Here is a 142,259-nt window from a genome sequence, read left to right on the forward strand (position 1 = left end):
AACAAATCGGTCATAAAAGCAGGTGGATTTTTTAAATGTTCTAGCAGTTGTTTGGTAATTTTGACGGCACCCATTCACTGCAGATGATCCATTGGTGAGCAAGTGATGTTAAACTTCTCCAAATCTGTTCCAATGAAGAAAAAACTCATTCTCATCTTGGATGGTCGAAGCTAAGAACATTTTAATTTTGGGGTGAACCATTTCTTTAACTTTTCACTGCAAAAGCTACATAAACGTGGCTCTACCTCACTGTCCATGTGCCAAGTGCATCTCAGTTAGTACACAATGAGATAATTTTTCTTTTACTTTCACATGAAACCTTATAGTCTTTTGTATTGGAGCAACAAGCATCTTGACTGCTTAAACTCAAAAGCAATGCTAAAATTAGAGCGAAGTATGTTTTTAGAGAAAATGTTCTCTGTTAACAACCAAAAGTATCAAGGCAGAAAGGACACCGCTTTGTAGTCAATCAAGATACTTGTTTATATTAAATGAAACTGATTGTTGAGTTGTTGTACTTATTACAATAAAGATTTACCGGATTTATGACACCAGTAGTTTGTTTATCAATATTATAAAACATTACAAGTAGCACATAAACTATTCATGTGGTTTTAGCTTTTGAATGGCTGATGTGTTACTGACCACTTTTGTTTGCCAACTACTGAATCTGTTATAAAAAAAAGTGAAACCATCCCAACGCTTGAGGAATGACATACAAAAACTGTACTAAACCCCAATTTAATACCCCGTTTAATTCTTCACAAGAAATGTGAATAATAATAATCAAGCTCTAATACATCAGCCAACATGGTGTATGCTTTGAATAAAGAGTCCAAAGTAAATAAATGTAATTTTATTCTTGGTCACAACAGTCACATACAGAGAAAGCTGAGAGGTGTGATGATCACACTGCCAAGGTTTGAGTGGTCCAGTGGCTTTCAGTGGTACTTCCTCCACCTGTCGTGCTCTGGACAAGAAAACACTTCCTCAGTCACACTAACAGTACAACAGTGAAGGACACGCTACAACTGATTCTTTAATACACTGAGTTTGTACTTACTGATGTGATCGTATTCCCAGAGGTAGCTCAGGGCAATGTAACCAGCAAGGAACATGGCAACTCCACCAATGCCACCTTTCCTCACATTGATGTATTTGTTGTAATATCTCTCGTATCCTAAAATAAGTTTTGATTGGGGAAAATATTATGCAACAGCTAATATAAAAACAGAAACCATTACAATATTGATCAGAGATGCTTTTCTAATATTGAATACACTGGTCGCTACCTCCACGAACACTACCGAGAAGTCCATTTGGGGTGAAGTCTCTTGTTCCCAGCCACGATGGCAGCTGTCCGAGCTTGACGTCCATGAGCTTCTTCTGGGCCAGGGCCACTAGGGGAAAAATGCACGAAATAAACACACTTCTAGATAAAGACATTTCACTGGATTTTATTTGATAATCAGTAAGCAAGATCTCCTGTGCATTGTAAAACTGAGAAGTTGTAAAAATGCAAAAATAATAGATGCATGCATTGATTAGAAAAGTAAAGATTTTTCCCAACAGCTGTCTCCTTCCTGAATTCTGCCCTTTGACTATGTTCATAGTTTCTGCTTCTAGTGTACATACACTTTTACATAAACTCTCTGTATAGTATGCTCATAGTACACCTATCTGTACATCATGCAGATAGTATTTAAAAATCTCTAAATTATGTCCCTAGCCTTGTATGTATATTTATTGTACATTTGTAACATTGTAGACACTGTATATCCTGTACCTACTGCTTATTGCACTTCTGGTTAGATGCTAACTAAATTTCCTTGCCTTGTACCTTACATGTGCAGTGACAATAAAATTTAATCTAATCTAATGAATGTCAATCTTATGCAAAATGCACTTGTTTCAAGTCGCTCCAAACAGACAGAAAATGCACCATGGAGTTGTTTGTTTGCTCTTGACACATATTAGAATAATTTTCAGTACTACGTTAGTATTATTTGATAACTATTGAGTACCACGATGTTATACATATAGAAGAAAAATACTTATTGCAAGAACACTTCCACTGCACAATATTAATGGTTACTATTTTTACTATACTAAAATTATTTGGTCACATCCTAGAGACTTACAGCACAATGATAATAACATTGTTAACCTACAAAAACAAACCCTGTCGCTATATTTATATATAAGTCATTAGTCTTGAATGAAAGCCGTCAGGCAGTAGTTCACTTATGTTTTGTGACATTAACTAACAAGCATGCTTCCCTAACGAATACTTCACAGAACACTACAGAGGAACATGCATGTCCTGAACATTATATTCAGTCATGAATGTAATTTGAAAGCCCGTGTGGTCAATGTTACTGAAAGTCCTTGACATGACTCGCGTCTGTCCGCGTCGAGGCCTTGAGCGGCGCACAAATCACACAACAAACATTCACTCCATATACAGGCCTTCAGACACAGACATATATCACAGAGTGCGATTCAGGTACAGCTTTCCTATCCAACAGTCAATTATACTCGACTATACGTGTCCCATTCAACCATACCTGGTTTATCCGCCATCTTGCTCTGAACTTCAAGATGAGGGCTGCAGCGGAGGACGCTGGGAGTGAAATGGAGTGACGTAAACGAGAAACATGTGGGGCGGGGCTTATAAATCACGTGACCGCCAGACGTCGCTCTTTGACTTTGATATTAATGTAAAGAAACAACCTGTTTAATTGGTTTTATCTGTTTTAATCACCTGTTACTTTTAGCAAAGTTACATACAGGGCTACACAAAAGTAAATATACGCTAATAAATACAACTACGTTTTCGTGCAATTGGTAATTAATCTATTTTGTATTTTTTTATGCTCGGATAATTAGGCTCCAGCGACGGACCATCGGTTTGATTCATTTGTTTTCAAAGGAGGCTCATCTCTGGAAATGGCGTCTGAAGAGCTGTGTGTGTGACGGAGATTCACTGCAGTGCAGGAGTGCAGATGCAGAATAATGCAGCAGCAGCAGCAGCAGCAGGTTCAGCTTTATGGAGCATTTACAGCTTTAAGAATTTAATCAATTCACCTGTCAGGTAGTTTTCCTCTCTGACTTTTTTATTATTAAATTAACTTTTTTATTTTTGTTCTAAAAAAGCCTATTTCAAGTGACTTTCATTGCATAAACACAAAAATACTGAGATGTTTTTCGAATCATCTTCTTTTATGTATACTTTATGTTAGGCCGTTGTAGCCTAAACATTGAACACAATGACAGGTTTGAATTACCCTTTGGGGGTATTTTCACTGCCAAATTTAGTTCACGACTGGTTAGATTAATTAATCACAGCACCCTGTAATTAATTCAATTAAAAAAATTAATCGACTGATAACCCTAATTTTTATATATTTTTTATTTCTTAATCTTTGTAATTGTATGCGCAGGTACCACTGGAGGGAGACATTTACTGCATACACGGTAAATGCATCACAACACATTATCTTTCTGGTAAAACTTTTTTCTTTGTGGTAAGTAATCAAAATAAGTACTTTTTATATATGATGTGAACATTTGCATTTGTCTTTACATGATGCAGATCATAATTATGTTGTTGTTGTTGTTGTTTGCTAGAGAGAACTTTAGCTTTTTATGTTGTTTGTGGTAAAACATCACCTTCTCTGAGCAACCGAACAACATCCTTCTTTTAGTCATTGAATTGATTGTTGTAAAATTAGGTAACTGTTTTGGGGATATCTATAGGTCAGTACCTTCAGATAAAATTCATTTCGCAGCATTACAAAGTGTGATGATTCATCTGCTGTCAGTTTTCAAAGTCATACAGTACACATGAAAAAAACAGCATCAGTTTTACAGGCTCTTTACTTCATTGAAGGCCCAGAGTAAACCTTAACACAAGTCTTTTCCACTACCATTTGCATTCAGGTGCACATAGATCTTTACATGTGGCTGAAATCCAAAGCTGTATTGGAATCTGAAAGCCTTTGAGTGGATCGGTAGATCTTAGATAATGTATTTACAGTGTATATACTATACAATATACAATATTCCATACAACATACAGCAGTGGACAAAATTATTAGAAAACTAGTATTTTCATCAGCAAAAAATGGTTTTAAGGCAGTTATTTCTATATTTTACTGTAGTGTGTCAGTAGGAAATATCAGTTTACATTTTCAAACATTCATTTTGCCAGTAATTGTAATAATCCAGTGAAATGTTTGTTTGCACAAGGAGTCTGACAGCAGCCAGTGCTGCACACAGAGATCTGATCTCATCATCATCAGTCTGTCTGGAATAACACGAAGAAACAGAACAAACTGAGACAGACTCAATCCAGAAGAACTGTGACAACGTCTCCAAGAAGTTAACTGATAAAGAATAATCTATCTCTGCCATTATTTTTGACAGCATCCTCATTTTACATAATTTTTACACAAGTGTCTAAAACTTTTAACAATATACTGTAGCTTTGCAGGTAGGTTTCTTAAAGCATCAGCAAAAGATAGAAATAACAGACTTAAAACCATTTTTTAGCTGCAGGTGAAAATACTAGAGGTCTAATAACTAGTGGTCTAGAAATTCTAGTGGTCTAATCATTTTGGCCACCGCTGTAAATGTAAGTGCGGTCTGCGTAAGTGCATTTATTAGCGAGAATCATTATAGGCTACAACAAATAAATGCTAGGTATTTTTTACAATCAAAATGGTGGTGCAAATCAATCTATTCTGTAACATTCAATAAATGAGAAAGAGAAGAGTCTGTCATGGTGAACTCATTAGAATGTATGAGAGACACAGATGTGGTGGATGGACGCATTAGACAGGAGGTCAAAGGCATAAGTGCCATTCATTACTCCGCTCTGCCATAAAAATCCCAGGCAGAATTCTAATGTTGAGATTTTAATTAAGATGGTGCAGCAGGCACATTAAAGGAGACATCAGTTCATAGTCTTTCAGCAGTTACACTGTCCAGCGTGCAGTTACCTTATACTGATTTTCATTATTCACATATCTGCTCTGATTTTCACTGACCATATGTTTACTCGGCAGATTTTATTCTTTCATTGCTGTAGGACATATGATACCCGGGTTATCACATTTTATAATACTATTATTTCTAATCTGGATCTGGTTTTCAGAGAACCAGGTTTATTAGTTCATCCGTAATGTCTGCTGACAGATGGAAGATCAGGCCAATCTCAATTCCACACTCTAATTGAATAAGTTAATAATCCTCATGATTAGGAAAATGATGTAATGGAAAGAATGTTATTGTTCTAGCTCATTTATCTGCCGTGTGAAGGATAGAGAATATTTAAATTCCCCGTGTGCCAGTGGATTCTATCTGTCCTTCCTTGACTTACACATTTTTTGTAATGCAATAAAATGCCTGCTTTTTTTATTGATTTGCCTGGGTTCCATATTGAATACTACCTTACTACCCATTCTGTTTCTGCATCATATAGTATGTATTTTTTTACTTTACAAATAGGATACCCAGATGACCTTCTGTATTTGCCAAAACAAGCAGTGTAATGTTGACCTTACTGTATTAAGTTCTATATCCCACAATGCAATGCACTTAACTTGACCTGCCATTTGATGGTTGAACCACAACTAATATCCAGCATTATTTTAGTATCATAGTTTTATTTTAATTTTTTGAATTAGTTTTTATTTTTAGATATTCCATTTTAATTAAACATTAGTTACAATTGTGCTAATTTTATTGTGTATTTCTGTTCTTTTTATTAGTTTTAGACTTTTTTTTAAAACGTGTCTGAATAGATTTTTATTTTTATTTTAGTACAAAGTAGTTAAAATCTAAATGAGAAATGTATATATTATTTTATTTAAAAAAATTTATTGTTTAAGTTTTAGTTTACCGCAATAAGTATATATATATGTGTGTGTGTGTGTGTGTGTGTGTATATATATATATATATATATATATATATATATATATATATATATATATATATATATATATATATATATATATATTTTTTTTTTTTTTTTTTTTTTTTTTAACAACTCTTTCTTAAGAATTATTTAGACTGCCAAATTTAAATAATAATGTAAAGGTATTTCTATACAATTTGTTTAAAAATGCAGAATAACCCATTTTATTTTTAAGAAATCAACTTGCTTTATTATACATTAAAAATGATTTTTTTTTATAACACTGTTCAATTCACTATTTAAAAAATAAATAAATAAAGGGCATGGAGTGCAGCATTTCGTGTGCTAGTATTGCATTCGGAACACAGCCATTGTTTTAATCTTATAAGAGTAGTCAAGGAAGATTGTATTAATAAAGTTAAGGCCTTGCATTGTGTCCAAGAAATTCTTCCTCATCACATGTCTCACAAGCTAATTAAAAAAATCTGTCTGGCAGAGACGAGAGGCTATTATGTTTTGCATTATACATTCATACCTGCAATAACTGTCATGATGAGAATTAACATGTATAATAATTTTTAATTTACAATGTCCAATCTCATTACATATACAGAAAATAATTGTTATAAAGACCTATACTACAAATATGGCATGCACAAGGCCTATGGTACAATAAACGCCCCCTCGTGTAAACTCTTCACCCTCCCACAAGCTCACAAATGATATTATAGTACACAGACTAACTCTATTAGACTCTCAAACATTTTCCCTGAGACTGTTAGACTCCTTAACACCCTCATACCTAATTCCAATTCTAGGAAAATAATTTCAATTCAACCAATGCTGTAATTCCCTGCAGTGTTTCTGCTGTTCTGTTGAAGTCAACTTGCACGTCACTGTTCACATCCATCCAGGATGGATTATGGTCCTGTGAGGCCCTAGGGTACAAGTCTGTTTGGAGACCACCTCCTGATATCATAATGAGACTTACTGTTTAGAGAATGAGACATAATAAAGCAAATATGAGATACAAAATCACAGTTGCATGACATGTTTCAAAATCATGAAATAAAGTTGCAGTTATAAGCAGTTCAGGATGCTTAAGGATATCCCAGCTGACACAAATATGTAAGAATGTTTTGGTAATGTTCCCATTACATTATGAAAATGTTATTTCTGAATGTTCTCTTAACGTTCAAAATGTCCAGTATGTAAAATGTTTTTGAACAAAATTCCCTTGGTTATGTGAATGTTAACCATTACAACAATTTTACTTTTGAATGTTCTCTAAACATTCTAAAACAATTAGTAACATTTAAAAATGTTAGAAGTCCAACGGCAATGTTTCAGAAAAAAACAAATTGTGCTATCATAATTAAAGATCAGATAACTTTGAGCTAAATTTGAAAGAACTTGGCTGCAATGTTAGCCAAAGTTCTGAGAATGTTCTAGGATACAAATTCTTATTTCTTAATTTATTTCACTTTATGTAAAGAGTTACTCACACACATTTAATCACTGCTTACATATCAGATTTACATCTGCATTTCAGCTTTATAATTCATACATTAAATTTGCACTATATTTGGGGTTTTTGCTTAGTATTCTTACTGAATAATGTTTTGGAATAACAACTTGAATCTTTAAAACTTACATTGATTTATTATAGCAGTTGCTCCAAAGCATGCTATATATGAGAACATTTCCTCCAGTTTGTCAAAGAAGTATGTAGCTGACGATATGCTACAAATCCCAACAGTAGACACGATTAATGATAGGCCAGTGTTTGAGCCATATCTCATTACTCTCCAGCAGGTCTGGAACTTGTTCCTGCATGATCTGGTTCATCACTCGTCTCCCGCAGCAACATATGCTGAAACAGCAGCCCTAATAGTAGCACTTAACTGAATAAAAAGAGATCAACTCAAAACTCAACTGGAAGGATCATAGATAAACTCAGGACCTTGTCCGCTAAAGCTTTTTTGGTAATCCTGTCTTTTGTTGTTATTTCTTTATATTTCTTTAACCTTTTATTGAGGATAAAATACTGAGTGCACTTGTACATGCTTGACATTACAGATAATTATGTCAGGAATTATAAACACGTTATATCAATAATGCACTGGGTGAGTATGAGAATGTGGATTTGACTATGAATGACTTGATTTAAAGCCTTTACAAGATTGTTATGCCAGGGATTTGAAATATAGTATGTCAAATATACACATAACATCCATCCTGTCAAATTACACACAAATATGGTAAAGACTGCTATTACCATTTGGCTTTGGGCAAATGCCTTTGAGCCATTTTGTAACTGCACAGTATAGCAAAACAGATCAGGTGATAGAGGAGGTAATGAAACAGCCCAGTCAGCTTTCTGAATACACACGCACAGAGGCCTTCTGGGGAAATGACTTTGGGAAGGAAATTAAATTTCCACTGGGTAAATAGAACATTCAGACAAGGAACGGACTCAATGTAACTAATGTAAGTAGGTTGATTTTGCCAGTTCCTTGTGTATATACATGTTGCTGATACAAATATATACAAATATATAAACTGATGATTCATCGATTGAATGATACTGAATTGCTTCTTCATCAATATTAATCAGCCAAACAGAACATTTGCCATTTGTTTTATTTATTTATTTTTAGATACAAGATATCCAATATCAATCATTCTGAATGCAAACAAGATAGCAACCTTACATTGTTGAATGGCAGAGCTAGAAAAAAATTGTTGTATAATGACCAATGGTTTCTTATTATACTAACCGGGACAGCAAAATACAAGTGGGAAGTGATCAGTCAAAAACTATGCTAGTTGATGAACAAGTGCAAATAAAAGTGGAACACCATCAAGGGATTTATTACTTACACATAAAAATATGATTTTCTAATTCACTAAATTAGATTGGTATTAAATATTTCCGAGCTCAGCCATGCACAGCATGTATTTTTTTTTTCTTGGTAAATGCTAAATAATAAAGCATCCTGATGTCTATTTTTGGTGACTTTTCTTAATATTGATTGAATAGAAGGCCTCAAAAGAAAAGCATAAAGCTGACATTTTTTTAGATACAGAATAAGGGTGTGATATGCCATTTATCATAGATAGGAAACATAAAGTCCATTTCTTCTTCACACAGAGGACCCTTAATAGGGCATTGTTGCCTTGGCAGGTCATTTGACAGATGAACACTGCATGTTCACCTTGTTTTTGTTGCCTTCTCACTCTGTAAGTGAGGCCAGATATATAACAGCAGCATTGTACCTTCCTGTGTGTAGACCTTCCCACAAGTACATTCAAAATGCAAAGGTGTCTCACTGATTTCTCTGAAATGCAAATAAAGCAATCTATCATATATGCTACTTCCTCATTGAGAGTCGTGATTGAGCATTGATATTTTCCAAAAATGCTGTCTGGACATCCAATGCAAAATCAAGTTCAAGGCTCAGTGCTGCCCAACCATGTATTGACGAGTACAATGCACTGATTATCCAAAAGATATTTAAGAAGTTTTAATAATGACAAAATTAACCTACAATGTTTGCACTGGATTCTACTTGTTTCAATCTGTAGCCAATGTATGTTTTTTTCCAAAAGCTATTGATTAAAACTAATGTAATAGACCAAATAAAATGGTGCATGCAGTGCTTAGAGTTTATTAATCTCTTTAAGGGGCCATTCACACATCACGTCTTTTGTGTAGGTGTGCGGTATGCACGCTCAAAATGGAAGCGACATGGTCGCGTGTGCGTCATGCTCGTTTTTTCCAGGCGCATCCGCACTGCATCGAGTTAAAAACATCTCAATTTTCAGAATGCTGCAAGCACACCGCAGGTGGTGTGACGAGAACCAACCAATCAGCTTCCTCACCTTTTCCGTTACTTTGAAACCTCAGCAGAAAAATGGAGGAGCAGCTAATCATTGCTAATCAAAGCGGCACCTAGCATTTTCCATGTGTTTTTAGGCGTGACGTGAACGGCCCCTAAAAGGGTCATCGGATGCCCATTTTCCACAAGTTGATATGATTCATTAGCGTCTTAATTAAATGTCTGTAACATAGTTTGGTTAAAATTTCGCAATGGTAGTGTAAAACACAAATTTTTTTACCCTGTCAAAAATAGCTCTGTCTACAGCACGCTCTTTTAATGCATTCCCCTTTAAATGTTAATGAGCTCTGCTGACCCTGCCCCTCTCTTCCGAGCCACTCTCTGAAAGATGGTAAACTTTAGCCACATTCATGTGAAACTTGCTAATTAGCATATTATTAGGAAAGGCGATTTGCAAAGATTCATTAATAAACATTTCATTCACTTCTTCTGTTGGTGAAGCTGGATCACGAATGATTCACTCAAAACATAGACACATTTAGGTAGATCGGGGGCGCATTCCCTTCAGAAACAAGTGTAATCCACTGCTTCTTCAGCGGCTCAGATGTCGGCAGTAAATGACGACTGCTATGTTCATTATTAAATCCAACAACAAAACACCTCCATCACTTAGGAAACGATCTTGTCTACATCTACTCCAGCGGTGAAACAATGGTGGACTAATGGCAGTTTACTCAGAGGGGTCTAATGCTGGGTACACACCAAAAGATAATCGGGCTGATTTTGGGCCGATTTCGCCCCTTCCGACAATCCTAGCTATGTCCCGATTATCTTGATGGTTCTACAGATTATCTTATCAGATTGTCCCTTGGTGTGAGGTGAGTGTCCGAACCTGATCGGAAGAACATCGGAGCCGCCTCGATCGCGAATCGTAAATTTTCAACATGTTTAATATTTACGATCAGAAATCCTGATGTGTGGGGGGAACCCCGAGCAAAAACACACACACACTCTGGAGATTATCACGTGAAACGAAACAATATCCATTCAGCAAGCGAGATGATGGAAGACGGAAGAAGTCATGGTGTCTTTCTCACTCTGTAACTTGTACAGACCATGTTCCCGCCATCTCCACGATGTCACCCAAACCCTTTTCTCTTTTTTTCGTGAATTTTCTGTGAAAATCATTCCAAACACTATCATTGCATTTTCTTCCTGTCCGCCATGCTTATTTTGAAGTCTCGCGAGATTTTGTTAGATTTCCTGTGTTCACAGTCGAGACTCTGGTTGAAAATCTGTTTTTGTACTGGAAACCCTTTCTTGCTGTCCGAAATCCTCTATATCTGCCCTCATATACTCCTCTCTTCCAACCAAAATTTCGCTGTATGTTAAAAACCCTGTGGTGCTTAATACTTTAAAAGTTTGGTATCAATTTAGGAAACATTTCAAATTTGTAACATCATCTCCAGTTGGTCCACTGTGTAGGAATCATTTGTTCCCTCCCTCATCTCTTGATTCTACTTTTTTAATATGGCATAGCAAAGGTATACGTTGTTTCGCTGATTTGTATTCCAATGGTATCTTTGGAAGTTTTACCAATGTGTCATCATTGTATGGATTACCTGTGAACCATTTTTTTAGGTACCTTCAAGTTCGGCACTTTGTTTCAAAAAGTTTTTCTAATTTTCCCTTCTTACCTCCTCAACAACCATGGGATAGATTGCTTGACTTTAAGCCACAACAAAGAGGGATTGTCTCAGAAATTTACAATTGTATTCTGGATCTTTGTAACTACTCAAACTCAAAAACAAAGACTGCTTGGGAGGAGGAACTGGGACAACAATTCAGTGAAGAGTGGTGGCAAGAGGTCATTGATAGACTGAGTACTGTATCATCTTGTGCACGTCTTGTACTGATTCATTTCAAGGTTGTACACAGGGTCCATTTCTCCAAAGCAAGATTATCTGCAATTTTCCCTGGAGTAGAAGATAAATGTGAACGATGTCTTAACCCATGTTGTCATTTGAGCCACATGTTTTTTCTTTGTCCACGGTTACACGACTTTTGGTCTGGTTTCTTCAACATCAACCTTGCCCCTTAATTGCTATTTTTGGGACCCCAGACAAATCAGATCGATTTAATTGGGCACAGAAAGAAATTCTCAAATTCACAACTTTATTGGCCAGACGTCGAATTCTCTTACAGTGGAAATCTCCAAATCCTCCATCAGTTTCACAGTGGCTTACTGATGCTATGCATTTCTTAAAACTTGAGAAAATGAAGTACACAATGAAAGGAAACACTGACAAGTTTTTTTTATGTCTGGCAGCCTTTTCTATCATATTTTGCAGACTTGCAAGTCTTACCAGACTAAGTCCTGTTATACTTTATATTTGTATATGATTTTAAGTAAGCCGGGGTGAGGTGAGGTGGGGTGGGGTGGTTTGGTTATGTCTTTTTCTTTTCTTGTTTTCTGTTATTTTGTTTAAAATCTAAATTGTAAAAGTTGTCAATTCTATGTAACTCGATTCAGTTTTCAATAAAAAAATATGTTGCAAAAAAAAAGAAAATCTGTTTTTGTGTGGTGTGCTGTCTTTGTCATGGCACACCAGACACTACAGGAGCAAAACGGTTAAATCTAGGATTTTTTATCCTCCTGTTTGTGGTCTATCACATTTTGAAGATCTTATAAAATGTAAAAAATCTTTTGGTGTGTACCCAGCATAAGGTAAGACTCCGGTCAGGTCTGTGCTGAAACGCTTCTGTCAATCAAACTATCGTGGGAGGGCCTTGTATTTGAAGACTTCACACAGACAGATTGGCTTGATTTGAGAAAGTGGTAAAGATTTTAGTAGATAAAAAATGTATAATAATAAAACAAAACTGGGTGGATTTTGTATCATTGTAGGGTGGTTGTGTACACACACTGCCAACACACAGACCTCAGTGCCAATCACAAATCCCTAGAATGCATATTGGGGCCAGTAAGGTATTTTTATGTTTTTTTGACAGATGCCTCTTATTCTCACAGCAGCTGCATTTATTTGGATCAAAATAAAATCAGTATTATTGTGATATATTATTACACTTTAAAATAACAGTTTTCTATTTGAATATTATAAATGTAATTTATTCCTGTGATCTCAAAGCTGTATTTTCAGCATCATTACCCCAGTCTTCAATGTCACAAGATCCTTCAGAAATCATTCTAATATGCTTATTTGCTGCCCAAGAATAATTTCTGATTATTATCAATGTTGAAAACAGATTTGCTGCTTAATATTGTATAGAAACAGTGTTATTTTCCAGGTTTCTGTGATGAATAAAAGTTCAAAAGAGCAACATGTGAAACAGAGATACTCATAACAAAGTAAAAGAATTTAGGCTTCTTTTGTTAAACTTGATTTTATTTAATATTCAGAAATAATGAAAGCTGAATTTGGCAACTGACCAATCAGAATTGATTTAGAGAGCTCTCTAATTGCCATTTTTGTACTAGGAAGAATTTAATTCTAGAGCTCTCTAATTGAATTGTTGCAATTACACGAGTAAAGCTGGGAATATTTTAAGCTAAAACGGCTTGCCATAATGTATAGGCCTATGTAACGGTTTGTTTTAGTTTCTTTTTAAATATTTAATGTGTGACACTGTAATCATTGATTTGTTTTTCTTTATTATTCATTGCAGTATGGAAATAAGTGCTGTTCATGAAGTGCACTAATGCAGGTTTCCTTTAAAGCGATAATGAAAGCCTGGCAGACAGCTGGAGGATGCTTCAGACCTGTGTGTGTGTGTGTGTGTGTGTGACAGCTGCTCTGTGCCTCTTCACCGTGTGCGGGAGGATATTTACACCGGAAAACCCAAACAACATCGCACCTACGATGAAAATGATTTCTATGTAAAGAAGGTTTGTGGTTACCCGGAGTAACATGCGAATAAGGGAGGAAAGACGCATTTAATTGTTCGGGGGTAAGATTTAACCTGTTGTCTTTCGGATGACTGTGTCGCGTTTGTCTCTTTAAAATGATGCATGAGCGCTGCTAGATGAATAATGGAAATATATGCTGCGATCTGATCGTATGACTAGCTAAAACAAGTCCAGTGAGAGCAACAAAGCAGCCTACAGATATAGCAGATAACATTATGTGACATTTTCTGGCAGGGATGGTGTGTTTTGAAAAGAAGAGAGTGATTAAACGCTCTTAAAAACGTCTTGATATGTACACTGCTGCTTTTTGGATTACCGCTGATTAAACAGTAGTTTAGCGAAAAGCGCATGATTAGTTAGTTTTTTTTCATACGAAAGTTTTCGCAAATCGTTTGGATTTAGACTTAGCCTATTCCGTCTTACAGGGTCTTGTTTTTTCAACCAACATTTTCCACAAATTTATACTCTTAACTTATATTAAACACACAACGGCTCTATATAATCATCATAACCATCGCGAGCATCAGGTCCTCTTATTGTTCATCTGCATTCATCAGCTATTTTCCTGTATCATTGGCTCATTGCATCATTTTTAGAAAGCCTTTATACATGTTATTATATTTTATAATATATCTGAAATATATTGATTTCCTCTCCAGTGCATATTATAATGATAATCTATAGAAAATGACTACATAATCAAGTGACTCATCTTGACAGTTCATGGTTCAGCAGGTGTGCTTTTTTATTTCCATGTCTCAACACTGTTCACTAGCCTATCTTAGGTACACAACATCAGCCCCTATGATAATATGGGCTACATGACAGCTTTGTGAATATGTTTTTGTACAGTATGTATTTGTGTTTGGTTACAAACAAATTAACTATTCCATTTGGTTTTAATCATCACGATGCAACACGGTCGGATAAGTCACAAAATGTGCCCAACTAGTCTCTAGTCAGTGACGTAACACTGATATCAAAGATTGCTTTTCTTTTGAACCACTCGTGCATTCCCAGCCCCAGCCTCGTCAAAGGACACATTGGCAGATTTCCAAGATGAGGAAAATTTCAATAGCATGTCCAACCGTGGCATCTTGGCTAAGGCTTTTCTCGTTAGAAGCGCCTGATTTGCATTGAGAATATAGATTTATTTTAGATTGTCTGATTGCTCTGTGCTAAAATATCACACAGGGATGCAATATATCCATTGGCAATACATTACTAGTGATGCACATGTATACATATGCAAATAAAGCAAAAAAGGACATTACTTGCAGAAAGGCATAGAGCATATATAGCCAAAAGTGAAATGTCACATGGCACGGCTGATTTAACAGAAAGTGGCTTGAGGCTGCTCTTCACATGCTTTTATTACACTTCACTGTTCACATCACAGGCCCCTTTCATCTCAGTGAACTAATATGAAAAATTCAAATTTGCCATAATGCTTATAGTGAGTATATTGAACTTTATGAACATCAGAGATACATGCAGATTAATACATGAAATAGACTTACATGGAAATATCTTTAGATGTCGTTTTAGTTGTTTAAGATTGTTAAGACTGTCATTATATCATGTGATTACGGTAATAATGGTGTTATTGATTTGAAACTATATTAGCAAATGCTCAATTAAAAAAAATGAATATATTTTAATATTATGAAATGTAAATGATATATATTTAAAATACAAATTATTTTGGTAACTCTTTATTTTATACTGTCCATATTTCACGCATTATTTACTATTATAATAACAATAGATAACCATATAGTAAGTACATGCATAATTAATGTTCCTCAGTACTTAAATCTATAATTACACTGTAACAAGGACAACTTAACATATATTATTTAACTAAAATAATTATATATATATATATATATATAAAATAGTTTTCAATTTTAGTGTTAAATATTTTAGTTGTTCCTGTGATTGCAAAGATTCAGTGTCACATGATCCTTCAGAAATCATTCTAATATGCTGATTGGTTGTTCTTACCCAGTGTTGCAACAGTGTTGCTGCTTAATATTTTTGTGGAATATATTTTGACTGGTAGTGTATACTGTATATATATTAACGTTTTTCTTCCGTGATGATGACACTTAAAAAAGAAACATCTTAACTACACTTTAAAGTTTGAGGTTGATTATCAAGATATTTTAAATGTAATGTGTTGCGTCTCTTTTGCAAGTTGCTGACACACACATTCCTCATTTTCATCCTCTTACAGCTCACATTTCCGACACTGCTAAAGAAGGCCTTTTCAGATATTCCAGCCCAAAGGAAGGACCATGGGCTCAAAAGGAGTAGAGAGACGTAAACAGGCCACCCCTGGCCAGACTCCCGAGGGCAATGTGGTGATGAGCTTCAGTTTCGAGAGCTATCAGCTGGAGGAAGAGGACTGTCAGGTGAAAGACATCTCAGATAAAGGAGTGCTGGCCCTTTCAGAACCGGGTGAGTCTCTGCTGCATACGATGAGCCTCAATGCAACTACAAAATGTCATTTGAGTCACTATTACCTATGAGTTGTGCTCATACAATAATACAGATTTTGGTTTGGCAACGACTGGCCTTGGTTTAAAGGGTTGCAATACTTGGCATGTACTAGCTATGTGTAATCATGTAGGCTGGAGAGTCTGTCCCCTCATGTTGCCTGCTTACAAAGGTCATGCTTATTAAATCAGTGGAGTAGGAGAACATACACATTGATCTTTAGAGTTTGCTAGGCTAGCTTATAAGCTTATAGATATATTCTACTTCTGGTCAAATATACGTTTTACATTTTTAGTCATGATTTAGTTTCTTACATCTCTTAAATTAGGCATGCAGTGTTAAAGGACTCCAGCTTTATAACCATTAGGAAGCCAGCAAGAGGCACAGAAGTGCTTCCATCAATCAGTTCCTCATCCAGAAAGAGAGAGAGAGAGCAAAATGTCAAATGTCTCATACATATGCATAAATATAGTTCAAAGAGACAGCACACAGGCTGAGAGACAAATATTTAAAAGGCACATATTTTGAAATGTCATACAAATAAAACACAGACAGGACTTGTGTTTATAACTCTCACTCGTGGTTTGTGAATACAAATGCGTGTGATTTCTTTGCATAGCGTTTGAAGAGCCTGTTCCAGACGACCGTTACCATGGGATCTATTTTGCCATGCTCCTGGCCGGAGTGGGCTTCCTGCTGCCTTACAATAGCTTCATTACAGATGTTGACTACCTGCACCATAAATTTGAAGGTACTCCATTATATTCATGGATCTACATTTTCAGGACCATTTACATGAAACAAAATATGGTTGAAATATGTGTTAAAGATTGAGAGTTTAAAAAATGTTTATACTTGTGTTTTCATGGTGCTTGCCAGAATTGCTCATTATAATGTTGTATTTTGATACGTATGTATAGATAGATAGATAGATAGATAGATAGATAGATAGATAATGTTTTTAAGGCGGCATTTATTTGATGAAGAATTCAGTATAAAGAATAATATTTTGAAATACTTATACGATTTAATAGGAGTTTTGTATTTTAATATATATAAATCATAAAAATTCAGAAATCATTCTAATTGGGTGACTTCGTGCTCAAGAAACTTTTGTGGACCAGTGATCATCATGCACTTTCATTGAATAAAGATAATCAGTTTTGACATTTGTGTTTGTATGAAAAATGTCAAAATCAGTTTGATTGAGCATATGGTCACATTTCCTCGTTGTCTTCTGTGTCTTTCAGGAACATCCATTGTGTTTGACATGGGTTTAACATATATACTTGTGGCCCTAGTGGCTGTGATCCTAAACAATGTCCTGGTGGAGATGCTGAGCCTGCACACCAGGATCACTGTGGGTGAGTGGGTTTATTTAGAGCAGACAGACAGTAAGCACAAAGAGATGGGGGAGGATCCGCTGATTGACCTGAGGGGAGGGAGAGGGAGGAGGGGCCACAGTCCAGTCTGACAGCCTGAGGAATAACACTCACCAAACACTGCGGGGGCGGCATACATACAGGCCTAACCAAAACAGCAGATAAACACAGGAAAATTACACCACGACAATACCGACTGACTGATGACACACAAAAACACACACAGCCCCAAACCCTTCAATGGCAACCATCACACACTGTGATGTGAAAAGCAGCAAACTGATTTTTTTTTTGTCAATTTAACCCTTTTAAAGGGATATTTCAGCCAAAAATATAAATAATTTACTCATCCTCATGCTGACCTGGATGACTTTCTTTTGTCTGTGGAAAAGATAATCATTCCAAATATATTTTCAGTACAGTGGTATTCAGTGGTATATTATAATTATACCTTCCAAAAACAAATCAAATTCTATGATATAATCAAATATGATATTGTTTGCAAGCAAAATCAAAAGAAAATACTATTTCAGTGTTTATACTTAAAAATATATTGTGTTTAATTCAGTGTTGCTTTGCATTGCTTTCTAGTTATTTGTGCAATTTACTAGTAATTTCTGAGTGAAAATTGTTTCAGAGTAAATCCTATACCAGTCCTGCAGACTTTCTTTAGTGCATAGATTATTTATTAAGGCCGGAATACACTACACAATTTTTGCTCCAATTATCCTCTTATTTACTGTTTTGACCAATGCTAGTTGCCAGAAGTCAGAGCCAGTCTGCAGATTTCATATAAAATCACATAGTGTATGATAGTCACAGACTCTGACTTTGATTCCATCCAGTCAGAGGATATCACACGTGTTTTAGAACACTGATTTTAGAACTCACATTGTTTTCATTTGTCATGCGTCTCCTAGCAACAAGGTGCACATATCTGCTCAAGTCTGTTAGTCTGGCAGTCGTTTAGTGTAAGATACCCTGTTTTCCTCTGTCACTATTACAAACTCTGTAAGTGTATGATGCCCAGTGTTTAAAAGTTGTGTAGTATATTTCAGCCTTTAGTTATGATATCTCACATTTGTTGACATCCAAGTTAATCTCTTGTAGGTTACCTCTTTGCACTTGGACCTCTGCTTTTTGTCACCATTTTTGACTTGTGGCTGGAGAGGTTCACCACAAAGCAGTCGTACGTCATCAATCTGATGTCTATGGGTACTGTGGCCTTTGGATGTACAGGTATTTGTTCATACTTTTCTTTCCAAAGCCATCATGACTGCAGAAGCATGTTGGGGAGACTGTCTTCCATTTAGGCTCACATTGTGTTGTCAAACCTTTCCAGCCATAACAGTTTTTCATCCTATTGTGTCTCCAGTGCAGCAGTCCAGTTTCTATGGATACATGGGGATGCTTCCCAAGCACTACACACAGGGCGTGATGACCGGAGAGAGTAAGATGTGGTCATGAAAATCCATGGTGTGTGGGTAAAATGCAAAACCCAAGATTCTCATTCTGTGTTTTTTTTCTGTATAGGCACGGCAGGAGTGATCATTTCACTCAGTCGTATCTTCACCAAAATATTGATCAAAAACGAGAGGAAGAACACCATCATCTTCTTCATCATTTCCATCTGTATGGTGCTACTGTGTTTTGTCCTGCACGTCCTGGTGCGTAGGACACGCTTTGTCCAGTACTACACGAGTCTGGCACGACAGGGCCTGTCCCACGCCAAAGACCACTCACAAAACGGGACCCAGTACCAGGTCCACCATGATGTCGTTACAGAAGAAGTAAGATTTGTAAGTTTTGCATGCCAGATGTGAGAAGGGCATATCATTATGAAACCATTTATGGTCTTTCTCCAATACTGATACCATCATTTTTCTGAAGAAACAAATTTAATTTTCTCATCATTTCAAAATCGTCTAAAATATCTTGGGAAGAAAGTATTTGATGAATTCTGGTGCATACAGTTAAATAACCGTTTCTCTCTTTTTGCATAATTGGACAAAATTACAGCTTGATTTGCAGTGATGCACAAAATAATTAGAATAATACAATTATTATTGTATTTATTAAACATTACTATTATTATTGTTAATTATATAATATACAAATATGAAATATATAATCCATAATAGAGTATAGTTTTAAAAATGATCAAAATGCAATTATACAATATCTAAATATTAAAAATATATATAATACACTAATAATATGTAGATAATTTATATAAATAGTATTACGTTTCTGTGAAATTTTTATTCTAAGCATGCTCCTCCATGCCATTGTCTCCTCGTAATCAAGTACACTAAATATTCTAATATTGAAAATCTTGACCAAGGGTAAAACAATTAAATCTATACCTGAAAAATATCCAAAATAGAAATTCAGCTTCCTAAGTCGAGCAGTACAAGAGTTACAGATAACACTTTATTTTAGGGTCCAATTCTCACTATTAACAAACCATTAACTATGACTTTTACCTCAATAAACTCCTTATTTGCTACTTATTAATAGTTAGTAAGGTAGCTATTAAGTTTACTATTAATTATTAAGTTTAGGCACTGGGTATGATTAGGGATGTAGAATATGGTCATGCAGAATATGTGCTTTATAATTACTAATAAACAGTCAATATGTTAATAATAGGCATGCTAATAAGCAACTAGTTAATAATGAGAATTGTTCCTTATACTAAAGGGTTATTGAGTTACACAGTCATATGTTACTAGGGTGTCTAGAATAGTAAATGTGCTCTAGCTGTCTCATACTTTTGCATTATGTTGCCAAGACCAACATGTGTAGTCAGTTGTTGCAGAAATATGTCCCCATCATTTTTCTCCCTGCTATATGGTTTAGAAATCAATTTGTAATTAAATAAATCAGCAGCATTATCACACTGGAAATGTGTGAGGAAATTCATTGGAAACACAAATTGTAAAGCTCTTTCATTTATCTGGACTGTGAAAAGACTGTTTTAGTTACGCATACTCAGCAGTGTTTTCTCTAAATTCTCCCATAACACCATTTCATTTGTGCCGGTCAGTGCTTTCAGCGTCCCTGAGAAGGACACGGGGAGAGCGTGAGAGAAGTGCTCACTCAGACACACACAGTTTGGGTGGAGTAATATATGAGAGCACTTCAGATAAACCTCATGTTTTTCCTGTGGCTGACAGACTAAGCACTCAGCCGTTCCTCCTCTCAAGATTTCTTCATCTTCTTCCAGAAATTCAAATAGAAATCTGATCATGGGTTATGCTATTGGGAAGAAATTCCCCACTATAAAGTTGACCCAAATTATGAGAACCCTAAAAAAGAGAAGAAGATCAGCAATCCAGTACAATTTTCTTTAAGATTTTTGGACTAAAGACTGCGCTTTATTCTTGCAAAGACGAAATACCTTAGAATGAGATATTTTAGTATTGTAAAGATTCTTACTGTTCATTGTTGTCTGTTAATTTTTTTATTTATTGAATGCTTGTTTATGCTGGAGCTTTACTCTGAGGGTGTATTTCTCCTGAGCAGTTCCTCGTCTGTACTTTCGTGAGACCCGAATGCTCTTGTTTTATTCTCAGCAAATTAAGGAGAGTGGTTTTACTAGCTCAGCCAAACACTTAATCAAGTAATGGCCCTCCTCAAGCAGGCCCTACAGAAATGCTAGTTCATCAAGAAAAGCATTACAATATCTGAATGCACTGCACACTCTTATAAAGTCACAGTGACCTGCTTGATACGGTCACTGCTTCTGATGTTTTTTTTTTTTTGCTACATCAAAAAATGCAAGGTTTTTGCTGTATTGAACTGAAAAATATATACGGATATATAATGTATTCAGTATGAATAGTTCAGATGTCCTGTCTGTTTTCAAGGGTAACGGCGCAGTGGGCTCTTCGCCTGCTGAAGACGGCTGCACAGATTTTGCTGGAGGAAACACTTATGTAAGGTTTGATGTGCCCAAACCAAAGATTAAACAGAGCTGGCCAGGCATCAAAGGTGTGTTCTCATTTATAATACAGTATTTCCTATCTCAATCCTTATTAACAAATTAATTATGATTTAGCAGTGCATCAATATTACAATTCTAGCTGATAACAATAAATCAGTGATCACAAAAACCAATGATATGGTTGATATTTTATTTCGATACAAAATATTTTATACTATTTTTTTCTGAAGATCTGCAAAATTATACATTAATAATGTTATTTGATTTGTGCTTTGTTTATTCTCAGATAATAATCAGTTACCATGCATTCCTAATAATAACATATTTGTATTAAAATGTTTAAGGTTGAAAATTGTATTATTAATAATTATATATTATACTAATATAAAATATAATACATCATGTATATTTAAAAAATAAAAATAAAATAAAAACTATATTATATATATATACACACAAAAAGTATATAATATACAATTGTATTAAAATGAAATCACACAATGACATTTTTATGAATTAATTATACAATTATTGTGCTGTTTATTTGCAGATAATAAGTTACCTCGCATTCCTAATAATCAAGATTTTGTATAAACTTTGCCATTCAAAGGTTTGGGTTTGATAATATTATTATTAATTAATTATATAAAATATACATATTAAATATAACACACAATGCATATTTAAAAATATATACAAAATGCAACTATATAATATGTAAATATGAAAAATATATAATACACAATAATATGAAAATGAAATCACAATGAAATCATTTCTCCAGTCTTCAGTGTCACATGATCCTTCAGAAATCATGCTGATTTGCTGCTCAGGAAACATTTATTATTATTACCAGTGTCAAAAACATTTGTTCTGCTTAATATGTTTGTAGAACCCATGATACATCATTTTCTTTGATTAATAGAAATTTCAAAAGAACACATTCATGTGAAAAATGGACTTTCTGTTACCGTATGAAAGTCTTTAATGTTGTTTTTGGTGCATTCTTCCTGAAGTAGTTTTCATTTCTGTGAAAAAGTCATATCATTGGTTAATCAAGCAGTGACCCCTTCTGTTGCAGACATGATCCTGCATCGATATGTGGTGGCCCGTGTGATTTGGACCTACATGCTGTCTATTGCCGTCACTTACTTCATCACGCTGTGTCTTTTTCCTGGGCTGGAGTCGGAGATCAGGAATGTCACACTGGGGGAATGGCTGCCCATTCTGATCATGGCCATCTTCAACATATCCGACTTTGTGGGCAAAGTATGTTCACTGACATTATGACATTACGGATCATCTTCTACATTCTTTGAAGTACTTTGACAGCTAACTTTGTCTCTCCTTTGTGTCTAGATCGTGGCAGCCGTGCCGTATGAATGGAACGGGACTCGTCTTCTCTTCTGCTCGTGTGTGCGAGTAGTTTTCATCCCTCTGTTCATCATGTGTGTGTATCCGGCTCAGAAGCCCACCTTTAGCCACCCGGCATGGCCTTGCATCTTCTCTCTCCTCATGGGCATCACTAATGGCTATTTTGGCAGTGTTCCCATGATTCATGCCGCAGGCAAGGTGGCACCTGAGCAGAGGGAACTAGCAGGTAAATCTATCACCACATTTAGATTCATAGAGTATGCATGCACAAGTCTATGCAGATGAACAGGTGCTTGTATGTAAGCCTAAACCTTGAGAAGGATGCATTTATAATCTCTTCTCTAGAGATGCAGTCATTAACTTGAGTTTGTGTGATTTTTATTTCACACAGGGAACATAATGACTGTGTCCTACATGTCTGGGCTGATGTTGGGCTCTGTGGTCGCCTATGCTGCCTACAGTTTTACTGCTTCAGGCTCCAGCCTCCACTCAGAGACTGGCTATAACTTTACCCAGGGGTACTAGTACCCTAGTCCAAGCCAAAAAAAACACGTCTGTTCCTGACATCAATCTCATCGGGTGGCGCCTTTGCCACTCTGTGTAGCAATTCTGCAGTTCCCATAAATCAGACCTCTGCTGGAGGCTTCTTTTGGCCCACCTGCACTGCTGTGTGCCTGTGAATGTAGTCAAAAGGATGAAGAAACAAGCTTTGATGCTGTAAAGAGTTATGTGTGTGCTTAGTTGTGTTCTTGTTCTCCGGGAGTGTTTTTTCATGTTGCCAAAAGTTCTGTGGCGCGTTCGTTAAGATGCCAAACGTCAGCTGTGTTGTGATTAAGCTGGAGTGAGTATGTTTAATGTTTCTCCTGGTTTAAAGACTGACTCCCCATTCTGTGATGCTGTATATGGTATGACAGACAAACATGAACGTTTACGAGTCGGCCTACATTCTGAACTGTACTAAATGAGTGTCATTTATGTCTAGATGCATGTAAAAGGGATTTGCCAAAAAGAAAACCTTAATCTTTTGAGTGCAATATGGATTCTGGACCTTTTTGCTAAGGCGACTGAATGTAAACGTCTCTAAATAAAGACTCTTTTGTAAAGGTTCCTGCCTTTTTCCTTTCGCATTTTCAATGAGGTTATCTTTTAGGGTGTATGACAGCTATTAGGTCTGATATAAAACTGCTATACGCCTTCACAGAAACAGAAATCCATTTTCAATTTAGGATCCTTATATGAAAAGATTAGTTGTGATATTTAATTAACCTGATCTTGCAACTGCAGCAACTTAAATTATGAAAATGTTATTAAGAAAGCATATTTCCACACAATGTACATGCTGTAAAATAATAAATCATAATTAAGCTTTGAGTTTAACTTTTTAGTTCACAGATTAGTTTAAAACCAGTCATGCTCATTGTTTTATATCTTAACTATTCCTAGGGCGATTTCTGCCCTATATTCCGCATCAAACGGAAATATACACTCAAAGTACACCCAACATTTATTAATACTCCCAAACATAGATATAGTCTCCCAAATACTGTCAGGATTATACAAAATTGGCTGACAACTACCTTAAAGTTGCAGGCGCAGTTATTCCCACTTATAGAGCCTAGAGTTTTCCAAAAGACATAAGATTTCTCAAGACTTATTTCAGTCATTAGTAATTTAGATGGGGACATTTTGTGCCTTCTATGGTTAGGAAAAAGTAACATTGTCAAGACAGCAGATGGCGCTGCTGCACGGCGTTTTTTTTTAATTTTTTTTTTTATTTTTTTTACTGTGCAATGGTCTTTTCGAATTTATCCTTCGGACCAATGCAGAGAGCAGACGACTGAAGATGTTTAAACGGAAGAAGATTCAGGAGATTCTCTGTACCGCGGTGATATGCTGCTATGAGGAGGAAACACACGAGGACGGTGGGCTAATCAGCAAACACCCAAATCCATTAAGGCACCAGACAATTTACAGCTACTCTGTGAGAATAGCAATGCAATAGGCAATCAAATTCTAGGTAGTCGACAATTTATCTGACCTATTCTTAGTTAATGCATTCATAGAGAAACTGCTGGGTTGGTATTAGCCCTCACCCAATTATTTCTACTGAATATAATGACAGCAGTCACATTATTAGGTTTTAATTGCATGCAGCAGGGAGGGCTTATTTTCATATTTTTAAAATATTTTAGTCACTAGCAGTACAGTCACCCTGGGGCGACCCGAGGCTGCTCAAGGGCATGATGGTGATGGGAGATCACATCCCAGTCCCTCTCCAGTTCATCAATTGACTCTACTGAGGTTTCAAATCAGAGCCTTTAATGTTTTATTGACAGGCATTGTAGAGAAAAGACAATATATAATATGGACCAGACAAAAGTCAAACTTGTGTCACACAAATGACAACAAAGTTCACTGTGTTTAAACATGCATTAATCATTAACCTGTTCATTATATAAAAATGTGCATAGACATATAAAACAATTTCTGTTCATATTATGGAATGCATTTTAATTTATATATACTGTAGTCTATATTATGTATCAACCACTAGTCTATAGATTCCAGTTAAGTACCACAATCTAGACACATGCACACACACACACACACACACACACACAAACATCTTATACAGACACACAATATATTTTTGTAGTATTTTGCACAAAATCTATTTTTTAAATATGGTTACCTCAGTCTATGTGAAATATAAAATGTGTATATGCATAGAAAATTATAACGCCGTGCTATTATGATATTATTACTGTTATTACAATGCTATTACACCACAATCTGACTTTCCCTCAAGTATAAAATAACAAGAATTTGTAGTGTGTGAGGATTTATCTGCTATCGTTTTCCCACACACCCCAGTTTTCACATCCCTACCTGAGTAGAGGACTGTGGAATCATAATGTATAGAAGTGTTGTAAGCACGCTGGCCTAATTAACTCCATCGAGAATTAAAACAGGGTGTAGTCTCGGTCACAGTGAGGCTTCTTATTTTGGTTTAGCCGCTGGAGGGTTTCTGGGGTCTAATACGGTTCCTGAACATTTTTCACTCTGCTCTAGTTCTCTGCCGCTGTATTTTGAGCAGCCACCAAAACTGGAGAGGAGATGGATCAACTCGGTGAAAGTTAAACAGGCCAGGATGTGCCAACTGACATCCAATTTATCACTGGGAATCATCTTCTATCTTTTGTTATAATCCCACTTTGCTCGCTGTCCTCTAAACTGGGTACACCAATAGAACAAAGTCAGACAGGTAACTTTATGTCTCTTTGTACTCACCTTGAGTGGTTATCGGCCTAATTTTACACAACTATTCAAAAGTCTGAGGTCAGTAAGAGTTTTTAAATGTTTTTAAAAGTCTCTAATGCTCACCAAGGCTGCATTTAGTTGATCAAAAATACAATAAAAACTAGTGATAATGTGAAACAAATAAAATGAAATGACGATTTAAACTGTTTTCTACCTTTTATTTTAAATATAATTTATTCCTGTGATGGTAAAGCTAAATTTTCTGCTCAAGAAACATTTCTCATAATCAGTGCTGTGCTGCTTAATATTTTTGTGGAAACCATGACACATTTTATTATTTTCTTTCAATTTAAATTTTGATTTAATGCATCCTTGCTAAATAAAGGTATTAATTTATTTAAAAAAATAACCCATCATATACAGTATATATATAGAGTTCATTTGCAAAAATAGATAACATAACTAAAAATGTTTTTAAAAAATCATGTTTTTTTTTTTTTATCCTGCATTCCAACATTTCAAATAATATCAGTCAAGCTGCGGTTGGGTTGATTAAATAATAATAATTAACAATAACAAAGTATACAGCTAACTAACACAATAAAACATCATAACACAATAAAAAACATGATTTTGTTTTTGCAAATAAACTTCATAAATACAGTATATATATATTTTTTCTTTTTTTACATTATAATTTTTTATATTATTAGTTTTATATTTGCAAAAACAGATATACATATGATACGCTAAGCCTATAGCAACAAGAATACTGCAGAAGTACTACAGTGATGATAATACTGAAGTCCTCTAATGAAGTCCACAACTGACCAATCAGAATCAAGTATTCCACAGCAGTGAAATATCTCTTTTCCACACTGTTACAGTTGAAAAACTGCCGTCTGTCTCCCTGATTTATCAATGTTGTCAAAGTTCTGTTATCACTGTTTTGACTAGCTGTCTAGTTTACTATGTTTCTTAGCTAAAATCACAACATTGTCTCTAAATGTGCTTGTTAAGAGTTCTTCCCTTGGGAAAGTATGGGACTTTCATTTGTGTTCCCATGCCGGCTGTGCTGGAATATTCCTGTTCTTTGTAGCGAGCTTCTCAGCGAGTCAAGGGCATCGGCAAGGTTGCATTCATATAGTTTCTCTGACACACACATACTCGTGGCTGTACATATCTGATAGCGGTTTCATCTAGCACAAGTGTCAGAACACTCAAGCAAATACGAGATGTGTATGTGTTACTTTCCGCCAGGGACGGTCCAATAAAAATGTACACAGACAATAGAGTTATTTTACTCATGAAAAAGACACGTGAATGGTTTAAACTGTGAGTAGGCCTATGTCAGAGCGAGAGTCTCAGCCATGAAAGACATACTCTGATTACAAGGAGGTGCACTATCAAGGAATGGAGCAGATCGTGAACATCATACCATCGTAATATAATGATTTCCTGCTGTGAGACGTCTAATCGAGACAGTGCTGAATGTTTAATGGCATGCCAGACACTGAGGCCCCAGTCTTATGACTTATGACTTCTTTTAGCCAGCATGTGTACTGACAAGTCCCATTTTATATTGATAGATTTCTAATGATCATCATATAAGGGACTAATTCAACAACAAATTACATATTCAAACTATTTATATTCACTAAATTTTAAAAATTACTTGTAAGATCATGTTGTTTTAGACTTTCTTATTTATTATGTATTTACGCTGCATTGCAATCAATTTTTTTACTAGCATGTATATTTCTAAACTATATAACGTTTCATTGCTGGTGAAAAGTCTGTAATACGACAGTACGCCGGGACATACTAAAACATAAAATTGCAAAAATACTGTTTCCATTTAAAGTTCACTCGGATACTACTCAAGAATTCTGTCATCGTTTACTCACCCTCGTATTGTCCCAAGTTCAGTTAAATTAAAAGATCCAGATGCTTTAAAGAAACATGAATGCTTTATATAGTTACTTACCTTTCATAATCATGCAGGCTGCTGCTGATGTCCGCGAGTCGCTGACTGGACCGTTAAAATTTGAACGGACTGAACCGGGAAACATATTTGATCCAACAGTTGAGTTATAACTAAAAAATAACCCAACGATGAAAAAAAATTAACCAACAAATTTTAAGATAACCCAACACAGTGACCCAATATGTGTAACTCAACGGTTGGGTTAAAAAAAAAACCTAAAGTTTGTTTTTACTGTGTATGATTAACTCATTTGATTTAGACTTTTATTTACACCTAAACAATATTCAACATGCATACTTGGATTAAACTTTTTGGATGTTTTGATTACCTGGACTTTCAATGGAGTGACAGAAACCTCTCAGTTTTTAAGAAGGTTAGAGTGGGGGAAACGACCCCCTACTGCCCCCCCCCAAAACCACAAGAAAAATATAAATATTTTTTTATTGTAACTGGACTATGTTGACGAGAGTGGTGTTGAAGTTTTCACCATGAGACTTACACTGGTGTACCGAAGGTGAGAAAATGAATATTTTTTAAATTTATTTATTTTTGTAAACAAGGACTTTATTTTATGTTTCAATAACCCCTGACTAGTTCCAAAATTATGTTTTCAAATTAGTAATGGAGGCTTGGCTCATCTGATAAACTGTCAGTTTAAGATTTGAATCAGTGGCGTAAGGAAGTTGTTCCACACACAAAAGTTTTTTGTTGTTGTTGTTTTTATACACTCCATGGTTGCTTCTTATTTATTTATACAATTGTGCCATCAAACTGTTGTATAAATGCAATATCACACTCATAGCCATGTTATATCGATCTATATCAGCACGACTGTAACACAGCTACACGTGTGATATTGCTCATGTATAGCGGTAAACGTGCATTTGTTGCTGCTGTTAAGCAATCCTCAGTTTTTGCGGAATATTTCTACCTGCTCACCAAATTTACATACTCCCAGAACAGACGACTGGGGAAAGCACAGGAAAGAAACAGAAGCCATTTGCCTTATTAGAAGATAGTCAGAATGATTTTAAAACATTTATATTTATAACTGTTAATAAATGTAAAAAAAACATTGCGTTACTGTGATGTAGGAGGACACACAAATTCTAATCTTTCATGCTGAATAGTATACAGTAACAGGGTCATTTTCGCCTCGAACAGCAGATGGGGTGCTCATGTTGTAGGTTCTGTTCTATAGCAGCACATTCATTCATTTCCAGGTCGGCTGGTTTCAAGTTATCATACAGTCAAGGCTCTTGTAATAGCCACTTGTGGGTGTCTGAATTACCATGACCCAGTTGATGGCAGGGATACAGGGACTGTAATCAGCAGACTGGGAAGGTTACATTTGACACAGCTGCTACAGACAGTGCTTAGAGTCGGATTTGACTGTGAAGGTGCTAATGTGGCTACACTGGATGGCTCGGAGAGCAGGAGAAACACTGGGAAGGACAGATGCGGCTGAAACAAGACAAAAACAGATTGTTTAAGAACTAGAAGTATAACTTAACGTCATCCTGTTTTGCACAAAACTTAGGGTGTCATGTTATCAGACAGGTTTTCCCTGCTGAGCTTAGCATGAATTTCCATGCTGGTCCAAGCTAGTTTATGCTGGTTATTGCTTATTTTGAAACAAACCAGCATCTTATGCAACGAACATCAAAAAGACATGGTGGTTATCAGCAAAGCTTGGCTATTTTTTCATTTCAGGATTTCTTTTAAAATGAAAGGAATACAAAGTCGTCTTGTCTGAATAAGGAAATAATTTTATGTACAGATTAAGAAACAAACTCTACATCTTGGATGACCTGAAAGTGAGTACATTTTAAGCGGATTTTCATTTTGAGGGGAACTGTTCATTTAATATATACAAAAAATACAATTAATAAAACACACTAAATGTATCACCCATGATTAAAACCTAAAATTGTAAATGCAATTTCCAAGACAGTGATAAAAAGTAATTTGTAGCTTTAGAGATATTCCAGAATGTGATTGACATTGCGTTTTTGCTCTTTGATTTCACAGTGACAGAAGTAACAGAGGAATCACTCTAGAGACCACAGACTGGTTCTGTTTTCTTTTCTCTTTTTTGTTCTTTTTTTCTCAGAGCGTCACATCCTGTCTTTTTACTTCTGGATTAGGAGATAAGCGCAGGCAAAAGATCCATTTTGAGCAGCAAATGCAATCAGGATTATGATTGTGTTGTATGGTCCTGAATACAAATTGAGTGTCATGATTAGAATTCAGATCCCATTCATGCATTTGCATGCTAAACCTCTGTTACGGTTAAAAGTGGTACAACCTTGATTTGGGATATCACTTATGAACTCCTTTTTTATAACACACTAAGCATTAGCTGTAGTTTACAGGCTTTTGGTGAAAACCCAGGCTTATATTGGATTATACATTTACTTTTATATGGCTTCAGTGGCAGGTTATGGATTGGATTATGATTTGACAGAAAGAGACAGAGTTACAGATTAGCGTGACCTCAATTTTCACTTACACATGCACTCAATATGGGATTGAATTTCAGATCAGGTGGCTTTTTTAAATCTGAGCCAGGGAGTGTCTAACAGTACTGAATGAAGGCACTGGTGTTCACAGCGTTACTGACCATGCCCACAAAACCTCAGGTTCTCTAGGACAACTTTTTTTATCTGCTTATTATTTTCAAGACAATTTTCAAAGCATTTTGTGGTACCAGAACCACATGAAATATGTTCCCTCGAGGAAAAGAAGATTGGTTTCCCATCAGCTCTCAATATATGGTCGTTCTCCATTTTACAGCTACCCAGCATGAGTCCACTGAAATGGCTGCTGGTAGGATTACTGCATTGTATTGAAAATGAGAGCATATAAACCTTGTGACCATTTTTGGTAAGACAGAATTCAATGAAAGTCATTTTACGAATCGAAGCTGTGCTGTAACTCTTCTCCGGTCAGGCTTCACAGCTGAGTACAAGTGCGTTTTATTGTTCTATAAACCTGGTTTGTCACTGTTCTCCTGTTCCATTAACGTGTCACGGTGTTCATGCTTTGAAATGGACTGCACTATGTATTGTAGGAAAACTCAATGTATTTAATTTCTATTGAATGACTCAGATGCTGAGGTAACAAATGTGCTGTTTTATTATTAGAAACTACTCTGCGGACAAAGGGAAATTGGTCTGGTTACTGAAACATTCTGACACAGCTCTGACATGGAATATTTTACATTAGAATATTTATCAAATGTATATTTAGTTATAGTAAAAAAAAAAACTTTACCTTACTCAGAAAATCCCAAATAAATCAATTCGGAATTTATGTCATAATTTGGAACCAATATAAGGAAATAAATTGGTGTAGAAACAGTTTTTACTTAATTTTACATAAGTTCACAACTGCAAAGTAACACATTGGAGATGAAATTTTGAGGTAGAAAAACTAAAAAAAGTAGAACATACTCCAATACGGATTTATTTACAACTTGAAAAATCATTTTCATATAATCATAGGATTACAGCATAACACAAAATATTTTACAACACATATATAGTGTATCAGGATAAAATGATCTGGATGATCATATATTTCCCATGTAATTTCTTTTAAATATAGCCTATGTAATATGATACTTTAAACGATTACCGTAAAAACAGCTGTGATTTATATCTTGACAAATGCGTTACAAACACCAGTTCAGAAAAAGACAGCCAAGTCATAGGAGTATTTAGATAATGCTGTTTTACTGAATACAGCTATAAGGTGCAGCAATCCAGAGAGCATCGGATCTTGTCATGCGAATTGCAGAGTGCGTTTCAATATCCAAGCCACATTTACTGTCACCATAAAGTACCCCCCAAGGATGTCTGGGATGCCTGTAAAAAAATTACATCTGTCAATGCTCTGCTAAAGCAATCAGGAAAAAAACGGTTTGACAGCAAGGACATGGGCCCTTGTTTTTTTTTAAAATAATAACACACGTTTATTGAATCTGTGCACAATTATAAAAAATAAAAATAAAACATTACATGATGGTTTTTGTGTTTGCTATGCTCCCTGGGTTCTGCTCTTGTAAAGGAAGTGAAGGCTGGGCTGTATGACCCAGATTTGCAGACAGCTGTTTCTATGCATTTGGACACACCCCAGAGAGCACACGAGATGGAGCCATTAGAAATTAAAAGGAAACAAAGTGCAATCAGCTTTGCTGGGCTTGAAATAGCATCATGTCTGTGTTTTACTTTTCCTATCTAGCAATCCTTTTTTCAGCTTTTGTCATTTTACTCTCCCCACACAGCTGGGTATCTCGTTTTGGAGAAGGGTGTTCTGGTAACAGCTTATTTGGTCTGAGCCAGAAAGCTCATAAGGCAAAATGAGTAATGAAGGTTTCCACCCATGCAGTATGACTAACATTTAAGAGACATTACATCCTCGGAGAAATAACATTGCATGCACGTAGCATTCAAAGATGGCACGGGCTGCTTCACGACAGTGTTGTAAATGTGTTTGACAGTCGTTCCCTGCAGACAAGAGTTGCAATTAGAGACTGCGTGGCTCAAGTTTAGAACTACACAATGCTGAAGGTCGTTGAAATTTGTGTTTTGCGTTCACCACACATGCTGTGTTTTAAGTGAGAACATAATTATCCAGCTGACATATTTACTACCGCAGCCCAACAAAACACTTGTGAGTTTGATACTGATTTTGAGTTAATACTGAGTACACTGCTAAAAAAACAAACGTAATTTACAGTAAAAAACAAACAAAAAAAAAAACAGATGTGCTTGTCAGAACTTTACAGAAAAAAATACAGTATACATTCCACGTTTTACAGATTGATCTTAAATTTACAGTAATATTTAACAAAAGTATGATATACAGTCAAAACAAAAATGATCCAGACACCAGATATCCTTTTATATATTTTTTTATGAGTGGTTGTAGGACATTTTAGTTCATAAATGTAAGTGAGGTTAGCAAAATAAAGTGACCTGTGACATACGCAAAAATTCTTCATATAGTGGACTACCAATAAAATTTGGAATCTATAAATATTCAGACATTTTGACCTGACCAAGTTTTGCTGAAGTGTTTTTTCTATCAAAGTTATCTGACATTATCCAGATGAATTTGTTTTGAAACAATTTAACTCTGAGCTCTTGCAATGTTTTATTAACATTTTCTTAACTATAGCGATCAAACTGTGATGTAATGTGAGAAATGTTAAAGGTGTCTGAAAACATTTTGGTTTGACTGTATTTTATTAACTGAATCTAAGAAGAAACATTTTTACAATGAAAGAAAAACACCAAATTTGTCAATTATAATAAAAACGTAAATTATGGTGACTTCTTTTTCTTCTGAAAACTGTACATTTAACTGTGTTTTACTGTAAAGTTACATGAAATGTCCGGTTTTAAGGTCTTGTTAACCACTTAACAGGTTTTTACTGTAGCATTTCTATAGTTTTTACCATTAAAATTAATAATTATTTTTCAATTTAACTTACATATTAGTCACAATATTGAAAGATACTTGCATTTTTGTGCCATTAATGAAAATAGTAATAAACAAAGCTACAACAAGACAACATGAACTGTTGTGTCAGAAATCGTACCTTTTTATTGTGCACCTTTAAAGGCATAGTGGTGTCCAAAACCATAGTGGATATTATTGAGTGCACTCATTCAAATACGCACATAACGCACCTCAATAACAAATTATTTACACTTACCTGCTGTGAGTGACATGCTAAAAGAACCAGAAGATGCTGCAGCACTTCCTGCTTGGTATCCAAATTGGGCCTCTTCTTTTTAGTCATATATTCTGAGTATTAGTATGTATATATAGTAGGCCTTTATTATTAGTAATGTAGGGAATAGGGAATGAGAGTATAAGGGCAATTTCAGATACAACCAGTTTTTGAACGAATAAATTCAATGATTCACATGCACACTGTCTAGACATCTATTGTATGTGTGTGTTTACCATCTGCAATATTTGCTAGGACCTTCCTGTCAGATGTTAAATAGACATTAGACGCTGTTTATGTTTAACTGTATAGGTCACTTATAGTCACTGTTATAGTTTCTTTCCTCAATGAATCTGTGTTTTGAATAAATTGGTTCATAAAGATGGTACTAGTGAAGTAACATGTAACTGAAAGAGTTCCCTGCTTTTCTGGAGCACACTAAAACAAAAACAAAACAAAACAAAAAAATACAGTGTAAAGTCTCTGTGCTTTCTGCCTGTATGTATCAGCACTTTTGAAGGAACAAAATTAACGCTTCTAGGATATAATACGATAAGATATATTATTATACACCTTATTCATATGCAAGAACGACCCAAGAGACTTCATCAAAGCCCGCGTGATTTCGACATACTGCAATGCCATCTCTCAGGAAACCATCTGAAAGTGTTGTTAGCAACATGCACACATTTCCTGAGCATTAGCCCGACACCGTCAGCTGGATATAGATCATAGACAATGACAGTTTCATGAAAGTCTTTCAAACATTTGTCTCTCATTCTTGTAATAAGAAGTAGCTTTTGTGCCAAAGCGGCAAAGCTCCTCTCTCATCTGCGTGCACTTGTCTGCTTTGTGGAGTGACACGAGCAGCTGCATCTGGGCGCCTTTTCAGACGAGGAAGCCGATACTCATGATGTCATGATTAAAAGAACGCTGAAAAGAGCGCGTGTAACTGTAAGGTATTGTTTGGCAAGCTAAGTCGTAGCTCCGGGGGTGAGCTGTGGTTTTCATGCCCAGAAATGGCATGCATGTTGTGGTTGATAGAGGCTGGCACGCCTGCACTCCAGAGGCCTCAGATTCACCGACTACGCAAACCGCACTCGGGTAGATGAAAATGCTGTGTGGGTGCATTCACAATAAGACCGTGCATATTAACGGGAGTTTGTTTTTGTCACGCTACGCTATTTTTGCACAATCGCTAGCGAACTTCAAAGCCACTTCCACGCTGGGTTTTTGCACACAGGTAAAATGCGGGGTGGTGCTTTGTTGACATTCTCAGATCCGCTTTTTTGCATAAAACTAAAAAAAAAAAAGATTACATTATTTTAGTCCAGCAGCTGCTGGAAGATGATGATTACTGTGATCTAGTAGAGACTAAAACATGTAACTTCGGTTGTAGTTGATTTTAAAGGTTTGTAGCTACAGCAATGTTTGCTTTATTGCGCATTTGTATTAAGCCATCATCCTCTTTCTGTCAAGCTTTATGCTTTCATATGCATATAAGTCAATAATTCACGACACATTTACCAACCCAAAAAACAATAACCTTGATCGTGGTCAAAAGCAATTGAACATGTTTCCCTATATATTTTTATCCCTAATGCATGCACTTGATATTTTTCAAATCCATGCAGGTTCACAGAAATGTAGGCATCCATCATCCCGGTCATAGTTTCCAAGAGATCAATAATGCAAAATGACACTTTTTATATGCAGGCTCAAAGCGAAAGCCTTCCATTTTCTGTGTGATTTATTTCTGTGTTAGAAGCTGTCACCTTCCATCACCACAGCTTTTATCACTAAATAAAAAGCTGTGCTATAAATCGCAGGCTTCGTGGGTCATTCTCTCACAATGCAGTGGCGCTCACGCTGTGCCACACACGGCAATCCTGCTCTCCATCTGACCAATTTATTCAAAGCATCAGGCCTTTATTTAACACGGGAGAGGTCAGATGACAAGCACATCACATTGTATTTCCCAGAATTCACAGCCAGCTACACTTACCATCGAGCTCTGAGTCACCTTCATGCACGTAAAGACTCTTTAGACTCCAAGATAAACATCACCGTAGCACAAAATCAATATTGCGTTTTTGTTTCTTAGTGTCCTAAATGATTACATCACTTGAAAACAACATAATGATTGTGCTGATTGTCATGTGTACTTTGTTTATCCTTTTTATCTCTTAGAATGTAACTTAAGGATGAACTGAAATAAAGTTTTTGAACAAAAAAAATGTATGCACTGCTCTTTCATTACTACCGAGCATTTATAACCATTGGCATTTATAATTAGTCATTTGATGTGAATAGGTTTCCATAAACTGTTTATTTACGATACCAGGCTGCCGTTTATTAGATTGTGTATTGACGCAAAAAGCTAATCCATCAAACTAAATGATTTCTATTGTATGTGATTGATGACATGAAGCAAAATTGAGAGCAAATGAGCACAACTGATGGAGTCCAGTAACAAAGCAGAAAATGACTGTCCTTTGTCCCTCTTCTATGGATCAATAGGCATACAATGAGTTTCTGAAAATGTCATATGAGGGTTTTGTTCCACTGCTTGTTTGTCACGACTCGTAAAGCAAATGAAATATTTTTTGGACTTCTGATGACTACTAGCTTATAAACACTTTAATTGCTTTTCATGCTCCTTTTTAGGATCTCTATGCCGTTATTATTACATCCCACTTTTCAACCACAGTCAGTGCTACAGTCAGAAGTCCTTTGCCTGAAATTGCGAGTGTGGGAAAGTATAGCGATGGATGGCATGCGAGATATTTACCCAACAGTTACACAAGTAAGTTATATCAATTTAAAAGCAAAATGCTTTGAATGCTAATGAAATAAGTGGATTTGGGGGAAGTGCTTGATGTGTGTTAGCTCAAAAAAACAACTTTTAATATCTGAATGATAGACTTAAAAAGAGAAATTAAGATAAATAGTGCAATAAAAATAATTATAACTGAATAATATCATAATTTTCCCCCATTTTAAAATTAAAATGCTCTGGGTGGATTTAGAGGAAATGCTTGATGGGGGTTGGTTTGATAACACAACTCGTTATATTTTAATTTCAGATTTAAAACTGTAGATTTCTTAAAAGAAATGAGTAAACAATAGCACCATAAGACAGACAGTGTATATAAAACTCTCCTGCCCCCCCCACCCCCGTGTAATACCTGTAAAGAGATAATTGATGGAAAATATGCAAAATTGCTCATGACATTTAATTACTAAAGCTATTTTTTCTTACCAAATTAATATTTATATATTCCAAAGCCATGTGGACTTAATTGACTGTGGGCGCAGAGCATCCTTAACACCCACAGATGAGAAACTGAGATAAACCATGTTTTACTCTAAAAATCAGCCTCTTTCCTCAGAATCGCATGCAACTATAAACTGTTATGTTTTTCCCATGACTTTTTAATAGCAAGCTTTCAACCATCGCCGTCCTCGAAATACAGTGCCAGCTTTGTGCTATTTAAAGATGGTGGGAGCAACAAAGTGCGTGTACGTTCTGATTTTGTGTACTTTCCATTATATTCTCTTTGTACCCAGCAGCAGTTTTACTAAAAGCAACACGAGCTGCACACTTTTTCCCACCACCGCGGATAAAGCAAATCATTTCCCCATATCATGGAAACATGCAGCCCAGACGTTCAAAGATCCAATAACATAAAAGAGATTGAAATCAGAAGCACTGGGACATTAATATGCACTGATTATATTCTACAGTCTCATCTATAATCCAAACCAGCAAGCGTGTAATCAGCCAGTCTTTCTGTGGAGTTGGTTAAATAAATAAAGAAATGACTTTAAAATGATATTATTCTCAACTCTGAAGCCCTGAAGAACTCTTTTGGTTTTAAGGTTTAATTGCAGCTCTGATGTGCATCAGATCAGAGTGTTATTACCATATAACAAAACACAAATCCACATAAACAACATCATTATGACAACAGTACATTTAATCTCACTATTAAGCATCAGAACCCAAGCACACTTATGAGAGGGGAACAAATGGTTTAAAAAGCTAAGCTATCGTGATATGATTATGATCACAGAGCTATAAACAAGGCACGTCAAAGGGACTCAAAAATGCATAAGACGCAGCCTCTTGAAATGGTGTGGGTTGCAAACATTGTGGTTTCACGAGGGCCTTATTTCCCCATGCTGAGGACAGTGTGTCATATGTGTGCGAACTCAGCCAAAGCTTGAGGGGAGAAGATGGACTTAAATTCTGCTCTGGCAACAGAAATCTATTCAGACTGACACTTGAGGACCAGAAGTCCGGAGAAGCTGGCAGAAAAAGAGAGCGGGAAGGTCAGCGGAGGTCAGACGTTTCAGGGTTATTGGGGAAGAGCTCATGATGTCTCTGTATGTGCGTCGTTGGGCTCTGGCTGAAACGTCTGAAGCTTTGCCCTTTTGAAAGGCTGCATCTCGACTACTGAGGTGCACTGCTGGTTTGTGATGAACCCAGGGTTACTACAAAGCCAGAGTTAATTAAAAATGGCAAACGCTCTCCCACCCGCATTGAATGCCCCTCAATAGGGTCTGATTTGAACTGCGTTTAATTTTTCATTGAAATAAGTTTAATTTCCTGAAAGCTCTCTCTCCCCTCCGAGTCTGATAGACGCTTTGTGTTAAGTCCCTGATTGGATTTCACTGGAAATGTTTAAGCCACAACAACATTCTTATTCACAACGTTTCTTCCAGAGGAAGATTAAGGTTTTACAAATGGATTTGCGGTATAGTCCTTGTATTAAAAATTTGGGAAAATGACTGCAGAGTTGCAGATGAATATCTTTCTTAGGCAGCATGTTAAGCATGTTTTTACAGTTTTGAATGTATTTTTATTTATTTTTCCTATCAAAATGCTGAAAGTGATTGATGACACTTATTTAGCACGTGCCAAGAAATGTTCTTTCTGCGACATGAGAAAGGGAAGTGTGTTTTTCATAACAAATGTTTATGAATGTACAAAAAATGCTGCCTAAAATGTTTGATGACAGCGTGAATGAGAGATATCTAGACTGTCGTTGACAGCTTTTTTTTGCTTGGAATTAAATTTCAAGTATATTTTTAAAAAAGAGAGAAATAAACGAAACGTTAAAATATATATTTAAGCACATTATTAGAGATAAAAGAATGAAACCATAGGGGAAAAAATACTAATATTAAAAAGTATTATAGCAACCTTACAAGCATATACAAAGATATAGTGGAATATTTTCATATTATTTCAGTGATTTTAATTTTTTCTATTGCTACATTTTCCCAAACAACTGTTAAAATATCCCATTATTATTTTTTATTTTAGATTAGATTCAACTTTATTGTCAATATGCAGAGTACAAGAGCTAATGAGATGCAGTTAGCATCTAACCAGAAGTGCAAGAATATAGTGTTTTAAATACATATAAGTGCAGAGTAAGTGAAGCTATGATTTACAGAATGTACAGTGGAGTTCAATATCATCTTCTCATTGTAAGTCTGTTAAAGTTACAGTTACTTTTCACATGTATGACATGTCGCCAGGTAAACATAAGTAGTCTGTGAATTAAAATATTGAAAAAGAAAAATCTTACAATTATCTTGCCTATTAATTTCCTTTTAAACGAAAGATAAGACTGTCATTATATTTAGTGAAACGTGCACCATGAATATCTCATCTCGCTGTGTATTCCTTTTTGTGCATTTTGGGCTACACTGAGCAGTCTGGTCTAGCGGCCGCTCTCTAGTCACTCACAGAAAGACGCTGGCCTAACAAAAGGCAAACAAACTCATGAATAAAAGAGCCATGAATATATGTGATGGTGTAAAGTGGGTTGGGACACGTTGGCTGGAATGTGAATATCCTGGGGTACATTTGATCCAGCGCCCACAGCAGACAGTGCATGATAAATGTTGCCCAGAGAGAATTAAAATCTGTCATAGAAGCGACCCACCATACTGAGATTAATCCCCAGAAGGGCTCGGCATCCTGGGTAGGTCTCTGAGCGCTGTGACAGGTTGTCTCACTCGCCTGTCAAGCGCCGAGTTGTCACTAAGACCGAAGGCACAGGAAGGCAGAAAGCTACATTCCCCGAGGGTTTCAACCAAGGATCCCTCAGAAATGCGAGTCTGTAAGGCGCAATAAGTTCTGTATCTAAACATATTATATTTCAGATAAGTAGCATTCAAAATACAAGAAGATTTCCTCATGTTTTGCGACATAGAAAAGGGTTGTCCTGTTTCAGAAGAGATCTCTAAGCTGGTTATTTACCTTTTGATGCACTGAGCTATTTTTCCAGTGAGCAGTTGTGTCTTCATAAACTGCAGATAAAGCAGTGAAGTAGATTCCATCTGCTCCAGAGGACCAATGTAAAGCATTTGTGTGACTGAAATCACAGATATAGGAAAACTGTTGGAATCAAACAGGCATGACTGAACTTAAGGGCATCATTTTTACTTGTGCATGGCAATTCTTTTATATATATATATATATATATATATATATATATATATATATATATATATATATATATATATATATATATGCGCTGCCGCATTCCAGCTTAGAAATTTGTTGGCTATCAGCAAATATTACTTTTATTACTTTTATTTTTAAGATAGTTTGTCTCTCACACTCACAGAAAAATTGCTGGTGTTATGTATGACGTGATCATAATACATTTTTTCATTTGTTACTGTTTAAATATTTAAAAATGTAAATATCCGTTTCTGATTTCTGAAGATCTGATATTTTGTATTATGATGTGAATGATTTGGGCTAGAATTTCCAACACTTTTATACTGTAGTTATTCACCATATTATTGAAAATGTGGGTTCAAAACAAACAAACAAACACTATTGGTCTAAAGATTTTTCTAACTGTTTTTGAAAGTATACATTTTATGTTTAGCTAGGTAGAATTTATTCACGCACTCACACACACACACGCAATACTGTGAAATATTATTTCAATGTTTTCTATTTTAATACATTTTAAAATGTAATTAATTTCTGTAGTGTCATGGCTGATGGCATGCATATACAGTTAATATCTTAATCTATTTCATATAAATGCTGTTCTTTTGAATTTTCTATTCATCAAAAAATGACTTCCACAAAAATGAAAAGCATTAAACTGGATTTCAAAATTAATAATAAAAAACATAAATAATTTTGTACCATTAATAATCGAGCGGCATATTAGAATGATTTCTGAAGGATCGCATGAAACTGAAAACTAGACTAATGACTGCTGAAGTTTTAGTTTGGCATCACAGAAGTAGGCTAAATTACATCAAAAAAGATGTAATATTCACAATATTCCTATTTTTACTGTATTTTGCACATAAGATACTTTTTTTCAAAACATCTTAATCATTTTAAACTTTTGACCGGTGTAGATGGAGAAGGTTATTACAACACCTCTTCTACTTTTAATCACAGCACATGGCATAACTTTGCCCTTGACTGTAAATTATATCTGTTTATAAATGGTAATCTTTATTGCTGATGGAGTAGAAAAGATTGCACTCTTGGCTAACATCCACAACAACGAGCTTTTCTGTTCATGTACAGAGTTAGTCATGTGAGTTTAGTGCAAATATCGGTGCTTGGGCTTATGTGTATTTTTTGTTTCTAAGTTGAGGTCACGTCTCCTAATATTATATGAAAATTATAGGGTAAAACGTTTTAAAACGAGTTTAGGCAGCTGTTAAAATATCAGGGTTAGATACAATTATGTTGAATTGCGAAGCTTGCTAAGGTCAGGCTTCCCTCTGCCTTTTCAGGACTTTGAGAAATGATGCCACGGACTTACACTAGCTAGACTCTGTATATCTGTTTCTCGTCACACATCTTTAAACGAATCACCATAAAAACAAAAAGTTAGTGACATAATAAAATTAGAACCACAACAATCTGCGTTTTTAACTTTTGTCTGCTTCACACACATACTGGCTGCATGAGTCATCTGCTTCAAAAGCAGCAGAGGCTGTGGAAGGCAGATCATATCTTTATTTTATAGAATTGACCTTTTGCTCAACTGGTAGAGAGGTAACATTATAGAATTATATCTTTGGCTGCAATAAGTTTGGCCTTTTGTTACTTCTGGAACCTGTTTTGGTAAAAATGTGTCGGCCAAGAAGAACATAAATGTGATGTTGAAATTATGCTGTTCAGAAATCTCAGAAGTACATATGCCCTCAAAAGAGTCAAAGTCTATTGTTTCAGGATGATTCAACTGATTCCCTCACGTTTGTAGGATATTTTTACAGCATGTTCAAGCCCCCTGCAAATAAACAAATAATTTAATAAAAATAATAATAATAAAATTTACCCATGCAGGCAAAATTCTAAGAGTTTGTGTTTACCTTACATACAGAATTTTAGAATCTTGAAAATATGCTATATATATATATATATATATATATATATATATATATATATTTATATGTATGTATGTGTGTGTTTGTGTGTGTGTGTGTGTGTATTCCTCATATATTCCTGCCAAATTGACAGACTTACAAACACTTGGACATCAGCCATTTTTCATGATCATCACAAGATATTTATACTTTCTTCTGTACGGTAACAGTTTACATATTTCGTAGACAAGAATACCATTCATTTTTGTAGAATTGTGAACACAGACAATATTTCAAATTAAGTTTAAAAAAACTACAAGATGCTTTAAGTCAGATGTAAATATAGTGTCCAATAATGTTTGCTTTATATACATACACACACACACACACACACACACATATATATATATATATATATATATATATATATATATATATATATATATATAAAAAGAGTATTGTAAAACAGTAAAAAGACACAAGCTAATGAAACAGTGGCTTGGCAATTACTGTCTTCAATGCTTTAAGATTTGCATTATAATTATAAACATCTACCTTCCATTTCACTTGTACAGGGCATGTACAATCTAATGTGACTTGCAAATTCTTGGAGGGCATTAGGTTGCTTTTATTTGCACATTTCAGGAAACTTGCCTGTTACACACACACCATGCAAAATGTGTGTGGGTTTTACTTCTGTACTTTGTTTACTGAATTATTTAGTTCCCTTCTCATCTAAATAAACATGGATTGCCTGGCTCAAAATTCTTTATGTCAAGCCGTACATTACAGTTCACGTTTTACGTGATAATCTTGTTAAACTTTCATTGTTACATTCCTTTACTTATTTTAATACACTGATTCTTGACCCATTAGATTATGGACAATGCAACTGCTACTAATCTCAAAACATATATACTTTATATAAGATGTTGTACATTGTTTGGATCAATGAATGTGCAAGACTCCAAGTTTTAAGCAAGATTTAAAAAAAGAAAAGAAAAGTTTGTTTATGGCACATCCAATAAACCAGACATTTTTATTTTATTTTAATACCTTTATGTTTGTATACATTGCTTACTGCTTTTAGGCAATTAAGGCATTTCATAAGGCATAAAATGTTACAGTCATGTAAGATAATATTTAAATAAATATAAAATATCTATATATCTATATAAATACAGGTAAAATACAATAAAAGACTCAATCAAATCATATTCTCCTTTCAGACATATATTATAGCGTACAATATACTAATAAAAAAATAATATATAAAAAAATCAACGTTTGGGCTTCTCAATATATAACAATTCTATAGTTTACGATTATATTAATTTCCTTAATAAACATATATTCGGTCCAGCTTACTTATGGACTGTGGCGCAGAACATTTAATCAATAATCGCAAAACACAGAACCTTTAAAAGCATATAAAGTTAGGCTTGGCACATGTAAATGTGTATTTTCACGACACGCATGAAAACCCACCTCAACCTTCCAGACGAAGGGTCATCGCGAACAAAGGACGGACACAAGGAACCCAAATCAACAACCCATGCTGGTTTTTCTGATTTGGGTAAGGTGCACGGCTGTATGTTAACCAACATCCGAAGGACTGTCGGTATTTTATCAGAGTACAGTAAATGCTCCGCTGACCATTAATAACACACGCATTCAGAGAGCCATGAAGCTGTAGAGCTGCACTGACACAAGCGCTTTCCGCAGCAAACCTGTGCCCGCGAGTCTTTGGAGAAACCGGCCAGTCCACGAAGCACGGAGTCTTTCCTGCAATTATTGTCATTTCAATAGAAATTGCAGTTGAGGTATGCTCTTTCAAATCTGACAATTCACGTCGGTCTTTTCCTCCTGCGTGACCCGTTTCTACTGCCTTCACGAGGACGCCTTGAAACCGCCTCACTGGAGAGGCGCACGACAGGGGCGGTTAGAAACCGCGCCAGCTTTCTTTTTTTTTTCTAATCATCTTTTTTTCTTTTAGTGTGGAAAGGTCACGTGAACTGATCGATTGATAGCCTAGAGTTTGTAGCTGAAGTTCAGATGACATCGTGATGTCATGCTTCAGTGACGACAATGAAAGTGAAAGGGTGATTCAGAAAACTGGAAAAAATATACTTTTATATTTCTTACTTGAGCTTGTCTCACAGGCTGTGATTTTGTATGTTAAAAAACTCCAGTGGTCAGTTTCACAGCTTTTCTGTATTCCCTTAGGAAACGAATTTCCGTTATTTTATTTTATTTTTTTTTTTACAAATTAACACATCAGCTAACATACTTTACACCTGGTTCATAAAATGATGAAATAGAAAATAACAAGCCTTCATTTCATTCAGTCAAGTGGATTAGAGAATCTCATGTTCAACTTCACAATTAGACAATTTATTATAAGGACTGCCAAATGGGATTATATTTCCATGAAAAAAAAGCATTTTATACTGTGCGTAAAAATAGCCTATAGTAATGCTATTATAAGATACCATTCTGTTTCCTAAATATAATTAATTACTTTAATATTGTAACTGAACAAAAGCCAAAGCAAAGTAATAAAATATTACCTGCAAAATATATAGTTTGAAGACAGCAGTAGCAAGGAGAAACTCTGGAGAGACAGGCCTACGATACATTTACAATCTATTCTTGAATGTCGCTAAAATAGTCTAAATGTAGGCCTACTTTATTCCTTTAAAAGCTATGACTGTAAGTAAAATAAAATACTTTTGCTTATCTCAAAATTTACAAAAACTGAATAAAAGTGTAATTATATTATATAACAAAAGATCAAGCATTAAACATACTGGGGTGGTTTCCTGAACAGGGTTTAAGACTAGTCCTAGATTAAAATAAATGTTATAGCTGTCTAAACTGGAAAAAATAAGCTTGCACTGACATATCTTAAAATACATCAGTGCCATTGTTAGGTCTTAAAATGCACAAATAATGTTTTTTTTTTGTAAAGCATGTTTGTAAAAACTACTTTAATGTCCTAAGTGAACAAAGGCCTAGTCCTGTCTTAATCTAATACCTATCCGTTAATCCGCCCCCCAAAAACGTAACTTTTTGGCCCCCATATACTATTTTGTCCCCTTGCGGTCCCCGGTCTCAGCTTCAAAATCCCTTGGTCTGATCTAGAAAGCAGGCCTACAACTCCTACCTTGAGTGCTTTAGAGAGTGGACTGATGTAGTGTGTGCTCATTGAGTTATAACCAGGTCCGCATCCGTCTTTTTAATGAGTCGAGTTTGAGCGGCCTTGAAACTGCCCTCCAAAAATTCTTCGCTTGTTTTGATCATTCAAGTCTCGAAGGAAAGGGGGGCTTGAAACAGTTCACCCTCCATGTTCCATAATTGCTTCTATAGAGCTGGCGAGGAGCCAAAGCGTTTACATGGAGCTGACGGACACCTCTGTAGACCAATCAGATGCTCCGTTGTGGAACGCGTCGGGTGAGACTCGCGGAGGTGGAGCTTGTTAAACAATGCTTGTTTCATTGCAGAAGAGTTTACGGAGAGATAGGCTAGTGTTTTGCGCACAGGGCCTTCCCCCCTCGTATGTGCTTTCACTCTGCGTAACTACGGATGGATTGTAAATGGAGTCTAAGAAATTTTCCACCACACGTTTCACGGATTTTGCGAAGAAACTGGATTTTATAAACTGAGTCACCATTTCAAGTAAGACGTCGCCAGCTATTATTCCGCGATACACAGTAACATGATGTTTGTGAAGTCACTTAAAAAATGTTCTGTTTACGCGGTGAAAAGGCGGGGGATAGTTTGGCTTGCAAGGTTTAGTAACGCTACTTCTGTATCTGCAACTCCCTGAGCAATGTTTTCGCAGTACATTAACGTTAGGGCGGAAAAGTTTTCTTGCTGGAAATGGAAACGGGAAAGTTTGAAACGTGGCTGTCGATCAGTTTGGTGTTGTTTCCATCATGGAGCATGGCTGTGTAACATGCGCGCGTCTAAACTTTAGATCCGACATTATTTTCAGTCGTGTTTTGATGCCTGTTACTTAATCTCGACATTTGCAGTAACATCCAAAACTACTAAAAGTTGCCATGTGAAAAGCCCAGGCGTTTGGACACGGCATTATGTAAATTTTTTGTTATAAAAATAATAACTAAAGTAATAACATTACATGTAATCATATTTGGAAAGTTAGAAGGGGAACCACCTCATCAAATCGTGGTTTTGTAACATTAACCATTTATTTTAAGCCTAATATAACGATAAGGCTGCAGTGGGAAGCTACTGTTCAGCAAGATATTACATGATTGAAACTGCGTCTGCATGCATGTAACATTAGTTGTTAGTTTAACGGGATGCTACCGCTGTAATGTACTAATCTAGATATTAAAACCGCATTATATGCGTTACGTCGTCGCCCATTTGGTGTAGATGGAGCAAATAAACCTGGTCGGTTGGTTTGCAGAGAAACGTTTCTGCACAGGTCAGTAATACAGTCCGTTAAAAGGTAGCCTACAAGAAGCAAGGAAAATAAAATAAAATTGTTTTACAATCAATACAAGGTTTGAACATTATACGTTCGCCAGTGGTGGTGGTGGTTTCATTCGTCCGTTTTATACCATTATTTTTTTTACTATAGCATGCACGAGCGAACTGCTCTTGACAGTTTACGTATATATATATATATATATACACACGAACAATAATATATTTGAATGAACCTATAGGTCACTTTGCGCGAGTGATCGGTCAAGTCTTCACCAAAAGGCTGGATTTTCGCCCTCAAACTGCAAACAGATTACGAGAGGCATTACGATCTGTTTATCCTAAAACGGACTTTTCGCGACATATATTAAACGTTTTGATGTTTGTTTGCATTCTCACCGCTCGCACTTGAGAAGGTTTCTCTCTTTTTTTCCAGTGATCTAACGTAACTTAGTTGAGATTGAAACTGCGTCATTATGTGACAGCACTGCTCGTGTTCATCTCCGTGTGATTTTGGATTAATTTCAGTAGTGCTCCGCGTCTATCGAGACTATTCTGCTTCTGCTTTGTTTTTGTAGGTCGGCAGAATGCCGGATAAGGACACCAATTTGCCTTGGATTCTAGGGACATTATAGCCATTAAGACTGGCTTATTCGGATTTACCCGATCGGACTGTTTCTTTGATCAAGTTGGGTCATTGTGGATGATGGATGGCCGAGACTTCGGACCCCCCAGATCTGTGCACGTACCGCCGCCCCTTCTCTCGGGGCTGCCCCTGGAGTCACACCGGCTCGGCGCGGCCGCTGCGGCCGGCAGAGTGCCACCGTCTCCCGGTCATCGTGGCGCGGGGCACCCGGCGGCTCTACACACGGGAAAATATCTCTCATCGGCCATGAACCTACATTCTCACCACAGTAAGTGTAGTTTTCTTTATTTTTCCTAATTTCAGCAAAATCATAAAATACAACATGAAAACACAAGTCACTTTTTTTTTTTTTACTTTTTAAGCGTTTTGTAAACGATCTTGCAGTGCTGTTCAGATCTTTACATTTTATGTCGCTTGGTGCGACTTTACGGAAACGTGGGGAGGAATTAATGCTGTTTAATAGTGTTAGTAATGACTTCTGTTTAAATTTATGCGGATGGTTGCTATATGTGCGCGAATACTCCTATAAAATAGCCTAACGTTACATGTAATGATTCGTCTTGTACGATTCACTAAACAGGACTCGCATTACAGATAAACACAAACACGCTGGCGTTCAGAGGTAGGCTACTCGTAAACATTTATGGGAACAGTTGTTTTTAAAAGCAGTGCAGTATCAGCGCTCAAATCACCCGTACATTTCTTCTCTCCTCGCTGGCAAACAACACTAAAAGAAAAATGCTAGAAACGTGGAAAGTAATGCGTGTTGGCGCAAGTTGAATTTTTCAGCTGTTTGAGTAAAACACGAGGTGTATTTTGGGCGAAAGACCTAATGTTTAAACTAGCATCCAATGAAAATCGACAATATAGATTCATGACTGAAATTGCCCCGTTTGTTTTCCATCACTCCCCCTCTCTGGCTGGGGCAAACACTACAATTATTGCTCTTTCCGAGTGAACTATTGCCTTCCCTGTTACTCAGTTAAGTCACAGTGTCTGACCCCTGTGTTTAGAAATGCTTTTTAAAAGTCTACACGGCATATTAAAGGGAAATTATGTTTGCTGAGATACTACAATTCGTTCTGTAAATGTTATGTTGTTATTTAGATGCATATAGCTGGGTTCATTAGTAGCATATGCTGTATGCTCATGCGATTTAGTTATATTTTTTTAGTAGGCCTAGTTGTTGTTTTTATTAAGAAACATAGATCTGTATGTTGTTGTCATTATAAGGTAACTAATGTGTTGCACAAATTATTTTTAAGTTTGAAATATAATGAAAATGTCCTTCTCAGGAAAAATTCACTAATTTGTGTGGCTAATAGGCGTTGGGGCATTTTTTTTTTACTGTGCTTAATTGGATGCTGATAAGAACATTATGTTATGTATAAAAGACTGCAAAAAAGCTTTATTGTGAGGATATTGAGTTTAGAGAAAGAACTGTTGTTGTATTTCGGCTTCTACAACTAGTAGATTTGAGGCTGTATTTACGGTCTCAGTCAATTATTGTGAAATGGTGGGTTCTGTCAGATGCAGTAATTGAAATGAATGTTGCAGCTTGTGTTGCTAAAATAACAAAGTAGTTGTTGTTTATTGTAATAGTTGTTGGAAATTCTAAAACGTAAGTCTTCATTAAACAAATGACTGCCAAACAGCGTTAATGATGCGGTGTAGCATAGCTGTCTTGTGTCCTGGGGCTCGACCCAATGCAAATTATTTGTAACAAATGTAGAACAAACCACCATCTACATCAAAGCTGATCATGACACTAATGACAACAGTGCTTGGTTTGTTTGTGGAATAAAATCAGTGATTTTCCAGTGTTGTAAACTATATTAAAAAGTGATTCTGTGTTATATCACTGGTATATTGTTTTATATATATCTTTTTATATGGTGAATAATGAAGTTCTTGAATTTTCCCTTTTCAGATAGATGTAACATTCTGCAGATGTCAAAGAGAGCCTTTAGATCTCTAAAGAAAGGCGATTTTACTTTGTGTGTAGATCTCAGCAGTTTACTGTGCATATTTTCAATCTAGCTGAGAGAGCTTCCTATTAGTTCTAGTCGCCTCACCCTAACCTTCAACTACCATGACATTTTTACACAGTGTTATTTGATGATTTATACTGATTAGATTTGGGTAGTGTAATAAATTGTCACTGCATTTGATAGCACCATACCCTTATTTGATGATTATCTTTCAAAATGATTGTTTTATTATTATTATTGCCTAGAACTTTGAGTCATCTAGTTCTTTTAAAGAATTAAAAAATGCATTCTGTGGTGTGTGTGCATACACCTCTATCTTTATCTGGCAATTTCTTGTGAACAGAAATCAGTAGAAACAAGACCTTCAAAGGGCATGTGGCGCTATGTCTATCAGTCCAAATATGTGCTTTTATTATTTTGACCTGTCAATGTTTTTTATTTGGCACTAACCTACCATTCAGTGTCCTTGTAATTCTGTGAGAAATGTTATTTTGACAACATTACATAAATGCATTTATTTTAAAATGCACTCATTGCAAGTGGTCCTGACTTCTCATTGAAGTATTTGTTTGTATGTGATTACTTTTTTTCATATATGTTACCCCTGACCACAAAACCAGTTGTAAGGGTTCATTTTAATAAAATGCATATTTATACACCATCTGAAAGCTGAATAAATAAGCTTTCCATTGATGTATGGTTTGTTAGGATAGGACAGTATTTGGTCGAGATGCAATGATTTGAAAATCTGGAATCTGAGGCTGCAAAAAAAATTTAAATACTGAGAAAATTGCCTTTAAAGTTGTTTTAAATGAAAATCTTAGCAATGCATATTAAGTTTTGATATATTTACTGTAGGAAATTTAGAAAATATCTTCATGCAACATGATCTTTACTTAATATCCTAATGATTTTTGGCATAAAAGAAAAATGGATGATTTTGACCATTACAATGTATTTTTGGATATTGCTAAAAATATACCCCAGCGACTTAAGACTGGTTTTGTGCTCCAGGGTCACATATGGTCTTCATGCGTAGTTGTAATGAGTGGCGGATACATCATATGTTTATGGAATGACTCATGAACATTCCATTCTTTCCAATAATAACTGTTCAATAGCCATATTTCCTGTCTTTGAAAGAGAAAACAGATTTCTGTCTGTTGTTTTGCCGGTTCACCAGATTCTGGAATATGTTGTTTTTGTGACTGGATATATTAGTTACTGAACGGTATAGTTGTAGTTTTTGGCAGAGTTAAGAGCAGCATGTAAGTGCACTGTAACTTTTGATCACCGTTCAGCACAGGGCACAATGTTGGGAAGTGAACTTTTTAAATGATATTTTCAAGCACTTTGTACATGGACATGTTGAAGTTGTAAAGGAAGGCTGCTTTTGAACCCCTTTCTCAGCGCCAGATAACAAGGGAGGGTGGCTTCTGGTTTGTTGGAATTAAACCAAGTCACATGGTGAGAGACTTGAGGGGCATGTGAACAACCTCATGCCTGGAAATTCATGTGGAGTATATGAAAATATGTAATTTGGGTCTTGAATGTAGTGTGCTTGGCCTTTTACATGTGAGGTGGAAAGAAAGCAATCTCAGTTCGTGCCATATGTGTGCTTCCCAACAGCTTCAGAAGTGTTCTGGTTTTCACCCAGCTGTTCGTCATACTGCATTACCTGCCGCTGTTTGATACTGTAAGGCTTTGTAGAATTGTCCAGAAAAAAGAATAACATCAGTAGCTTTGGAGAGGATAGAACCGTGAATAAATGAGTGATTTAGTTCGTAATATTGTTTGTCTCTTAAACTGAAGATGTTTGAGTAAGCTAAATGAAGTGTAAGTGTGGCTCTGTTTTTGGAAAGGGGTGGGTGTACCTTTTGGAGTTTTTGCACCAGCTTGTGAAGCAAACATGTACAACATTGAACACTTGTTCCAAAAATTTCACGCATGAATCCAATTCACCAGATGGCTGTTATTCTTGGATTTCAAAGTGACAACATTCTGTCCCTTAACTTTAATGCTTTGCTTTTATGGAAAGCCTTTTACTGAGCAGTGGTTGCAGAGCATTTATATAGGAAGTGGGGTTTTTTATCTGTAATTTGTCTTAATGACAACCATTTTTTCTGCAATCTGACAAGGGCCCTATGCATTGCACACATTGTTTATGAAGTGTAAATCATCAATGTTAATTTAACTACCGGGCGGGGTTTTAATTTCGAATATATGGTTAAGGTTTCTGTCTGCCTTATGTATGTAACTGGTGTAATTTTTTGTCATTTATTTAAATGCTGTATTTAATGTTCATTTTTGTTTTTAATCAGAGGCATGTTTTCCTTTTGAGTATATAATGGCTTTCTCAATTGAACTGTTTAGATCTTTAGAGCTTCTTAAATTTACCTCATTTGATTCACTTCTAAAGATCAGCTGATTCAAATATGTTTGGAACACCTCTTGATATTTACAGCGCAGCACTTTAAAACAGACCTGTAAACATGGCAGAAATGAGATGAATCATCACCCAAAGGGCAGCGGATGCTGAGAGCCTAAAGAGATGGTTTGAGAAACATGAATCCGGGAGTGTTTTATAGGAACATAACCTGCCCATCTGCTGGTCTTCACATTTAACACTGAACATCCCACTGAAAAGGAATATGCTGTTATGCATAGTACTTTGCTGCATCTCGACAACATTATTTTATATAATACAATTTATATATCAGTGTCGTTAAAGCGATGGATCTAGATGGATATACTCACCTTCTGTGATGCTATAGTTTAGGGACAGTAGAATAAACATGGTTTTTTTCTGTTGCTGGGAATAAGGATGAAGGAGAACAAGCTTACATTGTTTGTGTTCTGGCTGACATGTTCGGAGATTTTTAAAGGATATTAATCTGAAGATTATATGGCTTTCTGAACCACAGAGAATGATTCACCAAGTTCATTCTGACCTGCATTTTCTGGTCGATGGTTTTTCCTTTCTCATTGTCCTTGAGTCAGTGATTGTCTATTGTTCAGACCGAACAAGCATCCATTATTTTTTACTTCCTTGTCTTATATTAGTAATGCTCGCCTTAGTAATTGTTATAGCTTTACTAATAGGGGGATGTTAATGTTTGTTGAACATGCTGAAATGTAATGCATGAAACGTGCCTTACTCCTCCTCAGCCCACTCGTTTAACAGGGTTCCCGTGCATCATGGGAAAATGCAAATCTTGGCTTGATACACCTTTGAAGTGCACTGTCTTTTGGAATGTATGATTGATTGATTTTCATATGGTGTATCAGAGGATCATGGGGTTGCAGCCCTGCTGGCGGTTTATGGGCTGTTTTTAATAGAGGACCCTGGTGTTTGGCCTCAAGATAGGAATGACTGCCTCCACGTGGTTCACTCCCCTCTAGATTTTGTGGTTTGTTTTATTGATTCCATTTGAGCACCCTCTTTTTCCTAAAACCCCAAATGGGAGCTTGGTTTTATGTGAATTTTTCTATTTTTAAAGAACTGTCTTTAGCTTGTGTGTAAACAGAGCCGTGTCTGTTGTGTTACATTTGTTATTTTAGTTTTTCCATTTAATAAGCTGTACATTATACCATCGTTGTGATGGCTTTTCCAGAAATGGCTGCGCTGCCTAAATCAGGAAGGGAACAAACCCTCATTTATAACCAGAAGGGTGTTTTAAGGGGGGGAAAACCACTTGTAAAAATGGCCTTTGCCATCCAGGTGTTATCCTTTCCCGCTCTGTACACTGAGGTTTCAAGGTTACAGGAAACTTCCCAAAAATGTAGGAAGGGGGAAAGAGCTAAATCAGTGATTGTTGCTATTTAGGTAGCAACGAGATGCGACGAAAGCCGAATTAATGTGTGATAGTCCTCCTCGGTGCTGTCTGGTTGTATCACAGCAGTGGGACTTACTCTGTGGTCCGCCTGCAGCATGGGCCAGGAGCGGGCCGTAGTAGACAGTATGAGACCTGTCCCTCATTGTGATCTACTGTGACAGGCGAGGAGCTCAGCTGAAATGGTGAATGGTAAAATGCGGGAGTCCAACCCCCTCTCGTCCTGAGTGGTATGGCGGGAGTGCAGGGACTGATGGAAAGAGAGCAGGAGGGGGAGGATGTGTGTAAACGTCCTGCAGCCTTGGCTTTCCTCTGAATTAAACATAAAGTGTTTAGTGTCCTGGCGCGTAGACCCCATTTGCTCAACCTACATGGGTTATGCCCTGCGCACATTTGAAATAATGTCCTTGCTGTTAGACATGCTCGTGTGAATGTGTTTTATGAGGAGTGCTGGGGTCCCGCTGGAGGGTGTTTGCAGCTGTGTTTTTTCCTGTTTTAAGTGTCCGGATGATTTTGAGTTTTTTTTTTTCTTTCTTTCTGAACCTTTGATCCTTAAGTCTTCCTTCATAATGCTGCTCAAAAAAAAACCTGGGAGTGCCAGGAACTAATATGAAATTCCCTTTAGAATGATCCCATTGTACAGCAAGGGTGGGAAATGGAACATCCTCGATTTAACTGCAAGAAGTGATGGCAGTGGGGAAAAATTTTATTAAAATGTAATTTGACTGTAAGTGTTTGGAAGGCTGATAAGATCAAGTTTCTGTGTTGCAGAACCTCATGGCCTAGAAAGCTACAGGATGTCTGTGCTGTATAATATGGCTGTCTTTGCTAAAGGACAAACCCGAAATAGCTAGCCGATTTTTCATCACATTTATTGCTAGCTACTTTTATCACCTCGTTACTGGGATTTTTTTTTTACGTCTATATACTAAGTGTCTATATGTGACCCTGGAGCACATAACCAGTCTTAAGTCGCTGGGGTATATTTGTAGCAATAGCCAAAAAAACATTGTATGAGTCAAAATTATAGATTTTTCTTTTATGTCAAAAATCATTGGGATATTAAGTAAAGATCATGTTCCATGAAGATATTTTGTAAATTTCCTACCTTAAATATATCAAAACTAAATTTTTGATGAGTAATATGTATTGTTAAGAATTCATTTGGACAAATTGACAAAGTGATTTTTCTCTCTTTAGATTCCAGGTTTTCAAATAGTTGTGTCTCTGCCAAATGTGTGTAAATCTCAATTTCTAAAAATTGACACTTAATACTGGTGTTGTGTTGTCAAATGATAGATCGCATACAAAATAAGTTTTTGTTTATATAATGTATATGTGTGTACACACGCACAGTATAAATTTCGAAAATGTGTTATATATATATATATATATATACAGTATATATTTAAAATATAAACAACATTTTTCTTAAATATTTACTTATATGCATGTGTATGTATTTATTTATGTATTTATTTTCTTCTAAAGAATTCTGTATTATATTACTATATTATCATTTTATGGTACAGATATGTTCACTTACATTATGTTGGCTAATTATTTTATTTCAGATTTTCTTCAGGTTTGATTTTTCAAACCTTTGCTCCAGTGATTGCTTTGCTGGAAGTTCTTTTATAATTTGGTATCTAAAAATGATTTTATAGGCTGATAATGGCATTTTACAGTACACTGAGTCACGTGCAGTATTCATTAGTGTTCTGAGCTGAAGCTGCTGAGACTGCATGCATGTGCACACGGGTCTGAAGGATGGGCCAAAGGGCAGTGTCGAGGCCGGCCTGCATGAGGATGGGGTAGTTTATGCCGGGGGAAGGGCCACACAGGATAGCAGTGACCTGACCTGGGATTAGGCCGTGCCTCTGAAAAGCTAACAAAGGATGTGAAATGAAAGCCAGCACTGCAGCCCTGCTCTCATATCACTGACTCCAGTTACAGTGCCTGCCACAAAGTGCTGAAGACACTCGTACTATTTTGGCTTGCCCAGCCGTGGCAAACATTTACCAAATGCACACAGTTGTACTCCTTTAGTTTCCTAAATGAATACATGGATTATTAGAGGTTTTTTTTGTGGTTCTTTAAATGTGCAGTATTAGGTAAAGTAACTACTTTTACATTGAGTAATCTTGTCTTGAATTGGATTTTATTACACTACAATTTATAGTGGAGCTGCAGTTTCCAGTGGTCTACAATGTTTTCCTGTTACTTACGTGGTAAATTCTACTAGTTATATTTTTATTATTTAGATATCTATTATAGAAATTTGATCAGCTAAAATGGAAATGTGCTCTTCGCATTTGTATTCATAATAATAATAAATCAGAGGAATCTCCTGAGGCGTTTGTCATCATGTGATAATTTGTCTGAGGAAAGATGAAAGGGTCAGGTGAAATCACAGCACCCTGTGTAATATCTGGAATGGTGGGATCTGGAATTTGGACACAAAGCCTAATTTTCCATGTCACTGATGTACAGTGTTGTTCTTGTGTAATGAAAAGGTGATGAGCAGCTTTTCTTCAGCGCAGATATTAATGTTAGGGCAGTACGTCACATCGCACAGCTGTTTGAAGTAGATATGGTAACAAAAAAGCTGCTGCTTAATACAGAGCTGCTTCTGTGTTTTTATTCCATGCTGCATTCTATTTTTCTCTACTTTTTTTTGTTTCATTGTGGGCAAGAAATTGCTAAACTTCATCTCACCCTCACGTCATTCCTTGACTGCAAGGTCACAGCTCTGGCTCCTGGCAGCACCTTAAAATGCTACTTTTGTAACTTTAACAGTCTTCTGTCTTGAAAGGAAGGATTGAATGTTGATGGTCACAGATGTGCTTGACCTTTCTATTGCTGGCTCATGTTTCTCCTGGTAACCAATCAGGCGTTGGGTGGAGCTCAAAGGAAAATCCTCTGACAGCAATAGAACACATACTTTATTTAGATTATAGATTCAGTTGAGTCTTTGTATATCAAGTCTGTTTAAATAATAAAGAGAAGTACCTTTTGTCCTGAATCATATTTACTTCCCATGTGCTTTTATGAGTACATATTATTCTGCTCAAACTAAAGGACAAACTCTGCATGCAAAACCAAACATTCACTATTGTATACAACAAAGGGCCATGTATAATCCTTGGTTTTTCCTCGGATAAATTGCTGCCCAGACACATTGTTTAACACAGTTGTAGGCTCGGTAGTTGAATAGGCAGTGACGCCTAAACTTGACGCTTAGAAGCTCATTTATTAGACAAAGATTACCTCAGTACGTTGGATTTACCACTATAGGCAGCAATTATTTTGTCACTCTTTTCCTGTCAAAACATCTGAACAAAAGTTTCAGTTTGAGCCCTGCAGTGCGAGTGAGGTACAGGAATTCAGTGCATTGTATAAGATCCAGGTTGACTTGTTAGAACTGCCACTGGTACGTTTTGACATGTTTTTCTTTCTTTGCAGGTGATGCATTGAGCTGAGATAGAATCCCAAATTACTCGTTTTCCATCGCATCACACCAAAAATGTGCCAAGCTTAATGGATAGGAATGCTTGCAAAAATAACTACAAAAACATTAGAAAGCTATAAAAATAAAAACAACAACTTAAATGTATGCATTCACCAGGTGAGTGTTGCTTTGCTCAACAACGATGGTGTTTAAATCTTATTGGTAGGCTAGTAGTAAAAGTTGAACAGCTGTTTTCCACCATAATCATTAGGCTACCAATAGGGTTAAAAGTTAAAAAGGAACTGGCACTTAAACCTTTCTTTTTCTTTTTAACTGCAGAAACTAGCAAGGACCTTGTTAAATCTCTGTTTTGATTTTGTGCAAAGATTTTCGCCCTTCTGTCATGCATGTGGGTATCCAAACAATAAGATTAAAATGAGTAATTCCCAGTCCAAGCTGTGTCCCTTAAGTTGAAGATAATATTATAAGATCTAGCGTTTAGTGTGGGTATGATTAAAAATATAACTACTTTAGCTATTGGTTGACAAACCGATGTTTCCATTGATTGAAACAATATTGCTATTTTAGACTGATTGTTGCCTGTTGCTCTACTTAGTTTTAGTATTGTTTTTAAATATAGTAATGTCTGCACATTAAAAGTCAGCGTGACATAAATTGCGACCAACTTCCATATTTTAACCCATTTCCAAGTGGAAATGCTTATCATGCTAAGAAAAAAAAAATGATGAGGGGCCCTCACATAATTTTGATTTTAGGAATGAAAGAGACCGTACTTTAACTTTGTGCATTTCACCATTAAACTGTCTTTTTTTGGTTGTGCACCGCAATGCTTTGCATACTTGTGTAATTCTGTCATGGTCTTTGCTTTGTGACATTAAATCCGGTTTCGCCTTGATGTGTGAATTGGTTTGCTGAGCATGCTTTACGTCTACAGCATTGTAATGTCTATCATAATGTGGTCTATTGTCGTGTGGGAGTGCTCTTTATGTTTTTCAGAGCAGGTGGTGGGCTTTGAAAGGAACCGTTAAAGAGTGGCACTGAGTATTTTAATGGTCCCGTTTTCTTTCCTCAATTTAAGATCTTATTCTAATTAGTGTCTCTTTTCTCTAATTTACAACAGTTCTTTCTGAATTGTTTTTAAGGGACTGGCTTAAATTATAAGGGGAGTTGGTAGGGGAATTGCGAGAGCTCACCACAAAGCCTGTTGGGTTGCAGATGAGTTGAGCAACATATGCAATTAGGAAATTCCTGTGTCCTGTTCAGCTGGTCTCTGACAGTGGCCATTGGTGGCCGTTGTTTTGGAGGAGGAAAATAGTGGAATCCTTCTGAAAAACTCTCATGTTAAGGAATCAAACTATATCTGACCTACTGAACTAGTGTTTTTCTTCATGCATCTGAGATTGAAGACTGTGAGCTATGAACTATAAAGCTGAGTGATTGGAAACAATTAACATGCCCTGCAAACCCTGGGTTCAGAGGGATTATATGGCACTGGGAAATGTTTGCAGATGTAATATGAATATTTAAGAGATAATGTGAAACAACTGACTTTGTAAATTCCCACTGAGACCTACTTGGACGTACTTCTAATAAACGATCTTGCAGCACTGACCAGGGCAACAGTTTTTGGTTGCTGTTGTGTTTGTGTTTGTCACACTGCACTCGGAAACTGCACGCAGACATGATGCTGGCTGTGAGGTTTACTTTATTTTTTTGACAGGACCTGCTGCTTATGTTACAGGCCGTGGTGCAGACATCACAGTGATTCCTTTTCGAGTGGAGCATTCACCCTACAGAAACGCCGAAAGAAAACTTGTTCTCAGCCAAAACATTTTGGCATGGCCAAATGTCTGGACAAAGTCATTCCAATCAGTCATTCCAGCTGCACCCAAAAGTGAAGTACACAGCCATAGACAAACACTGAGAGTAGAATGGACCATATTGAGAAGCTTTAGGATATGATATGGAGCCATCACAAGATACCACCTCTTTCAAATAGTCACATTTTAGTTTTGTCCTCAAGCTCTCGAATATGGAAAGGAAACACAAAGATGTTTCTGACTTTTTTAAGAGTTGAAATCAACCTGAATGAACACTGAGATGAAGCTGGAAGAACGCACTTAAGGCATGTTCCTGCAAGATTCCCCTTTGTATCAAACATATTTTACTGGACTGTCCAGCTTTTCATTTGTTAAACTCTTTTATGAAGTGAACTCACTTAAAGAGTTATTTAGTTTAATTTTGGCAGAAATTTTTTTTTTTTTTTTTTTTTTTTTAAAAGAAGTTTTTATCTAAAAAAAATCTTGTGTAACATAACTGTTTGTTTGTTTGCTGCTTTTTATTGTATTTGTTATACTTGTATTTTTTTATTGTTTTTGCCATGAAAATAGCCTAAGATGCTGACATGGCATTAAATAAATATACACTACTACTTGGGATGAAGATGAATGCCAGCTAGTCTGACTGCCTGATATCAGTGCTTGACATTAATGGTCTTGTTCTGAATGGATCCAGATCCCATTGCAACATCAAATAGGGACTAGGCATGAGAAAATTCATTCCTTTGCATCGATCCGATAATTAAGAATTTTTTTTTCAAATGCATTTTGTGGAGAATAAACTTAGTGTTCACTAATGCATGTCTTGTTTATTAGTTCATCATGAGTTCCATTCTATTATTGTGTAGTTGTTATTCTTGAAGTCTCCTTGATTTAAAAGATGGCTGTTTTTGGTTCAATAAACTTCACATGGTATACAAATCTGTTATGCATATTTAATAGACAGTCTACCAAACATCTGTTCATTTCTGTTACTTTGCAGACTTCATATTACCCATTTTCTTTTGGATCAATAATAAATGAAGACTTCAGATGCAAAAACCTCTAAGTACATCTGAGACATCTGAAGTATTTTTATAAGGCTCCTATGAAAATAACATTGGACATTTTTAAAAACAAGGCATTCAATAACTTAATTATAACCCTTTTTTGCTGTTAAAGTAAAATTACTGGACCTAAATATAGGTGCCTGATTTTTTTTTTTTTTTTTTTCAACAATTATAAAAAAAAAAAAAAAAACGGTTCTTGAGACTTCTCAAGAAACTCTCCAGTTGCAGTACTAAGCATATTTCTGGAAATACTTATGAATAATTTCTAAACCATTTCTGGCTGAATTGTGACCCAGTTTCATATTTGCCCAACTCGATATAAACGCTTGTTATTTTAAAATAAGATACTTGATGAACAAGTATCCTTTTCACAAAGTTGTTTTGGCATAATGGTTAAAGAGTAATCCTAAAGGTTCTACATTCAAACCACATAAGGAGTGAACCGTTAACGGGACAGTTAAGGAGTTACCCAATAACCATTGCACTCCTGAGATGAGGATGACCCTGTGGTAAAAATTTACCATTCTTTGCTTTGGATTAGATGTGTCTCCTAAATGTGTCATTCTTTGCGTTATAGAACTGGACCCAATTGTCAAAAAAAAAAAAAAAAAAAAAAAAAACCTTGTCAGGTGACCCCTACAATAGTCCAAATCTTCTGTTCAAATGAATGAGGCAGTGCCCTTGCTGTGTGTTTGAAGAAAAGGCTTATGAGTGTGAAATGCACCCCTGCCCAAGTCAATAGATCTAGAGTTTGGGCTCAGTGGTTTTGCAAGCCTTCATTTAGAAGAACTTTTTGTAATAATTTGTCCATTCTTATCAATAAATGTCTGTTATTGCAAACACTTTAGATTCTGGTGTTCATCTTGCATACTGCAGAATAACCTACCAAGTCTTCCAAGTATGGATCTCCTCATGCTCTGCTATCTGCTCTCCTCCATTTGCACCCCATCCAGAGGTCTAATCTCTCCTGTGGTTAATGTTTAGATGTAGTCCAAAGGGTTCACATCTGCTGTTAGCGATGTGCAATACAATGGCCCAACGGTTCATCAGCAGAGCAAGACTGCTTCCCTCCTAGGTTAATCGCATGCTAACCTCTACTACAAAAGGCCCATGTTGCTGTTGATGCCTTGTTGTTCCTCCTCCTCTTGTCATGTTAATGCACTATTTACACATGCAAAAAATGGACCCATTGTGCCAAGGTGTCTGCAGCACAGGAGGAAGTGCTGTGTGTGTGTGTGTATCCGTGAAAGTGTGTCTGAATCCATCTCTGGTTTGAGTAATAAGTGTGAAGTGCTCCTCCCATGCTGAATTGAGGAAAGGCATGTGGGAACGAAGAGCAGTCGTATCAGAGGAATTGGGGGGAAGGGCTCATTAATTTCCACGCTGTCCCTGTTGTTTAAACGTCATGCTTGAAAAGATAGTGTGGCGTATAGATGGACCTTTGTTGATTTAAGCATGTATCCATTCCCGTGGAATTTCAGTGACCTGTCCAAAGTCGTTACAGTCAACATTTGTAAATGTTTCTGCAGATCGCTGTTGTTTTTATCAGTTTGACTTTGAAAGCTCAAAGGAGGCAGCGGACCGAATACCAATACATCTCTCTGTGTCGTCTCTCGCTCCGATGTCAAAGCTGGCAAAATGAAAACATGCTTTTATTTAGACATTCCCCCCTTTTGAAGCTGCACATCTGGTGGCTATTGTAATGACACTTAACATAACATTTAGGATGAGTAATAATTATTCATGACATTTGTTTACAAGCAAAAGCAATTTGTGTTTGTGGTCTTTCTGTGCCTCTTAGTAAACATTCTTCTTTTGAAGGAAATTAAAAGGCCATCCGGCAATAGAAACAGGTTTGCGGTTCCTGAATTTCAAAAGAAAACCGCAGAGCTTCACAGACTAATCATTCCACTTTTGCCAAGGCTATTCTCCTGAGTGGAAACTCATCATATCAAATGACAGCGCTTATGGACTTTTTGCAGCCTCGTTTTATTCGGTCACTTCATGAGCAAACGTTTGATCTTGTCTTTCGCAGGTGATGCCTTCCCAGGTGCCTCAAGCCCATTCCTCGGCGGGTACGTCAGCGCCTCCAGTGCTCACGGGTCGTCGGATCCGGCCTTCCGAGCCCCAAACCCAGCCAGCCTGCAAATGGCCCAGTTCTGGACCTCTCACCCTCATGAAGGTAAGAATCACAGCCTTTCTATGTGTCCTGCAAGAAATGGGGAGAAACATAGCAGCATGTCAGCCCTTAAAACGAAGCGAGACCTGCATTTGCACGAGGCAGCCTGAACGTATTGGGTTTAACGATTAGGTTTGTTGGCAGATCAGTAAACTCAGACAAAGGCTATAGTCAGAGGTCTGGGTGACAGGCAGGACCGCGTGGATGGGCTAATGGAAAAAAAACACTGTCTACTATATGACCCACAGGGTCTTTTAGGCAGCCTTATATTTGAAGTTAATGGAAATCGACTTGGTATTGGAAGTACGAGCATGTGCTGTGGACTGTGCTTGAGGAGTTAAGGTGCAGTATTGTTTTTGGAAAGGGATGCAGTATTGTTTTTTGTGTGTGTGGCAGGCTAAGGCTGTCGGACAGTGATGTGTAATATGCAGTCATGTCTGATGTCTTCGATGGATTACCCTCTCTCTCTCTTTTGAAGTCAATAAACTAGATTTGTGTGAATGGTGTGCAACGACTGTAGAAAAGACAATAAAAAATCAATTTCGTCCCTGCAATCCTAATGTACATTTGACAGCCGCTCTGCTGCAACGTAATTGTAACCAACTCCTTTCTTGAAATAGCTTGTGTTGGTTAATAGTCAATATCTAATATCTAAGAGATTTGACAGAGCTTAAGATATGTTAGTACTCCAGCTATGGCTCTTTGTATAACAGTGCTGTTTATATTATATTGCAGCGGTTCTCAATTCCAGTCCTTGCGACCCCCTATTCTGCACATTTTTTATGTCTCTCTTATCACTTCAGACATTTGTTCTATTCAAATGTAAGTGTCCTGTGAAGTGGACATCACAGGATGTTCCGCCATGATTCCAGGCGAATGTATATGTTCCATTTAAAGTGCATTGAAGTGTGCCAGACGTGAATTAAAATTGTATTTATTTACAGAGGTATATGAAATCTGCGAATGAATGTTCCGAAGTGAAGTAAACTTCAACAGATATTCCCTGCTCAGGGAGTAGGGAGCAATGAACACTGTAGTGTTAATTTCGTCAGACGAGACGAGACGAAATGTTCGTCAGTGACCTTTTTTTTTCATGACTAAGACGAGACGATGACAAGGCTGCAATACGTTTTCCACGCGTTTTTAGGTGCGACATGTGAACGGCCCCTTACAGGTCTCATACTCCTGTTGCTGCCAGCCTGTGGCTGCAACACGGAACTGCTGAACACACAACACCCAAAGCGAACACAAGTGACAATGACATGCTAAACCAGACACATTTAAAATTTGCATTCAACAAAAATCTTTCAACAAATGTGTTTTGTCTGGTAATTATGACATTTAACCAATGTTTGAGATATGTGAAACACTTTTTTTTTTACTGAAAAGTTTATCAGTAATAATGTGAGACTAGACTAAAATTAAAAGACTTTTAGTCGACTAAAACTTGACTAAGATAACTTGAGTTTTCTTTTGACTAAAACTAGACTAAAATGACGAGACTTTTAGTTGACTAAAACTTGACTAACAAAAAAAGATGTGTGAATGACTAAATATGACTAAAACTAACAAGGACATTTGGCACAAGACTAAGACTAAATTAAAACTATGTGACGAAATTAACACTAGAACACGGTCTAGGGACCATGTCAATGGGAACACATTTCATGCACGAACTCACTTCTAATGAGATGATTATCTTAATCAGGTGTGTTAACAAAGAGAGACATACAAAATGTGCAACGCAGGGAGTTGCGAGGACTGGAATTGAGAACTGCTTTTATATTGTACTGTAGGGGCAAAATGTGATTCTTAATGCATCGTGATGCGGAAGTGGATGATTCAGAATTGATTCACAAATGTCAAAAATTGATTTTCAATTTCTTAATCTTAATTGATAACGTGATGTTGATTAAAAGCAAAAGGCAGAACTCAAACCCCTTATTAACACTGCACACATCTGCGGCATGTTATGGCTCCGACAAGGTTTTGTTCCATCCTCCAAGCATTGCCAACTTAAGCCATAATCGATAATGCCCTTTCATATGAAATGCGGCAAGTGGTGGAATCGCCACGTGGCTGCTGCTTTCTCTTTCGCAGTGGAAGAATTTTGTGCAGTTGAAGGCGGTGCTTCAGAAGCAGTTAAAATACAAGCATTGACTAGAGTGGCCACAATCATTTCCGGTGGCCATGTTGACGTCGTAACGCGTCGCAATCGCGTGCAGTGTAGATAACGGGTAACAGATGCATGCAAAATCAGACCAGCACTGTCTGCATTAAAAGCTAGTGTATGGAAGCACTTTGGCTTCTGAGAAGTTGAAGGGAGGAAAGACCCTGAACAAGAGCCCCACTATGCTTGTTGTGTCAAGCCAAACTAAACTGTTTTGGTAACATGAATATGAGAAACCATATTACAGAATATGCATAAGTCTGTATTAATTTACCACAAGTATGCTGCTACAGGCACATGTTTCTTTGATATAAGAAGTATAATATAACACTGTGGCAGCAATGGTATATGATTATTAATGATTTCTTTTTTAAATCCATTTTAACCAATGCTACCAAAAGCTATCACAAATCATTCTTGTATTTTATTTATTTTTTAATATAGATATAGTTCCTGCTCAGGTTAAAAATCTAAATGTCATAAAAACATAAATAATAAAGCACCATAGTTTATGCCCATGCCATCTTATGGAGAGAATTAATAAATCAACTTTTATTTATTCATTCACAAGCAAAACTTTATGCACATTAGAGAATTTATTTATCTTGGTGTTTCCGTCCAGCATTTCCTGAAAACTCAAAAAAACTGAAAATACAGATAAAACCTGGCTTATTAGCTAGATGGCATTACCTTTTAGATAACGTTATGAGCAGATATTTCGGTTTGCACAGTACATGTATACGATCCACCAATGTAAACTTTAGTGTCAGTGCAGTGTTACATCAGCAGGCCCAAAACTCAGCTGTCCACCAAACCACTTTCCTTTCCCAGAGTTTTGAGATCTTTATTTTGCCCTGCAGTTGCATTACACATTTCCTTCATATTCCATCTTCCTCACCTCATCCAGTGTGTAAAGTCAAGCCCTTATCTGTGCTCTAACTTCAAACTTGCACACTCAAGCAAGATGATTCATTCGACACTGAAGCCGTTCCAGCCCCTGCCATTTTGGGAAGACCGAGATTTCAGCTCTCAAAATGGTTCACATGTATACCAAACAGTCGAAAGAAAAGCAACACTAGCTCTGTAAAAGGGCGTGGGTGGATTATTAACAAGGTTTGTTGAAGGGCCTTGTACCCATAGGCCTTTGTTTCAAGTCCCCACAGAGAGAGTACAGATGAATTGTCTAAAACCTTGGCACAGATCAGAGCAAGCCTGCCTCGCTCTGCCTGTGTAGAAATGCGATGAATAGCTGACATTGAAGTGTACTCGGTCTCCGCAGCCTGTGAAAATATTTGAACATGCCTGTTTATTCTGAAGGGTGCACCTGGCTCTTATTAACTGAAGGAAGTCGAAGTAGCAGCTGTGGAATTTGGCTATTTTTACACGAAATGTGCAAAACAATCAGGCACACCGCACACTCCCTCTGCTGAGGATTGCAAATACTCCGTAATCAGAGGGAAAAAGCGAAGCTGTGCTGTCTGATTTATCTTTGAAGTTCAATTAATAAACATGGATTGCAGCGAACTATGTAATGTTACAGTTTGTTAGGACACAGGGCTTGTATATGTAGCGGGTATTTGCATGATAACTCTCCTTGTGTGTCAGTAAACTTTAAAATACGCAGTTTATGCGGAATGAGATCTTTGCGAGGACGAGGTGTTCCAAAACAGTGGAGCCTTTGTATGATGGGTTGAACCTCATCTGTTTATTTTAGACATGATTCAGAGTATCCCTGGAATGTGTCCTCCCTGGTTTTAATTCACGGGCCGATGTGGCTTCGCAGCAGCACCGCTCCTTTGTTTTGTCTGAGCATGTGTCTGTGGCTGTTATCTGCAGCGGTCTGTGGTTTGTAATCAGATGCGTGGCTGTTGAGGTCCGCTCACCTTTGGACTGAGCAGGAGATGATGGTGGCTGCAGGGCGGCTGTGTGTGATTGATCGAGCATCCATGCCTGCCGCTCCCGTCACACGTTGGACTCTGCTCAGAAAGAAATGCCCCTCTTTGACTATGATGATTTGCTGGCGCAGGTAGCGCTTTGATGTTCTCCTGCGCTTCCTGTGGCGTCCCTGGGGTCCAGGTGACAGTTTTGAATACTGATGTGTTTGTGAAATTGGAGATGTATAATAAAGATAATGAAAAGAGAGAGTGTGGAGGCGTATGCACGTTGGCAGAAATTCTAGAAGGTGTCTCTTTCTGGTGCATACGAACGGGTTTGTTGAAATTCGTGCAGCTTCTTCTGACCTTTGCAGCCCCTCTGTGCCTAAAAACAGGTCTTGAACCACCTCCTTCAAAGCCTTTTTCTATGACTTTTATATAGAACCTCAGGGAACAGTTTTTCTCTTTTATGTCAGCAAGGGTATGTCGTAGCATCTTTGCTTTTGAATGTTAATGGCCTCCTTTTTTGACTGTTCCTTTTTGAGCTAAATTCCCCTCTCCACATGTAGCCCATTTACACGTAACCTTCCATCGTCCTTAGTAATAGATCCCTAAAGAATGAGCAAGGTTAAATGGTTCTGTGCTCCAGAAAACATGCATATCTTTCCTCTTTACAGTCACACTAACTAAACCAGTTATGGTAAAGCACTACTTTTTCTTTTTAAAATGATTAGTAGTAGTAGTAGTGTTAGTATCAACCCTCTACTTTGAGTAAATCACTCGCATATGCGACTAAATCTTCACTCTGGGTAACTTGATGTCTAATATTAGCCAATGTCTAGTAAATTCTCAGATTTTACACGCCAGTGTCCGAGTTGGAGTATAAATCTAGCACGGCTATATTTTCACTCGACGAACCGCGCGTCAGGTGATCTGTGATTTTTATTTATTTTCTTCTGTTCATCTGAATGGATGCGAAGTGCACCAGTATTTTTCAGCTTTTGAGAACTGCCGGGTTTCCTAAGTTCAGTTCAAATATCTAATATGCATTCATAAATGGTTACCAGTTTTAATTGTAATTACTAATACTTGATATTATTATCATAATATATTTACCGTAATATAATGCTCATCTGACTTATGTTAAGCGTGTACTTTAAAAGCTGTGCCATTTTACAAAGATTATAACGTTCTAAACATTAAAGAAGTCATATGATGCTTTTTTTTAAAGATCATTATTTTGTGTATTTGGTGTAACTGAATATGTTCACATGCTTTAATGTTCATAAAACACATTTTTTTTCAAATAATGTACATTATTTTATGTCCTCTTTGCCCCCCCTCTCTCAAATGCATCGTTTTCTACAAAGTCCCCCCCTCCTGACAAGCGCAGTCTGCTCTGATTGGCCAAATGCACTCACGAGCTTCATCTCTCAAAATAAATGTAAAGACAGTTAATAATGTCCTTAGTTTTACCATCAGTTCAAGCCCAAAAGGGGAACAGAGTCGCGTGATGGAGACAGTGATGAAGCTTGTTTGTGTTTGCAGTACACAAGCCACAGACAGTTAATACAGCTGACTCCACTTCGTACACACACACACACACACACACGCACAATGCGCAAAACTCCGCATGTGAACATTCAATAGCAAATACTTAAACTTAAACATATACTTAAAATAAAATACTTAATAATATAAAATGAAATAATAATAATGTTTTAATTATAAACTCAATAAAGAATTGTCCCCTCACATTCAACAGCTTTTGTTTCCAGCAAATGTCTTAACGTGTAAATATTTGTATTAACATTTAAAAGCTGAACAACTGAGACATTAACTGAACAAGTTTCTCAGACATTTGATGAAATTTGATTAAATAATGACTTCCTTAATGTATTTATATTTATTTAAAATCGTATAAGAAACATTTGTATGTTGAAAGTTAAAATGGTTTATATTGGTTAATTAAAATGCATACTATATTCTGCCCAGTAATCATGAATGAACTGAGAAGTCATGTACATTCATTGGACAAAATATGTGGGAACCCTGCATTAATGTCAGGAAGTTTCTTTGCATTAGGCACATTGTGGGGCAGAACTGTAGGAAATGGCAGTAGCAATCAAAACTAATTAGTCTGCAGATATCATGTAGGCTGAGACTTTCTCTCTATTTCACCATAGAGAAAGTGAGATTAACTGAGATTAGATATGTGCTGTACATTGAGAGCAGGCCTGCCTCCACCACACCCCTCACGAGGCATGCAGAAGAACACAGAAATAAACGTAGCACTGCAGTTCTAGCCCTGTTGCTAAGAGTAGGATGCCCTCAATCATCTCTTGGTATGGTGTGGGAATGCAGTCAGCGGCATAGCAGTACCCAGTCACCTGAGATGTACTAAATAAAGTGACAGCCTTTGAACCACCGCTTTTCTTACATGTAGTGCCATAAAGACACACACTGTGCAACGTGCAAACAACAAGGTTGTATTTTTAGACCGTCAGTAACACTTAATGTTCTCACGTTACTGTTATCACTAATTACGAAGACTTTACTTTGACTGTGAGGCTGCGATTGTAGATAAGTGTTGAGTAACCCTGGTGTTTTATTTGCAATGTTTTGACTCCTAATTAAAATAAGAAACGAAGGCCGTCTTTGCTTGTAAATGTAGCTTATTTAAACCGATGAATGTTTTTGCCACCTGTACAATGCATTAATAAACAGCTCAGCCACTGGCATTTTGGCTATCGTGCGACTAAATAATATTACTGCACTAGCATTGTGGGCTAACTTAGTTCTTTATTTAGCCTGTTGTTGACACTGTGTTTAAAGCAGCCCTGCTATATCCTAGGAATTCAATCTATGGCATATGAGATCCACAGAGAGAGATTGAAGACACATTTTTGGTTTCTGAGGCTTTGAGGCAGTTTTCATGTGCACCCAATAAAACTTGCTTCAGAGCTCTGGTAACGCTCATATAAATGGGTCGACCTTTGACCCTGCTCTCTATCTACCCTATTTCTATCTCTCTCTGTACATTGTGTGGAAGAACTGACCACTCCGGTCGCACACAAATCAATCCATAATGGTTGATGTGACCTGATTTGAATTGCATTGATGGTAAGAACTAATCCATTACACCTAAAACACTCCTGCTGTTAATCATAAACCGAACTTGTCAATATCTGTGCGCAGAGGAGACAGGTCTGTTCACACCGCAAATTTGCCAAGAATGAAGAGTTTTCTTTACACTTGTTGTAATCTTTGTTTATTTGGAAATTAGGTCTAACCCTCTGCTTTCTGGCCTCCTTCAGTTGCAGTAATTTGTTGTGAAATCTTAAAAGGTGCTTCAGCAGCCATGTGCCCCCCTAGCTTGGCCGTAAATCCAATATAACGGCTGCTTGACCTTTTTCCAGCAAAGCCTCTCTGAACGTGTTGCAATTTTGCCAGAGGGATGGGAGAAGCGCACATTCCAGCCTCATTTCACGTCATTCAATTGCAGCAGAAGCTGCTCTCGCTTCTCGTTTCAGCAGCTAGCATTTAGCGTGAACACATCGTTTACGCCGCATTCTTTGATTTAGTGGTTACTCATCTCTTCAGGGTGTTCTTATGAGTCATTCCAGCACCACCTAACCACTCACCAAAGTGCCAAGCCTGCATGACGCAGCCGCTGGTGTTCTGAGTAATTGCGTGCTTTAAGACGCGGCCGTCTGAAAACAAACATTTCATTCGCCTGTCCTCATACTGAGTTGCGCTCGGATCTGTGTGCACCGGAGGCCAGGGCTGTACAGGCCTGCCAATCCACTCCATAAAAGCAGCAACAGGCTTCGTATGCGCCTCGGGTCCTGCTGGTTTTAAATGCAAGCATGCCCCACCCTCAATGCATTGCAAGTCTCACAATGGAGGTTCTGAGAAAAGGATGTGATCCACCGCTTTTGAATGCATCTCCTACAAGCAGGAATGATGAATGCACATGCATGACCCTATATATCTTCCAGAGGATTACGCTCTAAACATCATCCTCCCCTTTGAATGTCGAGCAATTCTATTTTTAGAGGGCCGTTTGTTCTTAGCCACGACAACCCTTTTGTCTTTCATTAAAGCTTATTTTTTTTAAAGAGGGGGGATAATGTTATGTGTCAGCATTATTTGTGTGTGAGCTTTTGTTTATGGCTGTTTGTAATGTTTGAGGTTATGAATGTGCATTTGTGCGTCTTTGCCCTTGGTGAAATCCTAGATGAAATTCATGACTTAAATGTGTGAATGGCCTCTCCCTGGTTACCAGATGTCAGGTTTGAGAAATATTTCTCCCCCTTTGCTTTGGGTGGTAATAAGTCAATTTTATGATTGGACTGAGGTGAGCTGCTGCTCCGGCTATGAAGCAGATTCATGAACTGATAAGATAATAAATCGTCAAATCTGTGTATTTGTAAGTGTGCATAATTTGGCTATGAATAATGACACCGAAAGATTTTTGCTTGGCTGGAAAAAGGTTTTGTGGACCGGTGTACAGTCAATGACTCAACTGTCACTGTCATAAACTATTTTCAAAGGTTATTGTACTAACGTCCCCTCTGCCTGATGACAGGGAGATACAGATGCTGCATTAAATACTGGAGGTAGTACTGACAGTTTGGGCCACTCCCTTAGTTTCTCGAATAACAGGACTTAACATGTCTGTATTCTCTCTTTTCCAGGTTTTCCTCATTTGCCAAGCAGTTTGTACCCCAGCCCTTACATTCCCTTGGGCCACCTTGAGCATCCACAGCTCAGCCAACATGCTCTCTTTGACTCACAAAAAGGTCTGTATATGTCTGAGAAATAACATGTTTAACCATTATCACTGTGATTTGGGTGTGTTTATGACTATCATAACATTTAGGCCTGTATGTGTATATAAAGTTATCTATCAGCGTGAATCTCTCTAAACTGTGAAGAATTATCCGGGTCATGGTTCACCCCAAATTCAAAAGGCAAAAATAGAAAATGAAGCCTGTTTTAGGACTAATGCAAAATAACAAGAACCGTAATAATTGTAATAATACTTGTTTATTATAAAGTTAAAATAAGTTTTCTTGAACTAAATTTATGTAGGAATTCAATGTTCTTGTTTTACTTATTTTATTGTGTATCTTTGTTTTTGTTAAATATATATTTTTTTATTTTCACATCTTGATTTGGGGATTTCTTCATGAAAGTACTAGTAGTGTTTAAATATATATATATATATATATATATATATATATATATATATATATATATATATATATATATATATATATATATATATATATATATATATATATATATATATATATATATATATATGGCTTTCTGAATGGCACACTTTTATTATTTTCTGTAATATGTTATCAGATGGAAATTAGGCTTTAGAACTAAAGTGTGTATGGATGAGTGGTTTGATAGATTGCTAGCTATTATGTTAGACAGATAGGACATTTGTTTGTGTTAGCATTCATTAACTATTGCTTGAACTTTTACATGGCCTTTGCTATGTACTCTGCTTTACTTGCAGATGCTGTCACATTTATAGTGTTTTAACAATTTAGTAATATATGGTCTATCTTTTTATATACTTTCTGCACTTTAGGGCCTTTGAGCAGTCTTATCTTTTACACCAGATGTCTTAAGGTCTGTCATGCTCACTCTTTCTATTTTGTTCTCATTTTCTCAGAGGGGTTTTACCTGCAAGGTTCAGTGCACTCTCAGTCTACAATGGCCAGGAGCCCAGTGGCTCACATGCCCGGCTCCTTCTCCAGGGAAAAAGAGACCCTGCCTTCTCACAAAAGCTCTAAAGACTCAAGTAGGGATCTGGGAAAAGAGAAGCCTTGTAAGAGTGACCTCGGCCACTCCCTCCCAAGGAAGGAACGAGAGAGGCCAAAAGAGGAGTCACGGCCCCACAGTGTGGTGGACCTCACCTTGGATGTCAAGGCGGAAGACGAGCGTAGGGTGAGCAACTCTGAGAGGTCTGCGAAAACAGCGGAGCATGCTCGGCATTTCTCTTACCAGCACTCGCCTGCTCTGAGCACCATGGACACTAAACCCAGACAGTCTCACCAGAGTTTACTTGGCAACTCCGGGACAAGCAGTACCACGCCAACCCGACACCCGAGTACAGAACAGGACAGGAGGGACAGGGACCGAGATGATGAAGCCAACCGACTGGGGGGCCACCTTTCCTCCGACAAGCAGAAAAGAAGCGATTTGGTTGCTACATCAGCTGGCACTCTGCATGTGTCGTATGCAAGTCCCTCTTCCCTACAGCCCAACCCATCCCATCTCCCGCCCAGGCTGGTGTCCTCTGGCACTTACCCTCCCCCTCACCACATGCCGCCCAGCATGTACCCACTCTACTCTACAGCAAAAGAGCCAGGCAAAGAACACAGAGTGATAGCTCCTACTTATGTGCCTTCTGTCGAGGTTTACGATGAGCGAAAAGGGCCAATTCAAATTGCGTCCCAAGCTCGAGATAATAAAAATGACAAGAGCAGGGAGAGGGACTCGCACAGATCAGCCCTGCAGGTGGGGAATGAGAGAACGCATATGGACTACGGTCGGCCCTCCGTTAGGAGCGAGTCTCCCCCTCATGGAGACGTTAAGAAAGACATTTTACGAGAGGAAGGCTCGATAATTAGGTCAAATGGTTTGGCCATGAAAAAGCCCTTGCATTTGGAAATGTGCACAAATAAATCTGGAAACAGCCCAGATGCCAGGGACTTATCCAACACTACATCAAAACACACAATCAAAATGGGATTCGAGAACGAATCCCGCAGCCAAGAGCGGGATAGGGTTCAAAGGTCTGCCCATCCGTTTTCTAGAATGGATCCTGCTACGCTCCATTCGGAACAGCTTCCGTTGAAGGCCTTGGGGTCTGCTGAACCCAAATGGAAGCCTTTCGAGATGGGCAATTATGCTACCAGTCACATTGCCGCATTGGCGGCCCAACACACCCATAGCACCCGAGGTGAAGAAGAGGCCAAGCGAATGTACCTGGACACTACTGGCTTACATAGACCGGTAGGCACCGGTGGAAGTCCCAAGGGCCACGGGGAGGTTTCAGCCATGCAGAGCCTCATCAAGTATAGCGGCAACTTCTCCGGCGAGACTGGTTCCAGGCACGGATCTGATAGCTGTAGTCCGTTTGGAGGACTGGGGAGCATGAAACTGGAGGCTGGTTATCCCGGAGTGTCCAGAGTTCAGCACCTACCGCCCCAGCAGTCTGGAAAGCAGTTGAAGAAGGAACCCGAGAGACCTGAGAGCGCAAAATCCTTTGGCAGAGAAGGAAGCTCTTCTCAGGGCGAAGCCGAGGTTCGTCATCCACCGGTAGGCATTGCGGTTGCTGTTGCTCGCCAGAGGAACAACAGCAGCAAGCCCAGCTTGGTTTCGGACAGGGACAGGCAGATTCTTGGAGGAGCCATCAAAGGTCTGTTGCTTCTTATCTTTAAATGCATTATTGTTAAAGATATAGTTCACACAAAAATGAGCATTCTGTAATCTGTTACTCATCCTCATGTTGTTCCAAAGCTATTTTCTTCTATGGAACACAAAAGGACATATGTGACCCGTGCTGGCAAAATAAGATCTGACTCATTAATGTTAAAGAGTAACTAAACCCTAAACCAACTTTTTTTAGTTAATGATTTATAAGAATGGGGCTTTATTAGTGCTGTTCATTGATTCGAGTAACTTTTTGGACATTTGAGTATAAAGTGTTTTAATTCTACAATATATGGTGTAAAAACGTCTGAGTGCTGCCCTCTTCAGGTTGAACGGTGGCTACTGCAGTTTATTTTTCCTATTGGATGTTGCGGTGGCAAGTGACGTAAGCGGTGGCAGGTGACGTAAGCAGTTTCCAGCTCACCACGCCCCTTGGTACGAGCTACCACTCCCTTGGCAGTATAAAACCATATTTTTCTGTCAAAATCACTGTAGTGAGTCAGGAGTTGGAATTGCGATTATTGAAAATGACCAGGATAGACTATTATAGCATCTATTTAGCATAGCAATTATATAGTTATTTAGATTATTTTGTGTAGCCTATGTAGTTAATTAGCATAGTTTGTAGTGTAACGTTAGTATTGTTAGAAGCACAGTTATCACAGTTAGTTTTACTCAGGATTGCTTCTCCAACGCAATGGAGGTGGAAATGGGCTTCTCCACACAGCTCGCGCTGAAAAGCGACGCAGTGCGGGAGTTAAGACCGCAGTTTGAGCCATCAGCTCGAATTGATATAAACAGACACCTCGACATCCTCCACTTCAGGTGAAGGTGGGGGAGAAAAGTCCTCTACTTCAAATGATCGCTCTGTTGCAAAGCTACTTGCGTCATTACAGTCACTCTCCATTTTAGCGTCTCTGACAGCAGCTGTCAATCAATCCGTCACTGCGGGTCTCAGGTTCACGCTGCACTCGCTCAGCCCCGCCCTAGGTTCATCCCCTCTATCTCCGCTGTGATCAGCCCACTTTTCAGCATTTTTCAAATATTGCCAGTGGGTGGAGTCAGGCCTTGAGCAGGGGTTTAGTTACCCTTTAATCTAACAATAAAAGAAAAGAGGGAATCGCTCGCTGCTCTTGTTTGAACTGCTTTTGTAGTTTTAATAATCAATTTATTTGTAATGAATGCACTAAAGGGATTTTTACAATTGATTATTTGTTTTTCTTACTTGAATGCTTTTGTTTAAATGTAAAATGAAAAGGGTGATGCATTATTTGTTTCTTATTTTATTTGTAAATGTAAAAAAAAAAAGCTATATTGTGATTAATACAGTAATTATTAATAAGAAGAGAACTGGAGGAAAAGATGCAATGTTGCTAGGTTAGATTTTGATTTCGAACCTTTAGAAAACTAGATTTTTCTCAAAATTGACTTTGCTGACTCTACTTCGAACCGGTTATGTAGCTCAGTCATTTTTCATCTGAATCCAACTAATCATTTTGAACATTTTTGTAAATTTGCTCATTGTGACTCATTTCTGCCAGCACTGGTATGTAGTTTTTTTTTAGGGTCAGCAGCAAACAGCAGCACAACTAACCCTTTGAGTTGGCAAAAAAGTGCCCATTTCTGGTCTCTGTTGTTACATGCTTTCGCGCCTTTAATGAAACTGAAGAACAACACACTGACCCAGTCTTATTTTCCGCGGTTGCAGCCCATTTACGTGGGCATGCTTGACAGCAAGGTTGCTCCCTCTTTAGTTTCATTTCTTAAACAGCATGAGCTTTGCTATTTCTTTGGCCAAAAGTGTTTCCTGTTAGCATAGGGAGTGTGTTAAACCTTTCACTAAGACACCGCATGCCCGCCTGCTTATAAACATAATTTACAGAGCTCTACTAAATGTGGCAAACAAGCAGTGCATTCAAATATGACTTTAGGTTTGTTGCTTAGCAATTGAATCTGCTTCAGAAAGGGACAGAAAAGGGTGGGGAGAAAGGCATTCATTTATGTCCTCTTCTGTGCAAGGAAATTGCAGTAATAACATTAGTCCCCACACTCCGAGAGAACGTTTGAATTTACATTTAAAACAAGTGTTGGGGACAGAGCTTTGCTTGACTAATTTGCCCTCTTTTTGATGCAAACGGATAGCATGTCGGACAGGCTTTTGGTAACCTTGGAAACAGACTGAAACCTTTTCCCTGGAGCATGACAGAGATCTGTGTGCACTTTCGTCCCCCTCCTCGGTTTAGAAGAACACAATCTCTTCTCAGCTGCTGTCTGTCAGCACTGAAAGATTCAATACACTCCTAACTAAATCCCGCTCAGATACTTTCTGCACGTTTATCTTTCACTATACAGGACCGCGTAGTTGTGGCAATTTGAACAGACTTTAAAGGCTCTTTAAATTTAGTTTGAATTCTGAGATGCCGCTTGTTTTGTCTGGTGATTCTCCAAATGGCTGTCACTATGAAGAGCAGTCTGAGCCGTATAGGACACTACAGTGGTGTTGAAACATTGATAAGTGATTGATTGTCCTCAGTGGGTTCTTGTAAATGTGATCTGTTACTCTGCATAGGTTCTCGTGGGGTTTTTCCTCTGTGCGGTCTGTCTGTAATCTCATAGATGTGTAAGACACTGCTTATGACTGGTGCTGGTCCGGACTGATAAACACCCTTAGATTTTGGGCTATTTCTGTAGCGGTGTATTTATAAAGAGAAAACCGTAACATTTAAGTCTTGCCAGACTGGCAGATCTTGTTTCGTTGTTTGTAAGCTAAGAATGATAAGAAATATGTGTATTGGTATCAAACATATCTTAAATAATGAAAAAATAGATATCATTGGCAGATACTATGAAGTTAGAGGTCCCTCCTTATATTATGATGCCTTAACTACTTTGTACTTACATCAATGTACCTGCTATTGAGGTGGAATGGGGTAAGGTTAGGGACTGGTTTGGTGGTATGGGTAGGTTAAAGAGTGGGTTTAGGTGTAAAGGATGGGTTAACAGTGTAATTACAGTTAAAGTTACATGCAAATAATTTAAGTACAATGTAAAAACATTTATGTACACAATAGGTGCATGCATTGTATCAAATGATTAATTTAAATGTAAGTACATAGTTAAGGCAACCTAATATAAAGTGGGTTCAAAGCAAATTTGGTTAAAATATTTTGGATCGGATGTCAATGTCTTTAACTGGTGTAATGTCCTGTAGGCCCAATCCACACAGAGGAAGAGCGAGGAGACGAGAGGACACGTCATGGGGACGAGCGCCTGCTGTCGGGACGTGTGGAGCGCGAGCAGGAGAAAGTGTTAAGGTAAGATGAGAGTTTATAAGTGCTGGCAAAAAGCACCTTGGGTACTTTGAGTACGTGTTGAAGCGAGCTCTCAGAAAATGTACTGGGCATTGGTCTAGCTGCTAATTCAATCCTGAGTTTTAGTTGTATTAGGTCAGAAGATCTAGAAAGATTTTATATTTATGTAAACGTCTCCGTTTTAGTTCACAAGTCATTTCTTAGGATAACTTTTCAAACTCTTATGCTTGAGGTTAGTAAAGGTTTATGTTTCACTGGCTGTAAATTTTAACTGTGTGGTGACAGCTGTTGATGTTGCTTTAAACAAGACTGTGGGCTGAAATCACATTGACGTTGGTCATTTTTGTGGTAAGCCATACACTCAGTTAGATGAATAATGTGTGTGTGTGTGTATTTTGTATTAAAAATAGTTTTAAAAAGAAATGGAATAGTAGACCTACCTTTTAAATATATAGCCTTATAAAAGCATTTTTATTTTACATAGTGCATCACCTAAAGCTTATCATATGATTGGCCATTTTCTAAGTAAATGCATCGGGGCTCACTGGTGACATTGTTGGTGTCCACGTTATTAGCTGTCAACACCACTGCCATAATGTCCAGCACAAGATACACAAAAATGTATATTACCCTGTCATTTTTTTTTTTTTTTTGGCTATACAAAGTCAAACGTGTCAACTGTTTTGGTTCAGAGGTTTGATTGAAAATGGAACAGGACATTTTTACAGTTTTCTCCAAAAAGCACAGCATTTATCTGAAAAAGAGAGCTAGTGATTGATTGATTTTTTGTTTTTCTTTTCTTTTTTTTTCTTTTTTTTTTCTTTTTTTTGAGCTCTGATGTTGTGTGGAAGCTGGTGATATGGGCGACTAATGCATAGATGCCCTGTGAAGGTGACTTATTTAAGTCAGTGACAGCTTGAATGTGTGGATCTTTAAAGATACTCTCTCTGCTGCCTTGGTCGAAGCTAGTTTATTATCTCAGCAGACATATGTGCTGATATGTGCCAAATAGATGCTTTTTAAAAAAAAAAAAAAAAGCCTGGATGAAAGTCTGTTAATTAAAAGCACCTTTTTATTAAAATAATTCTCCTTGTTGTAAGGATTAAGCATATCCAGCCAGTGCGAACCGATTTTTATTTCTTTGATTCCACACACTGGCTAAATGGTGCAACATTTTACTTTCATTGGTCACACTCTCAGTGTGGTTTTCTTTAGAGTGGAAGGATTTATGGCAACAGTTCTCGGCAAATATGAGCCCATTTTCAAAGTGTGGCTCTCATTTCGAGGAGCAGAAAAAGTCAGTCTTCCCCACTGGGGAAATTGGTGCTTATAGAAGCGACTGGCTCTCTCAGCAGGATTCCGCCCTCAGTGTCTGTCCTTAAGTGTAAGGCAGGATAGAAGTCATGGACTGGGGAATTTGTGTCTCAGTCAGGGATACATGGCCACCAGTCTTCCTGTTGGGCTTGAATAAGCATTCTTTTGCAATGTAAAATTATCCATGGCATTTTACTGGTTGTCAAATGTGGATGCCTGGATATTGGGCACTTAAAGCAATAGTTCAGCCAAAAATGGTAATGATTTACTGCCCTCATATTGTTCCAATCCTGTGCGATGTATTTCTTCCATCAAACAAAGGGTGAATTTTTTAGGGATTTTTCTTGTTATAGTGAAAGTGGCAGTTGAGATTCAAATGATTTTAAAAAAAACACCTTAAAAGCACCTTTTTAGTTTGTTTCACTTTGTTCAGTCGGGAAAAAAAAACCATGAAGATTTTGAAAGAATACGAAAATAATTACATAATTATTGGAATGGAAATGAACTGTGCTTTTAAGGGATAATGCTTTATGGGGTTTTTAGGGTTATTTCAGTAAAAATAGCTTTCGGATTTGTTGAAAATATTTAGTGAAGTATATGTACTGAACATTCTTGACCAAAAATTTGGACACTTGAACAAAAACTTTATTCTTTATTGGGAATAATAAACAAATTAATAATAATAATATATATATATTTTTGTACCCTAAAAGTAGGATCTATTTTAATATATTAAGGGATATTTTTGCATGTTTTTGCTGCCATGTTTCTTTTAAAGGTAATGTGGCAGTGTTTTTTATTTATGTATTTAATTTTTATTTATGTATTTAATTTTTAACTACAGAAGCTTTTGTTGGAATGTTGACTTTCATGTGTAAGACTTTGCTATAGATTGGTCAACCACTAATAAATATATCTCTTGTCATTCATAGAGAGAATAAAGAGTTGGCAGACTACACTCAGTTGCATCCACCTATGGTGCCTGCTAGCGGACTGAATCCCAACCTAATGGTGACTGGTGGACCGACTCTGGCTGGTGCGGGCCGCTGGCCTGCTGACCCCTCCTCCCACCTGGCCTCCCACCCGTGGCTGCCCCGGCCAGGAGCTCCCTCCATGTGGCTGTCTGGTTCTTCATATGGTATCCACCTTTTCTTCGCTTATGCCTGTTGTATAAGAATAATGTCATGTTACAATAAGCTATTGCCTTTATTCTTATTTTAATGAGTAATAGCTGATTTTGGGTCATGGACCTTGGAATGCTGCAGAACTGTGTTGTGAATGGGATTGGATGCTGAGTTATTTCCTCGAGACAGTCTGTTGCCCTGCCAGACGGCCCGAGCGTTTTGTCTAGGCTGAGTGTTTTAGCCATTCTTAGAAACAATCAGTCTCACTCTTCATCTTCCATCCAAGAATAACAGCGAACAGCACGGTCAGTTCACAGTTGTCTGACATTTGAGTTTCTGTCTAGACTTCACTTTAAAAACAAAGATGTCCCCTAAGTAAATTGCTGCAGTTAAACTGCTGTGCCTCTTGGCAGGATTTCAACGAGGTCCATGCTCCACACACAAGGGTGAGATTATGGTGGGAATGGTGTTTCTCTTGGGAATTAACTCTTGAGTGTTTCACGAAGCTGCCAGAAAGCAAGTGCAAATGGACCATCAACAACAAGTACGGTGAACCCAAGCATTTTCCTCTCTGTTGTGTACAGGTCTGGGTCCCCCTTCCCTTCATCAGGCACTGCCTCCAGGATATTCTCCTGCCTTGACAGGCTCCATCCCCCCACCTTACCAGTTTGCCCGAGATCCACAAACCGGGCAGGTGGTTGTTATTCAGACAGAGCATCTGCCACACTATGGTAGGTCCCATGTATTTGTCACAGTTTCTGTGTTCATGTTTCCCAATGTTTCCATTCTCACACACACATAAAACATGCATTTCTAAAGGTGAGTGGGAGTGATATCCCTGACACGTAGCAGAATAAATCTACTTGATGTGTGATGCTCAAGTATTTCTCCTTCTCTTTTAAAAGCTGAGATGTTAGAGCGAGGCCCCCCGCTGTGGTCGGCCATGTACCCGGCAGCAGGAAGCACTCTGCAGCATGCCCATCAGCTCCAGCTCCTCTCCCACCAGCAGCTCCTGCGCCAACAGGAGCTCTACATGATCCAGCACCAGACTGCACAGGTCATGGAGCTGCAGAGGAATGCACAGTTAGTGGTATGAGGCTGTTTGTCTGTCAATGTCATTATAATCATTGGGAGGTATGCCTGTATTTGCCATTTTGTAGTCCTTAAAGGATGAGTCCACTTCCAGAATAAAAATTCCCTGATAATTTACTCACCCCCATGTCATCCAGGATGTTCATGTCTGTCTTTCTTCAGTCGCAAAGAAACGAAATTAAGTTTTTTTTTTTTTGAGGAAAAAATGCCAGTTTTTTTTTTTTCTCCTTGTATTGGACTTCAATGGTGGCCAATGATTTCAAGGTCAAATCTCATTTTCTCATCCAAACTTTAAAATCACCTGACATCGTTGTTTTACCTTTTTTTAACGGTCATTTGACTTTTTTTTTTTTTTTTTTTTTTTTTTTTTTTTTTTTTTAATATCAGGAAATTTTTATCCTGGAAGTGGACTTATCCTTTAAGGTCTTTTTGCACCAACTCAGGATGTTCAACATGAAAAACAGGCATGAAAGCTAAATGCATGCATCAACTTTTTGTATAAAGTCCAAAAAATTGTACTGTGGTATTTATTTTTATAAAAAAAATTGTTTTTGTTTATATTTAGATTTTTGTTTTTATAAATTTGAACATGTTTTATACTTTTTGAACATTATGTATGTTATAAAAATATATTTTGACATTTTTTGATTAGGCTTGAACTTTTTTTATTTGTTTTTACGATGGTGCAGGAGAGATTAAATGCAAGTCAAATGAGGACAGATTTGGAGGAAAAGTCAGACAAGAGAGGAGCTGAAGTGGCCAAATCCAGTCTCTCGGGCATCCCCACTCCAGCCCTGCACTCACGCAAGCCTCCCCCACGCTCCCCGACCCCCTCCACCTCATACAGCAAAGCCCTGACACCGCTGCCCGTCCCACCGCTGCCTTCACCTGTCACTGCACTGAAGTCTGAGGACAGACCCAAAGTGGAGAAGCCCCTCCCTCAACAGCACTACTCCCATCCGTCGTCGCCTGTCTCTCACTCAGTCAGCCCTGCTTCAGCATCACCTTCTCCTGCCTCCCCCATCCAGACCAAAGAGGGGTCTGTGGAAGTGCCTGAGAAAGAACCACTCAGTCTACAGAAGCAGCCTTCTACTCCCTTCCCATCCATTTACCATGGTAAGTGGGAAGATCAGCTTTCCCAAAATTAAATGTCCAGGATTGAGTCTGCTTAATATGGTCACAGTCGCCTCAGCTGTAGATCTGCATGGTCTTTTGAAATAATTGTTTATTTGCATATTGCACAGTAAATGAGAGGGACACTAATCAAAAACGGAAAGGAAAGCTGTTTAATAATGCACGGCCATTAATCACCATAGGGCTGTTTTTAAGGAAATATGTTTGGGAGGGGACCGAGAATCCACACAGGACTGCAATCAAATGCAGTGTGCTATTCTTCATGTCAAAATGTGCTGGATAGTGCAGTCTTAATGAGTGGCTTGCAAATATCCCCACATATGGGATTACCAGCTGCCACTTCACTGGAATAGAGACTTCTTGTGACAGCAACCCTTTTGTACCCGTATCCCCTGACGGTTTCCCTTTAAAAATGTTCAATGCCCAGAATAAATAGATTTTCTGCTCACGGTGCATTCTGAATGTGTGAGTTTGCATGAACGTGTTGGCCTATGTGTATATATGGGCTTTTGGGATGCTTGTGCTGCAGCCATTTGGTTCATGAAAGTTTCATAAAGCCCCTATGCCGAAGAACATGTGGGGTTATTAATCACTTTGTCACTCTGTCGCAGGGAACTAAAGCCCTTCTACTCTATGCATAAGCACCTCAAAAACCTGTCTCTTCTGTTTCTTTGGCAGAAATTCCTCCAGGCTACCCGTACCAATCGATAACGGCACCTTTCGGCAGCCATTACCCCTACCTCCTCCAGCCGGCTGCTGCTGCAGATGCTGATGGCCTGGCTCCAGATGTGCCGTTGCCGGCTGAGTCCTCAGAGCCTTTGGCGACCGCCGCAGATGTCAAACCCAAGCACTTGTGTTCTCCAGTGGTTGTGGAGCCACTTCAGCCATCCAGAGAGCCAGAGTCTATGGAGGAGGGCGGCACAATGTTCAAAAAAGAGCCAAACCTGGAAGACCGCAAAGACGTCCTGAGCCGGGACAGCTTCAGGCTAGCAACCATCACCACCCAAGACCCTAGCTCCCCCACAGAGGCCGAAGCACACCCTAGAGACAAAGCCACACCATCCCCAGAGGAAGAATCAGATGAGGAAGATAGAGAGGTTGTCAAAATCGAAGCTGCCGCCTCAAGCCATCCAGGGCTGTACAAAACATCTAGGCTGGACTCTGAGAGAACCACCAGAGAAGAAACTGAAGAGGCCTCGATTGGTCTGGTAGACCAAGTCTACAAATCCTCATCTAGTTACACGGACGCACACCGTGTGGTTTGTGACATCCAACCAGCAAAACCGCCCTCAGATCTCTCTGATAGCCTGAACCCAGTAGATCTCAGAGATCCTGTCCCGGACGCTCAAAACCTGGAGTCCAAACTTGACAATCCTTTCCTGCCTAACAGCAGCCCTCCTCACCTTCAGCCCTCTTCCGCACCGGTGGCCATCCTGCCTGAAGACCCGATGGCAGGCATGTTTGCCCTGGTCACAGCCAGTGAGCTTCCACAGGCCGGAGCGGTGGCCATCCTGGCAGATGCGTGTAGCTCTAGATCTGAGCTCTGCGTAGGCGTCAGTCCCCTGGAGTCCACTGCTCTGGAAGGCATGGCCCTGCTCAGCCAGATGGCAGAGCTGGAGATGCAAAGGCAACCCAGAGATGACACACAGGGTGAGTCTTGTTTCAGAGAGAGGAGGGGAAATCTGAAGGATGTGGGACTTGATCTAGCGTGCTCCAACAGTTCTCAGGGAAGCGGGGTGGCTGGGGAGAGAGATTTGCTTGCTGTAGTGTGCTGTAAAAAGTCAAATGTGCTGAAACAAGCTCAGAAATTGTTTCAGTTCTGGTGAATATATTCAGAATTTGCTGGAGTGTGCTTGTGCTGCTTGTTCTTCATGCAGCTTTTAGAGTAAAAACGTTTTTAAGGAACGTTTGCGTTTAAGGAATAAGTAAATGCAACTGTCTGGTCTTTTGGATGTATCTGTCAGTCTGACATGAGAAACACCCATATATACTGATGTATTGGAGAATGCAAGGCTGCCCTCTGCTCCCTAGAGGTAATTAATGTTGCTATTGATCGTGTGTTTGTGTGTGCAGCTGTAATGCTCTGTGGACTGGAGAGTCTGCTGGAAGCTGGCAGGCAGGTCCTCCTGGAGGCCATCGAGTGTCAACCTCAGATCAGCATCCGTCTCCCCCGAGAGCTCAACCCTAATAAGAAATACAGCTGGAGACAGAAGAAAGATGAACCTGTATGATTGCCTTTTCTATTACTCTTTTAATTTTTTCTCCCTCTTATAATCCTCTGCTTAAGAAGTCTTTTTTGCTCTCAGAATGGTGATTCTAAAATATCTTTGTTGATTTAAATGCAAGCAATGTGAACATTTTACATTTGTCATGTTTACAAATTCCAGTAGCATTTGAATTGCTCATTTTGTAAAAAATTTTCAAATGCTGGCATTTGAATTTTTTGACATTTTGAGCAGTGTTCACAAATTGCATTATTTGAATTGTTTACATCTAGAGGTGTTTGATGTTTTAACTTCTAAGCAGTGCCTACAATTTCCAGAGGCATTAATTTTTTTTTTCGTTTTGACAGTTTACAGCTAGTGAAGTTTGAAGTTTTAACATATAAGCAGTGTTTACAAATTCCAGTGGAATTTAAATGTTTGTTTTCACTGTTTACAGTTAGTGGTGTTTAATGTTTTAACATTTAAGCAGTGTTTATAATTTCCAGTAGCATTTGATATTTTCTTTTTAACTGTTTTAACTGCATTTTCAGTTACACATTTAAATGCAGTTAAAATGCAAAATCCAACACCATTTAAATTTTTACATGTATCAGTGTTTCCTTTTTTCCAGACATTTGGCATAGCTAATTATACTTTTGTTGCTGCTTAGAGTACTAGCTATGGAAGTCCAACCACAGACCGTAATCTTGTTTTCTTCTCTTAGATGTTCTCCAAATCGTCTTTGGAGGGAATGGACACCTCAGAAGTGGACTACCGTGTGAGACTCGCTGAGCTTCAGCAATGTTACAAAGAGAAGCAACGAGAGCTGGTCAAACTGCAGAGGCGGAGAGACAAAGAGTGAGTCTCCCAATTAACATTACCTCCCTTCATACCACTTCATTAAGACCAGGAATGCATATCTATCTCGTTTAATCCCTCTAACAGTCTGCTATTTGTGATCCCTGTGATTCAGAGATAAACGTCAGCAGCAGCAACAACAGATCCAGCAGCAGGAGAAGAACAGAAGTTTAGCCCGCAGGGGCCCGGGACGTCCCCGAAAGAGGAAACATGGCCTATGCACACTGTCTCCACCCTCCAGCAAGCTGGATTCGAAGTGTGTGAAGTGAGTGTGTTACTCATAAGGCCCAGCTGTGCTCCACATGGCCTGCCCTCCAGCTGAACGCTCTGTTGTTTTTGCAGGTTGGGCAGAAGCGTGCTTTACTCAGAGGACTCTGAGAGCGGGGAGGTGCTGAGGAAGCGCTTTCGGGCCTCTAACCGAGATGAGGAGGAGGAAGAGATTGCGTTGAGATTGAAGAAGAAAAAAAAGAGCTGGAGCGAGCAGGAGGCTTCTTCAAGCTTCTCTCATGAGGTTGGTCTGTTATACTGGAGTGGATTTCTTGCTCCTAAATATCTGAACATTTTTGCTTTTGAAGTACATGCATGTTGTATCAAATAAAATCCATTCATTTCATCTCTTTTAACAGGCACCTAAAATGGCTGTGAAGAAGAGCCGAGTGAGCATGCAGGAGCAGTTGGCATCCAAACTCGATAAAGCCTTGTCCCTCACTAAGCTCAGCAAACTCAGCAAGCCCTCTTGTAAGTTCATAGACGGTTCCTCAGGGAAGTCCAGGGCTAGTTCTGGAAGCAGAGTCCCCATGCTCACCGATATAGACATGAGAGTTAAGATGGGAAAATCCTGCCTGTCGAAAGATCTCAGCATCTTTCACAAGTCTTTCAAAGGAGGTAAAAGCAAAATGGCAGCCAAAACTAAGCCTTCAGATCCATGCCTTAAGGGAAAAGGCCAGCGGAGCGACCCTTTTTCTCCAATGAGGTCAGAGATCAGCAGCTATTCTAACAGTAAGTCAGACTTTGTGTAAGTGGAATTTTTTGTTGTTGTTGGTTCCAGTGTGTTGTTAGTAATGTAAACCGGTTACAAGAACCCCAGGGGCTTTTTCCTCTAAATATGTATTTTTTTCATCTTAGATAATGGAAATTATTATCATGTTAAAATCTTGCTGCTTACTATTTTTGTGGAAACTGATGCATTTTTCCAGGATTCTTTGATGGATAGAAAGTTCAAATAAATGGCATTTACTTGAAATATAATTTCCATTGTAACATTACAAATGTCTGTACTGTCACTTTTGATTAAGTATTATGCATTAGTCAAAAAATATCTTACTGACCAACATTTTTGAATGGCAGTGTATATGTGTGTGTGTGTGTATGTATATATATATATATATATTTATATAGTCTGGTATAATTTTTAATCGGTTTTTAGTTTATGGTACTTCTGGACCTATATCCTGAATGAGATCTGTTGTGATTTGTACCAGACACAGATTCAGAGGAGGATGATTCCCTGAAGGATGGCTGGCCTCCCAGCTCCATGTTGGGAAGAACAGGGTCCCGTCCACAGCTCCCCGGCCTGTGCAGCACTCCAGCCAAGAAAAAGTGCTCATCGGCCAAGAGAGCCTCTTCATCACTCAAGTCCAAGCAGACGGCCAAAGAGAGGAAACATAAGCACTTTGCTTTATTGCTACAGGAGGCAGGAGTCAGCTCCTCTGAGGACTCATTTGACCAAGGTTAATAAAGCATACCTCACTATGCACAGAATCGAGAAGGAAGCCTCTCGGTTTTAGCTCTTTTTTTTTTTTTTTTGGTCTGTATTGTATTTTTAACCATGACCATTGGTCATGATGACATTTTTCCTGAGAAGCCATTTTAAGATGCTTGCATCAGAATTTGCTACCTCTCTTCCAGTATATAATATAATCGGCTCTTGTTAGAGTCACTTCGAAATGGTTTTGCTTTTTTATATGGGAATGTCTTGCCATTGTGCATTAAAATGTGTGTGGCTTTGGAAAGTGTTCTTTATTGTATTGCAGTTTGGTACCCAAGCTTTATTAAACATGCTGATTTCATTTTTACTGAAAGTAAAGAAGTGCAGTGTTCTCTGTCTCTTTCGCTACATCTCCTGCTGTAGAGTGTTAGATTGCAACGCTCTACACTCCTGGTTTCCTCTGTTGTTCAAATATCCCTTTCATCAGTGAAGAGCTGTCACAAGGAGATCTTCGCATAAATTCAGCGCTCATGAGCAGTGCTGATGAGATTCATTATGCCAGATGACTTTGAGCAGCATAACAAACTTCTTGTTAGGTTCTTCAAAGAGATCAGATATTTAACAAACGAGAAACTGTTGAATTCAGATAAGATGGATGTTGGCTAATGTTTTCTACATTTAATAATAATATTGTATACATTTTAATTAGTCCTATAAACTAATGTGAAAGCACTGGTAGTAGAGCATACTACCTTTATAACTGCATTTAAGTCACTGAATCAACATGCACACAACCAGAATTTGACCTGCAATCATAAATCTTGAACCGCTCCAGGAAGTTTTTTCCACTATGGTAATACTGTGAACAGGCAAAGCATTGTGGGATATTTGGAAAATAGGGAGCTCCCCGGTTTACTAAAAAAAATGAATAACCTAGCTTCTCTAGACTGCTCGCTCTCTCCCTGCAGCTGCTTGGCCACCCCTCCACCTCTGACCCCTTCTCCTACCCATGATGCTTTTGAATGTCTATCGGTCTGTGCGTTTGCTTGTCCTGCTGCAACAAAATAAGAAGCGAAGGGCTTGGCTGGGAGTAGAGCAGCCAGCTGTTCAGCGTGAGGTCACTATCCATGTCACCTGAGCCTTGAGCATTGTTCTGTAAGTAGGCCACCACCCTCTTTTGATGTGACTTCTCAATCATTTCTGCTAATTTGTGCTTATACTGTTACAGAACCAAAACACTAACAGACAAACAAAAAAAGACTGGCTAACAAACCAGGTGTTAAAAAAAATACCTTTGTAACATGCTCGCCTCCTGTTAAATGCCCTCAAGCCATGGTTATGTTTGTATTTGAAGATATTTATAATATAATTTAGGAGATCGCCATCTTCATCACTATTATCTTCTCTTCCTACTACTTCTTCACAACCTTGTTCTTCATCTTGACCTTCTCCTTCACCTTTTTCTTCTTCACCACCTTATTTTTGGTCAGTAATTTAATCTTTTAAAAGTTTTCTACATCTGCAAGATTTTGATTTATTTGGCCATTTTTATGTAATTAAGTAGCGTTTCTCTTTGATGTTGGTTACAATTTAATGTGTTTAATTTAAAGATTGCCATGTATAAGCTTATAAAATTATAAGTATAAAATTATTTTTTTGATTAATTTTTTTATTGTTTTCCCTTAATAATATATAATTACTATAATTAAAATAATTTTTTCATAATTTACCACAAAGGAAGCAAGAGGTTTAAATTGCAAGAGAACATAACCATGAGTGAAGTGGTTAATGGTCTGAGTTGAGTCTCAGGAGCCATGGAGGACTGTCCTCACAGAGCCTGCTTTGTGTTCCTCAGCTTTCTTCTTCCTGTACACATCCTCTGCTTGCTGTCACTTCATGTGATACATGCCTCAGGTTTTAATGCTTTGCTTTGGAACATAACCAATCTGCTACCAATTCAATGTCTTTAACAAACTCACCTCTGGCTTCAGCTACTCACATCCTGTGTGTCTGTCTCTATCATCAAGTGTGTTCCTCACCCTCCAGAGAATGAGAGAAAAGGGGGTGTTGCTTAAAGTGGGTACCTACTGTCTTAGTTAGTCCTTGAGAGGGTTTTTTTTTTGTCCTTTATCAGTTTAGACAAGCTCCAAACTGAAGAGATTGTTAATAATTGATGACTTTCTTAGTCAGGGATTCTGCCAGCAACCCTAGCTTTCTGCAGCGCTTGTGGCTTATTTCTATTCCCATTTTTCCCTCAAGTGATTCAGCTCATTCAGCACATTGGGCAAGGCCACTTTACTGGCTTCTCTTATTTGGTTTGGGCTTTTGGATTCCCAGCCCCTCTCGATTTGGAACGAGCCAGCAGCCATGTTGATTTTAAATCCTGCCCTAAAGCTCTGAAGGCTTGAAAGCTGCGCTTGCTAGATCCTGCCTGCCCAGATTAGTATATGCTGCCCGCATGAAACCAGGCTTTGTCCCCCACCAGTAATCTTGTGTAGTGGTGGGTGGGCTGCAGTGTTTGAGCAAGAACACATGAATCTAGAGAACGTCGGCTTCTGCGGTTCTAGATTACAGTGGATATGTGAAAGTGAGAAGAACGGTACTGCTGGCAGAATGATGCATTAGTGATAGTAAGCTAGCATTCATAGCAATGCAGATTAATTTGATAGTTTTATTGTTCTAAACTAGCAAGGGAAATGGTCTTTTATATTTTGGATATTTCTTATTCGTTTGTATGGGATTGATGTGTTGATTTCATGGAAGATGATTGAAATGAATAGTTCACACAAAAATGAATATTTTGCCATTTACTTCCTCCTCATGTGATTCCAAACCTATGATTTATTCATTTATTTCCAAATTCAGAATATTTTTCTCCATGCAATGAAAATTAATAGGGTCTGAAAAAACATTGATTAGACCCGGTTAACTTCCACTGTATGGACAAAAAAAAAGAAAAAAAAACATTCTTCACATTATCTTTTTTCAGCAGAAGAAAGAAACTCATACAGGTTTGGGACGACATGAAGGTGAGCAAATAATGACTGAATTTTCATATTGGAGTAAACTATCACTTTAAACCTGGGCAACTCCAGTGCTGGATGCCCAGTGCCCTGCAAACTTTAACCTCTATTTAACCCACATGTCTGCACACTCTTTAAAATAAAGGTTCTTTATTTTACCCACGATTCCATGAAGGATTTTCCCACTGCACAAAAGATTCTAATGAAAAAGGGTTCTTAAAATTAGTAAAATGTTCTTTACACCAAGAAAAAAAGTGGTTCTCTAAAGAACGGTTTGCTTTAAGGTTCTTTGAGAACTCTAAAATTGTTCTTTCAAAAAAAAAAAAAAAAAAAAAAGAAAGATCATGAAACCTTTGTTTTTAAGAGAGTAAATGACAAGTAGTTCTTAACGCCTTTATTAGCTTGTTTGGGTGTTTGGTGGGGGCTCTAGTTAAACTCAGCAGGACACTGCCCCTCCAGGTCTAGAGTTGAAAGCTCTGCATTATATCACAGGCTTCATCAGTTTCTGAACCTTACATGTTTCGTCAAAAATCCTAAATGAATTCCTTCCCACTGTTACCAGAGTATTTTACCGAACGGGATGATTATGAGGATGATGATGATGATGAAGATGGGTATGATTACGGGCTTGATGAAAGCGACGGCCTGTGTTCATCATCCATAGAAGAAAGTGGGCTGGGACTTCTGGCCCGCTTCGCCGCCAGCGCTATCCCGAGCCCCGTTGTCACCAATCCGCTCTCCGTTGTCCAACTGGAGGCTAAACAGAAAGCCAAGAAGAAAGAGGAACGGCAGAGTCTTCTGGGTAAGGAAGTGCTTTTTTCCCTGTGCTCTTAGGTTCATCTGTAATCGCTTAAATGTGACACCAGCTGCTTTTCCAAGCCCATGGGACTTGAATTCCCAGGTGACAAGGTGATGCATTGTTATTGGCTGTCTTTTGTTGCGCAGTGTCGTGCATGTGCGCCGGCGAGTGAGAGAATTGAAAGGTGCTGGCAGATGAAAACACATTGTGCTTGGAGCAGTCACTCAGTAGGGGTGTTATTCAATGTAGACACCCATCAGTCATGCCCCACCTTGAGAATGGAGTGTCATTATCCCCCCGCCGCATTTGTGTGTGTGTGTTTGCTGCGCCGCTTGCGCTCGCGGAGCATGTGATGCTGACAGGCCTTGCTTTGATGAGGTTGTGCTGTGATCCTGAGCGGGTTCCCAGCAGTGCACACGACAGGCCTGCCAGCGGAGACCAACAGCCGCCTTCATTAACTATTCCAAGACCCTGCAACAACGCTCGGACTTGATTCTGCTCCCACATCTGGCCCTGTTTATATCTCACATGTGCACATTATATTGTCGTACTTCGTTTGCAAATGAGTTGACCGCATGTAGATGGTTTAAATTATAGCAGATGGCCTAGTATTTACATTACTGGTGTTTTTTTCATAAAAGGCACTTTGTGTTTATGTGCGAGTGCATTTACTTTGCATGCTTTAGTAATAACTGGTTATGTCTTCCGGATTGTAGGCACAGAGTTCGAGTTCACAGATTCCGAGAGCGATGTTAAGATGAGAAAGAAGTTTCCGTCGCTGTTGCATGGCAAATGGTCGGCTCCTGAGCTCCCGCTCTTGCCGCCCGCGAGCGTCATGCGTGATGACTCCAGCCCCAGCAAGCGTGGACGCAAACCCAAGAAACCCAAGTCTCCCAGGGAGTTCAGTTTCGACCTTACCGCTGATGGGAGCGAAGACGAACAATGGACGCGGCGGAGGAGCGAACGCATCTTCCTCCATGATGCTGCCCTAGCCAACCCAATCTCCCCGTCTGGCAAAACTCCTCTTCCGCTTACTCCCAAACCCGCCCGTGGCCCCAAAGTGGCCCCGCAGATCCCCAAGGAGCTGGCCAAAGGCAAGGAAACGAAAGATCCCAACAAGGTAAGCCCATTTATGTAGACCAAGTTCTATGTGCCAGACTAAACGAAACAGTGATGGCGCTTGATACCAGCAGGTGTCTTGCTACATTTGTTGGACAAGAAAGCCTCCCGCTGTGAGTGTCATGTTGTTGGACACAAAAGGGTGACTGCTTGCTGCCAGGCTACAATTACCAGCCTTCACCGAATCCTCCCTCGTTTTTTTGTTTTGTTTTATTATTTATTTATTTTTATAGTGTTCAGTGCAGACTGCCTATTAATGTTTGCTTGCCTATCCAGTGCAGTGTGGGAGAACTGCCTGATTTTGTCATGCATTTGTCTCTGGCTTTTCACTCTAGTCAATGCTGATGGTTTGGTTTTGTATCTGGTTTGAATGTTCCAGAAGAAGAGGGTTAAGGAGACCCCCCTGTGTCTGCCCCCACCGCAGCTCTCCAGCACACCCTTGGACGGCTCCGCAGCTCTCCCTGTCAGCCCAGGGCACAAGAGCAAGGTGAAGCCCAAAGCCAGAGAGGTAACTTGCCTAACACTGCAATGCTAATAAGTCATCAACTGGCTGATATTTTGCAATATTTTAACTCATGAACAGAAATTTGTTTTCTCTTGAGTCGATTCCAAGATCTACTAACAACCATCAACTGGGATTTTTTTTCTTTTTTTTATTGTTTATTAAAAACAGTAGTGGTTCAAAAAAGTTTGTCAAAGTTATCCTAAGACAAGAACGCGTTTTGGTTTTAGGCCAACTTAGATGAAAGGTTTTGATCCACTTGTGTATTATAAAGGTATTATAAGCTAAGCTTATCTGTTCAGTTTATTTAGGCGCATGCATTTGTGTTAAATATTATTTTCCATTTTTCCATTCAGATATTTGGATATTTTTTATATTCTCTTAATATTATTATTTTTTAAGATTATTTAATCTTTTTGGGGCATTAAATAATCAAAACTGACAATTAAGAAATGTATAATGTTACAAATGATTTCGAATAAATGCAGTTTTTTTTTTCTTACTTTCTATTTATCAAAAGATCCTGAAAAAAATGTATCATGGTTTACACAAACATATTAAGCATTTATGACTGTTTGATAATTGTATGTATTATAATGTTTGATAAAACATTGATAATAATAAGAAATGTTTTTAAACAAATCAGCATATTAGAATGATTTCTGAAGGATCAGGAGGCACAGAAAACCAGAGTAATGATGCTTTACCAACATGGGAATAAATTTGATTTTAATATATAATGAAATCAAAAACGGTTCTTTTGGGGAGCCTTGGGGCATTACAGACGACTTTCTGTAACCCCCAAAAATCTTACCAACCCCCAAACTTTTGAACTTTTTATATTATTATATTTTATTTTTTGACCACTCTTATACTCATACTTACACATTTGTTTGGCCTGTCTTAACACTCTTAGTACATAAAATACATGATGCACTGTGTATTTCCTCACATTTTTAACATGCCACATAATAAATACTTGAAACCGACTTAGTGTTGCACAGCCATTTTGTGCTACACTGTGTTTCACGAGGAGAAACAGCGAAAGGGATTAGAATAATTTTACCTGGCAGGCTCAAGGCCCATTGGGAGAAGCCTTGCATTTAAATGAGCCACCCCTTCCTGCTCCCCTGTCCCAGTCTGCATGGGCCCACTCTCAGTACCCACCGTGACCAAAGGGAGGGAGGTGAGATGGGGTAGAAAGAGAGAGAGAAAAGGGGCGAGTGCAGTAGAGCAGCAAGCCTAATTAGACTGCACACTCAGCGGGAAAGCAGTGAAATTAACCAAACAACATCTCGCTCCATCCATTTCTCCGCCCCTTCCGCACAATTTATTTATTTCTTCTCAAGATAAATCTCCGCTGCATTTTAAAACTCTCCACTGCTGCTGTTTTTTTTCATCATCTTCTGTATAAATCACGTTATAATGCACAGTGCAGAAGCTCGGGAACTCCTGTGGGTATTTTCCGCATTCGAAATCAAGAAATCCTACATCTTGTGAGCCGAGCTTGTCACTCATCTAAATGGGTTTTACTGAATCAATTCTCCTCTAGTAAGCACATGGGTCTCATCTTTAGAACTGAACCAACAATGGCTCAGTGTTCAATATTTCATATTGTCACAGGAATTGGGGTAAAATGTGCTTGAATTCCCCCAGCAGGCTCGAGGGAAGGGCGGTGCTGTCAGCAAACTGATGGAAAGTATGGCTGCTGATGAGGACTTTGAGCCCAACCAGGACAGCAGCTTCTCCGAGGATGAGAATCCCCTTGTGAGCGCTCAGCCTGAAAGACCCTGCACCCCCGGTGAGACGCTTTCACATTCCCTCTTGTCAGCAAGGCCACAGAGCTCTTTCCCTTCACTGCTCCCCCGTTTTTAATTGCTGTTTTACGACTAATTCAGACTTCATTTTCTTGTCTGTGCATGCAATTAATAAGTGAATGTCTTTTGAATGACGTGAGGGAGAGATAATTTCACAGCCTGTCTTATCTTAATCCAGCATTAAAAATCAGAAAATTGATTTGCCCTGATTGCATTCATGCGTTAATGTGGCGAGCTGAGTGTTACTGCATGCATTAGCTTGTGAGCTGCTTGCTTCCTACGTTGACAGGATCATAACCGGCATGAAGCTTCACAAGTGACCGATTTGGAACCTTGTGCATAGACAGCAACTCTGTGTTGCCACACAAACAGCCTTTCCCATGAGAGAGAGGCACAATTGATTACCTTTTTTATTATTTTAACATTAAACAATTTTATATTAATATTTCAATTTAATTCATTTTAATTCTTAGATTTTTTTTTCCATTGACCTTGTCACAATGCACTACGGGATTTACTTCTCCACGATTAATACATGTGATGCTATCTTAAAATTTGGCTAAAATTATGAATCTTGGAGAGCAGCATAATTAAGTTACCTTTGGGAACAGTTTTCACATTAAGATGCTGCATCCATAAGCAGCTCCGTCGGTTTTGGAAGCTAGCTATTTTCTCTAACATTTGCAGTTTTAAGGTGGTGATGAGACGTCTAAGGTTTTATTTAGTAGCACAAGTTTCGGCTTGTCTCTCTTCTCAACTCTCTCTGTTTTGTTTCCCTCAGCCCCTCGGAACTGTGTCATTAACAAAGATGAACTGCAGGACGGGTTACGGGTCCTCATCCCTATGGATGACAAACTCCTTTATGCCGGCCACGTCAACACTGTTCACTCTCCTGACATGTAAGAGACTCTTTTCACTCTCTTTATACCCTCTGCTGTGTCTTCCTTGTTGTTTGTCTATGTATGAATCTCTTTTAGGCTGTAATAACTGTCGTCGAAAAATGTGTAATATTGTGTAAAATGCTTGCTAGACCCACTCCTATCTGCTTTAATGGGGAAATACTAAAAGCTGAAAAACGGCTTGCCATATTCACATTTAAAGTAGCAAATCGGCAACAAAATCCTACACAAAAATTTCCCATGAATGGTCAAATAGCATTAAAATCGTACAAGCGTACATTTTACGAAATTGATTGTTTCTGTGGGAACTGGCGTTTTTAATTAAGATTTATTTTTGGCATTTTTGCCTTCGTTATGATAGGACCGATCAGAACTGGGGCGGGGTCAAGATTGGGAAAGGTCCTCGATTCGAGATTCAAACTCGGGAGGGGCGTAGCCCATTGGCCCACCGGCGGGAAACCTGCACTTTTAACAGAAGCTGCAGTAACACAATAATGTTACCGACTGTCTGTTTTTAATACAAGGGGGATTTATTACACCATATAATATTGTGTGTTGTGGATTCTTACATTCTTAGTAATGTGGGAATATGTCTTTGGTAAGGGTACATTCTTCTGTAGAGCCTTTAAGTCTGTGTTTGTTCATTATTTTTAAATCATGTTTAATTGACCAAATGAATCATGTACAATTATTGTCAATCCTGAAGCGAGATCCACTGATTAGAGAAGTTTATTTGTAACAGAAATCACAGCAAAGATGGCCTGGTAAAAAGACCTAAGCGAAACTTGTGGTGTTTGATGCATTTACAAATCAAAAGAATTTTTTATTGTAAACAAATACATTACAGTGATACAAAATTTGTTCATCTGATTGCATTCTTCTCAGTACTTTACGCAAGGTTTCGTTTTCCTCTGAATGAAGTGTTGGTTTGGGTTCGAGGCTTCCAACCAATGCCACTAAAAAAAATTGGCGTTCATTCCTGTGCCATATTTAGCTGTAGCTCCCTGCTGGCCGTTTCTTGTTACCGAACCGCTTATTTGAGCCACTTAGTATTACAGGCACTGAAATAATGCCAAGTGTTTCCTATTGCCAAAGTCCAGTTCAAGGTTCTCCATGGAAAAATTTGGAAGTACAATGTTTTGTTTGGTCAGGAAACAGAAGGGGTGTGAAGTGTTTTGCGGGAGGCTATGACAGAAATGGGCAGTTTTGCTTTGTTTGGACTTTGTATGCTTTCTGTAGTCTCCCATGGCTTATTATTCACTTGGATGAACAGATTTAGTCCATTGAGGGTTTGAGATAGTTCCTCTCAAAGTCATCTCTATAAAAGATAATTTCATTTGGTGAAAAATGTCAAACTGGTGCAGCATCTGGTCGAGGGGGTCTTTAATGAGAGGGGCTTCGTTGCATTTCGGCTCTCTGTGAAATGTGTTGTCCTCCATTTTAGTTTCATTAGAGCGACGGCCCACGGTTGTTTAGCATGCAGCACAGAAACACATCTTCCTCTTATCAGTCCAAGAGCGAGCCATGACAATCCCTTCTCCCAAACTCCAGAGGTCTGCGAGCCAGAGGTCAGGTGACATGTTAAAAATCTGGATGCTAGTTCACAAACTGAATCCCTAAATTAAGGGAGCAGAAAGGTGGTGCTTTGTCTGTTAATTTGCAGCACATTTGCGTGGCATAATGAGATATGTTTGTCGTATTTTGGCAGTGAAATATCTCTCCCTCTATCGCTCGCTCTGCATGTGTCTCTTGTACTAAAAATAGCAGTTCCAGCCAAGCAAGGGAAGGTGCCTTTGTGCAGGACTGTTACACCGCGGCTCTTCAAAGCAAGTAGTTCGGTGTGGCAGTGAGAACTGCTTGCGAGAGGATTTAATATGACGAGAGCAGGCGCTAGTGCAACAGATCGCTTGTTGTCCACCCTGCCCTCTGGAAATTCAATTCTGTGACGGCTTGTACTACACAACACCTTAAAAGCATCCAGAGATTGAAAATCCGTGCTTGGGCACTCGGATGTTGATATGCTGCCGCCGATGCTGTTTATATGCCTCGCCTGTCTTCATTAACAGAGCCTGCTGTGGAGAGCCTGGGCTTCTGCAGGCATGAACGTACTTGCAGTACATGAGAGCAGACTGGTTAATTGTGCAGTCAATAACTCACACAGCCGGTGTCGAATTGGAACTGAAATCTAGGGTAAGGAAAAGTGTCTGTTCTCAGCCTGAGCCTCGGCTTTCACGAAGCCTTTGTGTTCTGCTCAGAAAAGTCCTTTGGCAAAGCCATTGTCACACTTTCTGACGTGAAGACCATGCTAATGGCACAGGCCCATTATTTATGGGTAATGGCAAACTGATTGAAGCTTTCTCTCCATCCTTCAATGGCTCGCCATTTATTTTTCTCTCTGTTATATCTTTAATTATGTTTTAGAGATGTGGCTCTATGTAAAGAAAGAGACTATTTTTATTTTTCACAGCTAAAATTCCCCATCTCTCACTGTTCCGACAATAATCAAAGATTTCTGATTGTCATCATGTCATCTCAGTGAGAAATATAATATGGCAAATTGCATTTTATGCCTCTACACATAACTTTCTTTTGAGCAGTTTTCTCCATTTACATAAATAGTCATTTTTGTAAACCTGCTTTTTATGCTGTTCTGCTGAAATGCTGAAGGATTTATTTATATTAAGTGATGCTGTAGTGTGTGTGTGTGTGCGCGCTTCAAGTACAGTTTCAATATATTCTACACTAAAATAAACCCACACAGAGCAACCAGTATAAGGCTACTTCCCAAATATATAATACAATGGGTATAAAAAAATGATCTGAGCCGAAATAGTTTTTTATTTGAGAACAAAGAGACTCTGGGAATGATGATAATCACTTTCTATTTAGGAAAACCAGTTTCATGGGAATATACATTTTTGTGGTTATCATACAAAAATGTTTGACTGCAGAATGCTACGAGTGACCAATCAGATATTTCCAAAAGGAAGAATGCATTTCAAAATTATGCTGTAAAGACTTAAGTACCAAATACTTTCCACTTAGCAAACAAAAACATATTTACAATGACCCTTTTCATGTTCCAAGCCCACATCAGGCGAGCCATCCACAGACACGATATTTAACCCTGCTTGTCCGCTCAGTCTTCCCACCGACGCAGCTGGTGTGAATTGTCCCAGGCTTTGCAGTCAGAACCAATCAGGATTGGCCAGCCGAATCCTCCCCCTCAGGCCAGATCCAGGAGACAGAGATCTGGGGGACACTGTCCCACATCACCTCCCAGGTCCATGTCACAGTAATAAGGCTGCCACTCTGTGATGGACACCTCTGAAGCTTGGCTCTGGGTTCATGCTTGAACTGCTGGCACCCTCATGAATCCAAATGAAAAAAGACCGAACATCCAACGGTCACTGTCTTTTTTTTTTCTTTTTTTTTTTGATCCAGAAGCACCAACATGCAGCTGCATGTATGCATCCCTTCAGATTTATAAGGCTTGTGTGCTTGCATCCAATAATAGAGAGTGACCTGCACTTCTCTATTATTGGACACAATATAAGACACAATTATAAGACACAAAAAAGCCTACACTGTTGTTGATCTTTTCCTCAGACAACCAATAAAAGCCCAAAAACTTCCTTTGTTTTTAACAGTATTGTGGCATTTGCATGTTGGTTCACTTTGGCAGTGGAAACTAGTGTAGTTGAAAGTGGGTGTTGCAGATTTCTCAAAGGTGAAATCTGCAAACCTCCAGAAATAATATTCCAATAATATTCCAAATCTGGAGAGAGAACTCTATGTTTGGATTGTGGTCCGCCTACACACTGATTTAGCCTGGTCTGCCTTTTTTTAATTCCTTTTTTCCATTTGCGTCAGAGCCCGTTTTGGCTCTCATGTGTGATGTCAAGAAACGGACTTATCTTGCATATCCCCACTGCTCTGACTTCTTGACAATAAAAGTGACTCAAAAAGATACATATATCGGGCAATGAATTCAGAAAAAGGGGGCAAGCCCCTCCAAATTGTATCCCTAAGGTTGAGCTTGAGTAAGGAAGGTAGGGTTTTTGGAGAGAAAGCCAAGCTTCTTTGGGTATTGTGAATAAAGGCTGGTTCAAAGCTCAGTGCGTTTCTCAAAAGAGCCCTGTCTTCAAGCTCTTGGGCTGCTGAGTCTTTTGGTTTAGCCCCTCTGCATCTCTCCTCAACAGCTTACTACATTATATTTTTAGACAAAACCATTATGCACTGGGTACAGGCAGCTTCCTTTGACAGTTTCATGTGTGTTCTCGCCTGCCTGACATGATAAAAATGGCCCCCTTCACTTTATTACTACACATCTGTGCATGCTATTCCAAAGAATAAAAACAATGGTCGTCTTAATCTTGTCACATTATAATAACTTGCTCAACTTCTTACTGACATCAGCTAGGATTTGCAGGCTATTAGTTACTGTTAACCAATAGCCATATAGCTCTACAGCCATAGTATTTGTTAATTGTTGTGGTTATTGCAGCCTTGGTAAAAAGGCCATAATATTTAAAGTCTGCTTTAATTAAAACTTTGCCCATCACCTTTATCTTATTTTAAAATGGAGGTTATTGGGTCTATGATTGGATGTGATTGGTTGTGAATAACATACTTCCAGTGTCGTGAAGGTTACTTTGGAAGTGTAATAGGTTACAGATTACAAGTGACGCTATTTAAAATGTAAGAAGTAGTGTAACTATTTCAGTTAGTCTACTTTATTAATGTAACTGATTAAATTTGATTAATTTTCTACATTTTAAACAAATGTTGTCAACTGTTTATCATTTTAAAACACTTAAACCTGGCCGGGTTAACCGTAGTATTCAACACTGATTACTGTCAGACTTTTAAAATCCTTCATCATTTTAATTAAGATTATAATAATTTCATTTTAAAACAGCTTTCACAAAATCAGACTTTTGAGATCATTCTGAGTATAAATAGAGATTTAAAATCAGAAAAAGAAGTGGTAAATATTATCACAAGAAGTATTCAGATGTAACCCTCTTTTTTTTAAATCATTAACATTTTCATAAGTAACTTTTTAAATTATTATTTTTTTTCCTAACTGAAACAGATTACAACTGTATGCTCACATTCAGATCAAACTATGCATAGAATCCAGTAGAATAGAAGTCCCTACTATACGTTTTATTTATTTATTTATTTATTTATTTATTTATTTGTTGGACTCAGATATAAAAAAAAAAGCTCTGTCAATATTTGTTGTAATTTGCAGTAATTTAATGCCATATAATATTTTATTTACAAATTATAGCACCCATATTGCAGAAAGGGAGTAGTTCTTTTCCTAAATAGAATAATCACTTTTCACTATCAAATCGATTACTGATAGATAGATAAAATAAAGCCCTGGCCTACTTTTTTGTTTGTTCCCATTGAATATCCTGATGCATACTCAAGTCGCAATAAGGAAATAATTTAACATTAACATTTTCATGACAACAGGATGTGCATTCCCTGGATTTTTGTTTTGGGCTGATAAGCGTGTCCTGTCTTACAGATACAGTGTGGTGGTGGAGGGCGAGAGGGGGAACAGGCCACATATCTACTGCCTGGAGCAGCTGCTACAGGAGGCGGTCAGTACGCCACACTGCCCTACACCATTCCCTGACCCAGACACACCTTACGCCTCACCACAACAGACCTGTGTGTTTTACTCAAGGCACACTCCTCGGTTTCCTATCTCTGCTAACAGGCCCGAGGCACGGTGTAATATAGAAGCTGTTAAGCACCTTCCCCCGCTATTAAGTTAAGGGCATGTTTTGCTCCAGTACCTCTGTCTGTTGGTTTAGGCACACACGCTTTCGTGGCTACCGCCTTTCCTTCCTAATGTACCGTTGGAAGCGGACCCCTGCCAAGAGCAACCTTAGCCATTACCACCTCTCTGAGATGGATTATATACACAAAATGTACATTTCCTTGCCAGAAAATTATTCATTAGTTATTCTGCTTAGAAGATAGGTGACTGCAAAGTGTCTGAATGCACACAGGTGTTGATTTAATAATCCTCTCTGATCCTCACTGCCTTTGTCCTACAGATTATTGATGTGAAACCCCCCTCCGTTAGATACCTTCCCCAGGGCACCCGGATTGCAGCCTACTGGAGCCAGCAGTACCGTTGCCTCTACCCTGGCACGGTCGTCAGAGGTATCGCTTTCCTGTTCCACTTAATTGAACACCTTTCACTGGCTATTACAGACTATTAACCAATGCGTTTCACTGCATCTACGTTTCTCAAATGGAAAAATATGCACAAATGTCCACTGTCCTCCGCATAGAGGCGTAGTAAGAGAACTTTTCAGGGTCGTTTAATTTCCTTTAATCTTAAATCTTTTAGCCAAGCCCATAAACTGAGCCGGGGAATGAAGGATGGTGTGGTTAGTCTACATGCAGAGCTCTGCTCTATTATTATTTATTTTCCCTCCCACTGAGGAAGGAGGGAACTGGAGACTTGTCAAGAAACTCTTAAAGGGAGGTCACTGCTACTGCCGCTGTCAGCCAGTGAAAATGAAAAGACCCTGTATGAATCCCAGCAGCCGCTGAGAAATATGCGGTCGCTCTTTCGCGCAGTAGTGTTTGCTGTTTCACTCAGTGGAAACGTAAATTGAGGTGATGCATGTTCTTTTGCATCAGTCGTCAACCCTGTTACTTGTCCACAGGGAGCCCGGACATGGAAGAGTTGGATGATTTGATTACGGTGGAGTTTGACGATGGAGACACTGGCCGGATCCCGCTCTCTCATATTAGGCTGCTGCCGGCGGACTACAAGATTCAGTGTGAGTATTCAGCGACGCAGGGAGTAAAAGCCAAGGCACGAAGGAGCGCATGAAACATTACCTGAATGTTGAAGTTAGGTAAACAGCCCATGTGCGTTCTGTTTAATTTGGAGTCCATGCGGCCACTGATTTGTGTTTGGATTTGCTCTTGAAGCTTGATGATGGATTCAGTAAAATATGTTTTTCCACTAGTTGCAAGGGGGTTGCATATTATTAAGAGTGAGACTGAGAGATTTGAAGGCTTGTGTGTAATATTTAAGAGCACTAGGTAAATATTAATGTGTGTGTATGTTTGACTGTGACAATGTTTGTGGATTATCATTTTCAAAATATATCAAATAGAGAAGAACATGGAAATGTGCCAGTATTTTTGTGTGTCAATTTTGTCAATCACAAATGTCCTTATTGGGTCTATTGATAATGTTTTCTGAACTGAATTTATCCCAACAGGTGCAGAACCGTCCCCTGCGCTCCTCGTAACTTGTACCAAAAGGCGAGGAAGGAAGTGCAGTAAGGATGTACCTGATGGCAAAGAGACACCACCCAAAAACACAGAGGAGTCTGCTCCGAAAAGCAGGGGCCGAGGAAGAAAACCCAAACCAAAGCCAGGTAATTTCCACTCCTTTGAATCAAACATTTACCCTCATTGACATTTTGGCTGGCATTTTTATAAAAGTGGTTATTGCTTTGGTTCAAATTAAATATTAAGACGTCAGAACTGGTGTTACTGAAATGAGAAATGCAGTGATCTTACAAAAGTGGTCCGGATTGGTGGTTTCATAGATAGTAAATCACTTACTTTTGCTTGGAAAGAGCTTACTGTCATAACAGGAACTGCTTTTAGCCTCCCAGCATTTTTGTGGAGGTAAGTGTGTTTTTGGTCTGGCATATTAAAACCTTCCCTCCTGTGCTGCATTCCAGAGCCTGAAGTCGCTCCAAAGGAGCATGAAAAGCCTGACACACCAATGCCAATGCAGGTTCCTGAGAGGCCCCTGTCCAGCCAGAAAAGCGGCCCACGGCCAGGTAGAAAAATGAAGCAAGTCGGCACAGCCAGCCCCTCCATCCCCGGATCTAATGAAAGCCAGAAGAAAACCACAGGAATCAAGCCCCCAGCCAAAGTGTGTTCCCAGCCCCAGTCTCTCTATTCGCCGCCGCTTTATGGAAAAGTTCTGTCTGTGGATCTCTATAATGAGCCCTCCACTTCTCTGGCCTCCTTTATATCCAACAATGAGACTGTGAGTCCCGCGGGGAAAGGAAAGCCGGTCAAACGCTTGCGAAAGCCTGAGGAGGCGGCATCTGGATTTGGTGTGAAAATGCAGCGCAAGCAACCGCAGACTGAGATCCTCATCAAACTGGACCATGAGGGAGTCATGTCACCCAAAACCAAGAAGACCAAAGCCCTTATGATGATGGAGGGCCAAAACCTCTCCAAACGAGAGAATAAGTCTGTCATGGGTGTCAGCTATACTACAATATCCACTGCAGACAAAACTCTGAAAGTTAAAAACAAGCCGAGTGAGGCAGACCCGCCTACTACAGAGAGCGTGTCCACCTACAGTGTTCGTAAGCTTGGCAGTGGAAGTGAGGGTCTGATGAAGGTGAGCAAATCAGGGGAGAAGGACAAGAAGGAACTGGAGTGTCCCAACTGCAGTAGCAGCAGCAGCAGCAGCAGCAGCTCGGAGTCTGAGGGAGAAGAGGAGCGAGGGGCCTCGCAGGAAAAGAAGCCCAAACAGGACTCAACCAGCTCCAACAGCTCGCGGGCATCAAGTCCCACCTCTTCCAGCTCATCCACAAGCAGTTCATCATCCTCAGCTGGATCTCACTCCTCCTCCTCCTCCTCCTCCTCATCGTCCTCCACCACCAGTGATGAAGAATCCTCCTGTAGCTCAGATGAAGATCAGGTTGCTGTTTCTCAACTGTCCCCAGCTGCAGAGCATGTACCACCTCAAGAGGAGGAAGACGAGAAGGCCAAGTCAAAATTGGGGCCTGCTGCCAACATCCATAAGCTCCAGAAGCAGCAGGCGTCTGACACACAGCAGCAGAAGACCCAGAGACAGCAGAAGGTGAAGCAGGGAGTCGGTCGCCCCAAAAGACGAGAGGGATTCCACCTCCCAACTACTAAGGAGCTGGCAAAAAGACAGAGGCTACCCTCCGTTGAGAACAGGCCCAAGATCTCCGCTTTCCTTCCTGCCAGACAGTTGTGGAAGTGGTTTGGAAAGCCTACTCAGGTAAGACAATGGATTTTAGGATTGCATCTTTCTTGAAGTCCCACCTATGCTTTATCTACAACATCTCAAATCATTTATTGCATGGAGTAAAGTCCAGAGAAGTTTTCATTTTTTTTTTTTTTTTAGTGTCATAGTTAAAAATAAAAAAAATGACATTTTATTTTAAAAAGTTGTAAAATGCAAATACAAATAAAGGCCTTGTAAAAAGTTTCCAAGATAATTTTAATGTGACCTTCATATATATAAAAAAAACCCTATTCGTTTTTAATAAAAGGACATAAAAGTGCCCAAAGAAATATCCTTTTGCTTCAACTTTTGACAGAGGCGGGGAATGAAAGGGAAGGCGAAGAAGCTTTTCTACAAAGCCATAATGCGTGGGAAGGAAATGATCCGTATTGGAGACTGTGCCGTGTTCCTGTCTGCCGGACGACCCAACCTCCCCTTCATTGGACACATCCAGAGCATGTGGGAGTCCTGGGGAAACAACATGGTGGTCCGTGTCAAATGGTTCTATCATCCTGAGGAAACCAACCCTGGAAAGAAACTTCATGACAAAAAGGTTACTTTCATCTCCCTTTGCTAAACAAGAATAATGGTTTGCGGGCACAGCGTTATGATGTTAGTACTGGAACGGTACTTGATCTGTCCCAGTCTTGCCTTTATCTGGGTTTGTAACTAATCAAATTTTGTTTGGCAGAACTGGGAACAAATGTCTGGCCAAAGTCGTCCTGCTGTTCTGCAGGCTTCCAACCAGAGAAAAGACTTCATGGAGGTAAGAAAACCAATCCAGCAAATGGTTCGATCCTCTTTGTCTGGGTGAAAACAGACCGATAGCTCTCTCTGCTTTCTCTTTCCAGCGGGCCCTCTACCAGTCCTCTCACATTGATGAGAATGACGTCCAGACCATTTCTCATAAATGCCTGGTGGTCAGCCTTGAGCAATATGAGCAGATGATTAAAACTAAGAAGTACCAAGACAGCGAAGACCTCTACTACCTGGCCGGCACTTATGAACCCACCACGGGAATGATATTCAACACGGATGGGGTGCCTGTAATCTGCTGAGGATCAACAAATGAGGCGCGTGGAACCAAACGAATGAGATACAAGGGGTAGACAAGATGTGTTTGCTTCACCCAAAGCCCGACTTATCAGATGAGTACAGAAAACGTCCTGACAAAGACGTTGAGATCACTTCAACAGATGCCCATCATTTCAAACACGATGGTGACCGTATTGTCAAATTGAGTCGAAGTTCATCGCAAGTGTTTGGTCTGCTCAATGATTGTGGTGGACAAATGATGTTCTCGGGAATCTCCAGCGTCAAAAATGTCTCAAAGGTCAACTGCATCTGCACCCCTGAGCCCTGTTTGCCTCAGCCATCAACGGTGCGGCTGAAATGGAGGTGACACCACTTCTGCAGGACTCATTCTCCGGGTGAGAAGGCCTGCTTGGAACCAGCTTCTTTGGCTGTGGGACCAACAATGGAAAGAGTAATTAAAGCTGACAGGCCATGTCACACTTCTGCCCAGAGAGTCGTCCCCACCACACGCTCCGCTGTCCAGTTACTGCTGCTAGATCCCTGGCAGAACTTCAAGGGCTGGCTAATGAACTCAGACAGGTAAAACGATAGCAGACGTAAAGCTGTGGCCCATGTGAGAAGCACTTAAAAGAAGGAACTGCGAGCCTGCAAGGACTGTTTATTAATAGGAAAGTGTGAGTCACTTTTCCACCGAGTGGCCCAGAAGATCTATCCGAATATTTATATACGAACCTCGGCCCTCAGTCACAGCGGCAGAAAGGTTTCTTTTTTTGAGTCAAGGGCTCTCCTGGGACGGAAACGGATGCAGATGTCGCCCGTTTGTAAATACATGCATACAAGCTATATATGATATGGACAAATATATTTTATTTTCGTGTACCATAGATTTATGTGACGATAATTTTTTTTAAAGCATCAAAAGAATAAAAAAAAAAGCTTTAATAAACTGTGAAAAAATGTTAACAAATATCAGGAAGTTTTAGAGTACAGATCTTGTAAGTCGTTACTGGAATCTCAGATGCCCACTACATTGACGACGTAATGTAATCTTGATATCAAAACTACTATTACAGGACCGATGGTTCGTGGGATTTGACTGTGTTCGAAGCCAGTTGTCCCATAATGCAGTTTTACAACTGAAAGCACTTAAATTCTGCCCTTGGTCTTAACACAGGACAGACTTCCCTAGACAATCCCCTGTTCAGGTGGACGTGAAGCGCTTTGCGGGAAAACCATTTTAGTTCTCTCATTGCTTCTCAGGGTCAGTGAGAGATGGAGAATGAGAGTTTAAAAGCACGGTTTAATCAGGCTACACTTGCTTATCGTGTCTATTTTACTCTGCTTTCTCTTTTTTTCTGAAATTATCCCCCACAGAAAGCAATTACATCTCATGCATGAAAGCACTTTCTTCGAATAAACAAGTGGCAGCAGTGCAGGTGGCATTATCTGTTAGCGCTTAAAGTCGAAAGCGGAGTTGTTTTTTGCCTTTCTCAAGTCTACGTTTTTTTTTTTCCATCTCGTTTTCTGGTTCTTTCCTAATAGCCTTAACCTTGGTTCGTAAAAGCTGCCGTGTACCGGCAGAATCAAAGTCTGAATGTTGTCTTTGAAGACAGCTCCTTCTGATTGATATTGTGTTCCAGAGAAAGTGCCATCAGTCATCAGAGGCAGTTAGGACCAGGCTATGTATTCGCTGCTTCTCTAATCAAGACCAGTCAAATGTATTTGATTTATGGCATCCTTACATGGATGAAGAGACTAGCAAACACCTTATTTGCTTAATTGCAATTATGGTTCTTATTTGTGCCTCATTCTTACGGTTCAGAGGAGGCATGAATGTCTTTTTCTTTTTAAAGTGTTGTTTGATGCTGGAAGGAAACTGTTCTTAAATGCTTCTCATGTCTATGTGTGTTTTTTTTTTAATGAAACTAAAACCATTAGATGATCTTATTCTGTACTGATCTTGTTTAAACAATTATGGTTATCAAGATGTATAGAAAAGATGAGGTAAGAGGCTACTACTACTATTGTTGTTGTTGTTGTTGCCCAGCCCAGTTTTTTTAAACTCTGTAATTCTTTCTACCTCCCACCTTGGTTCAACGTTTCATGTTTTTGTTTTTTAATATTTTCTCTTGGTGGTATTTTCCACTTGTGAAAGAAATGTCACTGAAATGTAGGCTTTTAAACCATTGCCTGTTTTTAATTCTTTCGCCATGATGAATGCCCTGATGTCTCTGTGAATGATGTTCATTAGACACTTGGTTCTTTCTGTTGTTTTGTTTTATTTTTTCCCGCTTTTAGAGGGAGAATAGTGAGTTCGAGAAGGGTATGGACACTAGAGACTTCCAGTCTCTGCGACTGGAAAATATTTGGCCTACTCAGTATTTTGGAAATGTCTTTATATTATAGAAATGTTGACACTATTACGTATAGTAGAACCGTCTGAAATGTGTAAAATATATATATATATATTTTGTGTACGTTTCATATCACATTGCCCGGTCTCTCTTAAAGAGATATTATCTTGTTGATATTCAATAGGTTGTATTTCTTAACATGTTTTATCATTGTATGTGTGGTCTTGAGGCTTAAAACGATATTCAGCCTGTTTGGACTGTTTTTCTAAGTCACCTAATTTGATTGAGGATTTTACATGCACCCAAAGCTAATTCAGATGCCAAATGATCTTCAAATGCACAGTGAATCTGAAGCAACAATAAGCAAGCTCTCTTTTTTTATTTTATTAGACGCAATCTTCTAAAAACAGATCTGTGTTGAATGTTTTTGCCTGTTTAGCGAGTTGTACAAATTAAGTGCCCCTCAAAACAAAAGTTTACTCGGAGCTTGAGTCAAGCTAAAAGCACTTTTTAGAGTATTTTTGTCTGCATGTTTTAGAAATCGCGTATATGCTTCTAGGAATAATATTAGAGCAATCATGAAAAGTATATTTTGCTTCTTGTGGCGTAGTGTAACGTGAATGCAGGCTGGGTCACTGAATGAGACAGTGGCCTCTGCTGGTAGCAGTCATGTGGGATGAAGCGCTGAAGTCCTCTGCTACTCGTCCAGGGTCCGTTTGAGCGTATCTTATGATGTATAAGGTTTAACTGGCTTGTTAGAAAACCGTATATAGCCGAGTAGAAGTGTTCTAGAGTTCACTGTTTGCATGATTCTGTTCAAACCTTTTTTTTATATGGCATTCCCCCTCTCGGAATAATCGTCCTCCATGCTTAACGTGCAATACTGCTGAATCTGGATTCTGTGAGGTAGCTGCTAGCGAGGGAAGGAACGTGTTCATGAATGTGGGAGATGATGAGAGAGAGAGAGTTAGTGTGGACTGGAGGCTGGTCCTTCACTGGTCTTCATCTGCGGTTCCTTCAGCATTGATATGGTCCTGTTACAACATAAAAATAATAATAAAACGTTAAAAAAAAAGCTATAATTTTGAAATTATTTTGAAATTTTAAAGCATCAAGGTTTTGTAAATGATCCTTTATGAGAGGGGGAGAGGAGTATGGATATACTTTGTACACACATTTAATCTTGTAAAAAGCAAAATTACGAAATACTTTTTTTTTTTTTTTTTTACATTGGAACCGATATTAAAGATTACTGTTGACTTGTGTGTGAACTTATGGAATTTGAATTTTTTTTGTTATTTTATTTTATTTTTTTACTGACGCAACCAGCATTATCAGTGTTTTTCAATTCTTTTAGTATCTCAGTATTTTCTAGTTCATCAATAAATGTCATGAAATGGAATTGAGTTTGTCTGGGGTTTTTTTTTTTTGTGTTGTTGCATTTTTCACTATTTTAATCGAGTGTGTAATACCCTCTGGCTCTGATTTGCCTCGATAATCCACATGGTATTTGGATCCAAAACCTTTCTGGAGAACTGTTATTACGACTTGATGAGCTTTTTACAGCCCCTGTCATTTGCTGTATAAGTGCATCTTTAAAGATGCCTGTGAGAACAAATCAATAAGACTAGTAGTGTAATCTTCCTTATGACCGTGATCATACTGAAATTTCAGTCATGTGACCGCAGGAATGCTGTAAAAAGGTTTCATCTTACAACATGGCTGAATTGCATATTAATGTCCACATTGAGGAAAATGAATGCTGTCCTCTGTGAAAATATTGTGGTGCTCTATTGAATGAGTGTTATTTGTGTTAAGGCAGTCCTTGAGCCATTTAACCGGCAATGGAATGTTTTCCCTCTCTTCCTTTAAAAATCTCATTTCTGAAAGAGTGTTTTTCAGCATGCGTGATGATTCACTGCACACTGTTCACACTGGTGCAATAGATTCAAAAGGTCACCAGGGTGTTTTGTTAGGCAAGAGGTGGTTTCTTAGTCTCCCTTGTGAGCAATCACAGCCATCAGGATGCCATTTTAGTGCTTCCTGGAACAATTTACAATTTATAGCAGCTGATGTTGCATTGAACTGAAGCTGAGCTCATTTTGCTAATGCTAGTGCAACATTTTTAGTGAATTCGACAGAACCAAGCTTGCTTTGGGGGGGGGGGGGGGGGATTGGGTCATTTCCTGAGCAATTAATGTTACCAAGGGAGTCATGTTTGCTGTGTTGACCATTCATAAATTATTTCTTAAGTGGAAATGAGCCACCTCCCTGCCAAGATGGCAAAACTTGTTTGCGTATTCACTGATCTCTAGACTACCATGGTGAACTAGAATTAAAGTGTACTCTTTGGAGGGAACTTCTATTGTTAGTGGGCTAGTGTGACTGTGACCTCACTGTTTGAAACCATTCACTATTCCAGTAGTCTAAATAAGGAAGAGATTGCATTTTAAGTGCTTGTGAAATCGGAAAGAATGCTTGCTTTGTGCTGTCACAAATCATGTTGAATTTAAAGCCCTTGACTTATTTTTTTCTCCATCAAAAGCTCAACTTCTCAATTTCCATTAGCACTGCAGATGAGATTTCAAAATGCATGTCTTTGATTTTGCTTGTAGTGGCATAAAATTAGCATAATGCAATCTAACAGAAGTGCGCCTAAATTTTATTACTGACAAAATGCATCTTGCATATAGAGGCGTGCATCATGATCTCATGGGTTTTTAATGTTATAAATAAGCAGAAAGATTGTTTATGATTAAAACAAATAGCTGTGAAGTAGGTTTAGCTGAAATAGTTCATTCTTAAAGGGACAGAAAGTCATACAGGTTTGCAAAGACAAAATTAGTAAATGATGAATTTTTTTAGTTTTGCACTGAACTCTCTTTAACTCCAACATTTGGGTTCACTATATTTCATCAGGGTTTCATGATCCTTTCATGGATCACATTCATAAAGACAAAGGAGAAACGAATCCATCCATATCTCCAGTGTAAAGGCACTCAAAACCAAAACGCAACAACAAAACCAACCTGTGATCCATTCAGGCTAAAGATGTGTTTGAACCTGCTGCATTGATGACAAGTCAACACATCAGAACGCAGGCAGTTTTAATGTCAATCACTTAAGCAGTGGCATTGCATGAGAAAATTTTTTAGAGTCTCTTTGGCGCTATCAGAGAATCACATACACCCCGTGACGTGTAGTAAGTATGATAAATTACAGACTAATGACTCTCCCAACACTCTTCTGCTTGTGCTTTCAGCAACGAGAGAATTCACATGTGAATAAAAAAATATTCAAAGGTGTACCACCTCAGAATTATCATGAAATTGTATTTAAATAAACGAGAGGACAGGAGCCCTGGGTGCAAAGGCATCTACGGTTCAATAATGTGCCCCGAGTAATCGGCGACTCCTGCTGTGTGTGAAAATGACAACAGTCAAAGAGATGCGGTTGCTCAAAGGGAGCATATATTATACTCCATGGCTACATGCATTATAACGCCACTCCACCCCCCCAGCCCCCCCGGCCCCCAAAAAAAGGTGAGTATTTTAAAGAGCAGGGCTACGGCCTTGCGGGAGTCAACCGCTGCTGTCAAAGCACATAAAAGCAATTAAACCCTCCAATAAACCCACCAAAGGCCAGCTTCTTCTCTGAAAACTAGCTATGATCCTCTGTCAGAAGGGGCCACAGCTCAACACAAAGAAACATTATGCTAATAAGACCAAAAAAAAAGCAGAAAGCAAGCATGCAATATTCATACCCTCCATCATGATAAACTATTCAGGAGTGCTCATTTAACGAACTGAGGCATGGAACAATTAACGCACGCCAAACGATGGAAGTGTACTGTGATGGAGAGGACGTCGGCAGCTCAATCTCTCACCAGGGATGCCATTTGAAGTTCTACACGCTAATGGTTGACTTTTCCTCTCCACATTTCCCCTCAATATCCAGAGTCCATTTTGTGTCTTCGATCACCAAGGCCAGCGTAAAATGGCCTCCGAATGGAAGCGTGGCTGATTTTCACCATTACCAATCACAAGCTGCGTTTGAATGGAGATATGATTAAGTGTTTGTTTTAGGACTGCATTAAACATTACGTTCCTCTGAGCAAGGGTCGTCCATATTGTGGGAGCATTTTACCTTTTATGACCCATTAGAATGATTGCAGTATAAAAACAAACATTTACCGGCAGTCTCATTTCCTTCAGTATAAAAGGGAAAGTGGAATAATTCAGAAGTGATTGCTAGGTAGAAAATGGCTTCATTTCAGTGTTGTGGTGCTTTGACCCTCTGGGGTCTGTGGATTGGAAGGAGTCTCAGTCCAGAGCCTCTGCCTTCCTTCATTACTGCATGTGCTGACAGCAAACAAGTCGACAGGCATTGCTTGGGGCCACAAGGCCTGTTTCATGGCTCTAAGGCCCAAGACCCGGTCCTGTCATGGCCCATATCGCTCCGCCTACCAAATTGCTTCCCCCTCAACAGAAACAGGATTTATGGCTGTATGAAATGCAGAGATGCATGTCTGACCGCGCTCTCGGCTGTACAAACCGCTTCAGGGAGGGCCCTGTTCATATTATGATCTCCGGGGCATAGCAATCACCGCCTCAGCATTAAGACAAAATGAGAGAACAACACACAGCGCCGATGCGTGTGTGTGCACCTGTTAGGAATAAACCAAGAAAATGTGTGCACTGGACCTCGGCTCCTCACATGAGAGCCATTTGCCTTGTTGTTCCAATATCCTGCTGTGTGGATACATTAGTGGCTGACTCCCCAATTCCAACTGTCACCGAATCTCCGGGCTCCCATTGTGGCAAGAGAGAGATGCCCAGAGCCTTGGTAATATCACACTGTCATTTTGCTGGAAATGGTCATCTTTTACAAGAAAAAATTATTATTATTATTATTTTTTTACGGAAAGCAATAAATGACCAGTTGCATTGTGTTTTTGTACATTATTAGCTGTCTTTGAAGGGGCCGGCTGAGATTGCACATGGTTTTTATAGTAAAATGACAAAGGTAAATTGCATGATGGAAGTGAATCATAGTATCTGTGGGTTATTCAGTCCCATGAACTTATTACCAGACTTCATAATGAAATCTGCAGTCAAGCGCTTCCAATTTGTTTTGCAGTGCTTCATCAGAGAGGGGCGTTTGTTTAGCTGCGCTGACGTGCTGTGATGTATTTACTCTGATGGTGCCTTTGAGCACACATTGACTATCTAGTGGTGGCATATGTTCCTTGGCAATTTAAGGGTGAATGTAAAATGCAGTTCACAAGCATTCCCACTTGGTTTTCTGTTGTCGAGTCGCATATTGTATGATGGAAGTTGCATGCGACTCACGTCGATGATTTCCCAGCATTCAACCTAGTCAAACATGCTTTGCTATTGATTGCAACAACATCATCATCAACAACAACATCAGCCATGCTGGTAATAAGCTGTGCCCCAAAGTTGAGTTATGGAGGTGAAAAGCCAGGCTCCAGCTCAGCGTTTTCTTTCAGGCAGAGGGTGTGCGCGAGTGAGAACCAGACAACTGGAAATCAAACTGAGCAAAAGGCAGTTTAGAGGAGGGGTGGGGGTTGCAGTGGTTGGATAAAGAGCCATTATATGTTCAACAAAATGGGACCTTCAAACCCTGCAGAGCACTTTTCCAAAAGATTGCCAAAGTATGCAGACTGAGTGGAGGCTGGGTAAAAAAAAAAAACAGATCTATCACTGGGAGGATTGCTTTTCCTGCTGCCTTCCTATCAAGTCACCGTTAACAAATTACTGTCAATCTATTCTGGAATTAGCAGTTGGGTCCCTACAAGTGAAGGGCTGATAGATGGAGGTGTTAATAAAGGCTGCTCACCTCCTCTAGCTGTGACGTTTGTCAAAGAGGAAGGTGGGCTTTAATCAGCAATAGGCCATCTACACCGTTCTTCTGCCAGCAGAGCGACTTCAGCAGCCGCTAGATTCGCAAATGTGCCCCACACACCTGGGAAGGATGTCTTTTGAGGAGGGCTATTTAACAGTAATTCTGGCTCTGTGTTGCAGAGAATGATTTGACATTGGTGGGGGACATTGCTGCGACGCCCATTCAGTTTGCCATTGAGGAGGAAATCGACTGAAGGAGAATTGTCACCCTCAATAGAATCCACAAACCGTGCAGTCAAGGGCTGGTTTCATCCATCAATGCTTGGCCCAGAATGAAGTGTTTTTACACAGGGAATCATTTCAAATGAAGTTATATCCAATCAGCCCGATGAACATTTTGGAGTTTTGACTGTCACAGTTTTAAACGGTGGGATGTAATGAAGCTCTTCTCAACTGCCAGTATAAATTGGCTGTTGTCCTGAAGAATAACTCACAAAAGCTAGGCTAGGATGTTATTACTTTCTGTCTTAAAGCAGTGCCAGGTTTCATTTAGCATCTATTAAATTGTCAGTTCAATCTGGTGATAATTAGTTGATAAGCTTCATTCTACACAAATATCATTAAAATCGAATTTGTATTTAGATTGACTGCAAACAAGATTAGGATTAATCATGGATTTGTGGATAGTTATGAAAAAAAAATCTTAACAGGTGTTTTTTGTTTTTTACATTTATGCTTAATTTATTCAAGCATACGTTTCAGTAACTGAGACATCAATAAATGGTGACAAAAATAATCAATGCATTTTTAGTGCATATATTCATAGTTATATTTACAGTTTTAGCTAAATGCAAATAAATGTATTTCTTGAATTTCATAATGAAACTGACATAGTTTGAAAGCTGAGACTTTGTTTCATCAAAAACAACATAAAACACAAGAATCAAAATTCAGTGTTTTTGCTGATTTTTTTCTTCCACAAATGGCCCACTGTGATGTCTGACACATTTTGATGGAGCGTCACATACACTACACATACACTATGTCCGCCAAGTGTGTGTGGCTAATTTTCCGTCTGCTAAATACCTCTTGTCACAGTAGCCTTATGTAAGGATACCTTTTTTTTTTTTTTTTTTTTTTTTTGCTTGTAGCTTTATTGTGCTTGTTTAGGACCAAATTTAGCGTATTATAATGGCACCATTAGCCCCTTCTGGTCGATGCTTTACACACTCTTAGGGCAAGTATTTTTTCTTCAATGACAACCATTAAAAAATAGCTGAGTATTCAGACTAAATAATTTCTTTGCAAGCAACAATAACTCATATTAAAATTAGTATATATTCACCTTTTTGTTTTGTTCAGAGGGCTCTTAAAATCAGACAAGCCTTTCTGAAATAGATTTTTTTATTATAATAATTGCATATTTGTCACAATATTTTTTCTCTGATGGATTTTTCTGTGTTTAGCTTTACCATATGCATGTATGTTTAGTTCATGACAAAATTAAACTCTTTTCACTGTCCACAGCTTAACAGACTGAATGGGAAATGATGAAAATTGTTTCCACCCTTTTCCATCTAAAGTCTTTTCTTATTTTCCTCATTTCCATTATGTGCCTTTTCAAATGTTTAGATTGTGTGAGACATTTTCTTTTTACTACTTCATAATAAAGAAGCGGATAGAAGACTGCTGTGTTCTCAAATGGTTCACTATCTGGTTATTAATCTGACAAAAGCATCTCCACCAAGATCAACTGAAAGTACTCGCAGTGCAGCTCCTTTGCCAGTAATAACAAAGCATGCTTTTTTAATATGCAGCCCGAGAGTGCGAATGCATAAGCAGTTCGCACTCAGAAAAGTGCCAAGGCGGTTTTGAATTTTAATCAAATCTTGACTAATGCTTCTTTGCGTAAAAGAATGCGTGTGAAGTGAATGCTCTGAAACGACACACTGAGGGTTGTGAGCGCTCTCGCTGCATGCTAACATATGATGCATTCATCTGCTCAAAGAGAGGCAGAGGAGACCATTGATCCCTGTTGCCTGGAGGGGTAAAGGTCTCCTTTCCTGCGGGATCCGGTAGGTCTGCCTCAAATATTCTGACAGGAGTCCCAGATGGAGGGCCACCACCGAGCTCTCACATCCCACTGCCGCCGTGCCCCTCTGAAGGAACAAACAGTGAAGAAGGAGCTCTCAACACTCAAACTGCCTGGAGGGTCTTTACCTTCTTGCATTAGATGGTCCGGTCCACTGTAAACATGCCTGAAGCGCAGAGCTTCATCCTGTAAACCGTGTGTTGAAAGTAGGGTTCACTCAGCGACGACTGACGCCAGGATGTTAAAAAGTAAACCTCGTTCTCTTTTCCTTTTAGCTGCCCTGCGGTGCCAAGCCTGCCGAGAGAGCTAGGACTCTCTGCTCACTGCAGGCATGTAGACGGCCACTGTGATGTTCAATCAAGCCTTGCACAGCTCCGCACTTCCTAACTTGAAAAGAATCTAATCCATCATAGTCACTATAGCGTTTTTAGTTTCGCACAGCATTCACAGGCACTGCACTGAATGTATAACACGTCTGCCTGTGCTACTAGCAAAGTGCTTTTTCCACACATGCGGTGAACTCCACAATACACAATAACTTCATCCTAGTTCAACCCTGAGTGAATGAACGGAGACTGGCAGAGAGGCCACAAGGTTCAGTGTACCCTCTGAGCTCATTAGATTCATTCTACACCCCATGTCCTTAGAGATTGATTGATGCCCTTCATCTGTAGATCACAGCATCTGGAGAGCAGCAGGATAGCTGAGATTGTCCCGGGGTTAAGAGAGAGAGAGACCATGGGGGATTGGAACATTTCTGTCAGCTTTCAACAGCTTGACGGAATGAGTCACATAAACAAAGTGGCACTCTATGTCAAAGTGTCCATTAGCTCAAAAACACCTTTAAAAGAAGAGCTCGTACATATAATAAAAAAGAAATTCTGTCATCATTTACACATCCTTCATGTCACTCTAAAACCATGTGCCTCTCGTTTTCTATGCAGACTGCGTCGATCTAAAGCTACAGAATTTATGCAACTGCTTCTGAATCTTTAGCGCCAAGATTAAAAATTGTACCTGTTTTACAATGAGTACGCGCTCTACATTGAAAGTAACTTAGTTTAAAAAATGTCAATATTGAGGACTTTGTTGTGGACTGTAGGCAAAAACAATATACGCTATACCAGTGTACTATAACTCGATTCACAGATTAATGAGTCGGTTCTTTTTAGAGAATCCAACAAATGCATGGACTAGGCCTAATTCCCTAATTAAAGCCTCGATGAGCCAGTTCTTTTAATGAATAGTTTAAAAAGTCTGATTTGAATCAGTAGGATGAATCCTTCACTAAACTAAATGAATCAAAGCAGTTACAGAATCATCGGACTCACTCACTAAACTGCAAATAATAATTTGTTTTAGTTATGTCCATAGAAGCCAATCAAGTTTTTTGTCAGTAAATAGACTGACTGTGTTTTATAATTATGCTTCTATATGATGCTAAAACTAAATTTAATTATTAAATATTTAGATATATTAACTATTTGGTTATCTATATGTTCTTATAGTTTTTATTAGTAGTTTGATTTAGATTATTATTATTATTTACTTCCGGTTAGTGCACAATTTTAGTTATTCTGTTTAAATTAAACAAATAACATTGGCTTGACTAAGTTAAAGGTTTTCATCTTAATATTTTTATTTGATTTTTGCTTTATTTCAATGCATTTTTATCAATTTTTTTACATCTACGTTTTTTCATTTAGCAGATGCTTTTTCAAAGTGACTTACAAATGAGTAATACAAGCAATTCATCATAAAGAGGCAAAAGAAATATGAGAAGTGCTTTTGAGGCAAAGTTTCAGACATATTTTGGAATAGTACAAGCTAGAGCAAGGAAGGATTAAGAAAAAGTCACAGCATAGAGGAATTGATTTATTTATTTATTTATTCTTCAGAATGATGCGGTTAAGTGCTCACAGAAGAGATGAGATGAATGTCCCTTGAATGTTGTCAGTGATTCTGTGTTCTGGATGAGGTTGGTAAGATCATTCCACTGGCAAGAAACAGTCAAAGAAATTGTTGTGCCCTTGTTGTGTGACATTTATGGAGTTATGGAGCTGCATGACATTTACGGAACTTTAGTTAATGATAAGAACCCTGTTTCTCTGTTGTATCGTATAAGGCTTCAGAATAATATAAGATATGGTGTCACTTTTCGTGTGCATTTACTTTACTGCTTTTGTGCCTTTTAAGAAGCTTGAAAGCTTTAGTAATGAATAGGCTGACCGCTAAGCAAAAAATAATTCCCATTTCCTGAGATTTCATCCTTCCCATCTCGTGACTGCGCTGTAAATGTCTTGGATGCTGCAGGGATGTCACCTCCAGCTGCGTGAGCTAAAACACAGATGTACAGGGAGATGTACAGATTCAAGGATGAAGTGTGTTTTTTGACAGGTACATTCTAACCATGTGCCCAGAGCGGGACTCTGCACCTGCTGTGCCATCTGGGCACCATCTCACGAACCCTTCTAACAGTGATGCCCCCATGGCTGTTCTATATGACTGACATATTCTGTAGAAAATGTCCAAGGCACATGGCACTTTTTAGTAAGGGCATCACTGAGCACTATGTTTATTGGACGTATATCCGTTCAGAGCTGGAGCGTGACATAAAGCTCCCCTGACGACATGCAAACAGAGCACAGGAGGGCTGCTGTTACTCACTTGTGTGCACATTACAACAAACACAAAGCTGTGTTTAAATGAAGACAGCAGGATCAATGGGCTGTGAAGAGATCAGTCAGAGGATTAGGGCCTGCAGAGAATCGTCCCACAAGAATATTCAGGTGTCATAATGTTATAATAAGATAGTTATTAGTGGAAAACACTCATTTTATCTCAGGACATACTGATTAATGCCTTTGTACACCACATAATAAGTGTTTCAGTCATGCAATAAGACACTTAAAGGGACGGTTGCCCCAAAAGGACAATTTTGTCATCAGAAACTCATCCATATGTCATTCCAAACCTGTTTGACTTTTCTTTTTTCTTGTAAAACAAAAAAAAGAAGAAAGTTGATGTTTTCCATACAATAAATTGAGTGCTGATCAAGAACTGTCAAGTTCCTAAACCCCCCCTCCCCCCACCCGAAAAAAAAAAACTAACAAACAAAAACATTACAGAGTATGAATCAGGTGTTATATCACACATCTTTAAATGCCATATTATAGCTTAATGTGAAGTTTAGACCGACATGAGTTATTAAACAAACTATTGTTAGGTTAACTATCCCTTTACAGCCGTGCATTATGGGGATTTAGGTTATAATGTTTACTTTCACAATGGTATTTACATTAAGCAATGGTAAAAAAATACTTGATTTTTTAATACTATTATAATTTGTATTTTTAATTTTTTGTGAAGTGTTTGCATAGGCATATCGTTTTAACGCAGCTTTACATAAAATGCATGTTTCTACATTACAGTGAAGGGTAATCTGTTATCAGAGGTGAGTGTGTCAAAGTAATATCCATATGATAGAAATACAAGGCTCTAAATGCAATAGTTTTAGGATAATACAAATCATGCAGTTAGTTAATGACAGTATTTAAGCAGAAATGATGAATACAAATTTAAGCAATGATTACATGCTGTAATCATGATAATTATAATATAGCAGTTTCAGCTGTTGATTGAGAGTTTGCACCATCTGATACACTCACAGGGCTTATATATAAAATATATACAATTAGCAATAATCAAAATAAACCCTTTTTCCATTATAGGTAAGTTTGAATGATTTGCAGCAAATCCAGTTGTTGTGTTTTTCGTACTATAATTGTAAAAAGCATTTCAAATGAACACAATACACATTTTGTCAGCACATGTAATGTTACTGTAAATAGTAGTAAACCGTTTACAGCACTGTAAACAGTTTTGCTTATTTTGGTTATGTTACACTGTAAGTTGTTCAGTCAGTGTTTACAGCCGTGTGTTACAATGATGCTATTTTGTCTTTGTATGGGTAACATAGCATTAGCAATTGTTCATGGAAAGGGATATTTATGATGATCTTTAATTCATCATCTGGCTTTCTGTTTAACTCCATGTCATTATGGTTGTTATTAGTATTTAGGGTACAAAGCAGATTTTAGTAAGCAGGCTGGTATATTCATATTATTGCTTAATGAAAAACAGGCCTACAGTTATGAAATGCAGAACAGGCACCCAAATGCTTCCTGTAGTGCTTGAAAAGATGGCAAATATTTGTTATTGTTTAGTGCATGGAGAAATAAAGAATCCTTGGTTTGATTCTTTTTAAAGTGGAATCACGTGTTTGTTGCACAAGACAAAGAAATGCAGCGATGATCACAACACCTTGACTTTGTGGAATGACGGCGTAAAGCACATAATTCGAGCCTGTGCAGAGCTGTAATGAAAGCCATGATGAATGTGACATCCGGTGAATAGGGACATTGTATTGAATCCCTCAACGGCTCAGAAAGCCTCTAATCCGCAAGCAAATTGAACTTGGAATTAAGCATTTATTTATTTGCATGATTTGATTTATTATTCTAAGACTGGAAGATGAAAGATGAGATATTATTTATTAGAATAGCTGAAGATTTGACGTCCAGGTGGCTGATCTCACTTTCTCAGTATTTTTCATTTGAAGCCTGAGTTAAATTGCTCAAAGGACAGACTGGCTGCGTTTGGGTGCCCCTCGTGGATCATCCATCACTTCAGACAACATCTTTCTCAATGTCCTTGAGTGTGGCACATTCCCCATGCTTTTAATGAAATGGCTTAATTTATATCGGAGTTAGGAGACATTATTTTTTACATATAATTCTAGAAAGAGTTCATTGTGCATTCACAATGCAAATTCTTTGTGTCAAACAGTCATTTAAAAGCTGTATTTCATATGAACTGAAATAAAAATATAAATTGCAAAAGGAAACAGTAGCATCTAAGTGGCTTCTCATGAGAATTGTAACATATTGCAGAACTGTCTCCTAATGATGAGTTACCTGCCATTAGAACTGTCCCTTGGGCTCTGCAGGAAATGGGACTCTGTACTATAAGTGAGAGATGCTCTTTTCAAATGAAACTGTACAAGGACACTGTAACCAATCAATTATACTTCACTGTATGATGAAAAAATTTATTTCATGAATTTAGAAAAATCCTAGATCATCACAGATACTTAACATCTGGCAGCCCAGATATTTATGTAGTCGAAAACCAGAAAATTGTTCCTCTCTTTTGGCTGCAGGATCAGGTTCTTATTGTTAATTCAAACTAAAACCATTAAAAACCTTTGTCACTTTGTCACAAGTACATGCAGTTTTACAAGCTGTTTGAACTGAAATATGTGTTGGCAGTGTGTACACAAAATCCACCCAGAGGTTTTTTTTTTTTTAATCTACTAAAATCTTTACAACTTTCGCAAATCGAGACGATTTCAGTTGCTTGTCTGTGTGACGTCACACAACAGGCCCCTCCCACGATAGTTTGATTGACAGTGGCGTTTCAGCACCGAATCATTCTTGATTCAACTTCACCAACAAAAGAAGTGAATGGAATGTTTATTAGTGAATCTTTGCAAATCGCCTCTCCTAATAATTTGTTAATTAGCAAGTTTCTCGATAAATGCAGTTAAAGTCTACCATCTCTCTCCGAAAAGTGGCTCAGAAGAGATGGGCGGGGTCAGCAGAGCTCATTAACATTTAAAGGAAAATTCAATGGCTTGCTCTGAAAAGAGCTGTTTTTGACAGGGTAAAAAAAATGTGTTTTTTACACTACCACTGAGCAATTTTAACCAAACAATGTTACAGACGTTTCATTAATTAGATACATAAATGAAAAAGTGTTTCATTGTAAAAAAAAAAAAAAAAAAAAAAAAATTTTTTTTGTTCCTGAAAAAAAAAGTAACTGAAATAAATTAACATGTAAAAAAAAAGCTTAACTTCAATTAGTTGCCAAGGCAATTCCTTATTTTATATTTATTTTAAGTTGTTGAACTAAAATTAACTTCATTCACTAAATTTACAATTAATAAAACCTATAGGACAGACTGGTTTTTAATTAAATATTTCATTTTATTTTGGGGTTAGGTGACAACAAATTTGATTCGCTTTAAAAAATAAATTAAGAAGTTAATTGGTGGTCCATTTAAAAATATTTATTTTAAATATTATTTTATCTTATCTTATATTGTTTTAGCTCATTGCAAAGCCAACTTTATGATTATGCAAAATAACTCAAACTGAAATAATACAAATAATATATAAAAATACATAACAATTATTTATATTATTTATATTTATATTATTAATTATTATTATTAAAAAGAAAGAATGATGCAAAAACTTTACATATAACAAATTAAATTAAATAAAACATTCCAAATATTAATAACTCTAAAAACCATAACAGCATCTCAATGAGAGTAAAATAGCACTGGTTATACAGAGGGTCTGTGCTGTAGGTGACACTGCTGTGAGCAGAAGACGCTCAGTCGGACCGGACACTGTGAGGCACCACGAAATTGTTCTGAGACCTCCGGTGCTCATTTGACCACAGCTCTACAGGGGCCCCGAGCAAAATAGATCTAATGACACTGGAGCTCGTCCATATCACAGGCACAACACCTCGCTTCTGTTCATTATAAAATTAAAACATCCTGCAGTCTAATTTGCATTAAGCAATCAATCACAAACGCTCATGTCTGTGGGACAGAGGACTAAATGAGTCTCTCAAATAATTGCGCAATCAATAAGAAATAGCGCTGTGAATGCTGATGCCTCTGTCGCCCACTACTCACTTATTAGTGGCTTGCTCCTCTGTGTAATTATTTCATCATGAATGGAGGGGAACTGCGTCCCTGCGTGGGAAGTTGAAGTGAAGAATGACATTGTGTGCTTGTGTTGGGGGTAGAGAGCGAATTCAGATTCATTTGTAAATCGTTTATGTTCGCTGCTTAATGATGAAAGATTTTAAGGCCAGCTATATAAAATCGACTAAATGGTCAGTGGTTATAACATATACATATAAAATAAATCTAAAAAGAGAATATGGAAGTATGTTGGTTGGATAAATAATAAATATTGATGCTGTTATTCAATACACCGATAGCTGCCTCCGCTATTAATAAAGCACAATCTGTTTTATGCTGTACACTCACACAGATGTACACAGCAGGAAAATGTCTTGATCATTTTTCATCAAGTGCTGTCAGACGAGGAGTAGCTTGCAGTAAATTATACGCAACTAGGCCACCCATATTTATAAGTATATCTACTACATCAATAACCGAAGTTCAAGCACACCAGGATCAACCTAAAAACAGCAGCCACTTATTAGAGTATATTGTTAGCGCTAATTGGATATGTGCCACGTTTTGTTTTTCTATTTCATATCACTCTTACTAAAATATTTTTTGTGGATTCTTCCCAGGAGGAAACACGGAGACTCTTGCACCTTGATTGAGTAACCATTGGTCTCGGTTTAGTGGCTGTTTTCTTAAAGCAAAGCAACAAGAACTTAAGTTTACTGAGAGTGTAGCGCCATCTGCCGTACTCTTATGTGAAGCACAAATTAAAATGCAGCATCACCTGACCATAAGGTGGCATCATGCTCTCTTACGATGTACTGTAGACTTTATATAAAAGGAGCAATTATGCATTCACAACCGCTCCCTAATAATGTAAGAAACTGATATCAAATAGATGAGATTGACTTTGTTAGCCCCTTGAGTCAGCTACACAAATAGCAGCTTGATTATGCTCATACATTTGACACCCCAAAGTCATATTGGGTAACACATTTGGGTTTATATGCATGAACAGTTATGTGTCAGCCATGGTGGCAGACATTTGACTTTTAAAAAATAGGGTCTTCAGTCCTTGATATAATTTTACCCCATGGAAACTTAAAAGCAGTTTCAAACTAGGTTTAAGAACATTCAATTTTGAGACACTTGTAGTTTTAGTGAAAAGCACAACAGATCATGAACAAATTAACTTGGTATACGTTTAGGCTGATGTGCTCAAAAGATAATTTGAGCAAATTCTGCATTAGAGGCTGCTTTAAAAAAAAAACTTTTATTTTTGGGGGAAACCCCCCACTAAAGCTACATTTAACAGGCTAAGAAAACCGCCCACTTTACACTAGTGCTCTGAATTGATATAACAAATGTTAAGGCCTACATAACACCTTGAGTAAAGACAGCCCTTAAAGACTGAATTTACCAAAAGGCTTAAGTTAAAGTTAACTGCCACAAACACAGGAGGTCACACAGGAGTTGATGTCTTACATGTGCACTTTTATTGGAATTGAATTAGTCAGTGTACAGGTTGGCCCCACCAAGTGTCTGGCACCGCCACGTTCCACACAGCTTTTACAATATGCCCAGGGGGAATGGAAACCTTTACATCTTGAATGGTAAAGCTTCGTTTTTTTGGAACAAAAGAAAAAAAAAAAAAAAAACCCAAGATTTTAAGGCTGAAAGTACAAAAACCACACGTCGGCTCGTTACATAATTTACATACACTACAATGTTAAGTATGCTCCCAATTACTGGGCAGCCTTCATAGAGGCAAATAAGTTTCGGAACAATGCATTTAACAAACATTTGGAATGACTAAAGAAAACAAAAAACATTGAGTCCTCAGATGCATTGTAGAACTTCGGGGATGCTTATTTGCCAAAAAACATTGCCGTCACCTTCACCGTTCCAGTTTTTAGATCCTGAGTCAAGCGCCAAAATAACAAGCCATGCCAATGTTGTCGTTTGAAGTTTCTCTGCGCAGTTGAGTCGGCGTGAAGTGGTAACAGTCCGTTTAGAAGCATTTACGGTGGACGATGGATGGTCCAGACTCATCATACTCCTGCTTGCTAATCCACATCTGCTGGAAGGTGGACAGGGAGGCCAGGATGGACCCTCCGATCCAGACAGAGTATTTACGCTCAGGTGGGGCAATAATCTGTGAAGAGAGGAACAATTAGTAAGATGCAGAGGTGCCACATGTGCAGACACAAACTGATGAGGAGAAGTCCTAAATCAGAGCCTAGCTCACCTTGATTTTCATTGTGCTGGGGGCCAGGGATGTGATTTCCTTCTGCATCCTATCAGCAATGCCAGGGTACATGGTGGTACCTCCAGACAATACAGTGTTGGCATACAGGTCCTTACGGATGTCGACGTCACACTTCATGATGGAGTTGAAGGTGGTCTCATGGATACCGCAAGACTCCATACCTGCAGAAGGAAGATGAATGGTTACCCAAAGTTATATCTCCTCCAACTCAAATCTAGAAGTACACACACAGAACAGGGTAATGTTTGTTAGGACACCTACCCAAGAAGGATGGTTGGAACAGGGCCTCTGGGCACCTGAACCTCTCATTGCCAATGGTGATGACCTGTCCGTCAGGCAGCTCATAGCTCTTCTCCAGGGAGGAGGAGGAAGCAGCAGTGCCCATCTCCTGCTCGAAGTCAAGAGCCACATAGCAGAGCTTCTCCTTGATGTCACGGACAATTTCCCTCTCGGCTGTGGTGGTGAAGCTGTAACCTCTCTCGGTCAGGATCTTCATGAGGTAGTCAGTCAGGTCACGGCCAGCCAAGTCCAGACGGAGGATGGCATGGGGCAGGGCGTAACCCTCGTAGATGGGCACAGTGTGGGTGACACCATCACCAGAGTCCATCACAATACCAGTGGTACGACCAGAGGCATACAGGGACAGCACAGCCTGGATGGCAACGTACATGGCAGGGGTGTTGAAGGTCTCAAACATGATCTGGAAAGAGAGGGTTTGAGAAGTTAACTTTGTACAAAACACCGAACACAATCCACACATCCATGCAGAGGTTAGTTGGAAATCTGGAGTAAAGAAACAAGTGCAGAAATACGAGAGTGTGGCAGAAAACTGCAAAAACAGGCAGGCAAAGTATAGATAACCTGCTGCTTCCAGCAAAAGAGGAGAAACTCAGGAGCTCAGAGGACACAAAGCCTGGAGGAAGTGAGTGAAGGGAGAACTTAATGAGGTAACAGGATAGACTACAGACTTCAAAGCACCACTTGATGGCCAAAAACCAACCTGTGTCATCTTTTCCCTGTTGGCCTTGGGGTTCAGGGGGGCCTCTGTGAGCAGGACGGGGTGCTCCTCTGGGGCAACACGCAGCTCGTTGTAGAAGGTGTGATGCCAGATCTTCTCCATATCATCCCAGTTGGTGACAATACCGTGCTCGATGGGGTACTTCAGGGTCAGGATACCTCTCTTGCTCTGAGCCTCATCACCAACGTAGCTGTCCTTCTGTCCCATACCAACCATGACACCCTATAAGACAAAAGTGTGTTAACATTAGATAAAAGGTCAAGGAACTAGGAAGTAAAAATAACTCCGATTAAGCAGCCTGAATTTAATCCTGTTTCTCACCTGATGTCTGGGGCGACCCACGATGGATGGGAAGACAGCACGGGGAGCATCATCTCCAGCGAATCCGGCTTTGCACATACCAGATCCATTGTCAACAACCAGTGCGGCAATTTCATCATCCATGGCTGAACTGCAAAAGAATGAGAAGCCCTGTTTAGAAGTGCACAGCTGCCATACAAGAGTTTCAGTGAGCATGTGACCATGGAGTTAACTTCCTGTTTCGTGCTGCATTCTACAGTCTGACCGCTAGTGGGTGCTAGAGTCAATGCGCGCCGCATATATGCCAGACAAAGGAAGTCCCTCCGCATTCTCATTATTACCATAAAAGGCAATGGTTCGAGCCGCTTTGCGGCTGCCGGCGGTGTGGCACTCAGCCAGAGTTGTAGGGTTCAGTAAAAAGGAACAGATTTCGACATTCATCACGCCAGGGCCACTCCCTAAATTCTACACAAATGAAGGTTCACATCCTCTTCGATCCTCGCCTGGTATCAGTTACACAACCGAGATTCGACGGGTGTCTGCCCAAAATGAGTGCGTCACAGATCTGCAGTCACTTCAATGACTCCTCAGCAGTGGACTTCACACTAAAGCACGATCTTCCTCATGACCATTCAGTTTATATAATAAAGTCTCTATCTGCTTCCCCCGACACGACTATAACCACCATTTAAAAATGACTATTTCTGTTATTAAAACTGAATAATGTAACTATGTTTAATAAAGCTTTAATAGTTTAAATAGTTGAATAATGTAACTACGTTTAATAAAGCTTTAGTAGTTTAAATAGTTGAATAATCCAATTCAGCCTTACTGACAGACTGAAGGGCTGCATTACGATATAACGTTATATATATATATATATATATATATATATATATATATATGTATATATATATATATATATATATATATATATATATATATATATATAAAAGCCATTTGCACTAAAAGTGTCAGACGCGCTGAAAGTGAGCCAATAGACGTGTCTTTGAACACTTAAATATCAAAAGAGAAGATATTGGTTTCATTAGGTTAAGCGCGGCAGGTTAGCCGGCTAACGTTAGCTGAAGTAGGGCACACCCTGCTGCAGCACTCCCTGCACAAAGAGCTTCACATGCCGGCTGTCCATCAGCAAGTGTGCGACATGCCTCGCCAACACCTTTAAAACTGTAGTCATTTATAACCGTAAAAAGTCACTTATCCAGAGCACATCTTGAAATTAAAGTGGTTTAAAACCTATTTCACACCGGACCATTCAACGTCGTGCCTACAACGGGTGCCGTCATTTCCACCTGACATATCCACTTACGTTACATATAGTTAAAAACACAGCAGACGAGAGGTATAACGATTACCACATGTTAATACAGTATAACAAATTTAAGCAAAGTTTGTAACGTTAACATTAACGTAACTGTTACTTGACGTAAACCGCAAAATGACCAGTAAATTAACTGAGCCTAATAGCTCAATCTAATTAAACATCTGAATTAACATTAACGAATTAATATCATAAACAAGCTTGCAACTCAACTCACCTTAAGTTTTTGGGGGGTTGTAGATTTAAGAGAATGGGTTACAAGCAGATGATATTCCGCACTAGCTGCGTGTGGAGGAGCTCAAAGTGACGCTGAGGAGCTGGGCGCGCTCTTTTATATGACGCCAGATGCCCGGCTCTAGCCATAAAAGGTAAACTTTCGGAGCTCTGCGCTCTGATTGGTCCAGCGTCACACACCCGGCTGTCGCGTGCACATTGCTACACTTGCTTCTTACAAGCAACTTGAGAGTGAAAGAAAGGGAAGCTAGACTAACTGAAGAGCTGGGCCTAGGGGATTTTGATAAAAAAATCGCCTTTTTGTTTGCGATTTTTAATACATTGCTTTCCGTATTCACGTGTTTTGTTGTGATAACGCCAGTAAGGCTCTTTTCAGTCTTCCCAAAAGCCTAGTATTGGTCATAGTGATGGACACCTCCTTGATCCTGTGTTGTGTTTACAGTCTAACACAGCAGCAGCTCTGTAGGTCATTTACTTATTGTTTTCACAATAATACCATAATACTTATGTCTGGTTATCTACCAAGTGCTTCCCTACGCTAAATAGGGGTAACGCTATTTTTAATTGAAATGAGGATAACAACAAAGTGACATGACTGTAGCAGAGACGCAACTAACTTAGCTGGTTTGAGTTCATTAGGTAATGTTTTCAGTGAAAGTACAGTGAAACCGGGAATGAATCAGCCTTGCATTCCTGTAATTGTGAGCTGCCTTCGCAAAATTCACAGAAGTAATATTTCTATGTGCTTAGGTGTGTGCATGTTAAGTGATAAAGGTGATAAAGAGAAAGATAGTGATGTTAGTTGTTGAGGGCTGTATCTGGGCCTAACCCAGGTTTATATTAGACTTGACTTTAACTGTTTGCATTCAAGTCTTGGTCTTGACCATTTAAATGATGTAGATGTTTCAAGGCGAGGCTGGTCTCTCATTCAAAAAAATATTACACATTATTGATATCCGTACAGACAAATTAACTTTGACTTATTCGGCTGAAGAGATATATTATAATAATAAAATCTTGAAAACATTTTTATTTATATAAGAAAACGTTCAGTGTTGACTTCATTAAATAAATAAAAAATCTTGCATATTTCAGATGTTGCCACAGTTTGAAATAATAGATAAGATCAATAAGGCTGTGCTTGAACAGCAGTGATGCTGGGTAGATGCATGTTAATTTTTAACGTGCACCTTGGGAGTAATGCATATGGCCTTCAATGGCAGTTATAAACAAAAACAGCTGATTATGTCAAAATCTCTTGCTGATATCACGGATAGTTTGGTTTGGTGGCTTATATGAATGTTTTTTTTTTGTTTCATCTTAATTACATGTACAAGATTTTTTAACTGGGCACTTTTTAAAGTTTTGAGCACTTTTCCTGTAAAATACATGAAATAAGTTTCTCTGAATTGAATCCTTAGATATCAAAAGTTGAGTATAAGTTATGGCTCAAACAAGTGCTCAACAAATAAAATATTTGTATTACAATTCTAGCATCAAAAATTAAACCATGCATGACATTGAAAGATTTATTGAGATGATAGTTACTGTATATAAGGCCAAAAGTAAGAAAAAGTAAAAGTATTTTACAGGACATATATTCATCACTTTAGTCTATTCCTCCCATCCCCCATCATTTTTATTTTTTCAAAGAATGCCAAATGTTCACCCCCCCACCCCACCCCATGAACACACAAGTTGCCATAAGATTAGCAAATATTAACTCTGCACCAATCTGTGATAAATGTGATGTGACATGCATCTTCCAATGCAGTCAGTATTTTTATTTTGAACAGCCATGCTTCTCTTTGTAACTTTTGTAGATTGGACTGGGGTCTTGTTACAGCAGATGTGCTTTTGTGAGTCCATAGTTCCCCTGAGGACCACCACCCTTCCTTGATAGCAGCCTGCCTTCCCCCACTTCAGCATTCCCATTCATCTCTAAATAAGGTACTGTCCTAATGATGTTCAGCTTTGCCCCGTGACATAAGACGTCCAGAGCAATAAAAATGATGTTGTGGGCTATCATCATTATAATGTCATTGTACTTGAGAGTGCTGGATTTCTTATCTTGTTTCTGATACCTAAGCAACACTTGCAACAAGATAAGAAACATAATTATGAAGTTCTGGGTGTGAGTTGTTTTTGTGAAATCTGTTGAATTTAGAAAATTTGTTGTCTGGCATTTGTTGTCTGACTGATCATTTCCCTCAGTTCAGCAGTATACTATCCCGATCACCAAACTAGCCTTTTCTTTTGTTCTTCCACGCTTTTAAGGATTGAACAGAAGCACTCTTCATCTTGAAAACAAGTATTGAAGCACAGCAGAAGGCCACAATTTGACCCCCACAAATAGCAGAAGGACCACTGATTGATTTTAGATTCACTTATACTTTGTTGTTTGATGGTGTGTAAAGCCAGATACTAAAGCTAGAAAGGAAGTCACACAATTCCAGCTGGCCTCTTAGTCTAGAGATTGGATTATCTCCACAATTTATGACCCAAATGGATCCATATGTACTCGTCCATCTCCTTATATGCATGAAAACAAATTAGATACTTTTCTGACTCAAGTATTATGCAGTAATGGTTGTTTTGAGATGCATTTATGGGGGTTTTACAATCAACCAAATAATGTTCCGAATGGATTCTGAGCTGAACTATTGCAGACCGAGAAATCTTTTGTATTTTCGTTTATACTGTCAAAACATATGCAACAGGATTTGATACTGACCAAGAAAAAAACATACTGTTCCTCATTTGTGTTCCTCAGCATAACAGTTGTGACTGTGTCCTTTCTTACCATACCAAAGCTTCACTTCCTCTTTGCTGTAATAATGGGTAGAGGACCACAGGTCCCATATATGGCTGTCTGCATGTGTATACGGTTGACAAACATAACTCTTCATAGCTGTTGAGTCTGGGTTTGTTGCCATTCATCATTTAGAGCAGCGATAGGTCATGCAAAAAATGAAAATTCTGGTACTTTTAACTCTCATGTCAACCCAACCCTGTATTACTTTACTTCTTTTTTGGAGGATTTTTTGAAGAACTGTTTTTGTCCGTATAATGAAAGTAATTAGGGTTCAAAACAGCTATTCTGTGGTCAAAAATAGTTCTTCAAAACATTTAGACAAAAAAAAGTCTTCTGTTTTCCACAGAAGAAATGAAGTTATACGGGATTTTAAATTATTGGGTTAACTATCCTTTTAATGCTGCATATGTATCGACAACTTTTGGTAATGTTTACACTGTAGAAAAAAATGCCATCATTTTTACAAAATAATTTTGGCTGCTTTATGTGCCAGAATAATTTTGTAAAAAATACAGAAAATGACATTTACATTTTTACTAAAAAAAACTGTAAATTATACAGTATAAAACTGTAATTTACAAACAAGAAATGTTGAATGTAAACGAGTAAATTTCTCCTGCTACTGAAATCTGTTTCGTACCCTTAACATATACTGACAACCACCATAATAATGCAGGTGGTAAAAGAGAAAGCCATGTGAAAAATCAAAGTTCATCACTAGAAGCTTTTCCACAAGCTGAAGTATATATAATATATAGCAGGTAGACCAAGCCATTCACACAAACACAAAACACTGTCATGGTAACACACATGACACTTAAATAATGCAATAAACAAGTGATACTCCACCATAACATTATGAAGCGACAAGAATACTTTTTGTACATAGAAAACAATTCAACAATTCAATTAAACAATTACACTGCCTGCATCCAGCTCATATTCTCCAAAATGGCGCTACGGTGATGCGGAGAGACACAGAGGAGACGAATTGTTAAATAAAGTTGTTATTTTTATTTTAATTCACGTACGAAAAGTATTCTTGTGGCTTCATAACGTTACGGTTGAACCACTGATGGCAGATGGACTATTCTGATGATGTCTTTCATCCTTTTCTGGACCTTGACAGTGTAAGTTACTTGGCAGTTAATGGGGCAGTCACAAGCCTCCCGGTTTTCATCCAAAATATCTAAAATTGTGTTCAGAAGACGAACGAAGCTTTTACGGGTTTGGAACGACATGGGGTAAGTTATTAATGCCAAAATTTTCATTTTGGGGTGGAGTATCCCTTTAAGCAAACAGAAGATGTAATTTAAAACCCAAATGTACACAACTGATAACAAAAACTATTGGGAAACGTGATTATTTAAACAAAATACTTTCAAATGTGGAGTCATGCAGGGAATTCTGGGAATATCAGTTTACAGATTTTGACTGTAAATTATACATTGATTTGTTCTTTTTTTACTTCTAAAAATTGTATCATTAACAGTGTTGTACTGTAAAATTACATGAAATGTCTGGTTAGATCTTTTACACTTTTTGGTTGTATATAGTACGGGAACTTACTGTTAACCTATTAAAAGTTTTTTTCTGTAGCATTTTTACAATATTTTACAGTTATTATTACATAATTTCTTTGCACTCTCTTTTAAAAAAAAAAGTTGTACTCACTGTAGTGATGTAAAAATCTAATAATTGTAATGGCTTGGATCCTTGAATCTCGATCAGGAAGATATACAAAACTTTATTCAAGTCATTTTGTTTATTTGAGCTATTTGAGTTGACCAAATTACCTGATGTCTATGTCAGTATGTCCTTTTGTGCAAGCGCTCATCATATTAAACAAAAATAATGACAATAAAGCCAAAGACAAATCATGAGAAATGATTGATGACTACGTGACCACTCAACTGGGTCTTCGTTGTTTTATCACTTGACAGCCACATACACCGTGTGAAGTAAACAGAATTAATTAGTTCACCTGAGGCATTTTGTTCATGAACGAAAGGATGTTAAGCATGGGTGGTCACAAAAAAAAAGAACAAATCTCTCTTGAGTAATAAAATAATCATCCGTGATTGACACACCACCCCAACTTTGACTACTGCTAACGGGCTATTAATGAGATTAAAAATGTTGCTGATTCCGTGTTATTGAGATATACATAATTTATATTGATAGAATTTCTTCAGAGATTGCATAAAATGCCTATTTACCATTGTAAACCCATGCATTATCAATGCATGCTTATGTTCAGTTGACTTACTGGACTGCAGGATTAATGCATTTGGTTCCACTACTGTATTGCCTGCAATTTTCCTCTCCAAATGCATTGGGATTTACCCAGAGCCGTAGGGGCATGTGAGATGGTACTACCATATCGGTCAGTTTCTAGCAATATCTGCTTTTTGACCAGGACCCAGGCCTGCTAATCTACCCTCCACCATCTGTCTGCTCGTGAGAGGAGGGCTGAGCAGGGATTGGCCCTGTAATGAGACAGACATGCACTTCAGACTCAGTCAGCCTTAAACCAGCATGGGAGAGATTACTGTGCCAAGCAGCATCGCCCAAGCCTGCTACAGGAAGTTGAGTAATGCTAGCAGAAACGAGATCCTGCATCATAATAGAATTTTACATATCAGAGAGAGCGGTTTCAACATAGCATACACTTAATGCAAGATTGAAATGATCCTTTCAGTTCATGAAGGCTCTGGTTTTCTTAGACGAAATTGCCAGATTAGTGTCTGCAAATCATGCCAGTCATGTTGACTACACCGGAACCTTTATTTAAATATTGTAATGAAAGCTTGCTGTCATTTTGTCACAACCCTATTCATCAGACCTTTTGTTCTTAAGAGTTTCGTATTAATGTCTCTTGTTCATGAAATATTTGCAATTCCAATCCTGAGTAGGGTTGGGAACCGAGAACCGGTTCTTATTCAAAACCGGTTTTATTTTTTTAAAAGAACTGGAACCGTGAGCAATTTCTAAGTTTCGGTTTCGAGAACGGTTCTGGTGCCACACGTGACCAAGCGCTGTGAGTAGCCATGCGCCGGTGTTCTGGCGATTCGGCGTTTCCCGTAAAGGATGTCGCAAACCGAATAAAAGAAACACCGCCCTGTCTCTTTAATTACTGAGCACATTGTTTCCAATGTGACGCGCTGCATCATGTATTTATCTGTCGAGCACATTTCCCCGACTGTACGTGCACTCGCGCCTTTGATAACGTGTTGCGTTTTGTCTGACTACATGTACCTGCAGCGCACAGCGTCGGCCGCCACTAAATTACATTATATTTGTCCTATATTGTCATTAATATACATACTGACTTTAACTAGGACCACTTAATGTAATGTACGGATGAGGGATAGATTATTTAGAGTGTATAGGTCATTTCAAGAGTGATAAACAAAATGATAGAAAATATTTATTTTCATGCATTTTAAATGTTTTAAAATGTGGAAACTACTCATTGCATCACACAATCTCCTGACTGCATTATTATTTGTTAAAAAGGGGCTTCATGGAGAGTGTGTATACATGGTTATAAGTATTACAGTTTATATTTCATTAATTTAGGGAAATGAACAGGTGCCTTTAACCTTAAGGGACTATTTGGCCAACCAGTTTATTCCTGCTTGAAAAGCAAAATGTTATTAATAGTGTAAAAGACATCAACTTTGAAACACATGCTGATTGATTGGCTAGCATTACTCAACATTACTTACTACCTTCCAGCAACACTACCTTCAATGAAGGTAAAATAGTAAAAAACATAATAGTTAATTTAAATGGAACCAGAATCGGAACCTGAAAATTTGTATACGGTAATATATGTTGAATTTTGAAATTGCCAATTTTTAAATTGACAGTAAGTAATAAACAGTACTGAGCATTGAGTAGTTGAGTATTTTGCATTTTTCCTCACCACAATTTTTTGAATAGTTGTTTAATGATTTTAATGGAATCGGAACCAGAACCGGAAATTTTCTAACATTTCCCAACCCTAATCCTGAGTGATGTCTACATGAAACTGATTAGGTGTGGCACTCTCAACATCTTTGGCTAGACTGAGTGAGTTGTACCAAGGCCCAGATCCAGCATTAATATTGGCAGAGACTCATGTTTGGGTCATCAGTGCACAAAACATACATTCTAACTTCCAGTCTAACCAATAGCTGAGCACTGACCTAATTAAATACTAAACAATTGTCATTCAGCAGATTCAGATATGACCCAGTCAAGTAAATATGCTCAATGAAATGTAGCTCCTTCCTTAAAAGATTCAAATTCCACAGCATGAAAACCAACGGCCATTGTTAGTTGCCAAATAAGGGAATGACCTACGAATGTCTTAGAGGAAGTACATTTTTAAGGGATGTCACTTCTTCTGCAAGTTTGCACAGGAAATCACATTCAAATATTCTGGTGTGGGGAGAGTGTAGCCTACTCAGGAATGTACAGCTGAGTAGAGAATATTTACTGTTCAATGTGCAATGCACACCTCACTCTCACTGTGTAAAAGACAACATTAGAGCACACAAACTGTTTTTCTTATTATTACTTTGTAAACACCTCATATGGTTGCTTTATTACTTTAAGCAGAATTTGTCAAGAGCCTATAAAGATCATGTTAATTGTCTAATAGCATTGTCTGATTTTTTTTAAATAATGCAATTCCCTCCACCAGAAGGCATTTATTTGTTTAGTTGTTTTGTATATGCATCTCATTTCATCACTCATTAATATAATGCTGGAGAAAAAAACCCATTTTGGAACATAGCATAATATTGTGTTTAAAATATGAGCAATCGAAAGGAAAACCATACTAAAGTTTTCTGATGACTGCTCTGTTTGTAACCTTTTGCCACAATCCTTGGAAGTCTTTAACTTAAGTTCAGTGACATGAAATGCACTGACTCTGCGATGTGAAAGAAATAAACAAGTCCTTTCTTGAATAGCAATTTTGGAGCTCTTGGCACAGGTGTGGTGCAAAGCTCAGAATAATAGCAAGTGGAAAGAGTAGCTTTCAATATATGTACAATTTTTTTCATGTAATGTACATTTAACAGCATAAAATAATTTACAATTATGTTTTTGTAAAAGTCAAATATTTTCACACACAAGCCTGTAAAACTATGTTTGACATTTGAGTATGATAGGAACCCTTGACATCACCAGATAATGTGAAGAATTTTGATGCCGAGAGATAAGATACAATATAACAGCATTTTTCCTCTAACTTTGTCCGCAGAAGGATTCTTCATATTTATTTTCTCAAGGGCTTTTTCTGTAGACGGTTTGTGCACTTTGGCTGTGTTAGGCCTCGCCCTCTGGTCGATGTAACAGTAACCGCCATAAAAGGAAATCTTTAAGTGTGTCACATGGTAACAATGTCAAGAATTCAAGGCCCTTGTCACATGGGACTTTCTCATGGAAATCAGATTGAAACTTCTAGGCCTAATGAATGAAGCAGCACTTGGTCAGAGATGCTGGGGAATTTTAATTTAACAGAGAAGTTTTTACTTTTGGTTTACTGCATTTTTGAGTATTTTATGCAAATTCAAACTTCACAATATACAGAAATGTTTCTGATATTTGTTTGTAGTATTTCCTTTATGTTACAGTTGAATTTCTGTTTTGTTTATTTGAGGTAAAGCAACAGTGTTCCTCATTCATTTCTTTGGTGAAAAACTGAAGGTTTGCCTCTGAATCTGCCTCACTATGAGTAAGAAGGAAGTGGTTTTAAATAATGACAGCGAGGTCATATCCATATATAGTCAGCCTTGGCAGGGCAACGATTACTGATGATGTCTCAACTTTAGATAGCTGATTTCATCTCTCGGTTTTTTGCCATGTTCTCTCAACATCATTCGCTCACATTGCACTTTCACACACTAACGTGACAATTCATTATTCCAGATATACAATCAACAGTCTCTTGCTCTTTTTAAAAATCTCTTTCACTTTTAATCTACCGCTCCCAAACAAGCACACATTCTCATACTAGCACTGTCACTCTCATGCTCGGCCCCTCCTTACACTGTTTAGACAGCAAACAATTATGAGTAGAGAGCTGGTGGGCGGGGCTTAGCTTTATCTTCAACTTTTCAGCCTCCATATATGGAGAGGACTAGCAGGTAGTGATTGCCAAACTTAGTCATCAAAGCATGCGTCTCATTCATTGCACACTCAGCTTGTGTTTTGCTTTTGCTCTGAAGATATGAGAGAAGTTTTGAGAGAAAATGGCATTGTGCTGTAGCAGAACCATATATCTTTAGAATTGACTTCTAAAGCAACTTTTATCTTTGGTTTACCAGGTGCTAAATTCCTCTCAGCAGATTATTATTTGTTGGTTATTGACAACCAGTGTCATGTTTAAGATTGAGGTACACAAAAAATTACCCCTCCCTTTGGCTGAGAAAACAAAAGCGAGTGACCACATATGTCAATAAAGATCCAGTCTGAATTTTGTTTAGGTCTCATTGTGTTCACTCCTCAGTGCCACAACTGTTCTTTAGAGAGGAAAATTATAGACTGTGCCCATGACTCTTGACTCAAAAGTTTTGTTATGGTGGGTATGGTTGAGCCCATATGCATGGTAATCATCAACTTCAGAATCAGAAAGAGCTTTATTGCCAAGTATGCTTGCGCATACAAGGAATTTGTTTTAGTGACATAAGCTTCCAGTACACAGAGACAACAACACACAGACAAAAAAAAAAAAAAGGCAAATAATTACGTGTATAAACAATTGTGCTATAAATGATAATGGATTAGGATTGAATAAGATGCAGGGATGTACTAGGATGGAGGGGTAACAAATAAATATAAGGATATTGCACATTTGTTTTTCATAAGCATAAGTGGGGAACATTTAACTGTTCATGAGGTAGATTGCCTGGGGGAAGAAACTTGACATTGTGGGATGAAACAGTGGTTTTTGAGTGAATGCTTGCCCATGTCAAAGTCTGCTCTCATGGAGGCACAGCAAGACGTTCCCTGAGCGCCACTAGAATTACCTGCAGCTCTTATGTAACTAAACCTTATTGGCTCATGGAAAGCTGACCCTGATGTTAAGCCCTTGTATCAGTCAACAGCCACTCACTTGTGTATTAACTATTCAATGTATGTGAGCAAAGTGCACAGAATTTAGAAATATCTTGGGAAATTTATATTTTAACCTTATAAGTGTTTTTATTAAAAGAAAAATACCTTCATGAATCCAAGATCTTTGTTTTGAAGGTGCCCAAATGCTGTTTAAGGTGACTAAACTGTGTTTAAAAACAGATTGAACATGGGGACTATAGTTCACGACATTGCTCGGTGCAGGCGTTCCCAACATACAGAATGTAGGTCAGGAATAACATCCCCCTTTCCGAATGTTACATAATGCTCGTTTTGCACAGCTGGAAGACTCGGGCCTGTTAACCATGTAATGAGGCAGCAAAGTGAACATAAAGGCTGCTGATATTTAGAAAGCTTTAAAACCCACTGACTTGCAATTCAGGAATCACGCATTCAAGTGGGGAATTAGCATTTTAAGCCAACTCATTTATGCACATCATTCAGGATTTAATGCCGTTAATTATTCACATTCAGACTTTATTTAAGCTGAATCTTCCATATTGTGACCTACTTTTTGCAACCAGCTTTTCACACGCCTTTTCTTGTAAGCATAGGATCTTTCCTCTTTCCAGTGCATGAACAATTCAACAAGGGGGAGGCACGCCTGTTTTTTGGGGCTCTGCTGTTTTATGGGGTATTGAAATTGAGATGCTTATTATTCTGGCTATGAATCATATTCCCTATGCCTGGCCTCTCTCTCTTTTAGCTCCACCTCTGAACTGGGAAGCCTCTCCACCCTGATCCCCTCTCTTTCAGCAGCACTTCATTCTCTCCCTCCCTCCCTAAAAACACAGCCAAGCCAACTGCCGCAGGCAACATAGGTTCAGTCAGAGGCCTTTAAGGGTACTGTGACTGCAGCAATAATCTTGAAAAGCCATGGAAAAAGCTATTTCTTTCCTACAGGCCGAGTCTGGGAGGGTCTGTCTTCATACAGTGTGTGCCCATCTCACCACAACTCTTTATGTATGACTGACTGGCTGATGCTCTGTTTACTGGATGAGGGCTGACGTCACTTCACCTGCTTTTGTGTCTAAATATTGCTGCCTGTTAGAAAGAAAAAAAGAGCACTCTGGAAAACGATTGTCATGTAAAGTCTAGGTGAAGGTAATGAATGTTTAAATGGAATATTCATTTGCAAGGTCAAGTAAAGTCAGAGTTTTCTTATAGAATACTGATGAACCATGTTTACAAAGAAATGGTCTGGTAAGTTTGGTTTGATTACAAACTATGTAAATGCAGTGGCGGTTTATCTCTAGATGTTTATAGAACTAGTTATGTACATTTCACTTAGATTTTGATGTACATTGATTTTATAGGTGTACTTCAGACCTGAATCTCCATTAGGATTGCTGCAGTCTGTTCCTTCTTAGTTCTAGAAAACACTTGATCCAATCTAACTGTTTTGGCAATTTTGACCATAGTGGTTTTCAGCCAGTTTCACTCCTTCAGCCCCTTAAACAGGGTGGCTATTTACCCCAAATACTGTCATTCCACTTGTTTGACAGTTACAGAAAAATGTGATGCTTTCAGAATCATCAAAATAATTACATGTTAGATTAAATGACTTCTATATCTTTTGCTATTGCACACCCTGGCCTCATGGATCAGGACTGTTGGTGTATTCAAGTCTTCCTGGGAAGTTTGTATTTTATAAGTTGGGAAATTACAATTATGATGTCAGGTACAGATCACAGGAAGATGTCAATGTACATTTTCTAAAAAAAATACAGCAAGCTCTTCAAACTCTACTTCTACAAAATTAGGAATAGATTTGTGCATCATGTGTGTTTTTGCTTATGGAAGAACCAAAACAGTCTTCTCTTCTAGTGATTAAAGCAGTTCACTATGCTAGAGTATCTTCTTCAATTGAATGTGAATCAGAGAAGTCTTTTTAGTCTAAATGCAATTCAAAAAATGGCATCATATCATGAATTGTTACTGTGTTATTGAATGTTTTTGGTAGCATGCTTGTTGATAAACAAAGAAAATTTGACACATTCTGACAGGAAAAGAGGGATGAAGAAGGAAACAGGGTGAAGTGAATAAGAAAGGAAGCAAGGGGAATCCACAGTCTGCTCCAGGTCTGTGACAGCTATGCCCTAAAAAGGAAATGCAGTCTGTGGGCATGATGGGAGGGGCACCCAAGTAAAGAGAGAGGCAGAAGCAAAGGCCAGGTAATGACAGACAGGTCTCCCTCTTTTGGAGACAGCAGTTCCAACCAATTAGCTGCCGCCTTGTTTTACTTTATGACTTTGTAAATGAAGCTGGGGAAAGCCACAAGAATCCCCTGATCTAGCTGTCCCGTTGACCATTGTATTTACTGCAGGTAAGCACTACCCTCGTCCCACCTATGCCTTTAATGCATGCTGCAATGCCTAAAAAAGGCAATTGAAGGTTGACAGCGGGGATTGGCTAAACACGTCTGGAAATTTTGATCCTGTCTTTCCTCTCTCTCTCTCTCTCTCTCTCTCTCTCTCTCTCTCTCTCTCTCTCTCTCTCTCTCTCTCTCTCTTTTCTGTTTTCTGTCTCTGCTCCTCATTTCTTCTCTCTCAGTCTGTGTTCCAGGAGGCCAGAATGGGGAATCAGTCTACAGATATGATGAAAAATTTGTTTGAACAGCTACAGCCGCGGAACCAGTACTGTGAACATTAAGGCTCCCAAAAAGAAATGATGTTTCCATAATGGATGGAATATTTGGGTCAGGTGTTCCGCTCGAGGGAAGAGTTTATTGAAATAACACATTTACCATATTTAAATATCGGTTTGTGTTTTCAGTGATTAATATCTGTTAGGAACAGGAATCGTTAAAGGGGCGCATTTCTTGTCAATATAACAAGCAGATTTGCAACAGCAAATCACAAATGGAGTCAAGTGTAATCTCAGAAAATGTTAACCTAATTTCTCAACTCTGTGTTGAAATTTCATTTTAGTAGCAACAGACCTTTTTTTCATATTGTGACATATGTAGTGGCTTGTAGGCCAAGACTTGGATCTATCCATCAGTTGATTTGAAGGAGACAGATCTTAATGTGAGCTCACAGCCAATTGTTAGAAAGGGTTTAAGCTGGCTAAATAATTGATGAATTTTGGTATAGATCAAAAGAGAGAAGTCAGATCTTTAACTGGATGGTTATGAAATTCTGATTAAACATTATGAGTTTAAAAATATAATGTGCATGAATAAATTGTTAACAGCAATGTCAATTACATGCGTTTAAAAAAAGAGGGTGAATTTCATAGCAGCTTTAATTACTTTACCAAATAGTTCAGTCTCATTGATGCTTAAACTTAAAATTGAGACATATTTTAACGTTTAAAACGTACAAATCGCTACATATTTTTAGCTGAAGAAATTTACGCATTTTTATCATTTTATTAATAAGCATTTTAGATTTTAGACCCCTTTACCTACTCCCAAACCTAAACCTACCCATTGTATATCAAATATGCATTTTTATCATTTTATCAATAAGTGTTTTAGATTTTAGACCCCTTAACCTACTCCCAAACCTAAACCTACCCATTTTATATCAAATATGCATTTTTATCATTTTATCAATAAGCGTTTTAGATTTTAGACCCCTTAACCTACTCCCATACCTAAACCTACCCATTTTATATCAAATATGCATTTTTATCATTTTATTAATAAGCAATTTAGATTTTCAGACTTCTTAACCTACCCCTTTTGTAGTCAATAAAAAAGGATATAAAACACAATTGACTGAAATATGCAGGGGGAAAAAAATTATAATTTCGTAACAATATAGCATTAAAATATTTTTATAGTCGCTAATCCCACTCCTACCTCTAAACGTAAACATAACTATTTCTGTACAGTATGAAGGCTCGTGCACACCAGGATGAATATTGCGCATGCTTATCACCAGTGTCTATTCGAGACGTTGTTTTAATGCGTCTTGTGTGTTCATACCCAAGCGATTTTCACTCGCGATGAGCAGAGTGAATGCCTATTCATTCCCTGACATTAGATGGCGCTTAAAGGAAAAGAAGAAATACCTCGGTACACATCGAATCCTATTTGAGCTGCAATTCTTCTCCATGACAACTCCGTGTAATCTGGGTCTGTTACTCACAGATTCGTGGATTCTGAAGATTTGGATTACAGCACAAGAATACAGTTTTTCATTTCGTAATGTTGCATTTTTGGTGTATTTTCGTGTTTATTTATATATATATATATACTAGCAGCAATATCGCCCTGCAGCCCCAGACTGGTCACCCACTGAAGCTAAGCAGGGTTGAGCCTGGTCAGTACCTGGATGGGAGACCTCCTGGGAAATCTAGGCTTCTGTTGGAAGAGATGTTAGTGAGGCCAGCAGGGGGTGCTCACCCCATGGTCTGTGTGGGTCCTAATGTCTCAGTATATTGATGGGGACACTATAATGTCAACGAACACTGTTCTTCAGATGAGACGTTAAACTGAGGTCCTGGCTTTCTGTGGTCATTAAAAATCCCAGAATGTCTTTCAAAAAGAGTAGAGGTGTTACCTCGGCATCCTGGCCAAATTCGCCCATTGGCCTCTGACCGTCATGGCCTCCTAACAATCCCCATATCTGCTGATTGGCTTCATCACTCTGTCTCCTCTCCACCAGTAAGCTGGTGTGTGGTGGGCGTTCTGGCGCACTATGGCTGCCGTCGCATCATCCAGGTGGATGCTGCACACTAGTGGTGTATGAGGAGATGCCCCCTGACAATGTAGAGCACTTTGAGTGCTTAGAAAAGCGCTTTATAAATTATTACTATTATTGTTATTGTATAGTTCTATTGTCAGTCACAGCATTTTGTGACCAGTAAATGTTAAAGGTCCCGTTTTTCACGCTTTTTTGAAGCTGTGATTGTGTTTACAGTGTGCGATATAACATGTGTTCATGTTTCGTGTGAAAAAAACACAGTATTTTCACAGTATTTTCCTATTCCTGGAAACGAGCTGGCAGCAGAAATCACACAACAAAACAAAATGTTATCATTTCACATTAAGTAAACATGTTAATTTAATAATGAAAACAAGATAATTTTTATTACAACTAAAAACAACTAATAATAAAATTAATGCCGTGATTTTTAGGTGTCGTCAATACGTCAATTTTGTACGTTGTAGTTCCTGTAAAAACATAAGTAAATGAACGTTTTTAGAAACATGTTTCACATAAAATACATTATCATGAGATCACATTGAACTATTAGTCACAAATATTAGTCTTTCACCTAAGCAAATACTCCCTACACCTAAGCAATACTTATAACCATGTTTGAGGATGAGCAAACCTAAGTCAACAGTAGCATTTACAAATGTCTGCTGCTGAATTTATAGTTTTTATAGACAAATTTCAAATTAGCTTAATTTGGTGTTTTGGAGCCTTATAGGACACTGAGGTAATAGTTACATTTTGTGCAGCTTGAGAAAATCTCTTCAGCCTCTTTCTTTCATCATTCTAATCTGAAACTAAGAAAAAGGTTTGTTTCTTAAATAGCACTGTTAAAAGTATGAACAGTTATACCCTTGATTTGACACAGCATACTCAATTGAGTGTCTCAGCACGTTTTATTCCTGACAAGATATTATAACTGCTGAAATCCTAGTAATAATTGTCAATGTCCCTGGTAAAGCACCTCTCTTGCTCACTTCATTAGCTGCACTCTGGCACTAGCACTTCTCCACAGATAGGTGGCAGACCTTTTTTTTTTTTTACTTCAAAGCATTTATTCCATGATTCATCCCAAAATGCCTGTTGCTCCAAACACAAACACTCACATTTGATCTAAATTTCATAAAACATCAGTTTGTAAAGAAGGAGTCTGGCTGTGCTT

At 38.3% G+C, this 142,259-nt stretch overlaps 4 protein-coding genes across 7 annotated transcripts; 2 read left to right on the top strand and 2 right to left on the bottom strand.

Moving 5' to 3' along the window:
• Window positions 1–841: 841 nt before the first annotated feature.
• On the bottom strand, window positions 842–2,714 carry atp5mf (ATP synthase membrane subunit f). Its single transcript, XM_059558520.1, has 4 exons — window positions 2,568–2,714; window positions 1,293–1,400; window positions 1,064–1,180; window positions 842–970 (listed from the first exon to the last, which is right to left on the bottom strand). Exons 1-4 carry the CDS (start codon window positions 2,581–2,583, stop codon window positions 942–944), a joined length of 270 nt encoding a protein of 89 aa, XP_059414503.1. The 5' UTR covers window positions 2,584–2,714; the 3' UTR covers window positions 842–941.
• Window positions 2,715–13,551: 10,837 nt separating this feature from the next.
• On the top strand, window positions 13,552–24,005 carry slc29a4a (solute carrier family 29 member 4a). 2 transcript variants are annotated; one of them, XM_059558535.1, is made up of 11 exons: window positions 13,552–13,732; window positions 15,931–16,154; window positions 16,813–16,944; window positions 17,444–17,557; window positions 18,686–18,814; window positions 18,951–19,025; window positions 19,109–19,374; window positions 21,448–21,571; window positions 22,606–22,793; window positions 22,884–23,124; window positions 23,290–24,005. In XM_059558535.1, exons 2-11 carry the CDS (start codon window positions 15,992–15,994, stop codon window positions 23,421–23,423), a joined length of 1,566 nt encoding a protein of 521 aa, XP_059414518.1. In that variant the 5' UTR covers window positions 13,552–13,732; window positions 15,931–15,991; the 3' UTR covers window positions 23,424–24,005. The 2 variants fall into 2 exon arrangements, with proteins under 2 accessions (XP_059414518.1, XP_059414527.1); XM_059558544.1 differs by having other exon boundaries at window positions 19,109–19,365.
• A 21,745-nt stretch (window positions 24,006–45,750) lies between these two features.
• Window positions 45,751–107,624, top strand: tnrc18 (trinucleotide repeat containing 18). 3 transcript variants are annotated; one of them, XM_059558555.1, is made up of 30 exons: window positions 45,751–45,937; window positions 47,296–47,631; window positions 61,582–61,728; window positions 70,470–70,574; window positions 71,468–73,219; window positions 76,445–76,547; window positions 78,791–78,996; window positions 79,567–79,713; window positions 79,888–80,072; window positions 80,764–81,190; window positions 81,887–82,858; window positions 83,282–83,433; window positions 84,137–84,270; window positions 84,386–84,535; window positions 84,613–84,781; window positions 84,897–85,269; window positions 85,752–86,000; window positions 89,564–89,803; window positions 90,517–90,920; window positions 91,299–91,427; window positions 93,078–93,222; window positions 94,020–94,137; window positions 99,683–99,758; window positions 100,221–100,329; window positions 100,842–100,958; window positions 101,409–101,567; window positions 101,880–103,186; window positions 103,509–103,745; window positions 103,884–103,958; window positions 104,044–107,624. In XM_059558555.1, exons 2-30 carry the CDS (start codon window positions 47,421–47,423, stop codon window positions 104,248–104,250), a joined length of 8,805 nt encoding a protein of 2,934 aa, XP_059414538.1. In that variant the 5' UTR covers window positions 45,751–45,937; window positions 47,296–47,420; the 3' UTR covers window positions 104,251–107,624. The 3 variants fall into 3 exon arrangements, with proteins under 3 accessions (XP_059414538.1, XP_059414555.1, XP_059414547.1); XM_059558572.1 differs by having other exon boundaries at window positions 93,081–93,222; XM_059558564.1 differs by having other exon boundaries at window positions 91,302–91,427.
• A 15,167-nt stretch (window positions 107,625–122,791) lies between these two features.
• actb2 (actin, beta 2) lies at window positions 122,792–125,084 on the bottom strand. The gene is made up of 5 exons (XM_059558584.1): window positions 124,927–125,084; window positions 124,588–124,827; window positions 123,849–124,287; window positions 123,567–123,748; window positions 122,792–123,473 (listed from the first exon to the last, which is right to left on the bottom strand). The coding sequence occupies exons 1-5, from the start codon at window positions 125,047–125,049 to the stop codon at window positions 123,330–123,332; spliced, it is 1,128 nt and encodes a 375-aa protein (XP_059414567.1). The 5' UTR covers window positions 125,050–125,084; the 3' UTR covers window positions 122,792–123,329.
• Window positions 125,085–142,259: the final 17,175 nt, after the last annotated feature.

This window comes from Carassius carassius, chromosome 1, assembly GCF_963082965.1.
Source record: "Carassius carassius chromosome 1, fCarCar2.1, whole genome shotgun sequence".
NCBI lineage: Eukaryota > Metazoa > Chordata > Actinopteri > Cypriniformes > Cyprinidae > Carassius > Carassius carassius.

Bases quoted from the DNA above. Each gene is read 5' to 3' on its own strand.
- tnrc18 (XM_059558555.1), top strand. From the start codon at position 47,421: ATGATGGATGGCCGAGACTTCGGACCCCCCAGATCTGTGCACGTACCG. The intron at 82,859-83,281 runs GTGAGTCTTGTT...TTGTGTGTGCAG, and splicing joins ACCCAGAGATGACACACAGG to CTGTAATGCTCTGTGGACTG. The intron at 100,330-100,841 runs GTATCGCTTTCC...ACTTGTCCACAG, and splicing joins CCCTGGCACGGTCGTCAGAG to GGAGCCCGGACATGGAAGAG.
- actb2 (XM_059558584.1), bottom strand. From the start codon at position 125,049: ATGGATGATGAAATTGCCGCACTGGTTGTTGACAATGGATCTGGTATG. The intron at 124,828-124,926 runs GTGAGAAACAGG...TTTGTCTTATAG, and splicing joins TGGGTCGCCCCAGACATCAG to GGTGTCATGGTTGGTATGGG. The intron at 123,474-123,566 runs GTGAGCTAGGCT...CTCTCTTCACAG, and splicing joins CCAGCACAATGAAAATCAAG to ATTATTGCCCCACCTGAGCG.
- atp5mf (XM_059558520.1), bottom strand. The intron at 1,181-1,292 runs GTAGCGACCAGT...AACTTATTTTAG, and splicing joins TCTCGGTAGTGTTCGTGGAG to GATACGAGAGATATTACAAC. The intron at 971-1,063 runs GTAAGTACAAAC...TTTCTTGTCCAG, and splicing joins CTGGGAATACGATCACATCA to AGCACGACAGGTGGAGGAAG.
- slc29a4a (XM_059558535.1), top strand. From the start codon at position 15,992: ATGGGCTCAAAAGGAGTAGAGAGACGTAAACAGGCCACCCCTGGCCAG. The intron at 16,945-17,443 runs GTACTCCATTAT...TGTGTCTTTCAG, and splicing joins CCTGCACCATAAATTTGAAG to GAACATCCATTGTGTTTGAC. The intron at 21,572-22,605 runs GTGTGTTCTCAT...CTTCTGTTGCAG, and splicing joins GAGCTGGCCAGGCATCAAAG to ACATGATCCTGCATCGATAT.